Source organism: Corticium candelabrum, chromosome 19 (assembly GCF_963422355.1).
Source record: "Corticium candelabrum chromosome 19, ooCorCand1.1, whole genome shotgun sequence".
Lineage (NCBI taxonomy): Eukaryota > Metazoa > Porifera > Homoscleromorpha > Homosclerophorida > Plakinidae > Corticium > Corticium candelabrum.
Genome location: NC_085103.1, coordinates 427,583 through 571,761, shown reverse-complemented (window position 1 = coordinate 571,761; position 144,179 = coordinate 427,583). Strand labels below are relative to the sequence as shown.

The window sequence follows — 144,179 nt, the reverse complement described above, 5'->3', positions numbered from 1 at the left end:
ACCAATTCAACAAGGTAACTCATTTTTTCTGGTATTAAAGCATTTTTTGTGTTTTGCCAACAACTAGTAGCATGGTACTCTAAATCAAGTAAATTTCATAAGCAAAAAAATTAAAAATTGAGAGGTCCTTTTTGGAAGTGATTTAATTTCAAACATGCTAGAAGGCTATAAGGCTATAAGACAGTTAACTACACTGTACTCACAGTAACAATGACAGAAATGTGAGGGCACAGCTCTTACATATACATCACTGGTATGTATTGTGAACGTAAGCGTAATGAACCATGTTACTGATCACATTGCTGAAAAGCAGTAATGAGAGAGGGTTCAAGGCTTGTACAGTGCCATCTTTGTCAGAAGCAAACGAAGATGCCAATCATGAGTCTGCTGTAATGTGAGAAGACCAATGAAGAAATTGAGGCTCAGCTGATATGCTCCAATGGGGCCTGTGTGAAAAGGTGTGAGTCATTGTCATCATTGTGTAGCAATTGCTGTGTTAAGGCTATGAAGCCTTTCCTCTTGCCAGCTCATGGTGGCTGCCTTGTTTTGGAGAAAGCTTGGGCTGACTCTTTTTGGGAGGCTGAAGTTTGTTAAACAGAGGGGGACTAAAGCTGCTCAGAACCTGCCTTCTAATTTCCCACAGTTGAAAGCTGGTTTTTGCTTAGTTACTGCTGTGTGTCAAGAGCACCAAATTCGTCTTCAACTTGTGCTGAACATGGACAAAACAGGTTTGTCTGTTGTACAAATCTCTCAGTGGACATTGGAGAAAAAGCAGGATGTGAGCAGATTTCCGTAGTTGGACTTGAAGACTAACGGCAAATTTCCTGTCTTGTTGTATGCTCTGCTGCTGGAAGTTTTTGCCACACAACTCTTATACCGAGGTACAACATGCTGATGTCATCCAAAGCAAAATTTTTGCTCAGAATGGTATATCTATCACTCGTCACCTCATTGGTTTACAGAAGAGATCATCAACCGTTTTATTCAGAAATATTTGAGCCATACTTGTCAAAGCAAGAGAAGACTTGTCACTACTAAAAAACCAGAAATCAGTTTAATTGTTGATGTGTTTGCAGCACATTGCACTGAATTTGTTCTCACTGAACATAGTAGGGAACTCCAACAGAAATACAACCTGATCTCAAAATGTAGGCTTTATCATGAAAGTTTGTGCCACGCTACTTTCAGGCCAGCCGTCGCTTTGGAAATGCGTGTTATGTACGGACCATGAGCCAGGCTGACACATTATTGGCACTAAGCTCCGCCTACACCAAACGAATTGCCTGCGTATCTCAGTTATCTTGCCAGTAAACTACACGCAAACTAAATGGAAATGGTAACTATAGAGGGATCTTGTGTTTTAAGGCCTTAAAAGGGCTCTTTGTAACGAAAGTAGGATTCTAGAGGCCATTTTCTCCCAGTAGACTTGACACTCTCCTCTCACAGAAGATGAAGCTAGCGCAATAAAACTCAAAGGTAATTAGCGTTAGCTTTCGCTCTATTGATCTACGAGGAGAAACACACACAAACATTTTTCAAGTATGTAAGGAAGTGTAGACATTCCCTTCGAGAAACCTGTGTAGGAAGACATGCCCCTTCTTGTAGTTCTCTAGTCCTACGTCCACGTCAAATTTAAGTAGCAGTCCGGTGTGCTCAGCTTTGGTGATCAGCATGGTTTATAGATGCCTCATGAGCCACGATAGAGGATTGAGTATCCGGGAATGACGAAGGGGTGGTATATTGCCATGGTCACGAGACTACACACTGTGCAGGGTGTAAACAACTTACGTACTACAGTACTAGCTACACCGTCTACATCATTGCACTCGGGTAAAAGTCTAAGACTCAATCAAAGGCATTCTGCACCTGTAACACTTCGCCCAGTCGTTGTTTGAAAGGGGCGTGTTTGCATACTCAGATCTCTCCAAGAGATTTTTATATTTGAACTCTCTGAATGTATCTCTTCGTAGATTAATTGAACGAAAGCTAATTCTAATTACTGTTGAGTTTTATTGCGCTAGCCTCATCTTCTGTGAGAAGAGAGGGTCAAGCCTGCCGGGAGAAAACGGTGTCTAGCATCCTACTTTTGTTGCAGAGAACTGTTCTAATGCCTTAAAACAAAAGATTGCTTTATAGTTACCATTCTCGTTTAGTTTGCATATGGTTTACCGGCAAAATAACTGAGTTATGCAGGCAATTCACTTGGTGTGGGCGGAGCTTAGCGCCAATGACGTATCAGCCTGGCGCATGCTTGTACCTAACTCGCATTTTCTCTGCTACCAAAGCGACTGTGCACGAAGTTTCACAATAAAGCCTACATTGTGAGATCAGGTTGTATTTCCATTGGAGTTTCCCTTTAAGTCTGTGAGTTTTTAGTGGAATGTCTTTCTGGAAACTCTACAGGAAGTTGCAGCCACTTGATCTGAACATCAACAAGTGTACAAGAATTGTCTGAGCGACAAATTTGATGACTGGTATGCTGACTTTGTAGCATCATCCATCCAACAGCATTGAGACAACTTTGTTGCTGCTGTGGGGTCTTCAGCTTTGTGTTAAGGTTTTCTGTGATTAAACCAAAACATGCTTGGTGTGTTATGGATACCATGCTCAAGTTTCTGCCAAATCTGAGGTCGAAATCTGGTTTTGAAAGAACTCAGAGGACATTGTTTGTTCACTTCAAAATGTAACTACTAGTACTGTAACATTTTGCATTCAATTATCCGATTCAGGCATTTAATTATTTGTTGCTTACGGCTGTGCAATTGCATAATGACAGATAACTTACATAATTTGCTATTGGGCAGCTGCTGCAATATCATCATTCTTCAGCTGTCTCTATACAATTTGTAATTAACCTTGAAGCTAACATATTTGTTGTTAGCGAGTTGTGTTCATTTGGAAATAGATAACACATATGTTTGCTTTGCACTAATCTTTGTGTTCCATGTTTCAGCACTGGTTTGAGCTGTTGTAAGCGAACTAACATCACATAAATGTACATATCTATGAAGCTATTGACGCCTTTTCCACCCCTCTGATTTGTGCGGTGTAATTAATCGGCATTCTCTGTAAGCCGTGTCCTGCTTGATACCATACGACACTTTCAGTTGTCGATAAATGCGTTGCTGGCGGGTGTTTAACATGTGATGCTGGTTCCGTTCTTGCTCAGAAACTAGTACAAAGAACTAGTTCACGGTTAGTTGTAAGCACAGTACTGTCTATTCCCCGTAAGTGTGAACTCGGAAGTGAGTAATGAAGTAGAGGTCACACCAGGTGTGCTCATTAGAGCACTAAGAGCTGCTCCAGTTACACCTATTATCCTAGATGGTTCCAGTTGCTGATCCGTTGGTCTTACACGATAATAGGATAATAACCATTTCTCCACCCATTTGTCTTTGATATGCAAAAGTATTATCTTTTTGTTTCGCATGTAGGAAGGGCTTAGATAATTTGATAAACAGAAATGCCAGACCCAGCGGTTTCTAACGATACCAAGATCATCACGAAAGTACAAAAAACAGCGGAGATATCGATGATTTTCAAAGTTCACGCTTATGGGGAACAGACAGTAGTACATCATAGAACTTGGCAAGAGGGAATGTGTACTGAACAGTATCTGCCATTACTGATAAGCCAGTCAACAATTGATGGACAAAGATTTGGATCAAATGCTTGTACACTGTCATTGCAATGTGTTAGGTCCAGGTAGCTTTGAATGAAAAGTTGCAACTGCCTGTCCCTGGAGAGAGTCCAGCCCTGACTGCATTGAGAAATTTGTAAGTTGCATGCGAAAGGGCAACTCTATATGGCAGCTACTATGCCTGCAAAGGCTGCCTTAGCTGCAGAGAAGTTCTTTAGCTGTGGCCAGAGTTAAGCTGTGGACTTCAAGTATGTAGTCTATGACAGCATTCCGTATCCTGTTACAGTTTTAAGGACCACTATCATTACGCAAGTCTGAACATGACCAATGTAACTAATTATACGGCTAGTGTGTGTGATGGGCATACTCCATCATTGCTTGCATGCAAAATGGCCTATTTTCTCTTCGTCTTTGTCCTCACTCTCTTTCTTGTATTCTTTTTCTTCCAAATATTTTCATTTTTGTTTCAGCTGTTGGTCATCATATTTCATTCTCTTTAGTTCTAGTTGTAAACAATACAAAAATATTTATGTTGTAATAAATAGAAAAAGTAGGGATGGCTGCATACTTTAAGCTAGTGCTTGAAGAAATAGGGGTTGATACTTTTGCAGACAAGTACTTATACTTTACATCTGAAAGCAATCTCCCACAATTAAATCCCTACTTCACTCGTATCCAAGCAGTCACCTTGAAAGCAAACAGAGTGAAGTAGGGATTTAATTGTGGGAGATTGCTTTCATGTTCTTGTTTATAGAAACACATGCATTGTTACAACTCATAGTATATTTGAGAATGAATTCCTTAGACAGCAACGTTAATGCTTCTACTCTAATGCTCTATACAGAAGTAAAGTTTTATTAGTACTAGGCAATGCTAGAACATTAATTAATAGTACACAAGCTAATTTATTACAAAGAAACATTGTTACGACTCATAGTATATTTGAGAACTGCTTAGACTGCTACGTTAATGTTTCTACTCTAGATTTATATAGAAGTAAAGTTTCAGTAGTACTAGGCAATGTGATAGTCTCGTGCAGCTAGCCCTCCCCTTTTTGACTTCCATGTTATAAGCTGATTTGTTTATGATTTGGTAATCTGTGTGTACGTTTCAGTCCCATGCAGGCAGGACTCATACTTTCTCTTCTAGCAGTTAGAAAGAATGGTCTCTATGACATGCACGTGCACATTTCTGCGAGGATCTTGGGAGGGACGAGGAGATCCTGTTTTCGGGCCTACGCAGAGAACGAGGAAAATCCAACGAAACTGTCGACAAGTCGATCGGCACTCGGATCTCGCGAGTAAATCGACAGGCATTGCAAGTAACAGGCAATCAATGGGAAATGAAGATCCTGTGAGCGATACGAAAATCCCATGAGCGAAATGAAGATCCAAACTGGCATGTCGATCATCAGCACTCAAGTTTCGTGAATAGGCTAAATCGTCGAGTGTTTCAAGTCGTACGGAATGAATGGAGAAGCGCAGATCCTGTGAGTGGCTTCGAGAACGGTGGAGATCTCACGAAACTGGCAAGTCGGCACATGCATACGACTGTAGTATTTCTCACGTGAAGAAAGGCGTGGCAAACGGCTTGTCAGATTTCACAGTCAAAAGCCATGGCCCCTCCGTAGCCACACAAGATGATATAAAAATTGTGACATTTTATGGAAGCATTTCAGATCTATGCTATCCCAAAGTGAAAATTGGGATTAATATTAACTACCTGTGCCATGCCTTCTTAGGGAGTTCCAGGCACAATCCCAGATAAAAGTGAAGCATTCCATCCTTCATGTTATTCATAGCTTTTGCTGTGTTTCTAGTGCATTGTATGGGGTATATAAACAAGGATTCTGGGACAGTTACAAGGTTTGAAATTAGCAGGCTCAAGGTCCATATGGTGTCTGTAGACCTTTTGTTTGTGTCCGTGCACCAATAATTGAATCTAGTGCTTGCTAGATCTTTTGCCACTTGATACTCTTCTGCCACTTGCACATGGTCTCTATCTCTGTCATCATTTAACATCTAGGGCGACTTCATAGCCTGACATAGCTAACATGGATGCATGAGTAACCTGGATATTTCTAATGGCACAGACGGAGCAAGTTGTTCCGACGCTGGGCAGGTCAGTGTGAAGTGCAGATGCCAGCACCTGAGAGCAGCAAGCAAATGTTTCTAGCTTTGTTATTAAGTCAGCAACGCAACGTTTTTAGTTGCACAGTTGTAATTTGCATTCATCACTCTGTAAATGTATTAAATAATGGTTTAGTTGTATAACACCATTATCTGTCTGCGTTTAGGGCATCAATAACTGAAACTATGGGTAATGAGAGTGCATCATCAAAAGTGTTAGTGACGTACAATGAAGAGAGTGAGGAAGAAAGTAACAGTGAAACGGAAGAAGGCAAGCAGACAGAAGAATCACAGTTGCCGGCAGGTTGGGGTCTTCATATGTTAGGTTCAGTCCTGTACTGATTATTTTCTTCTGTTTGTCAGACTTTTTTGATACATCTGTGATAGCTGCTGGGAATGAAAATGCTCCAGAAACCAAAGAACTAGAGTTAGGTATTTGTTGAAGCATAGCTAATTCACTCTGATTGTAATTTTCTCTAGGGAATTTAGTGGGGGTGTCATTCCTGAAGGATTTTTTGATGATCCTGTAATGGATGCAAAGGTGAAACATGAGCTGCTTTGAAATTATATAATATAGACACAAAATTTGTGTGTTAAATGCCAGTTGTTTACAAATTATGTCTCTGAATGGAGTGATTTTGACTTGTTGTGTTTGTTAAAGAAGACACTGTTTATGTTTTAAATATATCAATTCCTATGTCACATTGTGACAGTTTGTTAGAATATTTGTAGTAGGGGTAGTGGGTTTCTACACCACTCACCCCTTTAGGGCTCATGATCCAGAACCTTTCACTACTGCTATTACGGATTTGAGGTGTCCCAGAATTCATAGTCGCCCAGAATATTTGTTTGTTGGAGAAATGGTCCAAATTTACAAGAGAAGACAAGAGAACATTGTATCAACACTAAGTGGATATTGGCGATGTTGACCTGTTTTCTGCTGTTGCGAAACTCTCTTGAGGACCTCTTCGTCAAATCGCAGCAAGTTTCTAAAGCTTCCGTTAATTTTGAAATCAACTCTATAACCATCATCAAGTATGATGTATTATTTCGAGTTGTTGTACTTGGGTTTGTGGTGATACCACCTTCACCATTGTCTGTCTCCCTTGGCATTCATGATCTTTTTATCTCTAGTTCAAGTTGGAATGATATAAAGACTCAAAGGTATACTAGTTTTCACCATTCTATGCTATTTTTGTAGTACATGATCTTTAATATTGCCTACCATGACATTGTGCTAGGAATACCACATATTGTTGGAGATCAATGCCACTTTTTTGTCAACATCTTTTTTGAAGAGGAAGGTGGGTGTAGGTCTACAGTGAACTTGGAACTTGATGCGTTTCCAGGTCTGCTGTCTCATGCCAGAACCGTTTCACCCATGTCTATATATTACTTTACGTTATCGTGAAATTGCTTCTTAGGTTTTTGGGAGATGACACCATCAACAAGCAACAAGTCTGTAGTCTCAATTATCTCATCGTCTAAGACCATACTTTCATGGCCAGTTTCTTTGGTGACTACAATAACCCCCACTTTATGATGGAGCTTGTGTACGTAGAAGTTAGTAGTACTTGATGGAGATCTGGGAAATTTGCTATTTTTGGATTGTTGTTGGACGAAAATCTCATCAACTTCATGAGGTTGTAGCGCTACCGCCATATGTGTTTTTACTCTTGTACCTGTGGTCAACAGATCCAGCAAGTTGGCATCGATCTTTGGACATCACTTTTTGTTTCCTTTGTAAGCTTCCAGCTTCACCTCCCTCCTAGTCTTTATAGTTGGTATAGATAATCCAATCCAGTCATGCATCTACAGTTTAACATTATCTACAAACTTTGTACATTTTAGATGACACGTGTATTTTAAAATGACATTATTGGGGAAGTTTGTTTATGACTTTTGCCATTGTGATCAACTAGCAGGCTGAATAGTGGTTGTCATGGATTGAAATAAATTTTACTGATGATTCCAAAACTACTTTATATGGGTTTGATTGTTGCTAATGTTTGGTTTAGTGGCAATAGATGAGTTGTTAATGAGTGACAATAAATGGGTTGTTAATGATTTGTGGGGCCCTGCACACTATAGACAATTAATATTCAATAAATTTGTGTAACGTCTTACTAAGCTGTTATTTTTATTATTATCACATTTGTGTTTGTTGTTTGGCTGTAGGTACGGAAAGTTGAGTATCGAGACAAAATGGACGATGAGTGGGATGCCTTTCAGAAGACCATTAAAGCTGAAACACAAGTAAGATGCTTTATGCATTGCTTATGATTGTGTACAGTAGTTGTGGGGTTGGTATGAAGGTGTCTGAAGCTCTTATAGAGGCTGATGATGTTGATCTTCAGGATGACAGACAGATTACTGAATGGACAGAGCAGAGGTTGGCATTAACTTTAAGTTGATCAGTCAGTTGATCAATCAGTTGATCACTTGGTGTTGTGTTGACATGGAATGTAGGGACTGCTTTCAGAGAGTGGAGAATCTGCTTTCACAGAAAGACACTGTGAAGCTGGTGAGGGACAGACCAGCACAAATGGAAGATGCAAGACTGGACAGAAATAGTCATCACAGTGAGAGTGATAGTGATGATGTAGATTTTGATGAGTTTTTGGATTGGAGAGCTAAACGTGTATAGTAAGTAATGTTATTGTTTAGGCCAGATCGAATAGAATGTACCTGCTCTAACTTCCGCTTGAAGTATTTGTATGATGCTCACTTTGTAAGGTTATATACTTGAAATTCATTAATTCACTGAGTGTGAGTCAGAGGAATCCATGTCTCAACTTATCTCTGATAGTAGTCACTGGCTTAGATGGAGGAAAGATACTAAAGCAGCACCATTCAGAAAGGATGTGACACAGTGTAGCGTGTTTAGTGAAATATGGTGCAGAAAAGATTCAGTAGTGTGACTGCAGGTTTTACATCTAGATACGGTTGCGAACTTCGCAAAATAATTGTTCTACCCGATCAATAAAGTTGTGCATTTTAGTCGTTTGAAATTCTGCGTAATCAGTATTAGGACGTATTCAATGGTAACTGCAGCGTAAGCTATGGCAATGTTTACGGTTTCTTATGGAAATGGTGCAATAGCGCGTATGTTTATATGGTCTCACTGTATGCATTTGCCATATACTTTTAGGCAATGCATCTATCGCAGACATGCATGTAGAACGATTCTTTGCTACGACTCCATCTAGTTTTATATGCCGCAAACCTGGAATTGATCTTATGACGGAACTTGTATATCTTCCAAATTAATATTTAACTCAATTTAAATACACATTTTGAACTGTTTCGAAAAGTATCATCTACGGCAAAATTTCCTGATCTAAGGTATGCGAAGGAGGTGTGTGTGTGTGTGTGTGTGTGTGTGTGTGTGTGTGTGTGTGTGTGTGTGTGTGTGTGTGTGTGTGTGTGTGTGTGTGTGCGCGCGCGAGTGTGTTTATGTGGAGCTATAGCTCAATTGGTTAGACAGTCATCCTATGGAGTGAGTGCATCCTGGACCTTGCAGGGTTGCAAGTTCAAGTCACAGTGATGGCGAGCTATGTCACAATTTCCTTAAAAGCAGGCAACTTACATGTAATTGCTTCTCTCGACTCAGGAGTATAGAAATGAGTACCTGGTCTTTGACTCAGGCCGTAAGGAGCCATCGGCTGTAACGTAACATCAGTTACAGGGGTCTATGAGACTTCGGGTGCTCGCACTACAGTTGGCTTCACAAGCCGGTGCTCCTGTGAGCACCTAGCCCGCCTCCTGGAGATTGCTAGCGCATGCCCAATGTTTCTCCTGAGTAGCGCACAGGAGCTTAGCCGTAAGCCTGGGGGCGTGACCAAGAAATTAGCAGCTCCTGATGTGTGTGTCTCTAGAAGATGGGTGGATTCAAGGTGTTGAGTGGATGGGTGTGTCTGTGTGTTTGCAAACCAGTGTTCGCACTGTTTTAGATAGTTCCGGAGTAGAGGAACGCTGACGGTTCACTAATGTTTGACAGAATCGTAGCAATCGGGTAGTATCTCTATTAACTGGTCTATTCAAGACGTACACCAGAACACAAGCGCGCCTAAAAGATCGCTAGTGCTAAGACACGTGACTCCACGTAAGAGTCACATGCTTCAACAGCCAAGTCTACTCTGCAACATCTCCCTTTCCCCCCCCAACTTTTTTAACTATAACAAGTTGGAACTGGCTCAGTCAACCTATAGCCAAAGACAAGCAAGCGTCGTTCTATCTGGGGCAATATCTCTTGGAGTTCGCCCATCGATCATCGGACAACGTCGATCTTTGCCACGAAAAGCTCTTACAATTCGATACCTCCGTATACCTCTTTCCATGTTCTGCAACAGACCGCTTTCTTGTCTTCTTCGATTTTGACAATGGTGCTTCGTATAGCAGATTTTCCAGTCTTTGCAAGTACACGTAGTATCGTGTGCAGGATGTGTACTCCGATGTTTTGTTTGGCGCCCGGCGTATCTCGAAGGGCTGTGCGTATCTTGGCCACGATCTTCTGTGTTGCGTTGCTCACGCCAGTCGTACAAGAGATGCTTGGATCCTCAAACTTGGACAGCATGTTTCCTACTCCCGTAGGTACCCAAACGCGTACATATCGTCGACAAACACCGGCATATCCACAAAAGGATGAAGGCGGGTGCGTCTTTGGTCCCAGGTGAGGTATTCAACCTTGGAGATGTCGGAGAGGAGATTGTTCTCGTAAGCGTTTTCTACGGGCAGGGAAGACCACTCTTGGTACGAACATTCGTAGCTGCAAATGTGGCCTTGATCAATGTATTGGCTGCACCTCGTACAAAGGTAGCGTTACACATAGTCGCGGAGGTCTTTTCTTCCTCGCTATAAAGATGTCTACGTATTTTTCTTCGTTGTCAAGATTTGTTATCGTCGTAGCGTGGTTGGTCTTCCGATATCCCCGTAGATTGTGGTTGTGGGTGTTTTCTAGAGACCCGAGAAGGGCGACAAGCGCAACACAGCAGGTGGTATCTTGGTCGATTTGGTGTGCAACAGGTCGAAAAAAGATAGCCACTTGGAGAGGTATTGGAAAGGTTGCGAATGAACGGTTGTCGAACATTTTCTTGTGCTCTGGTGTGCGTGTGCATGTGCGCGCGCGCGTGCGCGTGTGTGGGTGTGTTGCAACAAACCATTGCCCATTCGATAGTCTCTAGTCTGTAGGCAAGGTAAAAAGCTGGACCAGACTAGCGCAGCGTGGTTTTGTCCAATTTTCTTGGTTGGAGTGTTGGAATGTGGGAAAAATAGCCTTTGTATTGGAAAGGATTGCGAAAAAACGATTGCCAAACATGTGTCCGCTCCTATAAGCAGTAGTAGTTTCCTTACAGAGGGTGCGCCATAACCGGTACTTTCTAGCTACTACTTTTATCCGCCATCTAGATAGTTTTCTGTTAGATGCTCTATTTTTAAAATCTATCTAAAATATTTCGCGTGTCCGCTAAGTCAGCAAATAGTCTCTAGTCGTCAAAGTACAATAACCGCGACATAAATTTTGTTTGTGGTTTTGCATTGTTATGCACATACACGCTGGGTGAATCTTTAATTATGCCGGTCAATGTAGCTCTTTATAGATCCTTGTTTGGTCGGAGCCAGATCTGTCCCTGTTTGGACTACGCGTCCAGGCTCCTTGTCTTTGCTCAGGACCTTTGTGTTCCTAGATTGAGTGGCTCTTTGCCCGCGCTCAATCTACAGATTATACTGTTTTGATATGAAGTAGGAACGTCGCTCCCTCTCCGTTAAAGAACCTTGGGTCTCCCATCCTTGTCGGTATCCTACTTGTCTAACTTGATCTTGTCTCTGATCGGCAGTCTTCATCCTGCTTGCGCGGTGGTCAAATTGGGTTGAGTGTTCCTTCGTCGCGTAATCGAGCCTTCTAAGGTTCCTAAGGCGCTCCATCATTTCATTTGCATGAACAAGGAATCGCGTTCATACTTATCGTGGTAGTTAGTGTTTGCCAGTCGGTGGAACGTTATCGGTTTGTTGTCTGCCCGGGGCCGGGTGTGTCTCACGGTATGCTTGGAGTCAGACGCCTCGGGCGGCTGGGGCTGCGGCTCGGTGTGGCAGCACCGGTGGCTTCAGTTGAAGTGGGGACCGCTAACAGAGCGTTTGGGCATAGCGACAAAGAGACGATACCTGTAGTCTTAGCGGCAGCGTGTTGGGGACGCAGCTGGACAAGCAGGCACGTACTGTTTAGGGTGGACAACTGCACGGTGGTGTACGTATTGCGCTCTGGATCTTGCAGGGATCAGCAGGTAATGCGTCTCATTCTATTACTGCATTTCGCGGCAGCAGAGCTCAATTTTACTTTACCGTCGAGCACATTTCGGGCACAGAAAAAATTGTGGCAGACGCTCTTTCACGAAATTTAATGACTACGGTGTCCGCAACTGTCAACGAGGACTTGCAAGGTGTGGGAGAGCTGGATAGCGCTTCTAGAAGACAGCACGGGGCAGGACGTCGTCAAGCTGGACAACTCAGTTTCTCGATTGTTTGCAACAGGCATCGCCACCAGCACGGCCAAAGCCTACAGAAGCGGCCAAAGCCGTTACTTAGAGTTCTGTCGAGCGTCTGGTACGCATTCTCTGAGGAGACGCTTTGTTGTTTTGTAGCTTACCTGGAAGCGTGTCACCTGGTGTACAGCACCATCAAGAGTATCTTTCTGCCGTGCGCCATCTCCTAATTTGTCGAAGGCGCGGCTAGGTTTTTGCATTCCCTCTGCCCCAGATCGTCTATGTGCTTCGCAGAGTGAAAAGAGTTCGGGGTGAGCGGGCGGCACGCCCCGGCTTTCGATAACGCCGGACATTCTTCGCGCTCTGCGTCGCCATTGGTCTGCATCAGGTGTCACGTACGGTGTGGTGATGCTGTGGGCGGCTTGTTGTCTCGGTTTCTTTGGTTTTCTGGGTGCCGGGGAGTTCACAGTCGACTCAATGACAGATCCGTCATGTTACCTGACTTCAGTGGACGTGTCGGTGGACTCAAGGGAAGCCCCAAGATCGTCGTGGTTGTGATCAAGCAATCGAAGACACATCCATTTAGGCGAGCCGCTACGATTTCCTTAAAAATATCAGGCATAATCTTTGCTGTCTCAGCGCTGTTGGCGTACTTAGCGAGAAGGGACTCGTCCAGGGGCCTTTCCTTATCTTCAGCGACGGCTCTCCTTTGTCTCGCCAGCGCTTAGTGTCGTGCCTTCGAGAGTCTCTGTCAGTCCTCGGATTTAACTGAGATTTGTACTCCGGCCACAGTTTTTTCATTGGAGCGGCGACTACGGCTACAGCCACAGGGCTGGAAGACTCTGTTTTTCGTTGTCTGGGTCGCTGTCGCAGCGGTGCATACCAACGGTACATAAGGAGAGATGCGAAAGAGCTAGCACAATTGTCCTAGACGCTGGCTGCCAAAAACAGCACAGCAGTGCACCTGTGACATGAGCGTCACTATAGGCATGCAGTCGTAAATACCCGTTGGCTTCGTGTTTGCGTGGGTAGTCACATGCACACGGACAGCGTGGACAGGTACGTGGTAGCGTGTTCTTAGCCAAGCAGCTGGCATGCAGTAGCGTAGCTATTTTTAGTTCATGCGGGTATTGTTGCTGTTCACGTTTTTAATTAATAAGCTAATAAGTGACATCGACGAGCAGGGAGCATGCGGAGGAGCGTCTATCAGTGGCGGATACAAGACTCTTTGGAAAGTTCAAGGGTTTCTTGGGTAGAGGTGCTGCTTGGAGGCGGCGGAATCAACTCGGGAAGTTGTCCGCCGTTTGGGCCCGAATCCGGTCTGTGTAGCCCGGGACTCCCTAAGCACCAACCTCTAGCGCGCGTACGGTGTACCTTGACCGCGGGCTCCACCCCCTCATGAGCATCGACCTTCTTCTCAGGCAGGTCGACAGATACAGCAGCGAAGGTGCTCGAGAGGCGCGAAAAGCAGAACTCAGGGTCAAGGTAAGTAGTCAAACAGGGTGTAACGGTTACATCCTCCGACAACGAAAAGTCTTTCATAAGAGAGAGAGGTACGAGCCATGAAATGTTGAGCTGTACCTTCCAATACTAAAGTAGACGCATTGTTATAATTAAGGTATATAAAACACATAACTGGACAGACCCCAGTCTAAATCAGTAATTAATTTGACCACGTACGTCCAATCAACACGTCCAAAGCATAATAGTATATAGTTCAGTACATCTATATACACAACACTATCTATATACACGCTAAGTTGACACTACGACATATTCTCCTGCATCTATCGACTTCTATAACAAAATAGAAAGATTAAGCAAAGAAAACAATAACACAATAAGTACAATAAATTTCTTTACAGCCGAGTGTTGATTATAGCAGACATCACAGACTCTTTGAAAAGTTGGATAACCGAATTGCGGAAGAGACAATCGATGTGTAGTACATTCATTACACAACACTTGACCACAAGCCCTGCAGTGATGCTACAAAACCACACTGAATACTCAAAACGCATGCATAAAGTGGTGTTTCCTTACTCGGCGTCTGAAGCGCGTGAATCTAAGTTTGCAATCATAGCAAACTTTCGCTCTCTTGTCAGGAACCCAAACTACAACGTTCACTCGATGCTGTCCTTTCTGTGAGTGCCCACCGCACTGTATACGCACACAATCCGTCAGCTCAAGCAGGCGATCAAGTACATAAAAGTTCTCACAACATCATCGTCTCCTTCCATCGCATCACTAGCTGTGACATCCCACGCACTTTCATCATAACGCAGAAAATAGCCATTCCACAGCCGTAGACGACGAATACTCGTCAACGGCTTCAACAACTGTAAATAATGTATAAAATCAGAACTCCCGAAAGCCAACAGAACACCTACTAGACTAGCATCAATGCATATACCTCGTCTGCAAGAGAGTATGCTGGATTAAGCAAAGTCTCTTTGACAGCGTCTAAATGCGACCAGAGAGATACAGTCATCGTCATTACGTGGTGAGTCATACGCTCCTGATTGGTGTTCATTAGAAACGTTCCAAACCTGCAAATATGGCAGTAAGACCGGTAATTAGCCCATCACGGCTGGGTACGGGTCAAAATGTAACCTGCACTAACCATCCAGATGAAAAATGTTCAGATATGTTCAGTAAGTAGTCTTCATTGAATTCGAATGCGGTAGGAAACTGCTGCATGATCTGCACAGTACGCATTGTGGTCGTTACATAAAATCAAAATAGAAACACGTGCCTGCCATGTGCAATCAAGAAACTGCAAAAACACAGGAGATCGCTCATTTGGAAATGCCGGATTGCCCAATCGATCAGTAAACTTGTGGCCAAAAGAAAGCCATTCTTTCTCAACTAAAACCTGAAACACAGTGATGAAACAGCTAACAGTGTGCAATTAGAGGATCTAAGTAGACAGTTGTGAGTATAAACTATTTGCCCGTTTTCAGAAGTCTACTTTTCAACGGTACCTGTGTTCGCACATGTTAGTCCAATTACACCAATTACTTGTGGCTTTGTGTACCTCTCACATAATGGTGATTGAAAATAATAAACGTTAAAAGGCGAGGAAAAGTTGTGGCAGGGTAAATTGCAGCATAATATACTGTAGTTTTCATTTTTAGAATATAACAGTAATACAATCCTATCCTATAATACGCCAACCCATGCACGCTTCCGTCTGTCTGAATGGATGTCTGTAACGCGCTGATCGACACGGACGCTGGTCTGGGATCACCCCGGTCGAGTTCGACACCCAAGACAAACGGTGGAGTTGGATTTCGCCCGGACTGCCTCCCACGGAAAGGAACGAGACTTTGTCGGCCTGAAATGAGATGCGCCAGAGTTTGTTTGTTCGAAATTAGTTGAGTGACATGTGCTCGTCAGCCACCCTCTAATTCCCACACTGCACCGGCATAGCGTTGGGGAGATGGGGGATGCTATAGCTCCCCAAACATTTTGAATGTGTCACTCCGCTTCAAGCAGAACCATAATTCTAAATCACTAAAGAGTGACAGTCCGCTTAATCTCAGAGTAGTGTGTTAACCATCAACGACGTTAATCTCTTTGACAATACACATCATCATTTCAGAACATCATAAAACGAGTGTCAGTAGTCTAGCCTCGAACTTCCAGACCAAAGAGCGCGCAAAGAGCGCGAACTCTAGTCTGGACCAAGTCAATTACTAAAATGATTTCGGAAATAGCCTTCTAAGCCAATCAGCTCCTTACAGCCGGAATGTCGGTTGTAAATTCTGATTGGTTTAGCAATAATTGGTTATGCTAGGTGCACTAACGCTGATTGCGCGCGTGCGAAATCCTCGTGGGCGGCTACGTGCACGCCAGAACCATGATGAAGACTCTGGTGCATGCACACACCTTACTTTTAGTTTCAGCTTCAGCCTGCGGTGACAGGACATGCACAGCAGCGTCGCTACACCATCACCTTTGACAACTGGTCGAGCGGTAGTCTCGCCAGTCGAGCGGTTAGACTAGCTACCGGTCTGCTGAAGAAACAAAGAGTCGTGCACGTGGTTTAATGCCGTCCACCAAGATATTGCAGGAAACACGGCAGACGTCTCTTCATTGTTCGTGAGATCTTAATCGATCAACACTTGGCCCGCTCTCGCTATCCCGGGATATTCTCGGGATCAAAGCCGTCGACTGCTTTCCGATATAATACCGATTGAATTCCGATTAAATTCCGATCATCCCGTTGCTATTCCGATCTATCCCGACGCGGTTCCGACATGACTTCAAGAAGATTTTTCTCATGGGTTATGACATTTACAAATGATATGTTGATCTAGGTGAAACGATCTTACGCTGTTAGACTACCATTTAGCATCGCTTTTGATAAGTGCTTCCGAAATCATTTTAGCATCGACTTGGTCCAGACTAGACTTCGCGCGCTCTCTGGTCTGGAAGTGCGAGGCTACGAGTAGTCGTGCATGGACACGTAAAGTGCGCATGACCATCACTTATTTGAGACGTTTACTACGCTATCCAGTAATGACAATCAAAAGAAGCCTATCCATCAATTATTTTTCAAGGAAATCTAGTTAAGGTCGACAACCCGATTGACCGGAGAATGGAATCTCCTGCGGCTCCGCTACCTAATAATTTGCTTGCACTCCATGGTACTTTCTCCACAGGTTATTCTAGCTAACTAGCTAATCCTATATTGTCGCTATGTTACGAAATTCTAAAGTTGGTCAACGCTGTTTGCACTGAATTGGTCTTCTAGATTCTATTGTCATTGAGATGCCATTTAATTTGTCGACCGCAGCGAGCCATGAAAACCTTTTCGGCACGGACTGTAATACCGTTTCCACTCCTTTATACTCACACTGACGGCACTCAGTCCCTCAGTTTATTTGTAACTTAAATTGATACTATTTACTTAGGTGTCTACAAACTGCGAGCTAGAAAAGTAGAAAATGGGCGTGGCTTTGCATGTAAGAAATGCGCGTGATTTGCGGTCTAATTTATTAGCCCCCCCAAACTTGAGGACCACGCTACGCCGGTGCCAGGCCACAGAGTGCAAGATGCACCAGCTGCAGTCCCAGTGAGCCGGCTCACCGCGCCGATTTTGCGTGCGTGTGTCACGGAAGGTGCGTCTTCTTCGCGGAAGTGGCGTACAACGATAGAGTGCCACCTCCCAGATTGCCACCGCCCATAGGGCGGGGTAGTACTACTTATACAATATAATATAATTATACAATATAAGGAATAAAGGTGTAGACTGCTCTGCAATGCCGCCGCCTTACTCAGAGGCAGCTAAGTAAAGTATAATTTAAAATGTTAACATCCAAAACTGACGAAAAAGTAAATAAGACTTTCATTAATATTGACTCTTCAAGGCAAAACGCTATCAATTAAACAATTCATTGGTAACATTTTCGATACACAATGATTCTGATTATTTAACAAAAAACTACTAAGGCATACCATTTGTGAGTTAGAAAGCAAGACATGCCATCAGAGATAGCTTAATAACCTGGTCAAATGAATACACAAATAAACGTTCAGGCTGAGTTCCTTTATATTATGAACGTCATTCACATGCAGTAGAGTCCAGACACTGAAGCCCGCATTGAACAGATTTGGATACTGCTGGCCCCTAACAAACACCCTCCAAATCCAGTCTTCCACAGTCAGTAAACATGGTTACAGTACCGCTATTTAATATCCATGGAAACTTCAGCATACAAAAGCAAAAATCTGCACACTGCTTGCCAGTTCTAACGTCTAGTTTGCACAACCTCATAACTAGAAGACGCTACAAAATGCAAAGGCCAGTCCCGGAATTTACAATGGATGACAAGCTGCTTCATGCATGCAGCTAAGTTATATTTGTTGCAACAAACATTGTATTGAGGTAGTGCATGGCACCAATCCATTCATTCATGAAGTACCAAATCATACAAGGCATACCCAAACTTTCGCTCTATACAACTGTATAAACAGTATAGAACTGCAGGTTTTAGAAATTGTAAGCAAAACATAATGCCACAAGTGTTACTAGCTCAGTTAATTAAGTGCTGTCTCAAGCCAACAAATCTCCTGAACGTAGTGTGCACGCAGAATCCATACATGAGTATGGTACATAACAACTTTCAGCAACCGAAAACGCCCTATTACCTTTCTTATTTCATCAATTGTATTAACTCAGCGGATACGCAACTGCTGCACACAATACGCAACTAATCAAATACAAATCACACTTCAATGCAAATAACATAAGGCAAAGGCTGAACAATACACTGGCGTAGGAAGTGGCGGGATGGGGGATGAAGCCCCTCGCTCAGTGTATGAATTTAAATTTTCTGTGCCAGTGAATTTTGCAAATTTGATTACAGTCTGGCAAGTGAGGTAGTTTTGCTTACTCATGATGACATCCCCCTGGCTCGCGAACATCTTCCTATGCCACTGCAATAGCAATGACCACCAACGCTAATACCTGTAGCTACTAACCAAAAGTCTATAGTGCCTCATCCCCAGACCTCCTCGTACGTTTGACACGTAAACCACTTCTATACGCACTCATCTTACACAGGGATAACTCTAGAAGACATGGTTTTTGGGCATATACATTATCACCTGCCATTGGCCTGAAAGACCACCACCACCAAAGAAGTGGACAAACCTAGAGAAGCTAATGCAGGCAATACTGCTCCACACATACTCTACAAAATCATTTCTTTGTCAAATGCTATAACTTTTTTTGAACCATTAGTTGACGCTGGCAAGCATGCAAGGGAAGCCAGACTTCTAAACTTACCGTTATCACCACAAATTCAAGTAAACCTCTCAGAAAATTAAAAATGCGTTATTGCAGTTATAGTTACTGAAAGTAGAGGCAGTCAAAGTTCTGTGTCGTATGACTAAAATGATTTGGAATGATGTCATGAACTACGTAGAATAGGTTGCTTAGAGAAAAATTGTAGGATAATAATATTGACATTAATAAAAATTGTCATAATCATTTGAGATATAAATATAAACATCTCATGTTATTAAGATCAATTGGAAACCTCACAATCTCCTGCCTTCGCCCTTGTTACACGGAGACAATGCCGATGTGCAAGGTTATCTGCTCATCTGTATACACTGCTTTTCCTACACTAGTCACTTGCATGACCAAAGAGCACAAAACACTATACAGTGGTACTCAAACATACCTACTTGAACCCATAGTATAGTAAATAAACAAAATGGCTGTTATTAAAGCTCAGAAGCAAAAGCTAGGTTTGTATACAACTCAAAACAATTTGCCAACTTCTAACCCTTTACAAAAATTACATAGAAGCTATTAATCTAATTTAGAAATATCAAGTTTCATAATATTTGTTTGCAAAGTAAGTGAACCCTTTATTAGTATTTGGTAACTCCACCTTTAGCAACTGTTACATCAACCAAGCAATTCTTGTATGATTCTATAAGCTTACTGTATCTGTCCACAGGAATTTTAGCAACAAATGTCTTCAATTCTGTCAATTTTTTGGAACATGAGAATGCTTTGCTTGTTTCTTATCTCTCCAGAGCATTTCAATTGGATTTAAGTCAGTGCTCTGGCTTGGCCACTCTAAAACGGAAGTGTTCTGAAATCAAGAACGAGCAGAATTGCTTCTATGCTTTGGATCGTTATCTTGCTGGAACACCTACATTGGATCAAAACCAAGCTGACAACAGATAGAGAGCAACATTTGTGGCTAAATTCTCAATATTGAACAAATTCACTTTCCTTTCACAATAACGAGTTTACCTGTGCCAAATGCAGCACCTCAGAGCATACGTATATATAAATATAATACAGCCGCCTCCATGCTTAGGATACTGCACCACGATCTTTTCTGAAAAGTTGGATTCCTTTCTCACCAAACGCAAAAAGCACTGTTTTTTTGGCCAAATAGCTCAATTTGGTTTGTATGTCCAAAGAACATGCTCGCAATAATATTGTTGGTTTGTTGAGCAAACTATAAGACGCATTTGGCAATGCTTTTTGGATGGTAGAGCTTTATGCCTTAATTTTCACTTGCCCGTGAACCCTTCTTTGTTCAATGCTCATCTGACTATATACCAGCAACTTTCAGAGACCCTTGTACATCTTTTGATGACATTCGAGGAGAATTGTGGCTTTACGGAGAATTTTCTGACATTCCGCAGAGACCAAATTGATGGGCGGCCAGATCAAAGTCAGCGTCACTGTTGATCCCAGTTTCCACCACTTGTAACCAATTTGTTGCACTGTTGAAAGATGAATGCAGAGATGCTTGCTGATCCTCTTGTAGTCTTCTAGTCTTCTAGTCTTCTCCATTATTGTGGCACTAAACAATTTGTTTTGGAAGATGATCAGAAAGTTCCCTTCTTCGAGGTATTCACAGTGAGCAAATAGATAGCGACTGCTTATGTTCAACCTAACCTCCCGTTATGTCCTCTTTCTATTCCACTTGTCAGTGAAATCGTAGAAACAACGTTGTTCAGTGCACCAAAGACTCTCCTTCCTTAAAATTATTTAATTTTCAAAAAGGGTTCAAATCATTTGCTAAAGGGGCTGATCAATTGCAGTAAGTTCTCTTAATCTAGCTAGACCAATAGACTAAAGCTTCTATGTAATTTTCTGGAGGCTTTGGAGTTAGCAAATTGTTTAAGTTTTATACAAGCCTAACTATTCTTTTCTGGGCTTTAACAACGGCCATTTTGGTTATTTTACTATAGGATCACTTGCTTTTGAGCACCACTGTAGTTATAAAGCTCACATTCAGAGAATAATTTGTACTAGCCTACATTTATAAAGTCTCCAAACTTACCTTTCAACTGTTTAACTTCTTCATCAATTATCAAAAAATTGTACATATCTACAAATAAGTTTTACTGCAGTGATCATCCTATCACTGTTGCTGTGCAACCTGATTTATCAGGGCCACTCTCTCTACAACTGGGCAAATGATGAGGACAGTTTCAAAGTCAAATAAATTATGTTTTTTTGTTCATCGACATTTATAAACAGCTGGTCACACACCTTGTGAATGACAGCAACCCTAAAGTGTACAACAGCTGCACCTCTATCAAAACCAAGAAGAAGTTCACTAACTAAGCCATATTGAAAAGATGCTTGCAGCAATGCTTCAAGCAGAATTAATCAATTAGCATCATGCAATTGTAAGTAAGATTAATTGCTGTTGTTGGTGTACTGAAAGAATAATTGGTTACATTTTCATAACTTTCCCTAACACAAGCATAGCCTTGGATAGCCGTTTGCTACACCATGCAAAACAAAATGCCAAAAATGTGAGGTAGCATGAAATGTGTCCAATGGTTCCTACCACTATAAAATCATTACAAAGTCTCTCCAAAATCATATCTGCAGACTATAAATTACACATTGTTATGTGCGTTAGCTCCATGCATTACAATTACTATGTCATAACGGTTCCTCCATAATAGAAATTGCTGTCTCTCTAAAGCCAAGTAAACACATTTACTAAGTGAGGTACACCCTAGCTCAAACATTGAAATAAAGCCCTTAACAGACTTGCTTTGTTTAGCAACTTGCACCAACACCCTTCTAGCTTTTTGGCTTTTTACCATAATGCAAACTAACAAATAGATTCAATAACGTACCCAACACACTTTTTAGACTGCACCTTAAAGCCTTCAAAAGTTCTGTAATAAGAATCCAACATGAGCTGCGATAAAGAAGTGAGCTGGGATGTACGATCCCATCCATCGCTACAATGAACAAGTACTCCAGCTCCTTTTTCAGCCACATAACGAGCTACAGTAGTCGCACCCTTCACAAGAAATACAATAAAAACAATTACAAGACAACTTGAAAAAGAAAAGAAAAGAATGTTGAGGGTGGACGTATAGTACTGCAATACAAGAGTTGATCAGCTTACAGTGAGAATAGTGGCAATGTGTTTAAGCCATTGTGTGTCCTCCAGTGTTGATAGCCAACGAAGCTCTGTTGTTCTTTCACACACAGCACTCCTCAGTTTGTCAATACTCTCTCTCATTGCATGAATATTACCAATATCAAGATGGAGTAGCCTGCAGTTACGATACCGAATTGTATTCTCCGTTCCCAACCCCTTAACACAACAGTATACCAACCAAATCAACTGGAAAGGACCAATCATTTGATTACCTTTAACATATTACCTCCAGCTGCTACTTGAGATCGAGCATCAAATATAACCAAAGTTGATGACTCAGGATGACACAGGCGTGCTGCCTCAATAAGATGTTCATCTTCTACTGAGAACTAGATACAAAACTTGGACTAAATACAAGCAAACCAATAAAAGCAAGACACAGACTTACTCTTCCCATAGCACCAGGTTTCGGTTGTGCACTTCGCATCATAAAATTACCGAGCCGATGATTAAACCAAGACAGCACAGGTAGCCGACACTATTAACAACCATGACCTTGACTTTAAATAACAGTGTAGTTCATCAAATTGCACACAAATACCTTGCTCCTAAACTCAGCACACAGCCGAATCGTCTCATCCTATTAGACAGACAATGATGCATGAATGAATTCGAAAACAAGCGTGCAGATAGATAAATTATGCACACTACACACGCAGACATCATACTTTCACACACACACACACACACACACACACACACACACACACACGCGCACACACACACACACACACACACACACACACACACACACACACACACACCACAAACAAGTCTAACTAAACTGTTGCTGTGATTCGACTACATTGCAAGCTTTGAAACGTCATCATTTTACATGTTGTGACATGCTCTGGTCACCCAACGTTGCTGGACTCAATCTATGTGAGGTATGTTTATGCAACACAGCTTCTGTTATTACTTGTTTCTGGAGCTAAGACAAGAGCAATCTCACAGGTAACACTTCCTGCTATTTATACAAAGTCATTTATACAAAGGTTAAAGTCAAACTTATATTCAACAGCTTTTCTGATGAATTCATTTTCAATTCTTCCCTGCATGTAACTTGACATCTCATTTAATTAAGACTCTAATTTCATTGTTACATATTTCAGACAAGGTCTGGCATATTGGAAGACAAATGCACTCTAGCATTATAGTGCCTCTTCTTTATAACGCTAGTCTTTTGTGGGAATGCACTCTCACTACTCCAGATTGCACCTGATCAATAAACATGTTAGGCACAAAGCTTACATCTGGACAATCTTTGCTCAAGCACAGATCCATGCTTTGCATGACAAGCTAGCTCAAACCATGGAATTCACAGACTGAAGGGTGCAAAGAATGGATTGAGACAATGCATGGATTGGGCAGACTGAAAGGGGCAGAGCAAGGACTTAACCATAAATTGAGCAGAGACAGACTGAAGGGTGCAAAGAATGGATTGAGACAATGCATGGATTGGGCAGACTGAAAGGGGCAGAGCAAGGACTTAACCATAAATTGAGCAGAGACAGACAAAAGGGTGCAAAGAATAGATTCAAGAAAATGCTAACCCTAACTAAAAGCCAACCCTAACTCTAACCCTAACTGGCTAAGATTGTCTTCACTCTCGAGACCATCATGTTGATTTATCTCACCTCATGATCCACAAATTGTCCGCATAAACCATGAATCCATGCTTTAAAGCAGTAAAAGCCTTGGTCAACGATCACAAGGCATCATCCTCGCTTTTGGACTGATGCGTCAATATACAGTGACAGGCATAATTATAGATCCATCTATCGTATGTGATATAGTACAAACTATAAACACGTTCTATTGCAAAAGTTAATTAAATAAAATAATAACGATGATTTAGATATTCAGGTTGGTCATGCTGTTTTCGACACAGCTGGTCTTTGTAGGTTACAAGCAATTTTAGAGTAGAGATTTGAGGTAGTTTGGCAACTAACTAAATCGGTGCTGTCAAGTACGAGGTTGATTTCTGTATTTTCAAAGGAATCACGTGATGAGAACATCAACAACCGATGCCAATGGGTTGTTGCCAATGTCTTACTCCTTTGACAGCCTTGATTAGAGAGACAAGCAGCTTATTACTTTGCAAAACAACAAAAGACCTTTCTGTGACATCACAGGATTCATGCACATGCCAACAGTCATCTCAGGGCTTGAGCAATGACTGTCTCTTGTTTTACCAATAGTCTAGGGACTGTTTAGCCAATTCTTATAAAAATTTCAGATGTTCTCTGTCAACAGTACTCTAGACGAAGGAAACACTGACTTCCGGTTTGTTGCAAAACGGTTGCAAAGATTCGAGTGCCGCTGAAAAAAATCAACTGTTTATGGGTGGTGCCATACGCTCTTATGCACAAAACCAGCATGCTGCACAGCCTATTCATTCAGTTGTTTTCTTGTTTGGTCGTGACGATTTTGTGCTGTTTCCTCTCCTTACTGTAGGCTGCGTGGTCTGCCACTTAAGTCCAGAAACTTGCGGCAAAATCAAAGCCTTACACAAAACCAGCTTTTCCCAACGCGTTACTGCAATATCTGTCGGAAAATTGCGAGGGTCAGGTCAGAAGTGTCCAAAGAGGTCGCCTGCGGGCAGTAGCGATTACAGGAAACAGTCAGGAGAATGAAACTGACAATTGCACAAGATGATCACTTGTTACAGAGATTCACCATTGCTGACAGAAAAGCTGTTGCGAAGCAGCTGAGCAGACGCTTTGCCATTGCAACAAGCAAGTCCCTATCTGAGAGATCCATTGTTTGTTATCTCAGAAAAAGGGTGTCTGCACGTGACGACCTCGTAAGAAGCCACATTGATGCCGAACACCTGTGTCGTCTCGTGAGTGGATGGTAGCACACCAGCACCTGGACACTCAAAGACTGAAAGTGCATGTGGTTTTTTCAGCTGAAGTAATGCGATGCCAAACCAAATAAAAACCTGTGGCCCTGGTTGAAGGTAACCGCTAATCAGCACCATCTTGAAACACAAGAATGACTCTGGGAAGCAATACGGGACGCTTACAAACGGGAATTCCTCAACACAGTCAAAACTTGATAGCAAGTGTCCCCAGGAGAAATGCGGCGATCCAGAGAGCAAAGGAAAAGGTGACTAAGTACCGAACCATTCTTTTTAATGTCATTAGTCACAATAAACGTAAACCTGCTTTTTTTTATAAAAGCCACAACACATCTCAAAGAAAGCAAAGCCTAAACAGTCTACTACTTCAGTCAGCTAGGCGCCAAGCAACTCATTCTCTCTCTCTCCCTCTCTCTCTCCCTCCCCCTCTCCCTCTCCCTCCCTCTCTCCCTCCCTCCCTCTCCCTCCCTCCCTATCTCCCTCCCTCCCTATCTCCCTCCCTCCCTATCTCCCTCCCTCCCTATCTCCCTCCCTCCCTATCTCCCTCCCTCCCTCTCCCTCCCTCCCTCCCTCCCTCCCTCCCTCCCTCTCCTCTCCCTCTCCCTCTCCCCCCTCCCTCTCTCTCTCTCTCTCTCATGCCTATGAAGAGTTCGGGAAAAGCCTAGATTTAACGATAAATCGACCATCAAAATGTGTTGCTATTGCCTTATCTGCAGGAGTCAAATGCAACAAGATTAGTGAAGCAGAACTTCCATAGACTTTAATTCAATTTATGGTTGTGGTCACATGCACTAGATTTATCTAGATGGATCAATAATTATGCTGGTCACTGTACTATCTCACCTTGCTTCACATATTTGACTGCCACAACGCATTGCACGTGGGGCTAGCCTCGAACTTCCAAACCAGAGAGCACGCAAAGCGCGTGAACTCTAGTCTAGACTAGAACAGTACTCAAATGATTTCGGAAATAGCCTCCTAAGCCAATCAGCATCTTAGATCTGGAATGTTGGCTCTAAATTTGAACGCTACCAGAGATGATACGCTCACTTCCCCTCAAAGAATTCACTAAGACTTTTAGTATGTTATAGAGCACACTTTTCTATGTAGGAAACAGTTGAGAGAGTTTGTATTGCAATTTGTTTAAGGTCAAACCACATAATGCCTGTACTACAAGTCAATTGCAAAGATACAAAGGACTGTCAAGATTTGATACAAATAACATTGCTATCAGACAAAACGCATAAAACTTTTGTTTTCATGTCATATAATCAACTAGCCGTGTAATAGCAGATACAAAGAACATTAGTTAGCAATGGTTTGTTTAGTATAACATTTCTCATTTAAAAATATATGAATTCAGCAGACAAACAAACATACAGACACACAAACAAAAACAAGTAAACCCACACACAATACACCAATGGTTGCTTTAGCCATAGCTGTAACAGTCATTTACAAATAGGTATAATCTAAACACAAATACAGACAAACAAATAAACAAAAAAATACACACACTGACACAAAGCAAACAGAAATACAATTCACTCGCAGCATGTGGCACACTACCTTCAGATTTGCTGGTAAGTAGAGAGTCGGAGGATAGCTGGGACATAAACCATAACAAGAATTCAGTTTGTAAGCTTTCCACTTGTCATTCACCTAAAGCAAACACAACCTCGGTTCCCCACACACAATTTGATTGCTCATACAAGCAGATCCAACAATGAATAATTTTGTTCAATATCATATGCATCGTTCACTAGATCATAGAAAAATTTCAGCAAGAAAGTTTAGTGACACCAGTCATCAAGATACTGGCGGTGTACTAAAAAAAGGAATTAGGCTATCACCTTAATCATTATTCCTCCTGAAAAACTGCACTGCACAGTCTATATTTGAGTTTTACTATTCCAGGAGCTATTGATGGCCAAAAATTAATAAAGACATCTGCCATATACACGTGGCTCATTGTTAATACTTAATGCCCAATTTTTTAGCTGAATTAATTTTCTTCAGCAATGGCCTTTCATAATGCAGCAAAGCTTTTGATCCATCATGCATTGTCAGGTAGATTAAAACTTAAACTTAGAATTTAAAATAAGTTTTGATAGCAAGTGCATGATGAACACTTGTATAAATAGATCAGTTGACTATACTCCTAAAAGATCAAAACAAGCATTACAAGTATTTAGACCCTATACACCTCTTCTTGTGCTAGACATCGGTAAGACAATTGAAGCTAGATATTACGTTTTTACAACAGAAAGATCGAAAGAATAACCAAAGTGGCACTTATTACACAACACTTTGAGTTGGCAATAACACGTGCAGCATCAAATAACAATTTGCTACTAAATTGCATCAACTCAGCTGAAGATAACAACTGTCCAGCATGTTTCTTATATGCATTTTCAGTTCACCAGTACTTAATTGATTAACATTTAAATAGGTTGAGGTTACCCAAACAGTCTGTCCCCATAAGTTAAAAGTCTCAAGTTATGCAACAAACTAGCTAGATTTCAACTTAGAGAGCTGCTGCTAGATGCAAAGTACGGTAAGAAAGTTGCATCAACCTGCTGTCTTTGAAACTCATCCTCACTGACAAATGTTTGCCATCCAACAAGATGTTCAAAAACTTCAGATTCACTACGAAATAAATTCCACATTTACAATCAACACAACCAGTTAGGTTAATTAAGACACACCCCACATATGCAAATGATTGCGTTGAAGGATTGAGTAAAATGTAGTCAAGACGATCATGAAATGATTTGATCAATGGCTCAACAGCACTACACAAATTGCCACCAATGAATAAAACAAGTAATTATAAATGTGTGCAGTAACTGTCTTCCTTCATCTCACCTTTCGCTTCTGCTCTGTTGTCCAAACACAGCCCTGCTTTTGATTTGTTCCTTCATGCTACGAATGCTAGCTTGAGCCGATGTAGACAATCGAGCTTTCAGATATGCTTTCTGCTGCTCACTGCGCACAGGTGCAGCAGAAATAACAGAAGAACAAGGCATGTCAACAACAACATTGCCAGCAGCAACACTGTAGTCTGCACTGCCACTCTGAGACTCAAACTGACACACACTGATGTTCGTTGCTTTCATCTCATCGATCTCTTCTGAGAAAGTTTCAACAGATGATGCAACATCTTGTAGTTCAACTATGTGATCTTCACCATCACAAGGACTAATGGCTTTATGTTTCCTGTCAGTATTCACGGACATAGCACTTAGTCGACGATGAAATGCTACACAAACATGATGCTGTAAGAATACCACTGCAAGTGCTTTCATATATCTCTATGACATCATTTGTGTAGCGTATCAAGACATGACTTCATTATGCTGTATTTCAGTAACGTCCAGCTTTAAACCTCCATACCATACAGTTTAAAGCCTGGTTTACAATATGATGCTGACGCTCAGCTGAGTGTTAAACTTCAAAGACACCGCCTTATCGGCGGCGGCATCCTTGATGTTGATGCTGATGCTGACCCTGAAATAGGATTCACTTCTTTTGTTGGCATTGACGTCTATGTCAGCATCAATATTGTGAACCACGCTTAAGGCGGAGAGTTCCAGTTACGAAGACATTGCTGTCAAAATCTAACTGTCTCTATCAAAGTTAGCGTAAGTATAAAAGTTTACCATGTTATTTTAGTTTCCAACTTTTTCAATGTTCATTTAGATGCCATTATTTCCCCTGACCTTTACTTACAAGCATCATTCAAGGTTTAAAATTCCCCGTCGCCTCCTCGCCATTGGCGACTAACATTTGCGATTTGGCGAGTGAACGTGGACCATTTGGTAGCCTCAAGATCCAATGCAGCATTACACATGGTCGTCCTACTCTTCATTCGCATTGGTCTGGCCGACTGTAAAACCGCAGAATCCTCCATTTGTACTAACAACAGAAAAGATCTATCTACCAGGGCAGCTACAGTTCCGATGTTTGCGCATAAGTAACAGGATTTTAGCGATATCTCTAGAAACAGGCCGATGGCAAACGGGAATTTGCCAAGGGAAACGTGCATTATGCATGATGGCACGTCTGTTTGTCGGACCAAGCAACTGACCTGTTTTACTGTAGGCTGTAAGTTACAGCTCAGCGCTATTAGGTCACTACCACCTCCTGCTTACTCTCCCAAGACATCTGGAACTAATACGAAATTTTAGCTGAGACAGTGGGTTGGGCTAATTACCTCAATATGCCATGTATGGCCAAACGTGACGAGATATGATTATATGCAAAATCCTGTTCTTTCTCATAGATTTCCCATGGCCAAGTCAACGTGAACAGAGATTAGGGGGTTATAGGTAGCTGCTTTGTTACATCTATTTAAACCACATTTAATTTCTACAAGTGGCAATAAGGACAAGAGAAAAACCATACACACTGACATAGGAAAAGTAGGCTTGGTTGTAAATAAAGTAGACGTGTCTTTATGTTTAATTGTTCTGGCGACCACCAAATTTGGAGAATTTTAGACCGTGATCATTATTAGCTAAACTAAGTACAATTACCTACCAAATTGTTGAAATTAACCAACATTTGATCTGATGTGTTTAACTGTATTAATTAATAATAACAGCATTGGCTAGTACACAAAATGTATAATGTGCATTTGCTTCAACTGGAGAAAGCACGCTTACAGCAGTTGACTAATATTTGCCAGGCTAAATACATACAGGCTGTTCCATCAAATACATAAACAATAAAGAGCATTACTTAAAGTGCTTTGTAACCCTTGATGCTGCTTTGCACTTGCACAATATTACGTAGCAGTGACGAGCTACTATAGCATTTTGCGTTCAATTATCCAAATGTGGCGTTCTATTATCCAAGGTTCTGTCATAAAAGTACCAATTTATAGCAATGATTACTTCAGTCTGATACGTAAAGTCAAAAACCATGCACATTTCTTTCATGACGTCTTTCTATGATGCTCAGTCACGTTTCAGGTGAACAATAAATGATTGATTCAACCAAGGTGGGAGGGTAATAAGTAGTGAAATTTAAGCTCTTTGATTAGCTAAACACCCACCAACAACGACGCATTTATCCATAGATAGACTGTTGCATGGCATTACGCAGGACGCGTGGCTTACAAAGTATGCAGATTACACCATGCGCAAACCAATTGACAGAGCAAGGCATTATAGGCTTCATAGACATGTAGATTCAGTTCGCTCGCAAAAGCTTAGATAAACCTCTACGGAAATGTGGGACACCAAGATTAGTGCAAAGCAAACGCATAACACATGCCAAAAATTATACTAACTTCAAGATTAATTAATTACAAATTATTGCGTCTAGACAGCTGATAAATGATGATATTTGAGTAGCTACCCAACTGCAGACTATGTAAGTTTTTTAGTTAGATATTGCGTACCCGTAAGCAACGGATAACTGAACGCCTGAATCAGATAACTGAACATCCAATTCAGATAATCGATTACCTGAATCGGATAATTGAATGCCGGATTCAGATAATTGAATGCAAAATACTATAGTACATGATTCAAGATAGCAGAAAGGTGTAACAATGCATTCTGACGTTCTTCGATTCCTATTTTAAATAGCAACAAGATGTCCAGATTATATTTGTAAACCAAATCTCACAGGTTAGAAATTGTATCCATCAATCAATGCCTTCAGATAAACCTACACATGTATATGAATGCAGCAACCTATAATGAATAATTTTTCTATCAAAAAGCTGTATGCAAACTGAGCCAAATTAAACACCTCTTCATAATTATAATTTAAATCCTATCTATGTTGTATGCAACCAGGTAAGTCTAATGACATGATCACACTCACACACGCATACATGCACGTACACGCACGTGCACGCATGACACACACACACACACACACACACACACACACACACACACACACACACACACACACACACACACATGTGCACACACACACACACACATGCACACACACACACACACACACACACACACACACACACACACACACACACATGCACACACACACACACACACACACACACACACACACACACACACACACACACAAACAAAAATATTGTCAGTATTTTGATGATAGCTCCCCTGTCGTTAAGAATGGGGCCTCCGTGCACTAAGCAAAGTCTAATGACCCTGTGCTGACTAAACTCCTGAGCTTTGCCAGAGTTATCCAGGAGAACTGACCAAGCATGGCGTAACACATTGGGTGCGAATGCTATCTCACTAGTTCCAGCATTTTACACAGACGTTCCGTATGTTGCAGATGTCATTGCTGCAAAAGCCAGCAGTCGGTCCCCAGTCAAAGACAAGGTACTCGTGTATACTTCTAAGTCAAGAGGAGCAATTCGGTGTGAGTTCCTTGCCCAAAGAAATTATGCCTGAGCCTGTATCAAACTTACTATCTCTAACACATTGATTCACACATCGTTTCTGCAATTGCAGCTAAGTATCTTGGTGTCAATTTTGACTGTGATCTTTCTTGGAAAATCATGTTTCAGCTAGTATTGATCACAGCTAAAAAAGATTGGACTTCTTTGGCGATATAGAAAAACATGACCGAAAAGGAAAGATTCTTATTCCATAAAGCTGTGATACAGCCTAACATTGACTATGTTGCTGTTGCATGTTCATCATTGAATATAACACAAAATCAACGACTCCATTGGTTGAAGAAGAAAGCTGTACGTGTTATAACTAATAGTTCATTCAAGGAATCCAGCAAAGCACTGCTCCAGCACTTGAGATTTGCTGATTTTGAATGCAGACACATGATACAGCTGGCGAAATTCACAGACAAAGCTACTAGTGATCTTCAGGTTTCTTCATCTGTCAGTGGTTTACTTACTATCTCTTTCACAGTACGCTTGTCATCTCAGTTTCTTTCTCATCACTTCTCTGGTGGGTATCATGGTCAGAAGTCTAAAGTTTGCCGAACTTTCACCCCACTCTTCAAGCATTGAGCCCTCTTTTTTCGTTTGCTCCTTACTATCTCTTTCATCGTATGCTTGTCACGTCACTTTCCTTCTCATCACTTCTCTTGTGGATATCACAGTCAGTCAGAAGTCTGAAGTTTGCCGCACTTTCACCCCGCTCTTCAAGCATCCAATGCTCTTCAGTGTGGTCAAGCCAGTTCATTCTATTTTACATATTCATACGTATGAATGTGTATGCATGAATAAATAATACATGAATTGCCCAGTACTATCCATTGCCTGTACAAACCATGAATGCTAATATAAACCATGCATACCTAACCCTAGACCATACCCCTCAAATTACCCGAAAAAAGTAGAAATCCAAGGTTTGTCCATATCCGCGCATGATCTATAGACCGTCCTCATAGCTACAGTTGTCACTCTGTCGGATTTATATGTGCAACAGATGGTCCTCTGATCTATCTAATATTTGGAAATGCCAACACCAATAAATAAAGTATTGGTAGTACACTTTACCCTAACAAACATTTAGGGGTGCTCACCTCCATTAACACCTTGCACTAATTCTGAAGTGTTGCCAAAATTTTTCCTCACAGAGGCAATGGAAACACCTCAACAGTTGTTGAGAACCATCCAAAATGTGCATTTCATTATTCCTTGGATTATTATTAAAATTTGAAAAAGAGTATTACAATTAGAAAACCTTTTGACTTCTAAGGCATATCATGCATTTCTATTCATAAAACAAAGACAAATAAAAGGTTAACCCATTTCTAGAGAATACTACTGTAAGAATACTTTACATGTTGTCATAGGTATATTATTCATCACAGAATGATAAAGCCTACACACCACCAAATCATGTAATACTGTATTTCTTAAAATAAACGCCGCAGTAGTAAGTTTGTTATATTACTCTCAGATTCAGCATTTGAACAAGGGCAACATTTATTTATTAGCAGACATCTGAGATGTTAATGTGAAACAGGTAACTGGAAAGTCTAGGGGCATCCAGAAACATCTGCCCTCACACTAAATAATTCTTACAATAGTTATACATTCTCTTAACATCAAACTGCCACAATTACCATCTGGAGCATCCTCAAAAGCTTGATTCATAAAAGTCATTCTAACAGTTCGAAAGTCATAGCACTTTAAAACAAGAGTGACGACTCCTTTCTGTCCCTTTATGTTATGTACAACCTAACACAGCAACACATAATCCAATGTTTATGGCCTTAGAACATTACTCCACTGTACCTTGTCGTCACTGACTCTCTCCACACTAATAATGTGTAGAAATGGTATCCACATGGAAAGATCCTTCAAACAACAAACCTCCCACTCAATCAGTGACAAGACATCAACAATGAGACAATCACATACAGTTGGTCTGTTTACTTTCATCCCATCTGCTATTCTATCAGAACAAGCAACAACAACCCTACCAGAAAACACTTATATCCACCTTTCAAAATGGTAATCATGTACTACTGATAAACATAACATCTCAGCAATCATTGCATATAAAATTAATCACTACAAACACATTAAAAAGTTACTGCTATGTAATGATATCATCACACAGTGGGAAATAACAGCGAGCCATCAAAACAGTTATCCGACCAAAAACAGGCCATGTCTGAGCATAAATGTACCCAATAGTAAAAAGAACAACAGCCTCTTGAAGAAATGTAAACCGTGATGAAGAACCCAATATAAGTAAAGATTAGCTAAAAATTAAGGAGAAGCAGCAATAGTAATCTTTATGCCAGGTATGCCATTAGGCGTACTAAAGTGCCCCTTACTCACTCTAGTGCAAATGTGCAATTTACTTGAATGGCACAGCTAATGTCAAAACCTTGTTACGCTTGTCATTCACTAATAACTGACTACATTTTTCTGCTACAAAACCAGTGTTCTTCCACCATTTCCTGCTTTTCTAACAAAATTTTTCTACCTGATTGGTTGACATGAGCTTATGCAAAAGCAGTTGTTCCCAAAAGAATAAAAAATCTGTTCTTCCAAAGAGGATGGCAGCATTGCTGTGCTGGTGTTGGTGTATATTTTGAACATTCAAACAATAGTGACCTTATTCTTCATGTCCCAATACTTCTGGACAAAGCGAATTTAATTGGATGGCAAAACAGCTAATGAGCATCACGTCTGCGGTTTTCACTCTTCATTATGTCTCTAAGCAGTGTCTAATTTCGTATAACCAAATTCACATTCAAGAAAAAGCATGACAGTACTGTAGTAACAAAAACATAAAATTTGATAAAATCACGTCATTACTAGAGTCCATTCCCAAATAGGAGAATATGTGGGACATGTGATTAGTAGATAAGGAATAGAAGAGCAGAGATGGGCGTAGTTAATTACTACTACTGGAATAAACGGTTCCAGTATAGAAAAGTAGTGGGTGCTATAGCGGTGACTTTGAAGTTATCTGATGCCTGGTGTGCCAGAGTAAGGGCAGGGCCAAGCAAGTGTCATACAGGAAGCTACTAATTGTGTCGTAATAATGAACCTATCGCAGCATTCATTAACTGATCTGGAACCTCCTCTTCAGGAGCTACAGGGTTTTCCCACGTATTCTACTATTCGGGAATAGACTTTAAATTCTTTGCTCAAACACAATATATGTTAGCTTGCAATAAAACAGTAAGCAACGTACGTATGTCCCAGCATGTCCTAGCTGGTTCATAATTATACCTGTTTAAATGTCAAGTCACTCGAAATATGGGTGACGTCATACAGTTGATGACATCATACCAGCTTTTAGTCGTTCTGCCCCGCTTCAACCAAACTCTGGATCTGCCACTGCAACTGGTCACAACAAAGACCCAGACTAAAAACCCTAAAACCCTGAATACACAGTCCACTATATTACACCTCTCCCCCTAAAATTTTGTGATGGTAACTCTATATATATAACTCTAATACAAACATAAAACACAATGTTCTCGATTCCTACTAGTCTAGTCTAGTAGGGGCTTTCCTGGCCTGGCTTGACCAATGACACCAAGCCGAGGTTGCTCCTGTCTCTTTGTCATCTTCTTTTGACTCTGAGTTGCCCTGAGAGATGTTTGAAGGTTCACTTCCTGCCACTGTCGGTTCTTCATGTTTTCGTCAAAAGCCGCAGGATCTTCTGACTCTTGATCTTTGTGACTAAGATCTGCAACTGCTGTTGTGGTTGCCTGTTCAAGCTCCTCCACTGTTGGCAAGGTTCGAAAAACCTAAGAAATGTTGGTCGGCAAAGCAATTCTTATTATGCCACGCCCCTCAATAAATGTTCACAGGCCACGCCTACTTGTGATGCTCAGAAGTTATTAGTCACAGTCTCTTTAATGAGCTTATTATAGCTACTTACTTTTTGTTACACTCATCCCAGTTCAATAGTATGGTGGCACAATGTAACAACATGCAGGCACAGAAAGTGCTTCATTCTTTAGATAAATATCTAGGCTCAATTGTTGGGACATCTTAGAGTGTATAAACTGACCAACTGACCAACTGCCTGCTATACTAAGAAATTGTAACGCAAGTTCCAAAGCAACAAAAGTTTAACTTAGTTCCATGCCAACTCAACGTGTGCAGACGTCAAGACAGTCAAGTCTTAGTGATGGACACTTTTCGTCCACTTCCTAATGCAAGCCCTCTTACATGTCTTGGTCCAGAACCAAAATTCTGCCCAAGAATCTATAGCTGGCACACAATTAAAGTCAGCCATTGATGGTCCATTGCATTTGCAGGTTAGGCCACGGTCTCTTTTAGCTAGGTTTACTGTATGCAAGCAGAGTTTTTTTAAAAAATTAGTTGGTTTAGCATGTGCAGACGTCATGTACACGTGCCATATTTCCATTACATCATACTTAAGTTCTTACCACAAGTAACACTAGTTAGACAAATAGACTGTGAGGCAGCCGCTAGCAGAGAAGCCAGACTCCATTAACACCTTGTCAGCGCGTTCCTTGCAGCAACTGATGTAATAGTCTTTGTTGAGCATGAGCTCAAGAACAGTGCGAAGCCGTAGTTCTTGATGGCAATTTTCGTGCCCCGCAAAAAGCAAAGAAATGGCTCGATAGAGGCAGTCTCCGTCTGGTATCAGATCCCTAGCCAGCAAATCTAGTTGGCACCAAGACAAGTAATTAGTAGCTGGCTTCCAGGAATATTGGTATTTGCCAGTCTCGGCTAGAATTGCTCTGGTTTCGACTTCTGCAAGTTTAGTAAGTGCTAAATGCATACCATTGTGCGGGAAACCAGTCAACGTCGAGCCTATTGTGTGGTTTCTTTAATTAATTAATTAGCTAACTGTTTCCCAGGTGCAGGTAAGTGTCATTCTTTGTGCATGTGCTTCAGCGAATATGGATCGCTCTGAGCTGGAACACGAGTGCACAGCTTACCTTCGTGTAGACGGCAATGTTGGAGGTTTTTGTGTAGATTACGCCATACTAGTTTTCAAGCTCCTACTAACTTCAGAAGTCTGGAAAGTCTATTTTCGTCACGGTTTACCATTCCTTCGGCATGGCGACTTCCTAGGCTTGACTAGTCGCCATTCCTGTGACAGAGATCTCCATTTGGCAACTTGGCAACCAGTTTTTCAAACCCTGGTTGTTTGTCATCCCCTCAGTTGGTCAAGGTGTCGCCTTATAATCTGTCCATCTGGCAATTTAATTGTGTACAAAAAAGGCCCTGTTTCGGATGTGACAATCCCCGTAATCCATTGTGCATCTCTCCCAAAGTTCCTACAAAACACTCCATCTCTCCACTACTGAATTCCTGGTATCTCGGCTGACTCCCATCATGAAACTTCTTCTGTAATTCCTGTTCTTCTGGACTGCTTTCCTGGTTCGAATGTATGGCATCCAAACGTGACCTCAGGGGGCGCCCTATAAGAAGCACCAATGGTGCTACTCTTGTTGAAAGGGGTGAAATTCTATACCTGAACAGTACCATGGCCAGACGACGGCCAGTGTACCATCTTTCATTTTGGCCCGACCCAGGTTTAGTAATTGTACTGCCCGCTCGGTCAAACCATCAGATAAGGGGTGACACGGCGAAACTCGGATGTGATCAATTGAATTTGACTGCATAAATTCTTTGAACTCCTGAATTGTGAAAACTAACCCATTATCTGTGACCATCTGTTCGGGTAGTCCATGAGTTGCAAACATTGACCGTAAAGATTCCACTGTCCCTTCTGCTCTTGCTGGACCTACTATCCGAGCCTTCATCCATTTTGAATGAACTTCTATTACAATCAGCAACATTTTCCCTAAAAAAGGCACACGTAGTCAGCATGCAGCTGTGTCCAAGGGTGGTCTGGCCACCCCATGAGTGTAGTGGTGCTCGGGGAGGTTTTTTCTGATGTTCCCAGCAAAGTGTACAATTGCTAACCACCCTTCAATATCCTGATATATCAGAGGCCACCATACAATAGTTCTAGCTAGTGCTTTCATTCAGGCAATTCCAGGATGACTCTCTGTAACTCCTGTAGTACCTGATTGTGCCCCAGTGATGGAACAGCTATTCGATAGCCCAAATGATGCATCCTCTCTCAGTAGACAACACTACAAAATATTTATGTAATAAATAAAAAATAAAGTAGGGATGGCTGTGTACTTTAAGCTAGCGCTTAAAGAATTAGGGGTCAAAACTTTCGCAGACAAGTACTCATACTTTACATCTGAAACCAATCTCCCACAATCAAATTCCAACTTCACTCCTATCCAAGTACCTTGAAAGTAAACAGAGTGAAGTAGGGATATTAATTTTGAGAGATTGGTTTCAGATGAAAAGCATGAGTAAACGTTCAACCACTATTTCTTCAGCACTAACTTAAAGTACGCAGCCATACCTACTTTGCTTTTTAGTTATTACATGAATATTTTTGTACTCTTGTCCATGTCCTTTTTCATAGAAATACATGCATTATTACAACTCATAGCATATTTGAGAATTAATTCCTTAGAGACTGCTATGTGAATGTGGCTACTCTAATACTCTATACATAAGTAAAGTTTCATTAGTACCAGGCAATGCTAGAACATTACTAATAGTTCACAAGCTAATTATTACCAAGAAACAGTGTTACAACTCATAGTATATTTGAGAATTGCTTAAGACTGCTAGGTGAGCAGCTTCGAGAATGGCAAAGATCCCATGAAACTGGCAAGTCGGAACATGCATGCGACTCTACTAGTACGTCACACGCAGAGAAAGGCGTGACAAATGATGTGTCAGATTTCACAGTAAAAACGTCGTCCCAACGTGCTAGCGCCAAATGGATAGTCAAACAACATGGCCCCTGTGGAGCCACACAAGATGATATAAAATTGTGGCATTTTATGGAAGCATTTCAGAGCTATGCTATCCCAAAGTAAAAATTGGGATTAATATTAACTACTGATGCCATCCCTACTGAGGTAGTGCTAGCGCACTCTCATATAACTCGTGTTCTCGACATTTGTATGGCAACAACTCGGTCGGTATATGTCCTGTTGGCCAACCATGCAACAGGTATTGATGTACTTGTGACAGTACTTTGTCACGTCTCGTCCAGCTACTAATCTGCTCTGCTGTGACAGGAAAGATTGCATACTTTGAATCAAGTGTACTGTCTCGGGCAGTGTACCTGGCTTGATGTTTCCTGTACAGGCAATCGACTGCAAGCATCTGCATTGGCATTATCCTTGCCTGCTTTGTATCTCAGTTGATAGTGATAGCAAGAGGATAGTTGTCTATTTCTGTATTCGGGCTGATGCCATTGGTAACAATTGGGTTGACTCTCCTAACATTCTCAAATGGTGGTTTATGATCAGTTTCTAGAATGAATGTTCTACCAAACAAAACTGATGAAATCGCTTCAATACGAACATGATTACCAATCCCTCGCTGTCCATTTTGTGCATATTTTTTCTCAGCTGGTGACAAAGTCTGGGATGCAAATGCAACCTGGTGTTCCACTCCATCATCACACAGCTGTGACAAACAGTGCCCAATCCAAAGGGTGACGCATCGTAGGACACTACAGACTGGTGATAGAATCAAAATGAGCCAGAACTGATGACGATGTTGTAGTAAGTTCCTTGATGCCTTGAAAGCTTTCTCTTGTTTCTAGCACCACTGCTACTTAGCTCCCTTTTTCAACAAGTCATGCAATGGAGCTAAGACTGTTGATAGGTTGCACAGAAATTTTCCATAATAGAATAATAGACACAAGAACGATTTCAACTCACTCACATTTTTCAGGTTTCGAGAATCTGTAATGGCTCTGAACCTCTCTTTGTCTGGGTGTAAACCATCAGCATCAATGACCTGACCCAAATAGACTACCTTTTCTATAAGAAATTTGCATTTCTTCCTGTTCAGCCAAAGCACAGCCTCCTGGAGCTTCCTGAGTACATTCTCCAAATTCTGGAGATGTTCTTGTGTTGTTCTTCCAGTGATGAGTGTATCATCCAGATATACCACCACACCAGGTATTTTCTGCAAGAGAGTCTCCATTGCTCTCTGGAAATGCCATGCAGGTGCTGATGCTACTACAAATAACGCGCTGACAAGGTGTCAATGGAGTCTGGCTTCTATCCTATCGGCTGCCTCACAAACTATTTGTCTAGTGTTACTTCTGGTAAGAACTTCAAGTGTGAGATAACGGAAATATAGCACTGTATCACGTCTGCACACGCTAAACCAACTAAAAATTTTGATTGCATACAGTAAACCTAGCTAACTAACCTGCAAGTATTTATGTCTCTGTAATTAATTAGGTAATTAGGCTTCCCATGCCAACAGCAATGCATCACGTGATTTCTAATTAAAAGTTCTGTAACATGATTGTCAAAAACCTAGCAAGCTGTCCTGCACACCTTACAGCATGTGTTTACAAATTAATAATCATAACTGAATAATTCATATAATAAGTTTACTTCTAAGCATCAAGAGACTGTTTGACTAATAACTTCTGAGCATCACAAGTAGGTGTGGCCCCGTGTACATTTATCGAGGAGCATGGCATAATAAGAATTGCTTTGGCGCCCAACATTTCTTAGGTTTTTCAAACCCTGAATCGCTGATGTGTATTGATTGTGACAAATTCCTGCGATGCTGTGTCTAATCTGAGCTGTTGATAGGCTCTGTCTACATCGAGTGTTGTAAAAGCCTGACCTCCAATCAGTCTGGAAAAAATCTTCAATTTTCGAAATGCAATGAGTGTCAAATTTGGCCACTTGGTTTACTGTCGAACAGTAACCTCCACGTATCCTGGCTCTCCTCTCGTCCTTCAACATCGGAACTATGGCAGCTGCCCAATCAGCATACTGGATAGGTTCAATAATCCCTGCCTTGGTTAGGCAAAAAAGTTCCACTTCAATTCCCTCTCACAAGGAACACGGAACTGGCCTGGTCAGTAAAATCTAGGACGAGCTTCACAGTCCACGTGAATTTTCACTTTAACTCGTCTCAGCTCTCTCGGCTCTTCAGTAAAAACTTCATGGAATTCGTTCAATACTTGGTCAACTTCAAACCCTTTCTTCGCCTCTTCCATTTGGTAAATAGCGTGCCCTACTCTCACATGTCGTAGCCAGTCTCTTAGACTGGGTCCCTTGCCCTCCATGACTATCAATATCAGAAACAATCTCTGATTATGTGGGGTTTTCATCTCCACTCTGAGTTTCCCTTTCACTCTCACTTCATCCCCTGTGTAAGTTTTCAATGTAATTGAAGTGGGTCACAATAGTGCTACCTTTTCAGGCGACATTCTGTTCAATGTACTCTCATGTGTACCTTGTGCATGTGGAGTCTTGACTTCCTTACTGCCATGAGCCTGGCATGCTTGTTTCACGTACCCAACTCTCCCGCAGTTGCAACAGGTATCTTGCTTAAACCAACAATCCTGTGGCCTATGACCTGTCTATTGCAACAACAGCAGCTACTAGCTTTACTTTTGATGATCTGACGTTCCCTCCTGGTTCTGATACTGTTGCAGGCAACTTGTGAACCGTTCCCTCCACCTTTGCTGCTATGGCTGCCCTCTCCTCTTGTCTAATTTCATCCGCATTCTGTTTTGCAGTCTCTCGCGCCAACGCTAGTTCGCAAGCTTTCACAAAGGTCAGAGTCTTCTCTGCCAAGAGGCGTCGCTGTATGCAGTCATTTGATAAGCTGACAACAAGGTGGTTACGTAGAATTTCGTTCAGAAATGCACCAAATTCACAGCGTTCTGCTAACCGTTGCAACTCAGTCTTAAACTGCGCGACTGACTCTCCTGGTTGCCTGGTTTGGCTGTTGAAGTGGAATCTCTGCTCTATAATAGACGGCTCAGTTTCGAACGGAAATGGTTTCCAAGTACTTGATCAGCTCAGCAATCATTCTTTGCTTGGTTTCACTGGTGAAAAACTTCAAAGCACCCTGTATATCTTTGGAACAACAATGCTTAATAGTATCGCTTGCCTCTTGTCTGCATCGTCTAATCTGTTGGCTGTGAGGTAATGTTCTAGTCTTTCCACATAACCTGGCCATTCTTCCGCTCTTTCATCAAATACACCTATCTGTCCAAAAACCGTTGTCATCCTAGTCGACTGATGTAATATCTTGCACTGTAGTCACTATATTGTAATATTCTAGTTAGTGCCACAACTGGTCACAATAAAAGACATGGACTAAACCCAAAAACCCCAGCTACGTACACAGTCCACTATAGTCCTCGTCAAAACTATTGACACATGTACGCTTGGAGGCGTGGCCATGGGTAGCATGAGCAGAAATGCAACCGGTTTCAGGTCACATACGTTTTCTAAATATAAGAGAACTCTTGTGTATGTATGCGCGTAGGTATGCTAGCCTTTCGGAAACTCACATGTGCGCATCAGTAGCTTGTGTCCTCCTTTCATTTCTTGATAGCATTTTCCGCTAGCTAGACAATGGCACATTTGATGTACGCAGCAAACAGATCACAAAGCATGAGCAAGTGCCATTCCGCCTGGATTGCGTCTTCTAGTTCATGAACGTTTTGAGACCTACGAAGTTCAACACGCCGTTTGATGACCGCCCTGAAGTTTTCTATTAGTGCAAAATCTAGATCTGGTGAGCTAGCAAGACAATCGAGAAACCGTGACACGCAAAGTCTCGTTTTAGCTTCACTAGCTAGTAGGAAAGTTTTTAGGCATAGTGTAGCAATACTTGCGTCATGAAGTTCTCTTCTGCTGGTGAAAGAACTGACAACTTCCTGCGCTGCCAGCAGCAAGTTTGTTTGCTGATTTGCTGTTTCTTGCTACGCCATGTTCACTAATTGAAGCTGTTCGATGGTTTTCAGCTAGTTTTTGGTCTTCCACGGAAAGCTCTGCATTGAATTTATTCTCTAGTATCCAGTCTTTTGAGAGTTCTGTAAACAGCAGAGCAAGAAACACGTAAAAGTTGGCATGGCTTCTTGGTGCTGGAGCGGTGTAGTAACAGAATAGTGCGGTGTTGTCTTTCACAACTTGTTTGATGATGGAAAAGTTCTCTACGTGGATGCGGAGACTATGGAATAGCTTTGCGACTGCTTTTCAGATGTTTAAGAAAAATTTGGCGCAGTTTCTTAGTAAATAGCAAAACAAGGAAACTTTCCAAAAATAGTACAAGTAAACTGGAAATGGGTCAATATTTATAATGCTTCTGTATCTTGTTCATTCAATTTTTGCATAAAAAGGTGCATACAGCTAAAGATGCCTCAGAATGAACCCAAACTACAAAGAATGGGCATTTTCATCATTGGCTGAGTGAAACCAGTATGGTAGATGTTGCTCACAAGGCTGTAGGAGCCAGTCTGGCTGGTCCGGCCACTTTTTTCTAAGGTGAACTTTTACCAGAGGTCTAATTCAGAGCTGCAGAAACCACATATCAGTGTTCAAAATTGCAGTCGCTAATTCGCCAATGGCGACTAAAACTTTCCGCTGGCGATTGCATGTTTTAAAGCTAGTCACCAGTTTTGGTAAATCCGCTATGTCTACGCCGCTAAGCGGCTTGCAGTCTCTGGAGAGTCAAATCGCGCTTGTGTAGCTAATTGGCTAATCTTGTTACTGTTGAGTGGCAACGTTTTACACTGTGGTGTAACATTACACTCTGTAACAGGCAGAACGTATTCAAAACATTTGTATCATGCAGGTTGGATTGGCGTAACTGGATCTCATTACTCACTTCCACGTGTATACTGTACAAGTGTACATGTTGCTAGGATCAACAACACAACAGAACACAGCTGGTAGCAACACACTTGTAGGTGTGCTGACACTATGGTTTGCAACCTGGTTTGAGCTTGTTATCATGCTTGAGTTTTAGTGTTACACGTTGCACCTGCTCCAAGAAATGCTGGTTTGCACTGGGTTTGCAAATGGTACAGTAGGGAAGTTGGTTGGCAGTTACTTGAGTCTGGTTTGGAGCTATCAAAACATTCCAGTTGCTTAGCACGTAGTAACAAGAATAGCATTCTGCCTAGCACATAGTGGCAAGAGTAGCAGTCTAGGGCTAGCAAGGAAATGATTACTGTGGTGGGTGCTGCAAGAAACAGGGTGTCGACAGTACAAATCTCGTGCGTGCAACATGACAGAGGAAGTCGACTTCATACTATCACAATGATACCACAGCATACCAAATTGTTGTGTCATCCGTCATGCGGAAGTATGCTCTATTGTCAGACGCCATGTGAAAAGATTTCCGCTAAAATGGTAGCGTGTTATGTTACAAACTGGGTAGTCAACCCAGTCCAGTATGAACAAAGGTTTGTACGTACTGTATGCTGATATATCTACTCGTATTATGCAAATCAAAACATATCACACCATGGTTTGCAAACCATATGATACGCCTTTCATCAAAACAGCATTAGGAGATAAACAGTAAACGCAATTAGACTATACGTCTAATCAGTTAAATGGTTATTGACAAAACAATTAGATTCAGTCTAGAACTAGAGAACAACTGCATGCTAAATACAAAGTAAGATTTACACCTCCTCACACTTCTACTTTGAATGCTGATAATGAACAGTAATTCAATCCAACCAATCCAAACACGGTTGTAAATACTACTTTATAGAATACTTAGTTCTCTAAAAGTTGCATTGTTCTCTGGTCCACGTTGCCATTGGTGTTGTTAGTTATACCAATTGCTGAAGATAATTTTAGTTTTAACAAGTCAACGAAATTGCTTTAATTAATGCTTGAGTGTGAAAATTATAATTGTGTGTAAAATAATTTGTCCTGTGCATAAACCTAGTGATAGGAAGCATTAAAAAGACGTTCTGGTGTCCAACGTGGTTGTGACCATGCCTACTTGTTACAATGGCGACTAGCAAATTTTAGGAATTTTGAACACTGACATATGCATGCAGTCTGGTCAGTCAGTTTGCCGGGGTATCTCTAAAACTGGATTTTGGACAGTCGATATTTACACAAAACTTCTGATTAAAAATATAGGTGAATAAAAATTTAATATATTTACAGTTGAAACGAAAGTAAACTCTATAGCATCTTGAATTGCTATCTACGCTGCCAAGAGGACTGAGATCATTGCGCAGCCGGTATTACAGTAATTGTTGGTAAATGAGAGTAATTATTCAACAACCCGCTATACAATAGATTATATACCTAGTATGCTGGAAGATTGCTCTCTTGCACTAATGGACCACACCCTCTTAACACGTGTTAGGCCGGACCACTCTTCAAATGCTTCTTATGGGCCTGCCTCATAACTGTTAACACTTCTCACTGCATGGTGCACTTGATACTCGCTAGGGGGTGCTCTGCTACGCCAATAAATCTAATTGCATAAGCCGTTAGATGTTCGTAAGAAAGTCCAACTATTGGTACATCTATCTGAGAGCATGTAAAGTGCGCTTTCGCCAGTTTTAAGTTTAGGTTCCTAGACAATTCGAGCACATTTCATTGGCTAGGATTACCGTGCAGCAGAGAGAAGTCATGCTTGCTTCGTTGTCTTGTGCAGCATTCGTAGACAACTTCTCGCATGTCTTATCGTAAACATTTTGGGATCACTGAGAACAACAGAATCGGAGTGTCAGCAGACGAACCTGCTAGTGCCAATTACTGGAGTACACACAGCGCCGCTTCCAAAATGACAGAGAACACACCGAGCCAATCACCTGATAGTCATATTTTTAACCGATCGCAAAAAAAGATACTGCACAGGATACTTTGCAGCAAAGAAATGCAACCATTTCAGTCCAAGAAAGCGGGCAGAATGAGAAAACCCGTCCTTAGATAGTTGGTTAGTCTGCCAGACGAAATTGCAGTTTATTACAAATACATTTAAAAATAAACCAAACAGTTTTAGAGGTTCAAACTTGGAACACATAGAGAAGAAAACAAGAGACTGCAACATGCTATTCGTTTTTTGCACTAGTGCTTCTGAGCCAAGATAGAAAAAGGACGTAAACGAGCTTATGTATTGACACCGCCAGCCATAATGACTATGCATTACTATCAATATTAGGTAAAGAACTAGGTGACAATCTCATTAATTAATAGCACTTTTCCAGCTTCTCGAGCCTTTCCAAGCATTTTAACTCCTCATCCAGCCACCCTGTATTCACTTATGATTGCTAATCTGATTCTATGCTGACATTGAGTCTACATGCTTTACAATGCGTCGTGCACTCGAAATGTTACTCTCATTCAAGAAAATGAGGGAGAGGTCAGTGAGTCAGATGAAGCAATTGAATGTGTGATGCTCGCACTACTCTGGCTTCAGCATCATCATGGGGAGGTACCGTAGAAAGCAATTGGAGTAAACAGTCAAAGCAGTTTCATACAAAGTGGACTGTCACATGAATCAACTGGTTGAGATGTGATTATGAACGCCAAGGCATGCTGTGTTTATTATGTATGTAATGTCTGAGACATAACATTACTATAGAAATTGTTCTATTTAAAGTCATGTTTCTCTTAAATCGTCTTTGGCCCCTTAATGGCAAAATCCTGAACAAAACCCTGGACATCTGCCACATTTTGGCAATAGATATACACTCTTGCAGTGCTTTGAGTGCCTGAGTGGTAATATCATCACACTTGACTACGTCATTGTGCATCAATTTGAAACGTATAGGTAGAAGTTTTGCAAATATAGAGCAAGCATAGCATCTGTTTTTACGTTCGAACAGTCCCTTTCTATGGTGAACACAAGTCCTCTACAAGCCGCATATGATGGACGAAAGTCCCACAAGTGATCTGTTTTATGTCATCAGTATCCCTAAACAAAAGCCATAAATACACAAGAGTCAGGAGGCCACTGCAAGTGCACAGCAAGTATCAGAAAGACCATAAACTAAAGCAAGACACCTACAATATGCTTTGGTGACTGAAAGCTAATGTCCAATTGGTCTTCACAATTTCTGCAAAGTCGCTGTCTGTATCCGCATAGTACAACACATTACACCCATGCTGCTTTACAACCTTTATTCCCCCAATGAACTCTTTGGCATGTACCCCTGCAGTTGCATGTAGCTTTGTTCTGGAAATGTGCATAATCAACCCCTACAACTCTTAAAAAGCTACTGTCTGCATACAGGAATACCCACTGATCATTTCTCAGCAGACATGTCCGATGCACAGGAAACATTATGAGCAGAGCTGGGTGATACTAGACTCAACCCGGTCTCACTTCAACCTTAATTGTTTCAGGATTCTCTACACCAAGGAAAGAGAGAATCCAAGAACCAGGAGAACTGGATTGAGTCTTATATATACGGCTCTGGCTATGACGTTGTCCTAGCTTTGCCAATGTGGGTTTACACGGAAGTATGACACGCCTACAAGCATAATCAAGCACCTAAATCTTCACAGTGTTGCTTTAATGTACAGCATATGTAAAGTGTAAGCAAACAGTTATGTAACAAATCAATTTTAATCTCACACAAACATTTGCTCATGACAGTCAGTTCGAACAGGTGTGAGATAAATAACCAGTAGGCTACTAACATGTCATAAACTTAAATGTTGAAATAAAAACAAAAAACGAATAAACTGTGTGAATCATAAATAAAATACCCTCCAAAAGACCTAAATCTGTTGGTTTACAACACAGCAGAATATAAAAATTCTTGCCAACAACTGTCACTCACCTGTAATCAGTTAGATAAACCTTAGCAAAAGCTCGTCTTCCACTAACTTCAACTAGAACAGGAAACAGAAGCATTTCCACATTCTCAGATGCTCCTATAATCAGAGCAGATACAACACATCTGATACTATATACAAATACAAAATCATTTGCTACCAGGCAGTTCATGGACTCCATCTTTGAACAACACAGGCAAGTGAAAAAGTTTCTGACTACAAAATGAATATAATTCTGCATCTGCAGCCCATCTTCCAACAGGCTAATACCAATATATAAAATACAACCCTCAGATTTAAATTGCACCTGGAAGTATCAAGTACATTGACTACTTACTTCTTGTGATTTCACTATCATAGTCACCAAAATTTTGCCGCTTACGGTCTTCGCAAAACTAGTAGTCTTAAGTTCGTGCCATGCCTCATGTTTGCCATCTCTTAGTGAAGCAATTGGAATCATGACACGCCCCAACAGATCGTCTTGGTTTAAGCGATCATAGTCCCATACATCAATCAAGACATAGTAGAGTAAGTCGGACACACCCAGACCTCCACGTGAAGCAAGAGAAGGTAAAGCAACACGAAATGCAAATGCTGGATCACTCCAAGAAGGATTAAGACTTTTCAAAATTGTTGATGTCTTTCTAGTGTCCGAACCAATAGATATAGTACAGTAAGGGTCAGCAAGACCATTGACATCAGAAGGTGGTAAATCAACTCCACGAGACACTGCATCAAAATATCAACATTCACATAAACACTAAAATCACTCTATCCAGTTACACATTACCATTTCACAGCTATTTAACATCACAGTACGAACGATAATTTGCAACTTAGTCTTTACCTTATCTCTACAACTAAACTGTCGCATTAAGTTCAAATACAGTTTCTTCCAATAAACTAACAGTTTGTGTGCCTCGTCGTATGCTTTTGGCTTTGCTAGCAAAAAATTATTATGTTGTGCCCAGCCAGATCAGTCTGATTTGTAACGTCTCTTGTAAGAACTGTTACCAAAACTCTGCCTCAGAGGTGATTAGACCATCATGGCTGTATAGACAGAAGACACGACTTTACGTACGATCCGACCAAATACACGAAGCGCTGCAGGTTGTAGTGACCTGGAAAGATGTCCGTGCAGCCACCATGCAATACACGCACACACTGTGCCCAATGCTCCCAACACCACTGGAACAACCAATGTCCGATGCTGACACATGTGGCTTATCTCCACCTGCAAGTTTCCGTATTATCATGTCGTCGTCATCCTCTCAGTAGGGAAATTGAGATCTTTATCCTCAATTGAGCACCCACCAATTTGGCAGGTAAGTCCCAAAGAGGTACATATTTCTGTGTACTCCATGTAGTGCTAGTAATCGGCATCAAGTACTGATTGCGTGTACTATGGGGATTTCGCCAGCTCTAAACAGCATGCCCAGTAGATATCAATGACCACCAGGAAAACACTCATCTTCGTCGCCAACGGTCCCCACGGCAGATCACAAAAACTCCCTTTGACAAAAACAAGTCTACTCTCACAAGCATAGCCAAATAGACAATGAGAAAGAACCAACAGACTCATTTTGTTATATTGCTGTCGCCATCTGGGATTAAAACCTGGCTATCCTGGTCAGAGAACCAGAAATCTAACCACTACTCTCTGTTTGCACTGACTTTGCACTTTGAAAATCTGTAATAACTTCTGCACAATAGGGCAGACAGTGACGATCTTGGTATCGTCCGAAATCGCAAGTTCCCGGATTTTCTATAGCTAGGATAACGATGGCGTATGTATTACAAATGCAGTTTGATAAGACTTTTGCATATCAAGAGTCGTTAGGGTTCTTAACTTATTAAGAAGGTATGGTCTTAAAACAGGAATGCTGCTAGTAGAGGAAGTAGCCAATTAACAGGTCACTAAACGGTCTGCTGCCTTAACATCAACTTACAGTTGCTCTTGTCTCGCAAGTAGTTGCTTGACATTTCTGACTCCTCTTCTCGTTCTGATTCGTCTTGATAGCCTGCGACTTCCTTACTGTTACCTAACATCTTTGTATTATAATATGACCTCTAGAACAGTTAATGGGATATCACTTAACATCTGAGTGTGGTAAACAGATACAGCTGCATCATTAGTCAGTTCCGAGCATAAAGTCAACGCGAACAGAGAGTAGACTCTATGTGGTGCTCAACCAGATCAGTCTGGTTTGCAAAGTCTATTACAAGTACCGGAAGCAAACCCTGCTTCAGAAGAACTTAGACCATCACGGCTGCCTAGAAAGAAGACATGACTTTACGAAGGATCCAAGTAGATCCCACAAGCATTGTTTTCTGTAAGTGCTGCAGGTTGTGATGACCTCGAATAATGTCCAGCCACCATGCAATACCTGCGTGCACTGTGCCCAAAGCTCCCAAGACCACCGAAACCACAAGTGTTCGACAATGCCACATGCGGCTTATCTCCACTCGCAAGTCGCTGTACTTTGCCAAGTTCTCAGCATGTTTCCTGCCAATGTTGTCATCAGCAGGACAGCTGATATCAATAAGAAAAGTGTTTGTCTTCTTATTTCTGAGACAGACGTCTGGACGATTGGCTTTGATCTTCTTGGCAGTGGGGATGGTGGTATCCCACATCATAATAATGTCATCCGTCTCCACAAGCCTATCAGGATGATGCCGATACCATCTGCTCTCCACTGAAACCCCAAAATGGCGACAAACATCCCAGTGAATGATGGAGGCCACCTGACAGTGTCGATCAGTGTAGTCCATCGGTGCCAAAGCACTACAACCTGCCACAATGTGGTTGACTGTTTCCAGCCCTACACTGCACATGCGGCAAGTAGGACTGACGTCACGATGTAGAATATTGTGCTCATAGTACCGAGTCGAAAAGCTTGGCTTTGAGCAGCAACAACCAGTCTCTCAGTTGCAGCAGAAAGATTCGCTGCCTTTAGCCATCCGTAGATCTCTTTCATGTCCACAGGCGGTTGTTCAGTGAGACGGCGATACTGCCCGTTCATAGGCTTCCCGCTCCAGGACCGCAGACGAAGAAAACTACAACACGTACGGAAATGTCTTGCATCTGTTTCAGGCGCTTGCTCGAAGCCACCTTCAACCGAGATTGATGCATTCCTGTGTAAGCTCTGCAACTTGTCGTCCGAAGCAAGACTAGACTTTATAACAAATATAATTTTTTATTGACTATATGAAGGCAATGGATGATATTAGTGCTGAGGAAGACTCAACACTGGATGATTCAATTAGCTACCACCATTGTCTTCCCTGCCTCCGCAAAGATGTCTTAGCTCTGCCTAGTGTAACACATCGTATCAATTGGATCAGCGGTAATGTGTTGGATACTCTTGGTTGCATGCCATTGTGAAGTACGGAATGCTGCACTGTATGCTTGCACTAGACTCGTACCCTGTCTTCTCCTCGTGCGAGCTCCAAAATGGCGATATACTACTAAACACCATGATTGATATCAACATGGCGTCCTAGACTAAAAATAATTTTGACGACTTAAAGTTTTTGGAAACTCTACAAATGACAACAACTAGTTGTACCGATTTTTCAAGCCCTGCCTAATATAACAGATACAACTGATATAACAGTTTTAATTAGTTAAAGAACAAGTTCATAACGTTTAAAGCTAGCTAGACTTAACATCATATCAGTCCAAACAAACAAAAACAATTGAGAAATAAGGCAAACGAACTAGAGAATTGTGACACCAATGTAAACTAGCTAGAGGCGTAGTGATAACAATGATAACTAACCAGGAACTACGTGCAAGCGCTGAAGCAGTTAATAGTACGTAATATGAGCAAAACCCAGGCAGCAATATTGTTAATAGCAGCACAATAAACAGCGTGCAAATTCATTAGAAGCACTGTCAAGACAAAGACAACCAATGAACAAATATTGCGATAACAATGCAAAGTATAAATACAGCGTTAACTTTCTGACAACAGTGCACATTTACATTAAATACTTTGGAACAGTTGGCAATTACTAATTGCAGGTTATTAAAGGAACACTCCACCGGTCGACGCATCTCTGACACCGCCCTTGGCGCTAAACGTTTCTTGTCACACATCAAGTTGGGAAGTTTGGCGCTATCTCATAACAGCTACATAAGTGGAAAATAATTGCAATAGTGTTGAAGCCAATTTATCTATGTATATCAAAACAGTAAACATTTCAAGGACAATCTTCTGTTCGCAAAGATGACTTACACCAGTCAAGGATTCATATCTATCCAATGAAACATCGAAACAAACTGAAAACCGTATCACACTACCTCAGCTAGAGTTCCTTGCTGTAGATATTGGAAGAAGAGCCACAAACTTTGTGACTCAGAAACTGAAATTTCTAATAGACAAACGTGTGATAATCACCGATTCACAACGTGTTCTTCATTGGATGAGACTAGTAAACGGTTGTCAACGTTCATGAAGAACAAAATCAAAATAACTTCACAAATAGGAAAATGTGACATTTCAATACAATCCTTCAGACCAAAATCCAGCTAACCATATAACAAGGGGACTCACAGTGCCTGATCTCAAGAACTTCAATTTGTGGTGGAATGGTCCTATGTGGTTAACAGAATTAGAAGAACACTGGCCTGTAACTAACAATACTATAATTACGCAAGAGATGCTGAAAAAAGTGAATGGGAGACAAAGGGATCAAAGACGATAATGCTAGAGCCTACTAATTTTGTAGAGAGTCAGACAGTAACAGGAACAGCTATTGATGGAACTAAATATTCAACATTGCAGAAATTTCTAAATGTAACTGCCTGTGTTGCCAGGTTTCTATACACTTTTATGGAAACGACTGAAGGAAGATTATCCAACATCATTTACAGAACGGAATCTATTGACAGGACAACTATTGCAGACAGCAACTAGGCTCAGACTACTGAATGCCAAAGAAATCAGGTTGTCACGAAAGTTGTGGGAATACATAGTACAGCACAACTGTTTTGAGGATCTCATCTCACAACTAAAGAAAGGCAGGAAACATTGCTTACAACTTCAGTTAGACCTTGAACCTGATCAATTTGACCATTTGAGAAGTCACGCACGTTTGTAGGATGAATTGGAACATGATGCAGAGTTTCCTATTCTACTCCCAAGAAGACAACACTTTACAGAGCTTGTTAAAGATGCACATTACAAATTGTTTCATGCAGGAGTGTCTCATACACTCTCTCGGATCAGACAAACATACTGGATTCCACAAAAAAGAGCTGAAGTTTGTCAAGTAATCGCTCATTGTATTATTTGTAGACGACCTGAAGAAGCACCTTTTTCTACTAGAAGTGCCCCCTTGCCTAAGGAGAGAGTACCAAGATCTACACCATTCAAGAATACTGATCTTGATTGCCTAGGGCCGATAGTCATAAAAGAAGGTCAACAAACAACAAAGGTATGGGTTTGTTTGTTTACATGCTTGGTCACAAGAGCCATACATTTGGAGTGGATTATTGATTTATCAGCAAGAGAATTCTTGAACAGTTTAATAAGATTTATTGCAGGACAGGTAAAACCTAATCAAATAATCTCAATGCCCCTCCATTTCGATTGACTCACAAGGCTCTGACCAGATCTGAGAAAGTGTCAGCAAGTAATGAAGATATGAGGTATTCCGCTTCGGAAGGAATAACATGGAAATTCATAGTGGAGTTAGCTCCACAGCAACGGCAATTTTATGAGCGCCTTGTTGGAATAGTCAAACACTCTTTCTGAAAGGCAGTTGGCAAAAGACTACTTACTTGGAATTAACTAGTCACTCTTCTCATGGAAACAGAAGCAGTGATCAACAGACGACCACTAATGTATGTAAACAAAATGTTGGATCAAACTTTGCTCTAAATCCAGCACACTTCCTGAATGAGAGTCAGAACTTGGTTTTAGTATTACTAGACTCTGATTCTTCAGATGAAGATTACAAGGAAACCAATGACTGAGCAAACAAATTATTGACATATTAGAAACAACATTGAAAAGATCTTAGAAGGATTCTGGAACCATGGTATGACAACTATTTACTGAGCCTTAGGGAACAATTTGGGAAAGGCCATAAAGATCCAACAGATACAACAGAACCAAGAATTGGAGAGGTTGTTGTCATTCGTGACCAACAACTCAAATGAGGAATGTGGAAACTAGGAAGAATCAAAGAGCTAGTAGAAAGCTTTGATGGCAATGTTCTGAGTGCATACCTGTTGCGTCCCAATCGAAAGACTCTGACGAGGTCGATTACTGTATGGTACCCTTTGGAAGTGCCGAAAAAAGATAGAGTTGACTAAATTGATTGTTCTGACAAAGTTTGGTGGGGAGTGTCACGCCTGTTGTCATGATTAATTGAGACAGATTAGACTTGACAATTGATTGACATGAGAAGCACATGATCTATAGTCGTGTGCTTAAACACGTGACCATGTGACTCTGACTATATATAGTTGTAATCAATTTTGTAGAGTCAGTGTAAGTTGTGCACGGGTTAGTGCTTGTGCTTGTGCTTGAGTTTCTTTGGTACAACAAATAGATCATTTAAACAATCAGAGTATGGAATACGATCACAATTACAATTACAATCACGATTACGATTATGATAGCGACCAGGATTATGAAATCGGAATAGAGATAACACCCGTGTAGTGCCAATTCTTATATGGCCTAGGGTTAGATTGCTGCTACATGGATCTGGAAGGCTGAGGCTACTTCATGCTACACTATCACTGGAAACACTGTCCTATAGGCATCTTTGAGAAAAGTTTAGGCATTCAGTCAATTTCGATCTGTAGAAACCTGAATACATAACCTGATTGCATCACCAAACCAAAACCATGAGAGCAGTTAATCAGCACCCGCCACATCCATTAGCCTCGCCCCAGACGCAGTGTGGATTGCAGCCCCGGATGCGCCGCCATCACCACTATGTCTGGTTTGGTACCGTCTTTGTGGGCGGGAGTAATATGTAATCAAATTCTTCAGCTCGTGTCATACTAAATGATATTAGCTAGAAATTGAGCTTTTAATTGGGCTTTGGCATTGTTCTAGCCTCTGTACTTGTTGATATTGCGATTTTAGGCCACTGTCGAGCGTTGGTAAGATATTGCAGCTACGCTAGGAAGCGTAGCAGTGAAATGGAAGATCAGAAATGGCACTGGCAGTGCATCATATGCCTTTGCACGCGTGCACAAGTTCCCAGTTGAAGCTGCAATGCATCATATGCCTCTACTACAATGCGTCATATGCCTCTACTGCAATGCATTAGACTGCTGTCTGCAAGATCCCACGTAGCCTCGAAGTTCCAGACCGTCTCCCAAAAGAAATGAGAGACAGGCTGGATCAAATTCTGATCAAACCAAGTTCGGAAGTAGGCGTAGTTAACCTAAGTGAAATGAAAGGGTTGCAACAGTCAAAAACACCTCTCTAGGTAATAGTGCTATGCCGCCCAATGTGACAATAGGAGATCAATTACTACATTTTAGAGGTGTGTTCAAACAAGGTGGGTGGTAATCAACTGCGATGGCGGCAAATCTACAGCGGTCCGCTGTTCGGGATGCATTGAATCAATTTTGAGAGCATTGGGCGCTGTTTTAAAGGCACAGTCCAGTGCAGTTTCACATCACAAAAGGCGCACGTGTATGCAATCAATTACGAGCTGTCTTTACACACAGTTGTCGAACACGCCTTTGCCAGAAGCCATGCATGTCACTACATAACTCTCAGCGTTCATTGGCCGCCACTTCAGTGGCAGCAGCTTGCTGATTGGCTGACTTGGATCACTTCCAAACTCGATCAGAAGATGATCCAGACCATCTCTCATTTTTTGGGAGACAGTCTGGAACTTCGAGGCTAGATCCCACGCTAGTCGTTTCCTGTAATCTAATACGCGGACAAAATAACTGACACTAATCATGTCCCGAGGGACATGATATAAGCGGTGACCGCAAGGGGGTACCAAACCAGGTGATGGCGGTGCATCCGGGGCTGCAATCCACATTGCGTCTGGGGCGAGGCTACACATCCATAGCTACTAGTACATATATATGTATTTACTCGAACTAATAATTAAACAAGGCTAACCTCTAATGCTGATAGTCGCATATCCTAGCTGTGAGTCCATGTTTCCCTTCTTATGAAAAGCGAAGAGTCCTGGTGTAAGAGAAAAACGAGAAGCATTTGAACCTCCGCTGTGATCACTACCACTGCATGATAAACAGGCGGATGTCGTGGAGTCTAGTGGAGACGGACTGCTGACTGGATAGCCCTCCTGCATGTGTAACTTTAGTTCGCATCCGGGAGCACATCTAATAAAGTCCCGGATTTACTAAATTATATTTTATAAAGTATTAAGCTAAAGTAGAAGACTAACTTCTCTTTAATATTAATAATTATTGTCACATGGTTTTGGTTTGGTGAGGTTTGTATCCACCGTTTCGGTTTGTGTAAAGTTGCGTTTTACACGGGTATTATCTAGAGCCATGTGCGTTTGCCGGTACTGTATTGACTGAGTATACTCTGAGTTAACAGGATTATTGATTTGTCAGATTGGCTCTGCGAATAGATGACACGCGAAGCTAAAACTCAGGGACCAAGACGGTGATTCACTGAAGATTCTCTACGTAGATTCGACAGCTGGTGGACAAATTCTCTCCAATTCTGCGAAGACTGACCACCACGTTACAGAAATACTGAACAAAATCTAGTCATCAAATACACAGACGAAGATTTACGTCTGCGGCTTGAGAATTCCGTCTTAATTAATTAATTAAAGGAGAACTTCACCTGTCCGCGCATCTCTGACTCCGCCCTCGCGGCTACATGTTTCTGGTCACACATCAAGTTGGGAAGTTTGGTGCTATCTCAGAGCAAACTTGATAGCGGAGCATTAGGCTAACAAAAACGTACGAGGCGGTTTTCCAAATAACGTCCAGTACCTAGAGATTTCGTTTTCCCGCTTCGTGTAGACTTTGATTTTTCCGTGTGTTTTTCACATTACGAGGCAAGCCCTTTTGTTGTGTAGTATATGACCTCCGTTCGTACAAAGAAACACGGAGGAAAGTGCGAATAACTAAGCGATCGCAATGAAACTTTACTTTTGTATAGATAAAGAGTAGAAGCATTACCGTAGCAGTTTAAGGAATTCTCAAATATACTATGAGTTGTACAATGTTTCTTTGTAATAAACTAGCTTGTGTACAATTAATTAATGTTCTAGCATTGCCTGGTACTAATGAAACTTTACTTCTGTGTAGAGTATTAGAGCAGCAGCATTAAGCTAACGTAGCAGTCTAGTTAGCTAAAGGATCAAATACACTATGAGTTGTAACAATGTATGTGTTTCTCTAGTAAAAGGACATGAACAAGAATACAAAATATTCGTGTTCTCTAATATCAGACACCCGATTTGCTTGATGCAAGTGCAATATAGACGAGAACTGTGAAGAATTGTGTTAGTGTAACAAAGTAGGGATGGCTGCTTACTCTAGTTGCTTGAAGAACTAGGGGTCGAAACTTTCGCAGACAAGTACTCATACTTTACATCTGAAACAAATCCCTACTTCACTCTGTTTGGTTTCAAGGTGGCTGCTTGGATAGGAGTAGGGATTTAGTTGTGGGAAATTGGTTTCAGATGTAAAGTATGAGACTGGTTTCAGATGTAAAGTATGAGTACACGAAAGTTTCAACCCCCTATTTCTTCAAGCACTAGCTTAAAGTACGCAGCCATCCCTACTTTATTTATTGATTACATAAATATTTTTGCATTCTTGTAATTAGTAGGAACAGGCCTTTTGCGCACAAGTGCTCGTTTGACGTGCGCTAGCAGCAGCTCACGACACCCGACAAAAGCACAAAAGTTGCTTATTGCATTTGCACAAAACTTGCTATAAATCAATAATACCGTCTATCGACCCCCCACATCCGGCTGTCTAACCCGGTCTTACTGTCACCCATACGCATGCGCGCCTCGGGTTACCGCTTAGACGCTGCCATTGACGGTTGAACAGCCTATATACGGTCCTTTCAGTTAAATACAATAAAATACCACGCCCACTCCAACGGTACCCGGTCGAGAAAGATACCAGAGTCCTCTACGCACTAAATTTGAGGTGAGACCGTCGTTTGCTTCACTACAGCGTTCTAATTGGTGACTGCATGAGCTCATGCGACCGTGAATTGTTTACCATTTCTATCAATCTAATTCTCTAAACGGAAAAGAGCCTTTCTTGAGTATACAATCGATAACTTTGTGTACACAGGGCTAGCACACAGCTAGAATTATCGCTAGCCTTCAAAGTTAAAAAGCTAACACAGACGGAAAACATTCTTCAACAGAAATTCAATCACTGTGCTCATAGGTAGAAGTAAAAGTATAATTCCACGGAAAGAGCCAGTCTTGAAACGGATCCCCAGGTACGTTCCGTAAGAGAAAACGAGATGACATATAGTAATCCTTGGCAACTGAAAAGCTGAATTGATGCTCAGCAGAACGTGGTGGCATAAATGTCTCATGCTCCCACAAGTCAGTATTTACCAATATCATCTCTCCCATCTATATCACAAATTCAATTAAACATCAACCATTGCAAATTTGATAATTTTATCATGTATTTTATGTAAATAACTACTATAAAATGTTAGAAAGACTAGTTGAAAGCGTGTTGATATAAAAAGCCATGTACTATTGCTACAAACGTTCTTGTATCATGTCACGTGGGGTTTGCCAGCACTGATTGGTTCATACCTGCAGCGAGTTTAAATCGTTTGTATGATGATACCCTACCGCGTCAAGGGAATCGTGTACCCTACCTTTGTTATGATCAACAGCACAACGCAACTGGTTTCAACATGTACAACGAGCAGATGATTCCATGCTTCTAATTACCGAGTTACTAAACGACCAACGCACCTAGATTGTAGTTGGACTCCGTCTAATTAGTTACAAAAAAAGTAAGATTTGCGTACTCACAGCTCAGAATGAACGGTAATTCAAACCAACCAATGGCCATCCGCCATACAAATCAATTATCCTGCAAGGGCGTAGCGTGGCATGGGCTAGACCAGGCTATAGCCTACTTCCGTTGGTGGGGAGAGGGTCTGGTAAGGTTCCTTTGATGTCTTGGTTCTGCCGACCCCAGCATTCCATGAGACATAAAGACATAACGATGATTTGTTAATTGAGATTAGCGAGCAACTGATGGTAAAGCACTACTACTTAGTATCCGCATGTACAGCGAAGTTTCGCTTCTGTTTCTGCTGCAGGTGCTGCTGGACTCTATAAGCGAGTTCGTTTTCTCTCACAGGTTGGGTGGCTGCCTGCTCTAAGCATGGTAAGAGAAGCGCGCAGCTTGTAGGACAACATACTGTCACTGGCAGGTGAGTTGTTCTTCAGCAGCCACGCAACCTGCGAGAGTAAATGAACTCGCTTATAACAAGAACAAAGTCCGGCTGCACCGGCAGTAGAACAGAAGCGAAAAGTTCGCTGTACATGCGGATACTAACTAATAGTGCGTTCCCATCAGTTGCTCGATTATCTCAATAACAGACCTTCATTATGTCTTTATGCCCCATGGAATGCTGGGGTCGGCAGAACCAAGACATCAAAGGAATCTTACCAGACCCTCTCCCCGCCAACGTAAGTCAAAAAGGGGAAGGAGCTGGCTGTGAGTCCACACAGTTATATAAATAAAGCCCCATCATTTGCAGGCGTGGTCATAACAATTGTGGACTGTAACTACGTGTGAGGACAAAACCTGTAGATAGTATCTAAATACCACCTTTTTCCCAGTCTGGATCTGCCACTGATTCTACAGCATCAAGTCAATAAGGCAATAAAAAGTGGACGTCTCCATAAAAGTGACCGTGTCTCGTAGCATCGTGAAGTAATTCCCCCTTTTCTAGAGGTCACGCTATGCCCCTGTGGTATGAGTGAATCTCCGATATCGTTTGTCATTCCGCCTTGCGTGAGTGGCAGTTAGTTGCGTCAATAATTACCAAGGCAATTATCTCGCTTTTAGCTGCCACTACCCTGGGGGGGAACAAAGATATCCTCGACATGTCCATACCATAACTAGTAAATATAACACTGTTTAGAGACACTCAAGATTTAAACAAAATAAGAAAAACCCTAAAGGCAGCTTAACTGCAAGTGGGACACCTTACCATAAAAGTTTACTTGTCCGTTGCATAAATCAATGCAAAAATTAATTAATTAAATTAGTTACAGTACCAGTTAGTAGTTGGTAGCAAGTAATGTAGTAAAGTACACATTTTAAAACATCATTGCTCAATCAGCAGAACCTGTTTAGTTAAGTTTAAGCACCACTGCAGAAACAAAAAGTATATCTGCATTGTAATCTATTATTGTGACACACAGCCATCTCAGTATGATTATTACCTATATGACTCAACTTATCACAAGCAGCCATACCTTAACATTGACTATAAGTTTATCAAGACAAACACTTTGGCACTCTCGAGCTGGCCAAAAATGCCACTCCTTTTCTCCCAGTAGCTGACCATGCCACGTACCAGACATCTTAACAGTGTCCACATGACGAGAACGACCTTCTAAATTCTTACCCTCAGCAAGTCGACCAATAAAAAACCACAACTGTGATGCATGTGTAGACCAAGGAGCAAAAAAGTATGGATCTGCAAAATAATCAAGCTATAAACCACACAAATACAGGACAGCAAAAGCTCTAAAATATGCACGTAGTTATGCATAGTCCAACGTTATAAATAATGTAAATATTACATTTATAATCTTTTGCAGTTAGCAATCAGCAGTTCACATAATACATTCACATAGATTGCACATATACATCACTAGCTGATTAGCCTGTTGTTCGCTGAACAAATTAATTAGTTAAGATAATTAACAAAATGGACTTCAGTGATGATATAATTCCGTTATTGGGCGGAGACAACACAAACTCCCGGATAATTCATCCAACCAAAAATCTTAAGACCCGGATATGGTCAAAATATCTTGCTCTAACATCCAGGTTAACAAAACAACACCAACACATGGGACACTAAGTTTAAGTGAATAAAGCAACGCCCACACATCTAAAACTATAATTATAAGCATGCAGCAAAGTCTTGTAGTAGAAAAACCTATTTGTATCTACAAATTCGGAGTCACACTGCTCCTGTTTTCACTCTATAATCAGCCTGCAGTTTACAGTTTAGTATAATTGCGTGAAAGTAGTCTGGTGGTGGTACATGAATGCGTTGTGTACACCTGTGCCTGCTTGGACCAATGCATGGTAGTTAGGATTATGGCAAGAAGATCGATAGCCAGAACGATTTTGATCTTCCATTGCAATAATAACAAATGTCTCATTCACTGCTCACTTCCATCGGCTAGTAAGGAATATATTCAATCCGCTGTTCAAAATGCAGGCACTAACAAGTATAGGTTCAATTGCCGGAAAAATCGACCACCACTCGTGACATGTGCATAGGGATTGTACAGTGCCAAAATTCAAAGTCATGCCTCTGTCAAGGCGACAAGAGATTTTACGTGAGATCGACCCCTCGAGAGAGGACCAAACATCCACCAATGGGTGCAGTTAAATCTAGGGTGAGAGAGCAGATGAGCAACAGCTCAATCACCTCTCTCACGGCATCGTTTGAAAGCCTGCTTCAAACACACATACAGTGGCCCATGCACACACACACACACACACACACACACACACACACACACACACACACACACACACACACACACACACACACACACACACACACACACACACACACACACACACACACACACACACACACACACACACACACACACACACACACACACACACACACACACACACACACACACACACACACACACACACACACACACACACACACACACACACACACACACACACACACACACACACACACACACACACACACACACACACACACACACACACACACACACACACACACACACACACACACACACACACACACACACACACACACACACACACACACACACACACACACACACACACACACACACACACACACACACACACACACACACACACACACACACACACACACACACACACACACACACACACACACACACACACACACACACACACACACACACACACACACACACACACACACACACACACACACACACACACACACACACACACACACACACACACACACACACACACACACACACACACACACACACACACACACACACACACACACACACACACACACACACACACACACACACACACACACACACACACACACACACACACACACACACACACACACACACACACACACACACACACACACACACACACACACACACACACACACACACACACACACACACACACACACACACACACACACACACACACACACACACACACACACACACACACACACCTAAATCCTAAATGTCAGGAGCTGTCTCTCAAAGGTCACGCCCCAGCTGTTAAGCTGGGCCCTGTGCACTACTCAGGGAACTCTACGCCCACACTAGCAAATTTCTGAAGCCGGGCCAGGCACTCGCAGGAGCACCGACTTGTGAAGCCAACTGTGGTGTGAGCACCCGAAGTCTCACCAGGACCCCAGTGGCTGATGTCACGTCACAGCCAATGGCCGCTTAGGACTCCAGTCAATGACAAGGTACTCATTTATACTCCCGAGTCAAGAGAAGCAAATATGTGTTAACTTCTTGCTTAAGAAAATTATGCCATAGCTCGCCATCACTTGACTTGAACTTGCAATCCTTTAAGGTCCCGGATGTAAACACTCCATAAGATGACTCTCTAGCCAACTGAGCTAACACACACACACACACACACACACACACACACACACACACACACACACACACACACACACACACACACACACACAACACACACACACACACACACACACACACACACACACACACATACACAACACACACACACACACACACACACACACACACACACACACACACAACACACAACACACACACACACACATACACAACACACACACACACACACACACACACACACACACACACACACACACACACACACACACACACAACACACACACACACACACACACACACACACACAACACACACACACACACACACACACACACACACACACACACACACACACACACACACACACACACACAACACACACACACACACGCGCGCGCGCGCGCGATTTTATATTGTACATCTAGGTAAGTACATTCATCAAATCTAACTTGCAAAATACCTTGCACTGCTTGGTTCAAAACATCAAACATAGACTTGTCATCTGTAATCCAATTAATGTACCATGTGTCGTTCATCACTACTTCATCAGATGCAGCAAAAAATTTTTCGGGTGTTGAATATGGTCCACTCTCAGGATCAAGGCCAGTATACAGAATGTCAAAGAATGAACCAAACACTTTGTCCTTCGTGCCTAATTCTACAGCTCGATAGTACAATTCTCTGTACGTTTGAAGACTCATTTTCTCCAGCCCTTCGACAAACATAGAAATGTTCCAGTGTCTCATTGCATCTGTGACAATGACTGGTCTACCAGTCAAACCATACACTTGCGAGTACTCCTCACATGAAATGTCACTGACTCGACGTACAGAATCGTAGCCCTTACAGTATCCACACTTGTCTGTTTGAAGCATCAAAGCTTTCTGTTTTTCTTCGAAAGTGGCATTCCAGCCTTCGCATTTGCAGGAGTGCTGATCAGTCAGACACGTCAATACATACTCAAAATGATGGAGTGCTGAATATTCCGTGGCAAGCTGGACAAGAAGGGCAATGAGTACGAAAGCCACAGAGACTACAAGCAGAGATAGGGAACGACGGACAGGACGTGTTGCGTCATCAGCCATCGATCTAGGCTCGAGGTCCAGAACAGTAATTTGCAACTTTCCATTGTAGAACAAAATTATTAATACAGTTAAAATTTAAACATTTGGTTTTTGCCGTCAGTGTTTTACAGTTTACTGTCCTAGAGTAGATACGTATTTTCTAACTAACTACATGAATATACATGTACGTTAAAAATTCAGCAACACGTGTGAAATCCCATGCTCCTACACACACGTGACATTCACGTGGTAAAACGAAGGAGGAGTGAGTGCTAACTATACGCATCGGTGATGCTTTGTTGGATTCTTGTAAAAAAATGTGCATTTACCTACTGTGGTTAGGACACTTCTTACACAACACTTTGACCCTAATTGCAATCCGGGCACCGAGATTGCGCAAACACGTTTGGCACTGGACGCTTACCCGTAACCAGCAACACGATATGGTTAGAGAAGCTTGTCTGAGCCGAAGGCTGTCACCTATAGTGGTTGCCGTTGCAAGTTTACTCACTGCTGGTCTTATTTCTTGCTTTCACGATCATTTCTGCTACATTTTCACCTGTCTGACACATCACAATAGACTCTGTTATTGTGATGGCTGGAATGTTAGTCTTGAAACGAAAGAGAAAGCGTTACAAGATCAGAAAGACTTGTGTGGATATTGTAGAGGCTACGAATCAGTGGATCGAGTCAGTGACGTTTCATGTGAGGAGTTCATGCAGGTGTATGGTCTGACTGGAAGACCCGTCATTGTCACCGATGCTATGAAAGACTGGAACGTTTCGGCACTTGTAGAAGGACTGCAGAACATGAGTCTGCAAACGTACAGAAACCTCTACAAAGAAGCTGTAGACTTGGGCACAATAGACGAAGTATTTGGGTCATTTTTTGACATTCTTTCTTCTCCAGCTGACGCTAGCCCTGACAGAGAACGGTACTCAACACCAGAGAAGTTCTTCACAACAGCTGACGATGTGATAATGAATGACACGTGGTATATTAACTGGATAACAAATGAAAAGGCTATCTATGATTATCTGAATCAGGCAGTAAAAGGTGAAATTATATTTTAAATTATATTCTAGATACGTTAGACATTAGTCTTTGTTTCATATTGTTAGTCGACTGAACTAAAAGACTATAAACAATTGCGTGTATCTGGTAAATGTCTTAGAAACTAACATAGTTGATAGGTTGCCATTTGAAAAAATGCGTCGAAGTCAAAGTGCATGTAGAAGTACACAGCAACAGATTGCTTACTTGGTAGCTAAAACTGTAATCTAATTATAACGTGCAGATCAAAGTGATATAGTGTGTGTGTGTGTGTGTGTGTGTGTGTGTGTGTGTGTGTGTGTGTGTGTGTGTGTGTGTGTGTGTGTGTGTGTGTGTGTGTGTGTGTGTGTGTGTGTGTGTGTGTGTGTGTGTGTGTGTGTGTGTGTCTAACAGAACAAGGTCCTCTAAATGTTATATTGCCATAGTCTTACTGATATTTGCAAATTATTAACAGCTATGCTCAGAGCTGTATTATGAACAGTAGCTGAACGAGATACTATTATTTTCAGTGTTTCCAAACTGGACTTAGCCCAATAACCAAAACTTTCTACAACTAGTGTTATAAATGAGCAACCAGATTTCAGGACTTCGTCGCCATGTTTCATATCTTTCTCTTCGGCTCCAGCCTCTGCAACTGATCCAGGATTTGAAATGGCACATAATGTGACTAGGCTGTAATGAGTTCCTCACTGAAGCATCAAAAAGGCAGGACGTCCTTCTAAAACATCAGGATGATACAAGTCACCGGGACGTTTGAAGTTTTCTGCATTACAACGTTGTTCAATTTTAGAGCCCTTGTTGTCAGAAAGGAGATAATGAAAGAGTACGTCGCGTAAAGCATCATGACGTTTGATCCTAAGACTTCGGTTTCCACAACCTAGTAGATGATCTCCAAGGACATTGAGGATGTGCCTACAAGAACACCGGGAAACATTCGGTGGAGGAGGGAAGAGTGGTATACCCAAGAAAGACCCGAATAGCAATCACGAATTCCTTTCTAGACATGGATAGGCCAAGTTTAGGATTTGGGGTTACCCGCGGTGCCATGCTCCAGTGTAAGGAGTTGCAAGAGTACTAAGTCTCGCTTGATCTCTAAGACTACTTACAGATTTCAACTGATGTGTCAAGATGACTTTGAAGCTGACATTGTTTCAAACCAGGGAGTTGTAAATCCGGCCTGACACCGTCAGTCTAAGACATTCTTGAAAAGACAAAGACAATCCTGTTCTCTTGTAAATGAAGTGTACGTAGTAGAAGAAAACTGGGTTAGTTGCATAGCCCACTGTCGACAAGAATTGCAACTACCAAGAAAAGCAGCGACATCATAACAACAGGCAGAACGTAAACCTAACCCTCCAAGGCGAGAAGGGAAGGTAGCTTGGATCCAAGAACAATCAGAAATGGACGAACGAGTAATAAGTTGTAATGAATGTCGCAGATCTAAGTCAAAACGTAATTAGCTGTCCATTAACTCTGCAAAAAGGGGTAACTGGTTAGAGATTACTCAAACGACGTAAGTCCAAGCAACCTTGGAGAAGCTGAAACTCTACTTGAGGATTATCCAGGACAGACAGACAAGATTGAGCTAACAACACCTTGTTTACTCTCTTTCTGAAATAGTTATCAAAATATGACCCCACAATTGGAGCTCCGAGTAATTCCATGCCATTTGACTGTGCATTAACCCTTGTCACTGAAATCTTTCAGAAAAGGATTGGTCACCTGAAGGCCAAAGTATTTCACACTTGGAGGTGTTGACAAACAGACCATATTTATGTCCTTAGCTTCTCCAGCAAAGCTGAAAGAAAAGATCCAACAGCACTTTTTGTCCCAATAAAAAAGTGCCATCATCTAAGTAGCATCTTAGATCGCCCTGCTGCACACCAGCAGATGAAATATTTCTGTGAATACCAAATCTTAGCTCACCTTTGCAATGGTAACACCACTGAGTCTACAGCAACAACTCTGGAAAGTTGTTGGCAAGGCGATATAAAAGTACTTCCGCTGGCATTCGTTAATTGCATTCCTGAAATTTACTTTCAAGCAACAAAAGTCAGTCTTCTCTACACCCAAACTCATTGATGTACTGACGCAACCCATGAGCTGCTGCTTCCACACCATCTGGTATACCAGCTCCTACCTGGCCATATGGAAGAAAAACATCTGGTAAAGAGTCTTTTACAGCAGCACAACAAATCCGACTGGCAATACGACGCAAGACCTTACCCACTGCAAATGGTCTGAAGTCACCAGTATGTTTTCTTAAAGCAGTCAAAGAAGCACCAGAAAGCCATGAAGCAATTCTAGCATCCAGACTTCCTGCTAACATGTTGATCAGCCGAGTAAGATTACCCAAACAAGTTGAAGCAGCAGGAACCACTGTGCCAGAAACTGCGTCAAGAATATGTTGAGCACGAAGTTTTGAGCTTCCGGGGCTGCTTTCCTTGGGAAAGATTTAAGCGCATCTACAATAGCAGCAGAATCAACAACGAATGGTGCACAATGTTTGTCAATCGATGGAGGCAACTCATGTTGAGAATGGCGACATACAAGATCATCCAAGACCTTCATGTCATCAGACGAAGCTCACCCTTCAGAGCCCAAAACTTTCATTGCTACATTATAGCGACCTCTCTAGCTAAGACTAAAGCTTTCCTTGCATTTCTTTGCTTGGTACGTACTTCCAGTAGTATGAGGAAATTTCGACTTTTCATCTAGCCTGCATGGCTTCCTTTCACAGTGAAACTAGATCACCATTCTTCCATTACTCTAACCGCGAACACAGCAATGAACTCGTATGAATACGTTTCTGTCTCCGTCCACGTAGGAAGTGAAGGACAGCTTTTGGAAAATGCAAAGAGGCGAACAAATCCCCAAATACCACTATAACGTGCATATTGAAACTCGGTTGACGAAACCTCAGGCAGTAGAAGTCTCACATAAACTGGGACATGAGCTATAATCGTAACAGGCAAACTGACAATTTCGGACAGCATGGAATGTGATTGCATCATCTGAGTTGAGAAGAATCAAGAATTTCTGCAGCCTTGAAGCCCTCCAATACAACATGAAGGTTTACATACTGAAAACTAGATGTACTGTAACAATAGTGTCTTCAGATGGTGTTTCTTCAGAAAGAGACAACTGTTGATTATAAGGTTGATCTAGAAATGAAGAGCTGTAAAACCATAGAGATGAGCAAGGCTCTACCATAATTCCACCACAACGAGAACGACCACTTCCAGTAGAACGACGACAAAGCTTCCATTTGCGGTGGTAGGCATAAGAGCAGAAATTTGGCGATCAAAACGTTTCGAAAACTAATACTGGAAAACTCACACCTAGTAATGTGCTCACTGTTTATGTGCTGCCATACAGCTGTCTTTCTCATCTCTCACGTGAATATTGCAAATAGCAAGGGCGTAGCGTAACCTCTAGATATGGGGGTAAATTCACTTTTGTTGGCTTTTAGCCTAATTGACTGATACGTTAGAATCCGTGGCAGATCCGGACTGGGCAAAAGGGTGAGCTTTTGGTCCTCTCACGTATTTATACAGTCCACAATTCTTATGATTAAGACTACAAATGATGGGGCTATAGCCCGGTCTAGTGCATGCCACGCTACGCCCCTGGCCGACACATAACTCTGAGAGAAAATTCGCTGCTAATTTAGAACGAGACATTCAGTTACATTTTCATTTGTCTTCGACGAGATATTACTAACAATCAATAATTTAATCAGCCCAGGCAAAGAACGGGATTTGTAGCGGCATAGTTTTTGGGATAGTCGATCCCTGCTAATTTCTCAGAACGGGATATAATTGAACGGGATATAGGTCTGACGAAATTTTTCATGACAATTTAGTCCGGCTGCTAATTCTTCAAAAAGGATTAAAATACATGTGAAATGAGATATACTTCATGACAAATTCTTAGAATGGGATACTCATGCAACAGCATAAATTTGCGTAGAATGTTAAGTAATTAAATTAATTAACTAGCAACTAATAATCTACTCTGCTCGTGCGCAGGCTATTTAGCTATCTAGTACTGTATATTTGATCAAGTTGGTTTATATATTTGTTAGGGCTCTAGATTACTATAGCACTGTTATACGGTAAAATGTTATGCATTGCAGATCCATACTTTTTTGCTCCCTGGTCAACGCATGCTTCGACGTATTATTTTTTTATTGGTCGTCTGGCCGAAGATATGCGTTTACATGGTCGCCGTCGTCATGTGGACAGCATGAAAACGTCGGGCACGTGGCATGGTCAGTTACTTGGAGAAAAGGAGTGGCAACTTTGGCCTGCTCGTGAGTGTCAAAACATCTGCCCTCTAAAGCTGACGATCAACGTTCATGTAAGTAAAGTTACAAGTTGTATATAAAGTGCAGGTTCTGGACCACTTTTAGTGCTTTGGCAAGTTCTCGTGACCACTTACTTCTAGTCGCGCGCTCTATAAAATTAGGCTTTCCAATCGCTTGCATTATCCAGCGCTTCCGTCTGTCTGTCTGTCTGTAATGCGCTGATCGACTCAACGCCGATCTCCGGTCCAGTGGCGGATTTAGGGTAGGGGTTGTGGGGGTTGCAACCCCCCTTTTGTTAGCCTCGGAGTTAAAGCACAAGGTCTTGAAGCCGCACTGTGCTCATTTCCAGTATTAAATTAGAGTAACTGAGCTTATTCCTGACGAAGTGAGACATCTGGCAGCCAAACTCCAGACTCGTGACCAGTTGCGTACGGAATGGTTCACTCAGTACGTAACTGAAAGAATTGAGGCAACAAGGCAGGATATATACAACCTCTTTGACTTCTGGTATCAAGACATTCTGCTACTCGCAGACAGGATTGAATCCGTTGAATCTTTTCCAAGAAAAGCGAACTTACAGCGAAACCGGTAGTCGGAGTCCGATTGACCACTGCAAAGGATCCGTTGCGATACCCCTCCTAGACTCCCTGCTTCTTCAGATGCGCGAACGATCTAATGGTGAGCAAGATAATGTCCGAGCATTGTTGTGTCTTGTGCTTACCCTTCTGGTTCGTTCTGACGTTGACCCAATGGAAAGCGTAGATGGAATATGCACTGGCAAGCCGATCTTCGTATCCATTCCCGAAGTCTCTACGAGGTGAAGTGGGAAGGTGGCAGTCTGTATGTCAAAGCAAATACCAGGAAATGCAAGAAGCAAGGAAAAGAGAGCAAGAGTGCAAGAAGGCCATACCCAACAATTAACCTTCTCCTGGTCTTGGGAGCCTGTGACTCTCGGTTGCACCCGAATGTTCATCGTCTGCTATTAATAGCATGTAGACTGCCTATCACAAGTGCCGAAGCAGAGAGGTCACTTTTTCTACTGAGGAGACTGAAGACATACAATGTCTACCATGGCAGAGGAGCGTCTTGCACACCTATCAGTTATCGCCATGCATTACAAAGACCAGGTACCAGCAGACGAAGTTTGTACAAAGTCATCCACGGAGGTTGTTCATACAGTCTTTGTTTGAGAGAGACATAACTGCACCGTAGTTTCCTTAACATTTATTTAGCAGTAGTCTATGCATGATGCAGTTAGATTCTGTTAAACAGTTTTGATGATTCAGGGAGTATATAACATGACATATTGCTAGAGATATGTTGCCATAGTTTTTGCCATTTACTTTAGCTAAGCTGTAAGAAGCCTGGGCCATTTGCACCTCTAGCAATACAAATGCGTTGACTGAAGTAGGCGTGGTCTATCGAAGTTTGCAACCCCCTCTTTCCAAATATCCTGGATCCGCGCCTGTGGTCGTCGCGAAACTAGGCGGCCTGGTTGAGTTTGGCCGTCCGAGACGAACAGTCGACTCGGGTTTCGAGATTTTGGCGCCTGACTTTGTTTGTTCAATTAACCGAGTATGCGAATGTGGCGTGTTCTCGCCAGGAACTGTAATTGTAAAGCCATCCTCTAGTTCCCAACGGGTACAGTATAGTAGAGTGTAAACTGTGCTGTCTGGAGTGTGTGTAAGATGCATACAGTAAGAGGACGCGTGTATTGTAAGCGCCCAGTAAATTGCTACCGCCCATAGAGCGGGCTAGGACTAGTTGATCTATACAGCAGAGGCGGTGCAAAGTTTTGATAGGGGGTGTACACAAGATCTAGAATTTCAATTTTAACCCAAGACACGTACTAGCTAGTGCAACAAGTTAGTAGCAACGATTACAAGTTACAAATTCAACTTGGCACAACAAATCACCACGATTTGCGACGCACCAATTTTTGACGCGTTTCGGAATCACGGTGATTCCAATGTGACTCCCGCATGATTCTCATTGATTCGTGTCAGCTTGAATCACTGTGACTCTAAAGCACGCGTGGTAAATTAGTGCGTCGCAAATCTTGCCACCTAGGTTAGGAGCGCCAGTGTCGACCAAAATTAGGTTCCATTTGGGGAATCGGGATATGAACTTGAGCTGTATCTTTCTCGTTTACCGTAGCGACTGCACATGGTGATTCACCTGACCTATATAGCTCTCTAGATTGATTACTGTGGCATGCGGCAGCAGCTTCATTCTTCTTGCGGTAGTATAGTGGCATTTCGCTTCCCAGAAACGACATTTGTCTCGTAGCTTCCACGTGGTCTGCGGTCAGTCTCGGGGAAGATTCGTGCTTCCGTTGTGGTTTCTGGAACGTGATGCGCGGTTTTGGTGACATCCTTCGGTTTAGCGTAGACTTGACCTTTTCTACTGTAGTACACCTGTTTTGGCTGCTTCTTTCACCTCCATCGCGATCTGACGTTCTGGAAGGTCAGCAACTGTTCATCTTCTTTCGTCTTCAAAGCAGCTTTGAGCACAGCATCATCTTTGACGGCACACAAAAAGCAAGTGTGCCTATCCCATTTAATATATCTACGCATAGTAGCCATCTGACGTACTCTTGCAACTGCTGTCTATTCCCTGTAAGTGTGAACTCGGAAGTGAGTAATGAAGTAGATGTCACAACAGGTGTGCTCATTATAGCACTAAGAGCTGCTCCAGTTGGACCATACACCAATTATCTTAAATGGTTCCAGTTGCTGATCCGTTGGTCTTACAAGATAATTGGATAATAACCATTGCTCCACCCGTTTGTCTTTGATATGCAAAAGTATTATTTTTCCGTTTCGTTTGTAGGAAGGGCTTAGATAATTTGATGAACAGAAATGCCAGACCTAGCGGTTTCTAACGATACCGAGATCATCGCGGAAGTCCATAAAACAGCGGAGATATTGATAATTTTTAAAGTTCACACTTATGGGGAACAGACAGTAGTTTGCGAGGCGTTTCGTTTAATTTCGCTCAGAATCAAAAACTTTGGTTACCATCTAAGGATCGCTTAATTGGAATCATGATGTCATGGATGAGGCTCGTAGCTTTCGTCCAGTGGCGTAGCCAGGATTATATTTTAACCGAGGCAAGTTGATATAAATTTGCGATTTATATAAATTGTACCTATTAATATCTACAATTTGTCCTAGTGCGCACAATGACATCGACGATAGGCAATTACCCCGAGAGAAGCAGCTTCTGAATGGTAGTCTCTAAGCCAGGAGCTCGGCCATGCTGCGGGCACGCGACAGAAACGGGACTAGGGTGTGATCCAATGTGACTACGCCTACTTCTACTAGAGAGGCAACTGCTTCATTGCCTCATGCCTAGCTACGCCTCAGTCGTCATTTGCCCAAAATTGTCAATGAGTTTGTGTCTACGTTACTCGACTGGTTGGAAGAGTTAAAATTTGGCTTTCGTAAGGGTTTGAAACCGTGCATGCGTGTAGAACAACGTCTTAGCCACACGAAACAGTTATGATCAATCACTTCAATTCGTAGATAAGATACATTAAAATTAGATCAGATAAAGGAAGCCTAAAACGGGAAGGGGCTTCTGTTACATCTATGGTGTCAAAGACTATTATAGTTTTGAGTGCTCCTTGAAAGATCATCGAAGATTATTATTTTGCCAGGAGCGTGACAGTTACGGTCATGGATATCGGAAGTTTACCAGCTCGCAGAAACCAATCTTTTCAAAGCAACGAAGAGACAGTAAAAGGAAAATAGCTGAAGCAAACGATCAGAATCTAATGAAAGCAGTGCAAATATTTTGGACTCGTCAGAACAAGGTATCGAGTCTGCGTGTAAAGAGGTTGCAATGGCTGAAACGTTCATGTCGCTGGAAACAAACTGGTTGTCGATGTTATTGTTGAAAACAAACAGATTCAATTTCGAGTAGACACTGGCGCAGATGTGTCATTGAGGAATGAGAAATCTTGGATAGCGTTGGGAAAACCGAAACTATCCAAGAATACAGAGGGACTCAGAACGCGTCAAGCAACTTGATGTCCTTCAATAGCACTATTTCAAGAACAGTATACGCTTTTGGCCAGCAGTAGCACTTTCTGTTGAAAGATTTTTGCTGTTTCAATATCGGTCAAAGCGTGTTCTAGACACATTCAGCGATAGTTTGGTAATGATCTTGGATGTTGTAGTCAGTCAGTTAGCATTCATGTTGGACCAGATGCTGAACTTATTAAGGCATTTGTTTTCAGAAGACCGCCGATTCATCTTTGGACAAAGAGTGAAGCGGAATTAGATAGATAAAACGAGGTGTTTTGGAACCTGCACGTTGAACAGCTCTATTTGCCTTTTCGACTTTCAAAGTAATCAAGTCATCTGCTGCCGCTAAAATTTGCGGGGACTTCAAGTCTCTTAATCGTTACTTGATAGTCGATCAGCACCCAATTCCGTTTCCAAGTGACTTGTTTAGTGTACTGATTAAACCTATCAGATGCTTACAATCGACTTAGAGTTGATAAGGACAGTCAACGATATCTTGTGATCAATGTGTGTGTGTGTGTGTGTGTGTGTGTGTGTGTGTGTGTGTGTGTGTGTGTGTGTGTGTGTGTGTATGTGTGGTTCAAAAGAGTTTGTCAACAATTCTTTGGCCAAACGTGTTGACAGAGTTCTGGAATGTCGACAACTTTTGTCAGATTTAGGGAACTCTCAGGTGGAACTTCATCTCTTACGCTCTTGTCTTTCTTTGTGCAAAATGATCACTTAATCAGAACAGTTTCACCTGCCAGATTTGACGCTGATCTACGGTCATCGCTCGAGTCCATCATTCATTCCTCAATACCAGACCTCTCCTGGAAACAGGCAACCCTGCCAGTAGGATAGGGTGGTTTGGGCCTTCGTGAATTAACAAGAACAGCACGGGCAGCTTTCTTTGCAAGCTGTAACTCGTCATGTGAGCTGGTTCTTCAACTACTGTCTGGAACGCAACAGTCTGCCATCATCCCCAGCTTATCTCTTGACCGAGGTCGCAGCCTCAAAGGCAGATCAGTCGTAGAAGATCGTCTCCGTACTCTTCTACCGACAGCTAAGATTGACGTTCTTACAACTAGTCAACACCAACTTCAGTCTTTGCTTGACTCCACAATGTGGCACTCAATTAAAGACAACACCAGATTACGTGACCGTGCCCGACTTAACACGATATCCGCACAGCACGTTGGAGCATGGCTGCGGGCGATCCCCAACCCCAACACTGGCCTCGCCATGCCCCATAGAGTTCATCTGGTTAGGCATCCCACTTTTCCCGGCAGATTTGGGTTCCAAGCGCTGTTCCTGTGGACAGATCTTAGATAAATTTGGCGGCCACCTGCTTGGATGTGGCCAGAACAACATAAGAACACGCCGACGTGACGCCTTATGCGATGTTCTTTTTCACGCTTTGCTTGTGGATAATGGCAACTGCCGTAAGGAACAACGCTGCAACACTGATACTTGTGCCAGACAGGGTGATATTTTTCATCCCGACTTTGAACAAGGCCGTGCCACCTATTTTGATGTAACAGCCAGGAACACAATGCAGCCGTCATACGTTACCCAAACAGCTTACAGTGCGGGAAATGCAGCTGCAGCTGGGGAAAGGGAAAAAGACCAACGTCATGAAGCCAGTGTCACATCAACTGGGAGTATTTTCCACCGTCTTGTGTGCGAATCTCTTGGCCTGTGGTCACCACACAATTTGGAAGTATTGAAGACCATCGCACGACGTCTTATCTTTCAAAAGAAATTTGACAGTCAGCCAGGCAGTCAGTAACATACATGAACAACTGTCGGTGAAACTCTGGCTATATAACGCCAAAATGATATTGCATAGACTGGCTTTAGATCGTACAGACATGTTCTTTAGATATTGTGTGTTAGATACCCACGTAAGTGAGTTTATATAAAATATATATATATATATATATATATATAGCTCTGCACCGGCGTTGTTCCAAAGAATTATGGATAAGGTGTTGAGTGGATTGAAAGCAACTGCAACTTATTTTGATGATATCACTATTACAGAGGCCACTGATGAAAAGCACCTTCAAAATCTAACTAATGTTTCAAACCGTTTGCGACAAATGGTTTTCGTTTGAAAAGGAGAATGTCAATTCTTTCAAAAGTCTATTGAGTGCCTTGGACACATCATAGATTCTGAAGGCATTCACCCGTCTGACACTAAAATTCAAGCGATTCTACACATGCCAACCCACGACACGTTTCAGAAGTGAGATAATTTTAGGAGATGGCAAATTACTTCAGCAGATTCTTCTCCCAATGATGTCTGAATATACGGCTCCGTTCATAGAGTTGTCGAGAAACGATGCCCTATGCATTTGAAACGGCAGGAACGAATTTACATCAAGTAACGGCTGATGGCCTTGCCAGTTCTGTAGGTTTGGCTTGCATGTGACGCGAGTGAAAGTCATTTGCTGCTGCTTATTTATTTTTGTTCTGACGGAAAAGAACGGCCAATCGCATATCGTTCTAAAACCTTGTCTAAAGCCGAAAGAAATTATTCTCAGATTGAGAAAGAGGGTCTTCAATTCAATTGTATTTAGTGCTCAAGAATTTAGTGATTATTTGTTGGGAAGAAAATTCATTGTGAGAACTGACCATTGTCCATTGATTACTATTTTAAGAGATACAATTTCAACTAGAGTTATAGTCGTGTAGCATGCAAGGTGGGCTCTGTTGCAGTCACAATATAATTATCAAATTGAATATTAGAAATCTACTAATCATGCATGGCAATGCAGATTGTTTATCTCGCTTACCTTTGGCCGATATAGACTCTAGTCTCGATAATGGAGAGGACAAAATGAAATCATACATTGCTTCTATGGAAATGGAAATGGAAATCCTTACTACTTTCCCAATCCACTATCATCAACTTCTAAAGCATAGTAGAAAGACCGCATTCTTCAAAAGGTTGTTAGGTATGACATATGTGTTCGCCAAGGCTGGTCATACAAACTAAATGATGCAGTAACCATTTGCTTGTTCTGTACATCAACTATCTCTGAGTAATGGAGGTTTGCTAAAGCATGACAATGGGATAAGCGTTGTTGTACTATCTGCAATTTGCCATCTTTTGTTACAACAGCTTCATAGAGCACATGTTGGAGCTGTTCGAATGAAAAACTTGCTCGACGTTACACTGTGCTGCAGTAGACCAAGTTATCGAACCAGGGTTCGTAGATGTGATATGTTATCGAAACAATCTTCCAACAACTCAGTTACATCTTTGGGAGTTTCCTAATTACTCTTGGCAGCGTTTTCATTTGGACTTTAATAGATTGCTTGACCTTTTCAAAATTGGATGTGGTTAATTGCCATTGACGCGCATTCGAAATGGCCAGAAGTTGGTAAAATTCGAATTGGGGCAACAGATACTGCACACAAGCCATTGCCACCTTAATTAGTCGAATGATGGCTCGGTTTGGAATACCTCAACAAGTTGTAACTGATAACGATCCCCAATTCCTGTCGAAAGCATTTCGAGAATTCTGCAAATCAAACGGGATCTTAATCCCCGTATCATCCACAATGTAATGGCCAAGCTGAGCGATTATTCAATCATTCAAGAAGACAGTGCGCAAAGGACTGGAAGAGCAATCTTTTTCGTCTTCGCCTATCCGTACTCTGGAAACATCATTGAAAAGAAACGTGCAAAAGTCACAAGTAAAACAGAAAGAGCTTTATGATCGTAGGTCAAGATCTCGAAAGCCTTTTAAAATTGGAGATGCCGTACTACTTCAACAACAAAAAGGTAAATAATAAACGAGGTGAAAGCCAGCACATGCATGCAGTTACTGGAATTCTTGGCAAAAAGTATTAGTTTGTGAAATTAAATGACCAGGTTACAGAACGGAAAGTACACATTGATCAGCTGCAAGCAAGACCTGGACACGTAAGAAGACAGTTACTGGTTCCTCGGTTTTATGAACGTTTTACGAAAGCATGCAAAGTAACCCTATTAGAGGAATATTTCTAATCACAGCGAACTTCCTGACGAGAGCAGTCTATCAGAAGAAGAGGCCCTATGCGAACCGAGACGGATTTCCACCAGATCTACAAAAGGACAACCTCCTAGACGATATGGTGAATGGGTATATGATTGGAGACAAGTTGAGTTTATTATTACGTTATTTTTAGGAAGAGAGCATATTGTAGTATCTTAGCTAACATATTAATTGTCGTATCTTACTAACTATATATTAATTACCGGTATTTTAACAGTTATTGTATTGACAAGAATTAGCGAGTTGTGCTAATCCACTTTGTGTGTTAACTTCCCTTTTCTTGGCCAATTCTCTGTGTCTCCTCGCTAGTGTATCCTCGCTAAACAATGCAAGTGTTCTCAGTCGCTGCACAATTATTTCATGCAAGCTGGGATGACGGACCTGAGGCGATCAGACTGGCGTTGTTGACAATGGCACTGCTGCACGTCCAATATGAAATTCCAAAATTACCTAAACGATAAACGATGGTCAGCAAGTGTCTAGAGAAGCATCCTCACCGCGTGCAGCCGAGCAGTGTTTTGTGTAATGATTAATCACACGCCTGTTTTTTCCAGTATTGCTACTCTTTAAAAATGCTTTTTGACGACATTTTATATAATATCTTGCCTATGGATAATCAGTTGTTGATTGTAACAATGAGTTTTATGATTTATCTTGAGCAAACACTGAAGTGCATAGATTGTTCTTCCACTGGATAATTCGACTGTGTTACACTTGTTGAGTTTTGTAATGAATTTAATGATTGTTCATTCGTTGCAACATTATTGAGAATAATTTTCCTGTTTAGAAACCCATTGAACTGAAGTTTGTAAAAATATGGGCATAGTTTAGAACAATACAATCATGTGTTATGCCATAATGGCGAAGTGCAGACAAACCCCCTTGGCGAGCTGCACCTGTTATTGCGCACAATTGGAATCTAATTGCATTCTGTTTTACCTAAATCATAACATCTATTTATTTTACTCAACATCGCTGTAGACCGTTGAACTGTTATTTAATTAAGTGCATCTTGAGTACATTGAGAACTGAATGTGCCATGCATGCTCAAAAACGTCCTGTCATGATTCATTATTTTAATTTCTACTTTTCTTGATATGCTTTTTTAGTCTAGACATCCGAGCATACAAGATTTATATATATATATATATATATATATATATATATATAGTTAGTTAGTTAGTTAGTTAGTTAGTTAGTTAGTTAGTTAGTTAGTTAGTTAGTTAGTTAGTTAGTTATTTAGTTAGTATATTTATTAGATATATCCAATTCTCTAGTACAATGACATTCGATAGGTACGGCAAACTACATAAAATGTCAACTAAACTCAAACCTAAACTCTAACTTAAGAAACTAACGTGGGCGTGCCTGGACACGCCTGAGTTCATCATCTAAAATGGAACCACCTTGAACAATGTTCAGTTTTTTCATCATCACACGAGCGTTTAGTTTCTGCAGTGTAACGGAAAACCGACGTCTCCAGTTAGTTAGTTAGTTAGTTAGTTAGTTAGTTAGTTAGTTAGTAGTTAGTTTGACCTAACCATGCTTTACAAAAGCCGGTTGGTGTATCATAACAAATTATACAAACTTTATTAATTTATGAATGTTTCCTGTTGCAGAAGGGAGAAATGATATTTTTTAATGCTGATCTCTGGGAACATGAAACGTCTCTGCCAGCACGGTCTACCGAGCATCAGTTTAGTTTTTCTATTGCCAAAGACTATTTTTTGTCAATTCGTTCTTTGCTGAGATGCCTCCCTGGAGATCCATTCGAGAAATGGCTGGTTCCGTGGCATTACACATTTCATACGTCCACGTCTGTAGAAAACGATTGACTCTCATATTGATTTTTCTGTATTGCTTTTCGAGATGCTTTGTCGATATTGACAAAATAGGTATACTTAACTAAATACGATGAAAATTAACTTTTAAAATACCAAATCATTATCTATTTGCACGATATGCAACTGCATTGTCGCATCATTCTTTTCTCGGCTGTGTATATTTTACTTCAGAGTATTTCGAACAGCTGAAACAAATGCTAACGCTATTTCATGACTAGGCAGATCTTGCACTGCGTATAACGAGGCCGTATGTATCGCGTATACACGTTGTATAATTATGGAGCGCCAACGTGGACAAGAATCGATGATGCGAATCGACAAGCGATGATGCGAATGCACAGCGATGATCGATTCGCATCATCGATTTTTGTCCACGTTGGCGCTCCATTTAGTATAGCTTACGTGTGGCTTAGACGAGTGAAAACGTTGTGTAAGCTACATTTACACACGAGTTTGCATTAAGTTCAGTCCGACCGCGTAAGCGCCTAAAGATACGAATGTACGTGCATGCATGGAGACGAACGTGAAGATAACCACGCGTTACCATGGAGCTAAAAGCGATATCGCAGCACAAGTATAGAAAGCATGCAATGTACATCCATGGTTGAACCGCAGTGTTAGATAAGTAGTCAAGCAAATGTTGTTTTCTTGCTTGGAACATGCATTTCATAAGTTGCAGGTTGCCGTTTAATTAAATGTCAAGTAGGACAACACATGGACCATATTCAACAAACATCTACACATTACGTTGATTATCACAATCCTGCCATCATTTGCAGTTACAATTGACTAAACGTTTATGTCTATCTGGCAACCGTTTAGTGTCAACGTTTCGGCGTCTTCTGATTGGCGACTAGCACCGAAAACGAACGAGGCATGGAGAAGTAGTACGTCATGGGTTCCTAGTTTCGTGGTAGCTACCACTGTCTACAACGCCTTCGTTCAAATAGACATCCACTGCAGTCTAGAACGATTGTCGATCACCCCCTGTTGCCCGATTATTCGCAGTGATGGGCAACCGGGCCGATGCTCATTCCGTGACCACCAAATGAGGACTGGGCGTCGCCGAACACTTGAGCGTAGACACGGTACATTCCTTCCCTGTGAATCACTCTAGAGCACCGTCATTGCATTCCATTAAATCGTGTTCGTCTAGGACATTACTAATACTTTGCATCTCACCATAGCTAGGAAGCAATGAAGCGGCCATTTGTCTAACATCTAACGCACTATCTGACTGAATTCTAGCAGTGTACATTGAAGAAAACAGTCGGGCGAATGGTACTGTACGCGTGTTAAAAAGTCTAGACCAAACCAAGTGATCGAGGACACTATTCTTTCAACTCCAGACTGAATATAACCGAGTCTAGATCTTTTTCATCGTGACTGAATTTAACGACAGAATTTAACGAGCACAGATACTTATTTAATACCGACTGGATTTAACACGACACATGCGCGTCTGTGCGAATTTTCAACTGGACCTGGTGACTTACAAACCGCCGGCTACTGCCCTGTCCAGAATCGGACAGACATACCATCTATTACATATTCTATTTGAAGTCTTCTGTTGATTGAAAGCAAGCTAGTAACCGTCCGCTCGGTGTATCAACATCCGCTTTAATCCTCTTTCCGTATACGATGTTTGCAGCTTACACAGCCACCGAAAAATCTGAAGTGCAACAATATTGTTATGGAAGTGCATGAGATTGACTACACGGTCACGTGTCACAGACAGCAGCGCGACTAACACTGGTCACGAATTCCTAGGGTTAGAAATTAGAATTAGTAAATAGACTACCGGTTCTGGCGCACTTCTGATCTGCGCTAGTTTCTTACGCACTTTTTATACCTGCGTTAAATATAGGAGCGGACAAAAATGTTGGCAACCTCTTGTTCGCAACCATTTCGGCGAGGATCCTTCCAATAAAAAAGCTATTGGGCAAAAAGCAAGGTGGTCCAGTTTTCTAACTTGCCTACAGTCCTCTAGACTATCAAATGGACAATGGTTTGTTGCAACAGACAGACGCGCGCACACACACACACACACACACACACACACACACACACACACACACACACACACACACACACACACACACACACACACACACACACACACACACACACACACACACACACACACACACACACACACACACACACACACACACACACACACACACACACACACACACACACACACACACACACACACACACACACACACACACACACACACACACACACACACACACACACACACACACACACACACACACACACACACACACACACACACACACACACACACACACACACACACACACACACACACACACACACACACACACGGACACGCACGCGCACATGCACACGCATACAAGAGCACAAGAAAATGTTTGACAACCGATGGTTCGAAACCTTTCGACTACCTTCCAAGCGGTTATCTCTTTTCGCCCTGTTGCACACCAAATCGACCAAGATACCACCTGCTTGTGTTGGTCTTGTTGTCCTTCTCGCGTCTATAGGAAATGCCCACACCACAATCTACTGGATATATCTGACGACCAACCACGCTACGACGATATCAAATGTTGCCAACGAAGTAAAGGTATGTAGACCTGTCTAGAGCAAAGAAGAAAAGACTTTCGCAACCATGTCCAACCTCACTACAACGATACCGAAAGTTGCCAACGAAGAAACAATAAGTGGACCTGTCTAAAGCGAGAAAAAGACCTTCGCAACCATGTCCAATTGCGCTGCCCCGATACCAAAGGTTGTCAATGAAAAATATGTAGAACAACATACAGCGGGAATTGAAATTAGCCTCGACACTATGCCTTCCTTCTCTTTCGGTGCGAGGATAGCAACGGGGCGGTTTCACGTGATGTTGTCTCCGTGAAGCGAAGAGAGGTCTAGGAACTCATTATGTCATGTGACAAACTAGTTTGTCACCTGATCTTTTTTGCAAATGATGATTGGTCGACTGTAAATCACATTTGAGTTACTTCCTGATTATTTCCTCTGAAACATGGGGAGATCGGTAAGCAATCACCCACGTCATAAGTGTCATGGAAAAGGCACTACCTAAGATAGAACAAAGCTTGCTGGGCTTTGACTATGGAATGTACAGGATCGACTACACACGGGACGTCTCTGGAGTCCTCGATCGAAAGACCTTGGTGGGGTACCTACTCCAGCAAGGGTTCCGAGAACAGGACGATCTCTGTAGTGCTAGAGAATACCCATACGGAGGGAGAGCACGTCTGCACATGGGTGAACAATTCTCCCGACGGATACACGACTCAGACAAAGCTGTACAACAAGATCGTTTCCCAATTGGAAGCAAGAGAGATCCAAGTAAATTTGGCGAAAAACTGTGCGAATACGTGGACTGTCCTAGCAACCATCTACCCAAAACATTCCTCCACTCCGATGTCCACGAACGAGGATGTACACGTATCGAGGTCTCGATCAATGCATGTCGCGGGAGTAAGCTGTCCAACACCGCAACCCAGGCGGTCGTAGCAGAACCCCTCAAACTCGTTTCGCAACCAGACAACCCAGGTGTATTCGTGGTGCAAGCACCCGACCAACAAAGAAAAAACCTTGCCTCCCGCTTGGATCGATGAATAGTCCTCACCACCGACCGATGGGCGAGACCTTGGTTGCATGGTACGCTCACACCACGACTAGTTGAGTGGGAAGCATTCGTGTGGCACCCACTACCCCGAACGTGGAGAGTGACAACTTGAAACGCGCCGCACAAAGGACAGCTGCCGCCTTTTGGTTTCGTTGCGGTCCCATTTTTCGAGTAGGCGTGCTTTCTATAGACAAGAAAGAGGTCAAACTAGGTCCGCTTCGATGCTATGCGAAAGGAAAAGACAGACACGAAGACGATCGTAGCCGCGTCTCAAGAAACCGATACAATGCCATCCAGGTGCAGTCGATCCCAGTGCGTTGCTGCTGAAGACACAGTACATATCCTGGGTATGGCGCGATAGAAAGCCAAGCATTGTAGGGAAGAGAAATCTATTTTTGCATTGCTTTCCACCACCACCGACAGACGCATTTCGACTCTATCGAAAGTAGGACGAGCGAAACGCCTCCAGGAAATAGAGGACGCGTTGGTCTTCGAGGAATGGAAGCCAAAGACACGGGATCTCCACGAACAGTACAGACACAGACGGGACATGCATGGACGAGCAGAAACGGCAAGAGTCGATTTGTGATAACGCACCGCTTGAGCAACAGCAAGAATTCGTAAAGGTATCGCCATTGTCTATACTATACATTACATTTAGTCTAACAGGACGTTCAACACGAGCTTCCGCGTCTCAGGCGCCGAGGTGGGAGTGCGCCCTTATCAAGGAAAGATACTATAGACACCACGAGTTAGACAACATGTTATAGGAGCGCAAAAACCTGCTTCACAACCTTTCGGCTACCACTTCTCCAATACTTTTTCCAAAGCTAGCGCACTCCCGATCTCTCCAATACAAACGACTATTTTTCCAAAGCTGGCGTAAAGGGATGTAGTAGGATTCTCCTGTAGGTAATAGGGTAGAGTAGTGCGTTCCGGCGAACCTACGGGCGCGGTACGAGCGCAGCGAGTAGCGCAGACCGGAAGTGCGCCAGAACCGGTACTCTACCCTACTATATTTGTAGTCGACGAAATGGTTGCGAACGAAGGTTACCAAACATTTTTGTCCGCTCCTATAACGCAGGAAAATACCAACACAGGTACAAAAAATACTAGCGCAGGTAAAAAAAAGTGCGCCAGGAACTAGCGTAGACCGGAAGTGCGCCAAAACCGGTAGTATGCTACTTAACCGAGACTGGCAATGGTCATGCAATGCAGTATAATCAATAATCGGTACACTGTGGCAGTTGCTAGAGTAGGTATGCGCATGCGCAACAAAACGGGATTTTGACGTATTTAATTTGGCGATTCTATCGTCAATCGCCAAATTAACAGTCTAAAATAAACTCAAGTAGACTATACATGGAGCAACTCTGGGTGATTAAGTATATAGGCAACTACTCCCATCATAGATTAGCAACGCACTAGTTTACCACGAGTTCTGGAGTTGCAGTTATTCCAGTGTGACTCCCATATTTCGCGTGATTCTAATACGTGCATGTCAAATCACAAAACAAAGAGTAATTCTTTGTGATTCTATTAGTGCGTCGCAAATCCTGCCAGGTCTAAAACAAAATTCTTTAGTTTTGAGAATCGTACTGAGTACGGATTTCTCAACATCCAAGCTCACTGATTATTGACTACTCAATTTACAACAATCTATGACCACTGCGTCAGCATTTAGCTCAGGTCTGCACGTCATCACTGCCTTTGTCTTCCTTCATCTTTTTGTGCTTCTTTCGCTTCTTGCTTTCCTTAGCAAGACTCTAAAATTACAAAAGATATCACATAAACAATACTATAATTACAAGAAACCAAGCAAGCGAGAAAGGTCTATTATTGGTCACTATATGTGCAAACGTATATCAAATGTATGCCACTGCATAACTTACAAATTCTAACTTCAGCATTTCATAACTACAAATTCTGGTTTATGTAATGTCATTTTTACAACTTCAACAATTTTACTACTAAATTAAAACATAAATTACATGTTAAAACAATAACAGAACGTGACTATTAAATGCCTGATGATCAACCTCACTATAGCAGTTTAGATTGAAAGCTGTATATCACAAATAGATAATAAAAGAGCCCAACAAATTTGGCCACTTAGAGAAAATGGTGTGTAACTAAATGGGCAAGCGTCCAGAGAGGATCAGTCACATTAGTAGGACAAAGCACATATACAGTACATACTGCTGGATACAATTATATTGAAGCACTATTAATCCCTGCAAGCATTGTCATAGTTTCAAGTTAGATTTATTCTCACAAGTAATACACTTTTAGCTTAGACTAGTGTATTGTGTGTACCTTTCACTCAAATACAAAAAGAACATAAGAGATCAATACACTTTGTAACGTGTGTTTTACATAATCAGGTTTGTTAATTTCACATTCTATGTATTTTCTCCTAAATCTTGTCCAATTAGAATGCCAGAAATCAAACTCCAGTCTGTCCCCAGCACAGAATGAAAGAATCTGTGTAGTGAAGCCTAGTGCGCGCACACACACACACACACACACACACACACACACACACACACACACACACCACACACACACACACACACACACACACACACACACACACCACGGACACACGCATGCACGCACGCACGCACGCACGCACACACACACACACACACACACACAAACATACGTTCTCGCTGTAATCTGCCATAACATTGTACTGTACCAATATCCTGTAAATATGTAGATAGCAGTAGATTTTGCTAAAGAACATTTAAGAACCGGTACATTTCTTCCTACTAATTCCCTGTCTGGAAAACTCCAAACACTCACTGCATTTTCTACATGCCAAACGTCCAGCAATCCTAAGTACTAGCGAATGAAATTCCTGCAAAGATATCTTACTTCCAATTCATTAACTTCAGGCTGTGGCTCTTCTTTGTTGTGTTTCTTCTCTTTCTTGTTTCTCTTTTTGGGCTTAGCCTCCTCATCACTACTGCCATTGTTTTCATGTTTCCGCTGAAAAAATGCTAAATATTCAAACTCATAAGAAAGATAATAATGCAACTAACCTTCTTTGGCATTTTTTCTGTTTCAGTAAGCATTGTCTCCTCTTCACCTCCTTCAGCCACATCAGACCTGCTAGCAGTGAATCAGTCCAGTTGTAAAGATATTATTACATTAGATCTACAAGCTAATTTTGGTGTGACCAACTCTGCTAGTTGCACGCCTTTTATTCAAATCAAGAATTGGAAAAGCAGCATGAGAATGAAATATGACTCTAACTAAATGATCTCAGTTACCTACCACTTCAATAGACCATGACTGTTACATACAGTAGGATGTCAGTTATCCAAACGCAAGTTATCCAAAGCCTCATTTAACCGCACACGGAGTACCTCCGACACCCTTTAGAAGTATGCGCTATAAACTATTACACGCATGCGCAACAGGGCAAATTTGAAGTTAGTAACGTTATATGGCAAACTACTTTCTCATTATTAGCTTATAAAGTGCAGTCAAGTTTGGCTGTTTGTGCAATTGTTGTTCAGTATACATGGATTTGGTTTGTGCAACAGGAGAGTTAACGTCAGTTATCCCAAATTCACAGTTCTGGGGCCCAAAAGTGTTTGGATAACTGATATCCAACTGTACAAGAGTAATTGCATAATACTCAACAACCATCATATGAAAATGTGAAAATGCAAATAAAAACAGTATTTGCACCAACTTTTGTCATGGTCAGACAGCAATAGCAACAAAACACTCAACGCATTTGTTTCCTCTGTTGGCCTCATATATTTGTCTGTCTGCCTGTCTACTACCTGACGAAGCGGTCTGCATCTTTACATTACTCCGACCTTGTCTCAGGAAACATTTTCTTCCACAGATCAGGAGTTTCACTTGTTGTACGACCATACTTGTCCAGTTTCCCTGCAGCTTTTAATTTCTTCTTGACCAATGCCTACCAACAACAGACATCTCATTTAATATAGCTTTCCTGTCCAAATAATGAATCACAACTCACCACAGGACCAAGTCCCCACTTTCTAGGATATGTGTCTCTCTCCATTATAACTCGCTTAATCTTTGCAACAACTCCATGGTCACATGTTGCCATCTCAGCTGTTGTCATCAGAGCAATTCCTAGCCATTACTGTTATTAATACTTTGTCCAAAATATTCCAGTCTGTGGCACTTGCCTAAAGCAATAGCTTCACCCTTCGTAGTCATCATGACAACTTCACTATTTAATTCAATGCCATCTTCATATCGTAACAAACCAGGTAACATAAGTTTTGCACCATAACAGATAGCATTTACCTAGCAACAAAAAGTACTGATGTTAATGCTTCTACATTACTAACAGTTTACTACATTCATTAGCTAACTGTGCTGTCTTTCACAACAAGTCGTTTGTGGTTAGTCAAAAGTCCTTCAAGTGGACGAATAACTCTCCGCAAGTATGACTCTGGCACACAACAATTACACGTCACATCTATGTACAAAAAGTTCCCAACATCCATGTCTTGATATTAAACACGGGTTAGCACATACAGTAATTATTCTAATTATAGCACCTCTAAATAACAATTATCAATAAATGGTTCTCCAATTTAGAGTGTAAAAATAATTATGGCTCCACAAGGCGCTTCACTTAGAGGAGTACTTAGGCAATTAGAGTCATAGAGCTCATTGTAAAATGAAGGACACTCAACAAAAAAAAAACAACTTCTATTCTACTCTACAACAAACTGCCTGTGCTTTGCAAATCTTCAAATAAAGCTGTTCTTCAATTACCATCTAGAAAATGCTACAAAATACAGAAGTGAAGCGCCATGTAGGCAATCAATCAAGACCTATTGTTAAATGTTTTGCAATGATTCTAATTAGTTAAGCGCCTCTAAAATAGTGTTGTTTCCAAAAGGCGCTCTAATTAGAATTATGCTTGCTTCAATTAGAATAATTAAGGTATCTGAATCAATCCATGCTGCTGGAAAACCATTCATGCATGTCACTGTGATAAATTAACAAAATTTAATGGCTACAATAAAAAATTGCAGCATTTCACATTGAAAAATAAATAGTGCTACACATATAAAACTTGATCTTCTACAACAAAAACTTTCCTACTGTTAATTAATAAATGCAAAACTGTTAGTAGTGTAAAGAAATGTGCATCAATGCTGATTTACTCAAAACCATCCAATACTACACTTTTTGTTCTTATGCAATATTTGCTGTCTTTAACAGTCTCTGACAGCTTGAGACATTCTCATTTACAAAATCTATTAATTACACATACCATCTTTGGCTGTGTCGTACACATACTGTGCATCCAATACATCGTGCATGGTCACTAAATCCTGCAACATCAAAGCCACATTTCATTGATTATTGCAAACATTATACCTGGTAAGTCCCAACAACTACCAAATTACAGATACCTAACATGCAACAGTTGTGCCAAGCCATGTTTTACATGTAACCACAATAAAATGCCTAATGCAATAATAAATAAACATCCAATCTATCTGATACTTGCTTTAGCTAATTCACAAAATTGCATTGTACCTTTTCTGACTGTATTCCTGATCTTGTTCGCCGTAGCTCCTGCATATGAGCTCCAACACCGAGTAACAGTCCGACATGCACACAGAGAGTTCTAATGTATGTCCCTGCTTCACAACTTACCCAAAACACAACTACAAAAAATGCAAATGAATAAAAGGAAACATAACTTGTTCGACAAGCTTTGATTACCAAGATTTCTATCCTTTTCAAATTCTATAAGCTTACTCTCATACACTGTTCTAACTCTCAACTGCCTCTTCACAGCTGATATCAATGGTGGCCGTTGAAACAATGCACCAGTAAGAGTTTCAATTACCTAATAAAAGAAATGCTTCCGAATCTCAGTTTTACTCTCACACAGTATCAAAACACGTACTCGTGCTACTTTTGCCTCACTCTCTACAGGTCCATGTAAACGTATTACGCCTACATATTCTTTGCCAGCTCCTTGTTGTGACTTAACTAGTCGTGTTGCTCGTGCAATGCACACGATAAGACATCCAGTCACCTTGGGATCTAATGTCCCACTGTGTCCAGTTTTCTCCACACGAAGTATCCGTCGAACCCAAGCTACAACCTGTGTACATAAAACTTTTCCTAATTCAGACTACTCGGTTTTGATTAGTGACTTGGTATTGTATGACCTTCAAGAAATACAACACTCATTCTTTAGAACTAGAGATATCTGTATTATACAGTACTATCACTATGAATACAATGGCTATTACGTTAAGCTTCTGAGAACATTCGTATCATGCAACAAGTACTACAAAAGGAACAAATGTTCCTGCAACAGCGATACTCGTGTTTTACACAAACAGCCACAAAAAAGACAAATATAATTCAGTATTTTTACCTGACCTAGTTTACACGACACTAATAGTGAATACGCCTTTCAATTAACTCCACACAGTCGTGCACACAAACCGGGTGGTTTATGTGCTATTCAAAATTAAACCTGACACTCATGGCTGAGACCTTTACAGTACTATATATTAATTACATTAATACTATTAGATGACTGTCCGTAGTTATCAAACGCTTTTTAATCCAAACAATGTTTGAAAGTGGGTGGGTGGGTCAACATGCTGTTCAAATAGAAAACATTCAAACATTGCGCATGCGCAGATTTCACATGCCAGCAAGATGATAAAAAAGCAGCTTCTCTTTTCGCACGGAAGAGGAAGACAAGCTTTTCTTCCAAAGCAGTAAAGATGGCAGTGATTACACATGAGTGATCAAAAGTCTGTGGCAGCAAGATGCAGGTCATTGTACTCGTAACTTATTTAGTTGGGTCAAGGGCAAGGGCATGACAAATACTCAAACGACAGGAAGACTAGAGACGACGTGATAGCTAAGGACATTGGAGACCAACAGGCTGGACACTCGAGCCTAGCAAGTAGCCAGCTAGGACCGGTTAGATCTGGCAACGTGATGAACCAGAACCAGAACTGAAACGATCCCACTCACATGGTGATGGGTCTGCCATGATTGCTTCAATATCCCGTCCAGATGCAGACGACAATACAAAAGTAGCTAGTGAGTTTGCTAGCAAAAGTCCAGAAATAGCATTCTTGAATGCAATTGGGATTGATTACAGGAAATTGATGACGTAAAATTGCGTCAGTTCATGACACTATGGTTGGAAAAATCGCTTGACAACTATAGACAGCTGTTCGTATTAGGTAGGAGGCGGGTGGGTTAGAAGAAATTCTAACGTTGTTCAGATTTTAAAATCATTTGATAACTATGGATGCCCTAAAAGCTGATTATAACTCTCTAATACAATGATTGCTACCACAACACCCGTCACCTTTCCACTATCTTGACACAGCTTAATTGAGATACTTTTTTTAAAACAATGACAAGAATTGCTTAAAAATAAACCTAGAAACTAATCCACACTCATCGCCTTCAGATTAATACATGTATAACTTCAATACAGCCTTACTTCAGAAACACAGAAGACAATAATAAAAATTCAGCAACACTGGTTATACAGTACCACAACACTGCAGTTTATGCAAGTAGATGACACTGAGCTACTACACCATTTCAAGGTCAAATTTGTTCATAGTCACTTCAAATTTGCGTTTAGGGAGCATCTAACTTCATGAGACGTCCCATGGGCATCAACCTGCCTTCGACCTCTCTGGCCAATCGCTGGGTGATCGTCTTACCAAGATCAATGTTTTTGCCGTAGATCAACAACCAACAGTGCCACATAGCAACATCACCAAGACTTAGAGGTCTGGGTGGACCAACAATGTTCTTCTGACTCAACTCCATATCCTTGATGATGAAAACTTGAAGGCCGGTTTCCAATTTGGGTATATAACCATGATATAATAACAGCTCATACCCTAGGATGCTCGTGGAGATACAACGTTAAATCATTTTACGTCTAGCAGCGTAATCAACCACCCGGTTAATCGAACGAAAGGTAGCAAATGACCAGATACCTCCAGTTATCGCATCAAATTCAGTCATAGCTGTCATTGCGCACAATTCTGTGGCTATATACTAGAGATGTTATTCGTCTAATAGAGTGCAACTTCTAGCATAGGGGTACCCGTGGGTGGGTGCAACGTAATGGGTTTCGAGTTCTAGTAGTATATCTGGCGTCACAAATGACACTCCCCATATTTTCGCAGACTCAAGGGGCTGAGCAGCCCCAAAGAGGATGCGAAAATATGGGGGAGGGACAGGTGGTATCATTTTGACGCCAGATATACTACAAACTTGAAGTGACTATGAATGAATTTAATCTGGAAATTGTGTAGAGAAAATATAATATAAAGTTGTATCAATGCCTTACAATATGGTGTAAAGTGGACAGTAATGTCACTTGTTTGTTTAACTAAATTTTTGACATCACAAGTATCCTCCAAAGGGTGGTGATAAGACAGCATACTCATGGGACATTTCCAACCCAGATATTACATAGTTAGCATGCATCTTCATTCCATTTATATATAGCATTTACAAATTAGACAGTAATACATCCTAAAATAGCCATACATTCATTATTATTAATGTAGTGGTACTCTGCAATACACAGTTTAATAGATTTCTAACCTCATGTGATGATGGGTTGGCTGGCTTGTCAAGATTAATAAAACCACTTCGAACATATTCATGTACAGGACGTTTCAGAGGTGAGCAGCCACAAGCCAAAGGTGTGTAATGAGATGTACGAACATTCAAGCGATCATAATTCTTAAAACAAGAAGATAAACTACATTTACTACGGGCATTTGTAACTACACTACTACAGCTAGACATTGTACACAACACGTACATGGCAACTCAAAAAAATTTGCATGCAAAAATTCAACAAAAACAGCTTTACCTTCTAAGTGTCTAGTGTACCTTCATGAGCTAAAACGTTTTCATAAAATAGACATCTCATTGTTGCAATTTAGTTATCACGAGACATGACACATCAGAAGTCCACAAGTAGTAAATCTTATACTAGAAATGGAGCCATCACACGATAGGCGCATGGATAACGAGTGAATGCAAATGTACTACATTGCAGACAGAGAGACCACACATATGATGATGCCACAGAAAGTTGGGGTCAGCACAGAATATGGTCATCACCTAATCAGGCTAATGTTTGTGCTGTCTGCCCAATTTCAAGAAGATACAGATGTCACATACCCAAGGTTCTCACTACAGCGTGCCAATGTGACACTGCGCCACGCTCCAGTAAGAGTGCACCACGCTCCAGTAAGAGTGCACCATGCTCCAATAAGAGTGCACCACGCTCACAAACGGTAGCTAAATAGTCCAAAGTTACAGCTAAAGAATGTTTGAGAATTCCATACTACAGTACTGAAACACAATACCATATGTACTAGTAAACGTGACATCAACCCCAAATCCAAGCTCTTACAAAATAACGCGGGATGATAGCCTTGCTCTAAACATGTTGTAATAGTAGTCCCGTATGCGCAGCCTCTGGTTTCATTCTCGGATGCCCTTCCAGTGACCCAGGAAGCATACCTCTAGTCCGGGAAGCGTAAGCACCTAGAAAACTCTAGACTTGTCATGGCTTTTTGCGAAGCAACAACAGTGGTCACGTCAATCAACGCCTGACTAGACAGACTTTCTGTACTTTCGTCCATAAAACACACGCATGCGCAATCTATGAACATCGCCAAGAAGAGCATTTACTAGTGATCGAAGTTGATTTCCTTGCCAGGAAACTTGAACTATGTTACACGCAATAGTAACAACAGAAAATCTACCTCACATGAGATTGGCTCCAGTGCGCATGTCCGACTTGGACCATGCAAATGTTAAAAGCAGACCACATGCGTCATGGACACGCCCATCCCACCACGCTCCCAAAATGTCTAGCGAGAACCCTGCATACCTTTACTTTCCAAACCAAACCTCAATTTCTTTCTCTAGAACACTCAAGTTTTGGCTTATATAGCCCAGATGTGAAACACAGAAATTACGTCAACTGCCTCTATGTGTACTGTATCTTCCAGAGATGCTTCCCTCACAGCCTCGCAAGCCAGGGTCTTCCGTGCAGTTGCTGAGCTAAACGCACGTGAATCACACGAGGAGGAAGAGGAGGAGCTTTTGCCGGAATTGCTCCAGTGCGAGAAGAGCCTGATCGCTTTCAAGAACATCATAGTGACGTGGAACCCCGGATCCAGTTTCATAGCTTGGATAAGGCTAATTCAATTTCCTAAAGAGCTCGTTAACATAATTGCGTTTGATACATTTGATACATGAAGCAGAGAGGTAGCCCTCTGCGGAGAGCACGTGAACACGAAAGCCAGTGAAGCTGTTGATGGACAAAGTGCTAGTGAATAATGAGCCCAGGAATGGCCTACATGGAACTGGTCCGCTGAACCTACACTCTCCAGCAACATTTCTTTCTACTGACCTCATCTGCAGGTTTGCGTGAATTGAAACCGATGTAGAAGTGTTCACCACTCTTGCGTGTCTACTCTGACATCTACAGTCTGTGGGGAAAATGGTGTGAGAACTGCCGGCCCAGTTTCACTCAACGGTTCATCAAAGCAGTGGCATACAGCTTGTTGACCTCTCCATGTCATGATCAGATTGGTGTGTACTGCTAATGCAGTCTATCTGACGGTACTTTCGACTCAGCAAGCAGCTCTTTTGTATAATATTAGCTCTCCTCACGGTGAACTGGAAACATCTAGGCTGGGAAAACAGCAGTGCAATGGACCTACTATGTTCAGGAAGTGTAGAGTTGACTCGTAGTTGCATGTGTTGTGTACTAGGTACGACTTGTTGATCAAGCTATGAAACCGAATCCGGGGTCCCACATCACTATGACGTTCTCGAAAGCGACCAGGCTCTTCTCGGGCTGAAGCAATTCTGGTAAAAGCTCCTCCTCCTCGTGTGATTCACATGCGTGTAGCTCAGCGACTGCGCGGAAGAGCCTGGCTTGCGAGGCTAGCTTCCCTCACAGGTGTTCAGTTGTACCTGCACTCATGGGCCACACTATAAGAACTGGAATACACCCACAAATATAATCAGCAACACAAGCAAGAAATATATCCAGAAACATCTCTGGACCACTGACTTACACTGCATATCGACCATAAATGTACATTGCATCATGCATGTAAACGTTGCTTACATGTGTTGCATACCACATTTAGATTCCATGGTAACGCGTGGTTACCTTGTCACCATATAGCATTATGCGTTCACACGCATACGATCCCCTATTTACGCTCTCCCCAAGCCCTTACATTTGTTTCAAACTCGTGTAAATATAGCTTACACTCACAAATCACGTGTAAGCCACATGTAAGTTACGGCGTGTACGAGATACAGGGACCTCGTTACGCAGTGTCATCATTTCCCATATCAATAAATGCAGGGTTCAAATTTACCGCCTGTCTGCCTGTCCGCCTGTCCCGGACAAGTAGATTCTATGCTAGGAAAGGTGTTGGCAGATCCAACATATCCCTAAAGACAGGTACTGTACCATTTCAGGTTGTTACTGATTAATGTGACTAAATCCTGTACTAGAGTGGCAACTGTACTAGATTGTCTTGTGCAAAGTACAATTATGCTATTGTTCACAACATAGACGAACAGACGAAATGGACTAACAAACAGACATGCAAACAGACAAACAAACACAAGGCCACCAGTTACTGATTAGTTTTAGACCATAATCAATTAATTGAGGATCTTACAGAACTCATTGTTAAAGAAGAACTCCACCAAAACTGAAATTAACTTGTATGAGTAGATCTCACAAGACAAATCAATCAGTTTAAGTTACTTATCTTCACTTTCATTACTGAGAACAGACCACGTTTGTGGTATGTAACACCAACACTCAAGCTCTCCGCTTCCTGAAAAATAGGATCGACCTACTGAGAACAAATTATTGCATTTACTGTGAATAGCTAAATCAAGAATGTTCAATGTAAATGCAAAACATTATGAAGATCTGCCTTCTTACCATCAATGCTTCCTCTCTGGTATCACTAGAACTGTCTCTTCCACCAGACTTTCTAGCAAAATTCCCCAATACTACAGTTCTATAAAGAACATGCCTTTGATTAAGGACTGTTTATTATAGTTCTTTAATATCCAAAAAATGTTCAAAATGCCGTCTAGGGTGTACTACAGACGATGTTCCTATTTTTCACATCTGGGATTGTAACCGACAATGTTCCTATTCTTCACATCCAGGATTGTAACCTTCTAACAATCAGCATCAAATAGAATTGAGCAGCCAGGATGTGAAAATAGGAACATCCCCTGTAAGCACACACTAGACACCATTTCTAAACGTTTCTCTTTGGATAGTAAGAACAGCAATAAACAACTACTCAAGCAAATGCATATTCTCCAGGTAAGTCATAGTACAAGTACCGTAATGAGAAATCCCGCTACAAATTCTGACAGAAAACAGCTCTAGCAACACCATTTTATACTTTAAAAAGGAACCGTTGACAGGAAAAGGCAGATCTTCATAATATCTTCGCATTCATATGGCAGTCTTGATATTATATCTGCAGCAGTTGTCTGTAAGCATAATGATTCGTTCTCAGTAGGCAAAGCCTAGTTCTCCAGAAAGCAGAGAGCTAGCATGTGGGCATTGTACACCACAAAAACCACTGTAGAATTAAGGAGCACGAAGAAGCATGAGTACGATCACGCTCCTAAAGAATAAAGGTCTGAAACTGTTAATAGCATAGTATTCTAGTTAAACCATACTTAGTCAGACCATCTTGAATAGACTTCAGAACTAGCCAATGCGATAAGTCAGACATGAGTAAAGCAGTCAGATGTAACGTGGGCTGATGGAAAATTGAGAATCAAGACCAGAAACCATCTACAATGGGACTCCACCACCTATGTGCCAACACTACGGTGTGCTCTTCTGAGTTAGATTCTGGATCATGAGTTCTCAGTCATGACAAGAAAAATTCGCTCTTTTAAAGTAGAAAGAAGTGCCTCATCACAGAATGGCATCATCAACACGGGTCAGTAGTGTCAAGGACTGTCACTGGACGTATTGGTCCATGATAAGAGATCACATGTGTCTTTTATGGCAACAATTTGTCTTTGAAATTGCGTGCACTTAGGCAAATGAGCTACCCCTTGCGTCTCAACAAAACACAACTAAACATGCTGAATTGGATATGAGAGTCATGGACAGCTATCAGAGATGACACAATCATAGAGTCATTTCTTGGTTGTGGTATTTCAAAAGTAGTGGACAGCTCACAAGATGACTAGCTCCTTGACCATTTTCCTTTGAGCAATAGTGAACTGAAACAGGAAGCTGAAAGATTTGTTGCTTACTGACACCAAATCTGATGCAAAATTTGAAGGCCGTAGTGAACCTGAGATGACAGAGAGTTAGTAGATAGTACTGGTAATAGGAAAGGTTGTCATAGCAAACTTGAGTTGTAGTCATTAGTCAAACACTGCCGCCAATTAGCACCTAAAAGTGTCATATTTTCCAGCAATACCCATCCCATACTTCACAGACTATGCTGATGTATCATGGGGGTGGAGTAACACAAAAGATACAGTATGTTAAAGTGCTGTCAACAGATATCAATAGTGATGCATAGTCACTATCTAGGAATGGCTGGGGTTTCAATACATAAGCTCGTTTACGCCCCCTTTCTATCTTGGCTCACAAGCACTACCGCAAAAACAAATAGCATTACTGAAGTCTCCTGCTTTCCTTGTCTATGTGTGCCAAGTTTCAACCTCTAAAACCCGTTTGGTTTATTCTTAAATCTATTTGCAATATGCCATAATTTCGTCAGACTAACTAAGAGACTTTCTTCAGACGGAGTTTCTCATTCTGCACGCTTTCTCTGACCAAACTGGGAATGTTTCTTTGTTGAAAACCATGCTAGGCAAAAGCAGTTTTCTTCGTCTTGTGATTGGTTCAAAATACGACTACCACAATTTTGGTGAACGGTACGGTGAGTCCTCTACCATTTTAGAAGCAGCACTGCGCATACTCTGCTATTTGGCACTAGCAGGTGCATCTACTGACACTCGCAGCCTCCTCTGTTGTTCTCAGATACCCAAAACATTTGTGATGGGACATGCGAGGAGTTGAAAAACTTGTCTATCGGTGCTGCAACAAGACAATGAAGGAAGCGCGACTAATCTCTCTGCTGCGCGCGTGGTAGGCCTATCTAGGAAAATGCGCTCAGCAGCTACAAATTGTCCAGTAGGCTAAAATTAAAGCTGAATGCAACTGACGAGAGTGCACTTCATATGCCCTATAGTAGGTTGGACTTTCGTAGGGTAACATCTAACAGCTTTTGTAATTAGATTTAGCGGCTTAGCAAAGTGCCCCTGTGAGTGTCAAGTGCACCCACCATACATTTTTGGGAAGTGTTAGAGAAGCAATGTTTATGTAGTATATACATCCAGGAAATTGCATTGTGTTAGTTCAGTCATTGACCGGCATTTAGGATTAGCCAGTCATTCTTGAAATAGATCGCCTTGAGTGAACAGTAAGACCGGTTAAGCGCGTTCTAAGGATGCAGTTACCTGTGACATCTGGCAACGAGGATGGCGGCAGTATTCAGACAAATAGTGGAGTTCTACGAATCAACAGGAGGAATGGCCACTTTATGCAGAAAGGTTAGAACAATAATTTGCAGCAAATGGCATAGACAACGCGGATAGACAAAGAGCTATTCTATTAAGCGTGATTGGAGCTCGCGCGTATCAAACTCTACAAAGTTTAGTGGCTCCGTTGAAGCCTAAAGAGAAGTCAGTCGACGAAATTCTACAGACGTTGAGAGAGCATTTCGACCCGAAGCCATCAGTAATAGTACAACGATTTAGATTTAACAGTCGACCGCGTCAAGAAGGTGAGTCGGTCGCTAAATTCACGGCAGAACTGCAGCGACTCAGTGAACATTGCGAATTCGGGGCGGTGCTTAGTGATATGCTACGAGACAGACTAGTCGTAGGAATAATGAATGATCGTATACAGCGACGGCTGTTGACAAAAAAAAGGTGACATTCAAGAGGGCATATGACTTAGCGATTGCACACGAAACAGCCAATAAGAATATCACAGTTACAGCAGAAGGAAGCAAGGAGTGCGCCTGGCAACCCAGAAGGAGAGTCAGTGCACCAGTTACAGAAGCAGCCTGTACACCAGTGACAGAAGCGACAAGTACCCAAAGCAGGTAACAGACTGACTGACAAGATATCCGGGTGTTGTTATCGCTTGGTAAACAGGGACACAAACAGTTCGAGTGCTGGTTCAAGGATGTCAAATGTTTTGGTTGCGGCAAAATTGGGCATGCGAAGGTTGTTTGTCACACAGTGAGAAAAATGGCTCAGAAAGAGGACAATAGTAGAGGTACATGCAAAATTGGCCATGAGAAGGCACAGTCAGATACAAATGAGAATGAGAAGGTTGAGTGGATTAGTGGCAATATTCACGCGTTGCACAAAGGAAAGGAGAAGCCTATAAAGACAACGTTGACTGTACAAGGACAGCCACTCGAGATGGAAATAGACACGAGAGCGAGTGTCAGTATTGTGAGCAAAACAACATGAAAGTCAGTCTGGAAGAAAGGTGAAGCACCATTGAAGGTTACAAAGAAGACGCTGAAGACATATACTGGGGAGCCGGTAAATGTATGTGGAAAGTTGGAAGTGTGGGTAGACACTCCGGATGGACGCCGATTGTCTCTTCCGCTTGAGGTAGTGGCAGGCTCTGGCCCGAGTTTATTAGGAAGAGACTGGATTTGACAAGTATAAATTGATTGGGGAAGAGTTATTATTATTACACGGTGAAGTGTTCAATGGGAGGTTAGGCAGATTGCAAGGTGTGAAAGTGAAATTGCCAGTGACGGAAACAACGAGTTCCAAGTTTACTGACCAAAATAAGTACTGTATGCTTTGAGAGAGAAGATAGAGGAAGAATTGTTCGACCTCACAAAAGCCAGAATTATTGGGCCAATTCACTATTCGGAGTGGGCGGCTCCCATAGTTCCAGTGATGAAAAACAATGGAAAGGTCAGAATCTGTGGAGACTATTGGTTGACAGTGAATCAAGTGTCAAAATGCGATACTTTTCCCATTCCACGCATTGAAGACTTGATTGCTCAAATATCAAGAGGACAGAAGTTTACAACCCTGGATTGGGATAGAGCATATCAACAGCTTGTAATTGATGACAAATCACGTAACTATGTAGTCATAAATACCCACCAAGGACTGTTTCAGTACAATAGACTACCGTTTAGTGTTTCATCTTCTCCCGGTATCTTTCAAAGGACAATGGAAACTATGTTGCAAGCAATTCCAGGAGTATTAGTCTACTTAGATGACATACTAATAACAGGAAGAAACGAACAAGAGCATTTGTCTAACTTAGATAAAGTATTGACAAAATTGGAAGAAGCTGGACTAAGGCTGAATAAAGACAAATGCCAGTTCATGCAATCTGAAGTAGTGTATTTGGGACATGTCATTGACAGGACAGGGTTACATTCAGACAAGGGACGAATCCAGGCAATTTACGGAAGCATCCAGACAGCAAAACGTTACAGAATTAAAAGCGTACCTAGGATTGCTATCGTATTATGGCAAATTCTTGCAGAATTTGTCAACAGTTCTAGCTCCACTACATAGATTGTTACGAAAAGGAGTAAAGTGGAATTGGTCATGTGAACAAGAACGAGCTTATCGCCAATCAAAACAACTGTTAGTGTCAGCCAAAGTGTTAGCACATTTTGATCCACAGCAAGAGTCCATCGTAACTTGTGATGCTTCGTCGTACAGTTTAGGTGCTGTATTGGCTCAGAGAGGGAAGGACGGAAAAGAACACCCAGTAGCATTTGCATCGAGAACAGTGACGAAAGCGGAAAGGAATTATGCACAGGTCGAAAGGGAAGCATTGGCAGTAATTTTTGGTCTACAAAGGTTTCACCAATATCTGTTTGGTAGAGAGTTTGTGCTAGTCTCAGACTATAAACCACTGGTAGAATTGTTTGGTGAAAATACACCTCTTCCGGCAATGGCATCAGCAAGAATTCAACAATGTGCCATAATCCTATCAGGTTACAGTTATAAGTTGCGAACCAGGCCAGGACATCGGTAATGCAGATGCCTGCAGTCGATTACCCTTACAACTACTGTCGACAAGTGAGGAAGAACAACCAGAAACAATTCAATTTTACAGCAACTGGAATCGTCACCAGTATTGGCAAGAGATGTTAGAAGATGGACAGAACAAGACTCTATACTGTCTAGGGTACAATATTATGTTCATCATGGTTGACCCAATAAACCACTAATCGAAGCGTTAACTCCTTACTGGCGAAGAGCAAGTGAATTATCTATAGAAGAGGGATGCGTATTATGAGGGTACAGGGTGATTGTACCACCACAAGGGCAACAACGAATGTTGGAAGAGTTACATGCTGGTCATCTTGGTGTGGCGCGGATGAAAGGCTTCGCCAGAACGATAGTCTGGTGGCTAGGACTGGATGGGGACATCGAACGGAAGGTCCAAAGTTGTTCTAGTTGTCAAGAAACAAGGAATGCACCACCAAAAGCCCCATTGCATCCCTGGTCTTGGCCTCATCAACCGTGGATGAGGGTGCCGTGGACTACGCTGGACCCTTGCTAGGAACAATGTTTCTTGTACTCATTGACGCACATTCGAAGTGGATGGAAGTAGAACCTGTAGAATCAGTGACGACGAAAACTATGCTGGAAAAGTTAAGAAAAATTTTCTCAACTCATGGATTCCTGAAAAACTGGTATCAGACAATGGGTCAGTATTCACCAGTCAAAAGTTTACCAATTTTGTAAAATCGAATGGAATAGACCACATTAAAACAGCGCCGCATCATCCGTCAAGTAATGGGCTGGCGAAAAGAGCAGTACAAGTATTGAAGAAAGGACTGTCCCTAGCAAAACAAGGAATCTTGACATATCGCTTGACACAAGTGTTGTTCAGCTACCGGATTACACCGCATTCCACGACAGGAATATCACCTGCGGAATTATTACGGTCACGTTTAGATTTATTACACCCCACCTTAGAGCAAACAGTACACAAAAAAAGGAATGGCAACAGAAACAATTCTACAAGAGTAACCGGAATAGTATGATAGACCTTTACAACGGGGTGAGAGTCTACGTGAGCAATTACAACAAAGGTCGCCCTTGGGTAGCTGGTGTAGTTCATTCCAAAAACAGGCCCCCTATCATACACTATCAAACTGGAGGATGGGAGGGTAGTCAAACGATATTTGGATCAGATTCGGAAAACCTTACAATCAGAAAGACATGAAGGAGGTGAACCAGAAGACCTACTGGCGGAACCAGTACATCCATTATAAACCATGTTCAAGAGCAATGGTACCGGTATCACCGGGAAGACCTGAAGAGTGGGTTGTCGCACCAGACTTACCAGAACAACAACAAGATGGAGTTGACAAACAAATAAGCCTAGGCCTCACAATTTGGTAACTTGTTCATACAAGTCCTTAAAGACTCTAGTATGAGGGTTTAGATAGAGTCTACGTAGAAGTTATTTAGTCTGTGTGGGTGTGTGTTTATTTGTTTTATGTAGATTCGCGTGTATGTGGTGTCCTTTAAGGGAACTGCACTTTTTAGTGTGCTACAAACATCAATATATATATATATATATATATATATATATATATATATATATATATATATATATATATATATATATATATATATATATCAGGGTTCTCCCAGAAATTTGAGAAGGGATAGCGGGTTATCATAAATGAGTGACCGGAAGTGGGAATGGCCATGCATTTATTTATTAATTTGTGATAGGAGTTCAATTCTCAGCAAGGTGTGGCAACAGAACAAGTTACACTATAGTCCTTAAGTCAAGTTGACTACTAGTAGTACAGTGTACTTGCATATAGAACAAACTGAAGTGATTAGCTAGAACTAGTTACTATAATATCTACTTTTCTACAACACTAAGTCTTCTATTCCTGGAACTATACTATCTACTAGTACTACTTTTCTACACTAAGTCTTCTATTCCTCCACCCTGACCACAAGTCACATGCCCTATCATAGGGAAAGTCACTTGGTTCTGGTCCTTCTACTGATATCATCATGAGGTTCTGAAGAGTCATACTGCTAAGTCGGTTACGTAGATCAGTTTTGATTCGTTTTAAGGTTGAAAATCCCCTTTCGCAGTCCACTGTAGACATTGGCAATAACAGCCCGATTGCTGCCAATCTTGACAGATTAGGAAACATATCCTGCAGTTCCCCTTTCTTCTGCAGTAATGACATTATCTGATGAGTTGCCAGCTGCCGAAGTTCTTGATTGGTAGCAACAATGCATGTGAAAGGTCTTAGCTCTGACTTAGCAGCCTCAGAGTCAACTACATTGTGTGGTCCATAATATTCTGTGAGACGTGTTAGAGCATCTACACCATGACTTGCAGCATCCTGAACTGAAAAATTCAAAGCAATTTTAGCTGGGTCAAAGACACTGAATGCTTCTATTAGAGCAGCGTCAGGGAACCTTCCAGAAATGTGGTCAAGAAGAATTGAAAGGTATCTGTTGTACACTTGTTGCTGAAATGCATCCTCTTCTGCAGAACTTGGCTGTTTGAAACCATACTGCCTCAAGTCTGGAAGTACTGTAGACAGACTACTGAAATGTTGACCCGGGGTCATCAACAAAGACTCAATGGTTGCCATTGTCCCTTGCACTAGAGGCTTAATCATAGAAAAATCTATATTTTTCCTCTGGAATGCACGAGACAGGTTGGCCAATGGTGGTAGAATGTCACAAAACATGTGTAGGCTTGCAACAAACCGGTAGCTCTTGATGAAACCAGCCAAACCAGATGCTTGAGCATTGTTTCACTCCTCTGCCTCCCTTTCCAGGCTGGTCACAACAGATTTTAAACACTTGTGCAAATGATCGACTGCTTTTTCATGAGAGAGCCAGCGGACATCCTTTGCTTCACTCAGTTTAAGCAATGGGTCATCAAGTAGATCTTGGATGGATTTTAACCCAGCAGTTCTAACAGGCAAATGCTGGTAAAATTGGTAAAGTTGATTAAGGATGTCCTTGAATTCTTTTAGATATAGTATTTCATTGGCTGTTTGGCCACAGGCCAAGGCCAAGCGATGTGCAATACAGCGATTTGCCACTAAAAATGGCGCCTTTTCTCGCAAAAGCTTTGAAACCCCACCTCTATTTCCAAGCATCACTGCTGCTCCATCACTGCCAAGGCCACACAGTTGGGTTTGCAGGTCAACTTTTAAGTCCGAACATAGCTTACATAGAGCCTCTGTAATAGTTACAGCTAGACCATTTTGGAGCTCCAGAATGCCCAGAAAACTGGTTTTTACGTCCCCATTACAAAAGTACCTGCCATAAACAAGTAAATGTTTGGTTACAGACACATCTGTAGTTTCATCAACACAGAAGGAAAGAATGGAGACATTTGCAGCTGCTGATATATCTCCATTGAGACAGTTTCACCTAGAGCTCGTACTAATTCTTGCATAGTACGCTCAGACGTGTAGCTAGCATTGCCACCAATATGCATGTCATTGAGGTATGTTGCTCCTAGAGACTTGCCCAAATCCAGGAGAGGCATAAAATTTGTAGTGTGAGCAATCTCTCTCTTGTTCAGGAAGTACATAGCCTTCAGTGCACCTATAAACGCCTTTCTCTCTGCCGACACAACTTTTTCTAGTGCCATAGCAATACTGCCATCCTTTCCTGAGGACACAAGCATGCACTCCATTTCCATCGCTGCCCTGTGGCTGTCACTCTCACGGTGTTTCTTCAGACTCTGCCTAACAAGAGTTTTACACGGCAGATCAACCCATGTAGCTCTCCCTGCTGCAACTTTCTTTGGCCGACGACTGTGCTTTCGGCACAGTGAACAAAACATCCCATCCCCTTTAACAGTGTCCACAACTTGCAGCCATGGGAAATCTTTTACCCATTGGCTATCAACACCGCTCTTTCGTCGCTTTGACGCCAATTCAGATTCTCTAGGGCCTTCAGACTCCTTGCAAAGAGCAGCTTGGTCACGCTCAAGGGCCACTGTAGTTGCTACCTACAACATACTTAATTAATTGGTAACTAGACTTCCTGAAACAGAACTGGAGGTCTGGGAACAGAACATTCTCGCATACTGTACCTGTTCATTAGAGTCTTCAGGTGAATTTGTAGGCGTCTGTTTCTGTGATGGTACATTTGCATATCGTTCAGATCTTAGGAGCACATTGGCTGACGTTGTCAGTATATAATCTGCATAACGTACTGACCTCGACGGAAATGACGTGCTTTCACAACTAGGGACGGCGTTACTTCTATGGACAGCAGTACGACTGAATAACTTCCACGGGTCCATAGTGATCTAAGTAGATACAACTACGGTACACTTGTCCAAGAAACTGAAAGCTATGTACACCTGTCAAGCGTTTTTGTCACTTGATACTGGCAGCTTCAGCTTTCTTGTGGCTTCCGCTTCCTCATTATGCGTATAGAGTGACTAAGAGTACGTAAGGTTAGCACACTACCTTTCTCTATCCTGCAATGCATGTATTGTAAGTGCAATCTTGCCCTATTTCGCGTCTTCCTTTGCCTAGTACATACTTCACTTTAATTTCGAAAACTAGCTAAGCTCTAGACATTACTAAGACATATCGGCCGATATGCCTTGATTGCTCATTCCTGAGGTAAGGCATATCGGGCCGATACGCCTAAATGACCTGGGGAGAACCCTGACACACGTGGAACCAACTACAGCATCAAAGCTAGGTGCCAGCAAAGGAATGACTCCAATCCGCCGTTCCAGCAGAAGCAAAAAGGCACCTGACAGACTGAATTTTTAGTAGATTAGATTATTGTGTTGTACTATATACCTCTTAATTGTTAATATCAGTCACATAGTCGGGAGGGAGAAGGATGTAGTATATATATATATATATATATATATATATATATATATATATATATATATCCGGGAAATTGCATTGTGTTAGTTCAGTCATTGAACGGCATTTAGGACTAGCCAGTCATTCTTGAAGTAGATCGCCTTGAGTGAACAGTAAGACCGGTTAAGCACGTGCTAAGGACGCAGTTACCTGTGACAGTTTATCACACTGGTTTCACTCAGCTAACGATGATAATGCCCAGTCTTTGTAGTCAGGGTTCATTCTGAGGCACCCTGTAAGTTGTATGCACCTATGTAAAATATTATAAATGTATTTTAGTAGGAATGGCTATACAAATCAGCAAAAAGCAAACAAACACGTGTGGATGGTTTAATTAATACTGTACCAAATTGAGGGTACCATGACTGACTCACCATTGTAGAAAATTGTAAAACGTGTATAGTGTGAGTTAGTCATGGCACCCTCAATTTGGTACAGTATTGAACCATCCACACTTGCTTGTTTGCTTTTTGCTGATTTGTATAGCCATTCCTACTAAAATACACATATGTTTGTATCTTGTTGTATTAACAGGCAGACACAGTGGCAGACTGACACAGACAAAAACTTCTAAAGAAATTACAACCCAAGAGCATAGACAACTTTCTAAAAATGGAAAGACTAAGATTCTTGCAACCACAACAAAATCCTAACCACGCTCACTCTGATGCACCTGCTCAGTGTATGACTATGTGCTATTGACTTCTACGCATTCAAGATCAGCTCTGTATAGCTCGTTTATGTAATACAGTTCTCACAAAGATATGTCTACCCTCAAGTATTTTGCAACAGAGCACGTAGATTTCAAATTTCTACGGTAATGATTTCATTGAGGAGGGATTGCAAACCCAATTGACAGTGCTTCATTAAAATTCTAAACTCAACAATAATTGAAGAATGTAATCGCTTACATGAATGATTTAACTATAGAACAAAATGCTACGAATGCAGTTAGCAAAAGAATTTAAGCTTCAGCGGTCTTCAAAGATTAAATAAAGACAAGGCTTCGTACCACGACAACACAAGCAAGATTGAATTAGTGTATCCTACTTCATACACATAAGGAGAGAACAGACGAACTTGCATAGCTAGAGACTCTATTTTCCGCAATGAAAGTGGTATACCTTTGGAAGAAACAATTATTGCCGAGCATAGTGAGGCTTCTAATCAGAGTCGCACAACAGAAAGGGGCATGGTCCTATATGGCTATCCACCGAGCTCTCAGCATATATATATATATATATATATATATATATATATATATATATATATATATATATATATATATCCATGTGTACACACGACCCTCAAATTTCTACTACCCACCACCACGTGTCATTATAAGACCTACTTCAAAATTATTTCCATGTCCAACTACAGATCAGTATAAGAACAATTTGCACAAGTGACCAAACGGTTACGAAAAAGCCTCGTGAAGTTCCGTCGCCCCATCCTTTTGTATTGTAGCTAGGGACTGTGTGTACTTGACAACAGAGAAACACCTTCAGAAGCTGAATGCCACTTACAGTAACTAGTCACACATTCCCTACTACAATATGATCAATCCTTACTACAGCCCGCTGTATCGAGCACTTTAGATAATCACCATTTGCTGACATCAATTTATATATCCACAAATACACTTTAACACTGTCGTTACAATGAAACTAAGTGCATACTTATACTGTACATTTCAATTGTCTTGATCATGATCACGAAACAAAGACTATACCTACCAGGCTTAGATGAGTAATCTAAATACTAAGAAGTTTGCATGTTTACTTCCATGACAGGGTTACCATAAATACGTAGATTGCCGCAAACGTGAGGCGCCTCCGGATACCGTACAACTAGTTACAATTAAATTCTTAACAGTTACCATGATGTTATGTAATAAAGACTCAAAAGTGGACGGCTTCAGCCCCACGTTGTTTATACCCTTGGAACATGGCTCCAGTGTGCTACGCGAGTTGCAACCTTACCTTTAGCAACAACGGCCAATGCTCCGTTGAAAGCCTAGGCACTGTCGACTCGGGCTTGATGACAAAATCACCAGTTGTTTGCTCTTCCTGCACAAACGTAAATGTTTCAATAGCCAAGTTACCTACTAGCTAACAGCCACACGTACTCCAATAGCCTCCTGTGTTTCTACGTCTTTCTTTGCTTTCTTCTTCTTTTTGACGTGCCCTGCAACATTTTAACGTGTTCAGCAGCAAATCCACTACATGCAGCAACTGAAGGCGTGCGTGGTGTTGAGTCTCACCCTGCAACTCCGCCATTATTCAGCACGTGCTCCGCAACCATTCGATCTGGACTCCAAAGAGTATGCGAGAGCGTATGTTTCTTTCTAATCTGCCCCATAACGTAGGAAGAGGGTCTGGTACGAGGTTATCATGCGTATGCTTTGTCGCAAATTATACATCAGATCTGCAGAGCCGATAGAAATCTAGACCCTCGCTTACCGACCCTTGCTTAGCTGATCCCTCGCAAATTTTTTTTGGGCGTCCACTTCACACACACATCCCGGATACATAGCCCGGATAAGTTTAACTTGCACGTGCACGGTAGACTTATCCGGGCTACATATCCGGGATGTGTGTGTGAAGTGGACCCAAAAAATTTGCTCGTTCTCATGCGCCTAGGTCTGGAACTCCGAGGAAACACGACATCACAACTGTGTTCTGCTGTAGTGTACGACTCTTCTGAACTTTCCTAACTCCGATTTGAGATATCTAAGGTTCATTTCAAACTGCTTCGGACAGAATGTCTGCAATCCGGATTACTACAGATCTAGGAACTATACTTAGTATTTCTGTGGGAAAGTTTGACCACAGACTTAGATAGTGATACTGATACGTTTTGGAAGAAAGTACGAGGAAGAAAGTACGCAACGCAGCCTTGTATACAAAATGGTATGTCTGACAGTGAAATGATGGAGTGCTTGAATTAAGACGCAATTTAGCCAAATTATCAACAGTCAATCACACGATTCTATAGATAGCGAGCGTCAAATATTTGAGACTAATCTGAAACATTGAATACAAACATCAAGACTACCATGGTGGTGTGTTGAGATACATCCCAAAGAGGTCGAAAAAGCATTTCATCGGCTGAAAGTAAGAAAATCTGCTGGACCTGATGAAGTAGAGTCCGAACACCTTACGTATGGTGGCTTTGAATTAGCTATCCACATGAGTACAGCCTTTACTGCTTGCTTAAGACATTCTGTAGTCCCAACTCAATTTTTGGAGTCTTATGTTGTTCCAGTCATTAGAGTTAAACATGGTGATGCCAGTGATCCAGACAATTACAGAGGAATAGCTGTTTCGTCAACAATATCAAAAGCACTGGAACTAATAATGCGTAACAAGTTGCATGGTATGCTGATGTCTAGTCAACAACAATTTGGTTTCAAAAAGGGTCATGGATGTTCTGATTGTTCCATTGTTTTGAAGGAGACTGTCGACTGCTACCTATCAAATGGTAACAAAGAAGTACATGTGTGTGCTCTTGATTTATCAAAAGCACATGATAAAGTTTCCTTTTATTGTCTGTTCAACAAGTTACTGGATAGAGGTGCTCCTGCGCATTTGGTTAAATTTCTTGCCAAGTGGTATTCATGTCAAGAAATGAAAGTTAAGTGGAACAACCACTGTTCTTCACATTTTGGCGTTGGAAATGGTGTACGACAAGGGAGAGTTTGTCTCCATCTCTGTTCAATCTCCATATAGATGATCTTTTGACACAGCTTAGCTTTTCTGGTCTCGGAGCTAGAATAGCAGATCTTTACCTCGGGTGCTTGACTTACGCAGACGACATAACACTAGTGTCCCCAAATGTTGCTGGATTACAACAAATGTTAGATATATGTGTACTATTGGGTTCTTAGTGAGAGACACCGAGTGGCCTTCTACCCTTGCACACAGCTCTATTCACCTCTCAAAGCCCCCCAGGCTAAACCATACTCTTAACTATATACGTGGTTATGGTCCCTCCCATAGGAGTGGCCAGCACCATCTAGTAACCTCTATTACATCCCCTTTCTCAAGTCAATAAACTGCCTTACCAACATCTCCCTTCTCAAAGCATGCAACTCTACTTTTTACTTTCTATAAGTCTAAACGTTTAGAAGTCACTACTCGTCTTCCGCTCCTTGTCCTGAGTGTTGGTGAATTCTGTCGGACTCGGCTTTCTTGAGTAGTAAATGTAGATGTATCCGTTTGATGATGTGCTGATTCGAAGTGAGGTTGGGGTGTCTTCTCTGGAATCTCCTCCTGTTGTGATGGTGGAATGTTCACTAGAAGTCGTCTGTTTCTTCGAACAGTTGTTGACTGAGTTTGCACCCGATATAACCTTGGTGTTGACTCATCTTGTAAGACTTTTCCTGTTCTCGCCGGTCTCTCACCCAAACAGTAGTGCCCTCAGATAAAGGTTTCAGCACTCTAGTTGCATGTCACTTGTCGAATCTTCTTTTTTGGTCTTCTTTACCAATTGCTTCTTTCGTTTGAATCTCCTTCCAAGGAAGTACTCTTGGGTGTAAAACGTGAGGTAATTTCGGCACAACAGATCGAATCTGTCTTCCCATAAGTAATTCTGATGGTGAAAATCCGTTCGCTAGTGATGTAGCTCGATATGCCAATAATGCTAAATATGGATCTGTTGCTTTCTTGAGAAGACTCTTCACAGTTTTGACCATCTGCTCAGCCTCGCCATTACTCTGAGGGTGTAGCGGACTGCTAGTAATATGCGAAAATTCGTATTCACTTGCGAATTTTGCAAAGGCGGCAGAAGAATACTGAGGCCCATTGTCTGATCGAACTTCTTCGGGAATTCCATGTCGGGAAAAAAACGATTTCATGTGTTCAATCACAACTTTTGATGTCGCATCTGATAGTCTCGCTATTTCTGGATACCTTGACAAATAGTCTACAACGAAAAGATACGATTGTCCCTTCTATTCGAAAAGATCAGTTCCGACACAGGGACGACTTGGCAAAGGTGTAGGAATGAGAGGTTCAGCTCTATTGCTGCGCTCTTTGCTGCAAACAGTGCAGTTCTCCACTGTCTCTTTCAATTGAGAACTCATTCCTGGCCACCACACTGCTGCTTTTGCGCGATACAAAGTCTTTGTGATACCCATGTGGCCTGTGTGGAATCTCTTTATAACCTCATCTCGTAATAATTCTGGAATAATTATCCGATTGCCTCTTAGGAGTAATCCATCTAGGACTGAAAATTCTGTAAATACAGGATAATACTTCTTGATTGGCCCTTTCAGCAAGTGTTTAGCTGGCCATCCCTGTATGCAAAATCGTTTCAATTGATTGCATGTGTTGTCTGCAGTCTGTCTGTCCCGTATGTCTTTCAGTCGTTTTTCCGTCACAGGAAGATGGTTGATGATCAGTTCGACATAGGCTTCAGTTGCTGTTTCCAACTCATGAGCTGATTTCGTAGTTATCTGTACTAGACATCTGGACAATGTGTCAGGTGTGAAAAAATTTCCTGAGACATGACTTATTGAGAAGTTGTATCGCATCAGTCGAAGCCTGAATCTCTGAATACGTAGTGGTAGCTCATCCAGCCTCTTGCTTGAACTAAGTAAAGAAACTAGAGGCTTATGGTCTGTCTCCACCTGAAATCTCATATCGTAAAGATAATCACTAAAACGCTCACATGCCCATGTAACAGCCAAGGCTTCTCTCTCTATTTGTGCATATTTTTGCTCAGTGGGAGTCATCGACCTCGATGCATATGCTATCGGTTTGAAGTCTCCTGTGTCCTGTCTCTGCTGTATGACTGCACCTATGCCAAAAGATGATGCGTCAGCTGACACCACCGTCTCTCGAGTGGGTGTATACAAAGCCAAAACTGGTGATTTTATGAGATCCTCTTTGATCTTCTGAAATGCTGTTGCTTGCGGGTATTCCCAGATCCAAGCATTCTGTTTGCTTAGAAGTTTCCGCAGTGGTTCCGTTTTCTCTGCCAAATTTGGAATGAACTTGCCCAAATGGTTCACCATACCTAGGACACGTCTCACTTCAGCTGTGTTGATTGGTTCTTTCTATTGTAACACAGCTTTCACTTTGTCAGGGTCGCTCCTGATTCCTTTCTGATCAATGACTTGTCCCAAGAACTTTATCTTTGAAACAGAAAACACACACTTCTCTCGATTAAGAGTAACTCCTGACTTCCTCAGTTTCTCCAAAACCTTGCATAGTTGAGCATCATGTTCTTCTTGTGAACTTCCATAGATCAAGATATCATCCATAAGACATACAGTTCCTTCCATTCCAGTCAGAAGGTTAGACATTCGACGTTAAAACAATTCAGGAGCTGATGAAATACCAAATGGGAGTCTGTTGAAGCAGAATCTTCCAAATGGTGTTATGAAAGTGGTGAGAAGAGCTGAATTTTTGGACAATGGTATTTGCCAGAATCCACTGTTGGCATCCAATTTCGTAAACACCTTAGCTCCAGCTAATTGACCCAATGTGTAGTCTACAGACGGTAATATCAAACGCTCTCTGCATACACTCTCATTTAGTCTAGACAAATCTACGCATGTTCGAACTCTTCCTCCTGATTTTGGCACTACAACTATGCCGGAACACCAATCAGTTGGCGTTTCAACTTGAGAAATCACTCCCTCCTTCAGCATTCTTTCAAGCTCCGTCTCCACTTCTTTCATAAGTGGCAGCGGCACACGACGGGGAGTGGACAAAGCGAAAGGTGTTGCATTCTCTTTCAGCTTGATTTCATACTCTCCTTCTAGTTTTCCCAGACCTTAGAACAGTTGAGGAAACTATTCTTGGACCGACCATGATGGCTGTCTCGCTGCTGAATCTATTCTCTTTAGCAATTGAAGGCTCTCGATTGCAGGCCGCCCCAATAACGCCCGTTCAACATCACGTACCACGTAAACCTCCTGCTGTGATGACCTCTGGCGATATTGTAATCTTGCAGTAAACTTACCACGAACACGTAGCACATTATCTACGGGCCCTCTCAGTCTGGCTCCCGTTGGTTGTAGCTTTGTCGTAATGTTACCAAACATAGACTCTGGAGTCACGGTAACGTCCGCTCCAGTGTCTATCTTAAATACGACTGGAACGCCATCTAACGTAACCTGAACCATCCATGCTTTACATTGTTTAGACATGCTCTCATTACTCAGTGAGAAAAGATCACCGAACTCTCCCGAGCCTTGGACTTCAAATACCGTTGAGACCTTCTTTGTCTTGCAGACACGCGCATAGTGTCCCAACTTCCCGCACTTGTGGCATTTCGCGTTAATCGCAGGACACTGCTCTCTACCGTGTGTAGGTTCTGCGCCGCACCTCTGGCATGTACTTCCTGGTGTGCTCGTTTGCTTTTTGCTGACTCGACTGGCTTGAAAATGCGCCGGCTTGCTTTTTCGTTGCCCTGTTAGCGATCGCTTCACGCGGCGTATCTGAGCTGCTTCCAACTCTGTTGACTTCTGAGATTCCAAGGGTAGTTCATTTCGAACTACAGTCTGCTGCTCTTTTACAGCTTCGCTCTGACGATATTTTGTTATTGCCGTCGAAAGAGTCAAATCTGAGTCCATCTGCAACGCTTCCGATAACTTGGCATCCCGCAACCCTACCGCCAGGCGGTCGCGAATTAGCTCTTCGCGGAGTGTTCCAAACTCACAATGCTCCACCAAGCTGTACAACGCTGTGATGAATGTCTCGACCGGTTCATCTCTCGTCTGGCGTCGTTGGTTGAATTTTGCTCTTTCAAAGATCACGTTTCGTTTCTTTACGAAGTAGCCATCTAACCTAGCCTTGAGGTCTGCATACTTCGTTCTCTGCTCCTCAGTGAGGGTGAGACACGCTAAAACATCTTCTGCTTAAGCGCCCATGGAGTACACGATTGTACTGACCTGCATTGCGTCTTCTTTCTCCACGAGACCTGAAGCGGTTCGGAATCTCTCAAATCTACGACTCCACCCTGGCCATTGCTCAGGGGACGAGAAATCAAACGTCTCTGGAGGTGCAACCTGGAACGTAGCCATCGCCGGTAGTTCTCTAGAGTTGCGCCACTCCTGACACCATGTACTATTGGGTTCTTATTGAGAGACACCGAGTGGCCTTCTACCCTTGCACACAGCTCTATTCACCTCTCAAAGCCCCCAGGCTAAACCATACTCTTAACTATATACGCGGTTATGGTCCCTCCCATAGGAGTGGCCAACACAATCTAGTAACCTCTATTACAATATGTACTACGTATGCAAATGAGCATCATCTGATATACAACACCAAAAAGAGTGTCGTGATTACATTCAAGCAGAGACGATGGAAACACTCTAATGAATTAGATGTCTTTCTCAATGCCAATAGATTATCAAACAAGGAGGAAAGAACACATTTGGGCGTTGTCATAAATTGTTGCTGTATGGTACAGAGCACATTGGAGGCTAGAAAAAGAAAATTTTATGTTGCTGTGAATGGTGTCATTAGCCGACTTGGTGGAAGTTGTCCAAAAGATAGCGTATGGATGACAATCATGGAAAGGCAACTATTTCCAGTTCTTGCCTAGGGAAGTCATTTGTGGAATTTTGAACGAAGTGTAGTAGAGATGCCTAGTAACACAGCGTATCGAAAAGGTATTCGTCGTGGGCTAGGTATGAGACAAAGAGACTCTATAGTGGAAAGAATTCCAGAATTTGTTGAGGCATCTTTTAAGATGAAAATACTACAGACTAAATTTCTTAAACGGGCCATAAATTCAAGAAATGAACTTGTGAGAGGACTGACTTTGCTAATAGTTAGACATAGTTATCCTGCATAGACACTGATTGGATATGGTAGATGGTAATATTTTTACGTGTAGATTAAGTGATTTTGTGTGTTAGTTATGTCATTTGTCTACATGTGTGTGTGTGTGTGTGTGTGTGTGTGTGTGTGTGTGTGTGTGTGTGTGTGTGTGTGTGTGTGTGTGTGTGTGTGTGTGTGTTTATGTTGTCCCTATGAGGGAACTACACCAGATTTGGTGTGATAAAAATAAACTATTATTAATTATTATATTATTATTAATATGCCGATGACTTGTAAAGTTTGTCGTAAACGCGCTGGGAACGGAGAAAGAAGTCTCTACTAGAATTCCACTGTTGAGAGAGTGGGTTCTCCGTTTGAGGCTATAATTATAGGGAGGCAGTTGGACCACATTCCAGAGTATGGTTAGTCTTAGCTAGATCATGCATGATCAGTTTTAGTCGGACTGCTCTGAGAAAGATTTCAAAGCAGAGCTTTTGGGTGGGTCTAAGGTTAGGGCTAGATGTAAGAGCTAGGCATTGTTACATGTACAACATTCAGAGAGGCAGAAATATATAATAGGCAAGATGGCTCCACGATTTTGGGTAATTGATAGGAAGGGCTGCATCTATTCGTGTCAACAACTGTAGACAGCTAGCTCCTAGTACTCTCAGCTATAACATCTATCACGACATTATGATCAATTGGAAGCAGCGCCAGAGTCACCCCTGTCGTGGGAGCAGCATTCAGGGCAGAATGACGTTATGGCAAGTGCAAGTATAAAAGAATAAGATTCAGATGAAAGCGCAGCAATTTGTGACAGATGATCCGGGGAGGAATCAAGTGATCCGGTGGAGATAGGGAGGTGAGAGCCTCAAGGGGGATGTGGAGACGATGGATGATGTTAGCTAAGTTGTTTGGGTAGTCAATGGTTGTAGAGTACTACAGAACGCTAGTTGTTAGAAGGGGCGTGTGATGAGGGATGCGCATGGGTAGGATTACCTTTAGAAGTGTACACTTGTTCAGTTCAGTCTTGTGTTCGGCATTGGGCGTATCAATAGAGAGAGATCATTATTAATGAGCAGGTTTCTAAAAGCATTAGAGAAATATCTGTGGTTGTGAAAGAGTGTAGTAATTAAGCACATAAGTCTTCAGATATACACAAGTCTAGAAACATTTTGAGAAAATGATGGGTATGTAGGGATGGGTATGTACATACTCATGCTCATCTCCTAGCCTCGACACTAGGCCTCCCTTTGCTTTTGGTGGTCCGACCGCGCGAGGATAGTAACGGGACTGTATCACGTGATGTTCTCTCCCTTTTCGGAGAGAACATCACGTGATACAGTCCCGTTGCTATCCTTGCGCGGTCGGACCACCGAAAGCAAAGGGAGGCCTAGTATCGAGGCTACTCATCTCCTACATCACAATCCAGTACTGTGAGTGTCACAAACGACTGCTGCGTTTTAATTAATTTAGGTACAAAGACTGTGATGTAGGAGATGAGCATGAGTAAGTACCCATCGATTGTCTGTACAACAAATGGTCCAATTGTGAAAGATGGTAGACACCAATGTGAAGAAAAACATCTTAGAAGCACAAAAACAACAGATACAGCAGTATGACGCCAGACATAAAAAAGAAGAATACAAGGTGATTTGTTAATGCAATCCTTCATTCAGAAACGTTATGGTTTAATAAATAATGTTGATGTGTGAGCAGGTTGATGACAATGTTCTACTACAGAACACCAAAAAACTTTCTCGTAAAGGAAGCAAGTATGAGCAGAGTTGGAAAGGCTCATATGAGATTGCCGAGAGAGCTGGCAAAGGCAGATATTATGTGAGAAAGCAGAATGACAGCGCTATATGTAAAACCCTATACAGTGCCACGAGACTTAAACCGTTCCATCAACGACAGGAATTTAGCCAACCTTCTATATCATCAGGTATATCTAATTTTTTGTAGGAAAGAGCATTATCTCTACTTTACAAAAGGCATGTTAGTACATTGAAATGTACCATCTCCATGTGTGAAACAAACTAATTAATTAACTGCGATAATAGAACATACTTTCTTCTGACAATGCAGAATATGATAATATTGCACACTGTATCACCATAAGCGCTTACATTTGTTAAATTAATAGCAAGATTTTTTGAAAACATAAAAAGAAATTTGGTACATGTACTGTGTTTCAGAGAGTAAATTTACATCAGTGGGTAAAAGATTTTGCTCTCAAAATGAGGAGTTAGCAAAGAAACGAAAAATGACCAGACTATTCTCATCTGCAAGAATTACTTCTTCAGTAGGTACGGTAAATAATTTTAAGTTGTAATCTTCCCAGTAAAGTTCAGAACTGAAGTTATCACTTCAACAATTATGTTTAGACATACAAAAGATCACGGAAAATAGCGGTCGACTCAAAAAAAAGAATTCGGCTGTCTGGTCTAACATTTAGAAGGCAAATGCCCACCGATGGAAACTGTCTATTTCATGCAGTAGCAGACCAACTGCAGCGAGTTGATTCTAACAACAAGCTCAGCCACAGTGAACTGTGTGACCTAGCAGTAACTTGTCTTAGAGATCACCAATTTGTTGTAAGTCATTACCAATGTTCTTCCATCAGTGTTGGACAGCACGTATTAATCAAGTTGTTGATGCAGGATTCAGTTGGTCAACCTCTAGACATGGCCAATTTTGTAGCTGGCAGAGATTGGAAAAGCTACTTAGATAATCTTACTCAAACAGGACATGGGGTGATCACCTTGCAGTGATGGCACTAGGAACATCATTATCCCATGACATTCGAATACTTAGCAGTGTATCTGGTACTGATGACCATTTTGACATCATCATTGAACCAAATGGCTACAAAGCACGTCATGAGACACTTCTAATTCTGGGGCACTATGCCGAGAATCACTATGAGAGTCTCGGTATTTGTGATGGTACTTGTCTAATGCTGAATTTTGATAGCTAACTAAACACTTAAACAAAAATTTTGTTTTGTTCCAATAGCTGGTGAGAAGATTGTTGGCACATCCAGGTATATTAAATATCACATTAAAGGAGCATTCTGGACAACTGCATATCTGATGGCGTGCAAAAACCGCTTCACTTGGTGGACAAAATTCTTGAAAGAGCCCCCGTCAGTTTTTATGTTTTTAAACGTTCTGAATGTACATCTGCCGCGTTTGCTCTGAGATAGTGCCCAGATACCCAACTTGGTTAGTATATATTTCCTGTTAGTAGAGCAAAGGCAAAGCCAGCAGCTAGCGCATAATTCCGGAATGCTCCTTTAATTAATTAAAGACATCCAAATAACAACATCAATTTTGTTCAGTAATTCAAGTGAGAGTACAGAGAAATACACTGCTCTTGGAAGATCAAAGTGTAGCGCCATCGCAAATGTCACAGACCATACATACTGCAGACAAACTCTGTCTGTCTTTGCCCTATACTCCACCAAATGATGTCATAATTGGCGATACAATTATCTCAATTGAACAGGAACACCATGCCAGTGGTCCAAAGTGTCTGTTTTTGACGAGAGAACAACAAGAGCAGGTAGAACTTTCAAAGATAAGACCAAAATAGCACTTCAAATAATCTCTAGGTGGATGAAATCTGGGAAGGCACAGCACCAAACAGTGTTGTTGCCTACGGTGATGATGGCCAGAAGTTGAGAGCTGCAGAATTGTGTAGTCTGTGCCCAAACAACTGGGTGAATGATAAAGTAAGAAATTAATTAAGTAATTTATGCATGGCTTTGTGTCTATGGTGAGCAACACAACAGAAATGGATGGTGTTGCCAGGTTATCAATGCTTTTCTTCAAAAAATTACAATATCATTATGCCATCCGGTAAAATGATTAGTCACTGCAGTAATTGAAAAATATTGAAATAGCTGGTATCGCAGGGATTTCGAGTATTCTCATATAATACTTTTCTCTACATGTCCCTGAGTTTGTGTCGTGATGGCAAGAGACCACTTTGGTGGAAATGGCATAAAGTAGGCTTTCTGATACCTGTTGCCATTCCCTTTAATTTTTTGTATACATTGACTTTTACATAACACTTTTGTGACAGGACGTTGTTACTATACCAGTTCATCTTCCTGGTCACTGGACAATTGTGGTAAACTTCATTATTTGTACACATGACAGGAAATTCATACACTTGCTACCTTGTAGGTTCTGGACATCAAGAGAGCTGAAATCAAGTACCTTGATTCATTTCAACCAAACCAAACCAATTATACAGTTGTAGCACGCATTCGGTATAGCGTTGCAATGAACTTAGATAACCTGTGCTAATTATTGACACAAAACTCTTGTTTGACAGAGAGTTCTTACGATGTGAAGCAGCAAAATGGAAGTTCAGTGTATCAGGCAAGTGGCCTTGCATAGCCGGATTCTCTCTAAGAGTCAGCATATATAAATTTGTTGTTTTAGGAAGACTTACATTTTCTGTTATGCATAGGATTTCCCAATTCAAACCAATAAAGCAGATTGTGGTGTTTTCATATGTATGGTAATTAAGCAGCTCCAATGCCATGAAGATACACCTGTTGTCTGTATGCTTAACTTTCTACAACAGCATGCACTCTATCAAATGATGAGGCTCTCATACAACTTCAAAGAAGTATGTTGTTCATGTGTTTTGCACACTACAAACAGCCTAATTTTCTTCACTACATTTTCCGTATTAGTGCCACATGTCATTAGCAAGATCATGGATTGACAACATAATTTGTCTCAAGAAAGATTCACACTGGTACAAAATAATTGTTGTGGACATATACCCCACTGACACTAGCAACTTTCAAACCAAGCAAGGACGCTTTATCAGTTATTCTTAGATGGTTCCGTATGTCAGTGGCAACCTGGTCTTCTTCTTTTTACACTAACTGACAAATTCACACAGGAACCCTGCCCATCAGTACACTGGCCCAGTTCAAAAGTTGCTAGTGCAAATGGAGTAATTAAGAACCTACATAATTATATAACCACACACACACACACACACACACACACACACACACACACACACACACACACACACACACACACACACACACACACACACACACACACACACACACACACACACACACACCTGCATGAACACTAAACCTTGAGCTTTGAATCTTGAATGTACAGCTCTTGGAAACTGACTTCAACTGCAAGGAAAACACAAGCAGACAACAACAGTGAGTAAAGTGTGTCACTACAATTTTTAGATAGTAAAATAGATTCCCTGGATGTCTTGATAGGTGATGTAGAAATTATAGATGACAAATCAACAGAAAGAGATTCGCCAAGAAGTCTGTTGCAGAAGAATGGTTGGTTAATTTAGCAATATGTATTGTCTTTTGCAACATACAACATCAATCTGTGTGCAGATATTTTACTTGTACATGATGATGTCAGTGACAATCATACCTGGTTAGTCAGTATATAGTTATATGAAGTTGCTGCAATGGACGTGTTGCAATTATGTATGGTACTTATTTATAGTGTAACACCAACAAGAAAAAATTTACAAGTATTATCAGTTCTGTTAATTGATGTCATATGATCATGTTTTCACTTAGTGTGATTCAAACAGGTTGTTCCGCTATCGGATAAACACATCAGTACTCATGCTCTTGATAGTGACAGCATACAGTTACATCAACAAGTAAAAGCTACAGACTTCAAAGGTGGGGACACAAGAATCAAGGAAATCGATGAAGAAACTTTGGAACGTGACCTGTTTAACACTTCTCTATTGCGGTTATGGCAACCTTTGAAGAATGGAAGGCAGAAGATGATGATGATACCATAGTAAGTTATATTATAATTTTGTAGACATCATTTGGAATGTGTGTCAGTCCAACAACACACTAACAACACACATATTCACACATTACAAATATGGTAGACCAAACAATTTTGTCATTTGTACCTTGTTGCTACAATTTCTGAAAGTGGTCTTTACACTTTCAAAAAGAACTTGTCATTTTTATGTACACTTTTGCTCAAGTGAGTGTGAGCAACAAGATAAGAATGACAACTGACTTTTTGTCACTTTGCTGCTGAGCACTATTATATATATATATATATATATATATATATGTATATATATATATATATATATATATATATATATTGCAGCTCAGAGAACATCCAATAGAAGAAAAAGAGTGCTGGCTTAGTATTGACTTACTTGTTGCTCTGTGGATGGATTACAGATGCATTAATTGTCAACAAGCCTCATTTAAAAACTGTGGGTGATTTTGTGCTTGTTACAAACAACCTACACATTGACTTCAACAGCTTTGCTGCAAAACATACAATGCCTGACATGTACCTTGTACCTGCAGCAGCTTTGCTCAGGTATTGGTGCAGGTGCGGGCAACAATACCAAACTCCTATTTATAAATATGGCAAACAATACATTTACCTTAGCAGCTCTCAACTAGATGATCTGTGTGCTCGGATACGTGACATGAAGGAACAATTCTATAAGCATGGTAGACAGATCTTTTATGGGTTACAATAGCTATATTAATGTAATGTTGTCTGTTCATTGAATGTAATCATGAAGTCAGCCCAAGACTCATAAGCACCGTTTCAGGTTTAATACAACTCCTGTTGCATATTGTTTACAGCAAACTTGACATCGTGAAGTTCTAAAGTCCCTATCAATAACCAAGTTGACATGCTGTTGCCAGTATAGGTCATTCTGTTAACCTTCAGTGCTTTGGGAACGGCATGCTTAGAAATTGATCAATATCTGGACTTAATTTTATGTTATCACAACCTGTAGCACTTACAGTCAACAGTGTTTCAGAATACTTCATAAACTCTATTCTTGAGCCACATAGGTCTACTTTCAAAGAAAGGTATCTTTGGCACTTGTATAATGTGTTGAGTGTATATGCATATACATACATCTATTGTGTATATTGTACACCCAAATGGGAAGCACCAGCAGCCACTGCCAACTTATAGGTAGATAATATTTCTATAAACAGCACAAGGATACAGTGGAGTTTGCTATAGCAAACCTCAATGTAATCAATTCTTGATATGATGAATTTAGTTTTGATGTCCTGAATGTGCAACAACAATCCGGATGTGTTCACTTATTACAAAATTCTAGTGTCTCCCACAATTTATTTATCAAAATTCCACTGTATGTGAGTAACCTCTGAACAACAACAACTTACACATACACATAAATCTACAATCACAGCTGCGTATAGTATAGTATATGTTAATTAAAAATCCTAATCAGGTCAAAAGTAGTCTAGATCTCTTCCCATGATAGACAGTTTGATCTGCATCATATTGTGTAAGATGAACCCAAGGGAAAAACAAAGTTTATAACCAGTGCTGTACCTATGTTGCCCCAATCTAATAACTGACTTCATTTGCATAATTGATTGACAGATCGGGATAACTGCATGCAAAATATTTAATACGATATGTTTTGTACTGTAGATAGAGTAACTATCATCTGGCATTCTAGAATCCATAATAAGTCAAAAGAGAGGTGTACAAAATACAAGTAGAAATGGTCATCACTTCTCTTGAACATAATTTCCTATGAAATTGTTTCGCCAGAGAGATTTTTCGTAGAACATTTGTCTACTAAGAAATATTTATCTATTATGTCCCACAAAAGGAAAAAAAACATGGACATTTTAATTAACATGAAGACAACTGAAATCCTACCAAACTGTCCAGGAAATAACCTGTGTAATAATTATGCCTTTACTCAGTCTCATATTGCAAAACATCAAAAATTTGTGATGTAGATTGCTATTATTTTAGTTAACAACTTAACAATGCTAATATACAAAATATTTAACATCCATACCATTGAACACCAGCAACAACAGCATTCTTAATATTAGTGTCTCATAGTATTTCATGTTATACATCACCGAAAAACATTCAGTCATATATTCAACTTTGCAATCACTATACAGTAGACAAAGCAGTCAATTGCTGCATAGAAGTTTAATTGCCACTAATAAAATTCAAAGAGTTATGATTGGTTTAACAAAGTTACACAACCTGGTAAGAAATACAGCTGATGCACTGCAAAAGATACAGGTACAGTACATCCATTGCTCTTTTGTCTGGCAGAGCTTGCTTCCAGCCAAGCTTGCTTACAGCTATTTAGCCAATAAACAATTCCACTAACATATATATATATATATATATATATATATATATATATATATTCTTATTTCAGAGAACAATTACCAGTCCCCTGCCAAAGTTGGTAAATCCCAAAAGTCAAACTCAGTGTCAAATCGTAAACTAATTAGTGCAAATTATACTTGCAGTAGATTGAAATAAGCAAACTGAAATCTGTTGCAGTAAGTTACTGACTGCCCTACTAAAAGTTATTCTGCTCTTTGCTGTGGGCTTAGACGGGATAACCTTCAAAGTGGCAAGACTGGAAGGCATCCACAAACTCTATACTAGCTATCAGATATGTAATGGCATCTGGTCTTGTCTAATAAATTAGAGTACATGTACAGTGACGAGTGGGAGTCTGATAGTGCGTGTGTGTATTGCGTTGCGTTGAGAGAGTAGTGTGCTGTTGATTATAGTCTGCAGTGAGCTGTTGCGTGAATAATACAAAATGTGGAGAACCATAGAGATAGATAGATATTAGCTCTATCAACAGCAATCAATCCATAAACCAATTTACATATATGCAATGATGAATACCTGGCTCCACACTTTCGACTTGACTTGTGTATCAGCTTGGCTTACCAAATAACGCAGTATGTAGCATGTGTACAGGGACTATTCTGTTCACGGGGACTATCCTGTTCACGTGGACTATTCTGTTCATATTTGCTCCTATTCTGTTCACCGGGGACTATGTTGTTCACGCAATTTGAACCCACCCTAACGTGAACAGGATAGTCTCCGCTATAGCGTGGACTATTCTGTTCACCAGGGACTATCTTGTTCACAGGCGACTATCCTGTTCACAGGCAACTATCTTGTTCACAGGCGACTAACTATCCTGTTCACGACGACTATTCTGCATGTTCACACTAGCCATATGCATACAGTGTTCATGGCAACTATCCTGTTCACAGGCAACTATCCTGTTCACAGGCAACTTATAATCCTGTTCACCGGGGACTATCCTGTTCACGTGAACAGAATAGTCTCCCATGAACAGGATATCAAGGACTATCTTGTTCACTGGGGACTATCCTGTTCACAGGGAACTATCCTGTTCACAGGCGACTTATAGTCCTGTTCACGGGGGACTATCCTGTTCACGTGGATAGCCTCCGGTGAACAGGATAGTCCCCACTATAGCGGGAACTATCTTGTTCACCGGGGACTATCTGGTTCACAGGCGACTATCTTGTTTACAGGCGACTATCCTGTTTACGCAACTATTCTGCATGTTCACACTAGCCATATGCATACAGTGTTCATGGCGACTATCCTGTTCACAGGCGACTACACGTATTCTGTTCACAACAATTATTTGAATTACATCAACAGTAACTTTGCAAAAACATTTATTGATTCTTTATCCAATCTTTATTTGTAGCCTAACTAATTCAACGAAAAATCTGTCTAGTCTCAAAACCAATTAATTAACGGTGCACTATTTCAAATATAACTTGTGCACTATATGCTATTGTAGCTGTAAATAACTACTCATTATCTACTTTGATACATCTGTTAAGTTAAAACATAAAAGTATATTTGAGTCAGTCTTCCCATCTAGAAACGTCCAACAGGAATTGTAGGCAATGACTTGGCGGCAGTTATGACATCATTTTTAACACAATAGCCTATGCAACCTCCCCCACACTCAAAACACTAGACTTCTTTTGAATCTGTATCTAAGATTGATCGATCGATGCATGGCAATTTCTGTGTGATATAGAAATGTATTATAGTATGGCACTCATATGTATGAATTTCTTTCACGCCTGCTGAAGGCATACAGTATCCACAGTTAATAAAGGACATACAGAACTGTACATTTAAAATTTACACAGAGACACACACAGACACACACAAAATAGATATTATAAAATGTGTTTTTGTTCTTGTATATGAGGAAAATAGTAATGCTAGATCACAGTCTCAATCTTCAATTAATTTCCCTACCCTAGATGACTTGCTGGTGCTTGCTTACAACCATCGATCCCTTTACTGACGCAATTAACTTACTATGCATTAATTGCATTATAGTTGCTGTAAATTTACTAGCTTCTTGCAACCACTCGCCAACCTTCTGTCACAGACACTGTACAGTATAGATATCATACTTATCTAGGAATTACGTAATCACACACAGACAATCAGAAAATTATTAGTTGTAATACACATTCCTAGGATCTGTATACACCAGAGAGGACCACTTTAGTTGAGCACATTGGAAGATTCTACGATATGGTAGTGTTGTCAGCCACGTACCGTACAGGCAGGTAGCTAGATAGCTAAATTGAGCAAGAGCTAGTACGGTAAGTGTTGCGCGTATGGATTGATGGGACTGTTGACAATGAACAAAAGTGTCTAGCTAGTGAACAGAAGCTCTAGTGAACATGCAGATCTATAGTCGCCGTAAACAGAATATATAGTAGCCGATAGTCGCCGTGAACAGGATAGTCCCCGTGAACAGAATAGTCCCTGGTGAACGTGAACAAGATTGTCACCTGTGAACAGGATTATCAGTCGCCTGTGAACAGGATTGTCGCCATGAACACTGTATGCATATGGCTAGTGTGAACATGCAGAATAGTCGTCGTGAACAGGATAGTCGCCTGTGAACAGGATAGGCGCCTGTGAACAGGATAGTCGCCTGTAAACAGGATAGTCGCCTGTGAACAGGATGGTCCCCGGTGAACAAGATAGTCCCCGCTATAGTGGGGACTATCCTGTTCACCGGGGACTATCCTGTTCACTGAACAGGATAGTCACCTGTGAACAGGATTATAAGTCGCCTGTGAACAGAATAGTCGCCATGAACACTGTATGCATATAGTTAGTGTGAACATGCAGAATAGTCGTCGTGAACAGGATAGTCGCCTGTGAACAAGATAGTCCCCGGTGAACAGAATAGTCCACGCTATAGCGGGGACTATCCTGTTCACGTAAACAGGATAGTCCCGCCAGCGTGGGTTCAAATTGCGTGAACAAGATAGTCCCCGGTGAACAGAATAGGAGCAAATATGAACAGAATAGTCCACGTAAACAGGATAGTCCCCGTGAACAGAATAGTCCCTGTACAGTATGTCTTTTGTAAACAGGTCCCGGATAACACTCTACCTAGCTCGTCATTTTTACATCGCATTGTTCACTGTTTTAGTGTCAATCCTATTCATCGCTGCCATTGTTAACAATGGAAAGATTTCTGAAAGGGGGTCCTGACTAGAGTAGTAACATTCATGCGCGTTAGGTGTTTTTCTGTAGGCTGTAGCCCCATATAGCAATAGGAGCCCCGGAACAAATCCGCTGCTACACCGGTTCGGATAGTTTTGTATGAGGCGCCATTTTAGATTCTTCGCATCCCTACATAGGGAGTGCTATACCGCACTCCCTGATATAGACTGCTGCACATACAACTTCAGATATAAGATTAGCGAGGTTTTATCAAAGTAAATCATGTTATAGTTATAAATAAATACTATAAATCTTTAAATAATCAAATCTGTACAGTATTCAATAGTAAACAAATAGAAATAACAATAGCATGTGACCACTAAGTCAAAAATAATGTTATATACAAAAGTTTGTATTCAAAGTAACATATAAGAGACGTTCGTGGTGAACTGATTTACTTCTTGCCTAATTCTGGAACTTCACGCAATATCCAAGGTCTGTGTTTCTGAACGTCAGTGTAGACAGTATAATGTTCACCACATCCCTTTGACCAGCTAATGAGTCCGATCACCGTGTTCTTTCCGTTTGAGTCGACATGCATCAACCCTCCTCCACTGTCGCCATTACAGGCACCTACACCACCAGATTCATAACCAGTACATAGGTGACTGTTGCGAATGTTGACGCCTTGCTTCTTGTAAGCCTCTTCACAGTCTTCTCTTGCAACAATAGGAACTTTAGCACAATACAACTCCTCTGGCTGCAATGGGCTTTTTTCGGTAATGCCCCATCCTGTAATAACCATTTCAGTATTAGAGTTCACAAGAGGAGTATTGCGCTTGGGGATGACTGCAGTATTAGTGTCAGATCCAAGTACAACGTCAGCTTCTAGTTCCAGAAGAGCAATGTCATGTTGTGGTGGTTGAGAGTCACTGCTTGCTGTGTATTCATCATGAACAATGGTTTTTGTCACACGAAAAACTTGGCCCTTGCCCTCAAGAAATCCACTAAAATAGTTCTTGGATCCAACCATTGCTAGAACCATAGTCATGTTGGTAAGACAGTGTGCTGCTGTTAAGACCCATCGTTTGTGAACTAGCACACCACCACAACGTTTTGTGTGGTTATCTGGAGTTAAAAGCATCAGTCCGACCTGCCAGGGCGCAGTCCATTCATCTTGACAGACTGATTTGCCTTCAGTATCCTGAATGGGAGAATTTGTGTCTCTGCCTCCAAATATTGCTCGTTTAATTTGAGGTAAAGATGTAGACGTTCCAGCTGGTAAACGAGTATCATTGTCTTCTACATTCTCCTTTGGTTGAACCGATTGCTTGTTACTAGAAAACATGAGTTGTAATTGGGACTTGAAATCATCAAGAACTGTCTGCAGTTGAGAATGAAAGTTATCATTAGCTATTGCTGTCTCTAACTCTTCTGTCCTCAGTGGACTGTCTGATTCTTTCTCTACAAGCAACAGTTGTGAGTACTTGTATCTGTAGGCGCCTGCAGAAAAAGTAATTAAATTAAGTACATTTCACAATGCCTCTGAGTGGTCAAACAGATCTTACTTTGTTTCATAACGGGAGCAGCACTAATCCAAGATGTAGTGATAATAAGGCAACTGAGCAGTATCTTCAATCCAATCACGTTCATCTCCTATTGTCAGTGGAGCTGCTTTACCAGTGAACTGTCTGACAGGCACCAAATCTCCAGCATAAATACCATCATGGCAGGATGTATTAATTATGCTAATCGCTAAACTTCCAAACAGGCTAATGGCTTGGTATATCCCACCAGACTCAAAATAGCCGACGTTTCCACGAGGAGATCAAGCAGACCGCGGATATGGGCACTAATATAATTACAGGGAAACCCCACATGACGTAATGGTGGTGTAGATTGCGTAGCCTAGACCCTACATCTGCCCAAGGTTTCCTTGTGACTTGTTGATTGAAGACGCAACCAGACCGAGAGTGCGTCATAGCAAGACCTCGATCATCGACGCTACAGTACACTGTAAGTCTCCGTATCAGACAGTTGGCAACACTGAAGTGTCTGTAACACCAGACGGTCGAGTAGATGGGTAACACGTACACAATGAGCTTGTGCAAACTAGCTATTTACAAGGTGAGAAAACCGTCGGTCTGGAGTTAGCCGGGCAACGTCATGTTCCCACTTCCGCTCAAAGGGCTCGCAGTGCATTCTCTGACCATGCTCTCCGGATATGCAAATATCGAACTAGAAATGAACTGTCGTATTCTTTACCGCGACCTTTGACACTACTACACAAATATACGACTAGGCACCGCGGATATTAGCATCAAACCTTACAACCGAGATTCCAGCAAACTAGACGGTGTCATGACCACGGAGAAGGTCTCTTGCACAACCCACAGAAAGCAAAACACCAGATGCATAGAATTGAGGCCAGATGCGTACGCACTGTCTTTGCCGTCCCCAGATGTATACACTGTACTGTAGTAACATCCCCACACTTTCTGTTCGTGAGCACTAAACGTCTACGTACTCTACATCACTGTTTCGTAGTTCCTCTATCACCACTGCACCACTCATCAGAGCTGTGGGTGTTTCAAGGCGATCACGTCTAGATGGTGATGAGTGATGTCAACAGATTGTCTACTAATTAGTAATACCGTATTCGCCCGTAATAACGCCCATACCGAAATAACGCCCATGCCCGTATGAGCAGACAAAACAAAATGGGTCCGCAGAACATTCGTCTCCGTCTGTGTGCGTTTGATGAGCTGGTGTCAATGTTGAGTGAGAGTGCTTGCCGCTAGACTCATGTCTTCGTTGCAATTACCGCCCCTGATGCTCTTGACGGGCTTCAGGCCCGACCACGTGTGTATACTGTTAGTGTCTGCGTGTATGTTGATGCTGAATGGATACCAGTACCTTAGATCTTGCAAATGGATAATTGCAAGCATTTGTGGTATTTCTGTCTTCAAGTATCTAGTTAGATGATGACTGGCCAGACGACAACATTTAGTGACCATGTATACATACGCCTAGGACCAAAATAACGCCCATGCCCTAGTATACGCCCAGAAAAAAAGGGTTTCTTTTCTATACGCCCAGAGCGTTATTACGGGCGAATATGGTAATTAATTTAGAGTGTATAGTATTACATGTAAATGTAGTAACAACCAACACGCTGCTGCACTTCACATACCGAAAATACCACATGTACAGACTAATAATAATATTCAGTGATTCTTGCAATGTCAAATTTAACCCCTACGGGTTAACAGCAACATAAATTTATTTAATTAGTAATAAGTCTTCCTCTTGGTACAGTGCAATTGCAGCAACCGCTCGAATACTATCTCTAGCCAAGCCCAGGTACACTACGTATACTTAGTACCATAGTAGCTAGTGTCCAACCGTGTACACACAACCTACTTGTAAACTCGATCTCCAGCGCGTTTTGCGTGCGTGTGTTGCGACAGTCCGGTGCGTGCGTGTGTGTGTGTGTGTGTGTGTGTGTGTGTGTGTGTGTGTGTGTGTGTGTGTGTGTGTGTGTGTGTGTGTGTGTGTGTGTCGCGGTGGAGCAGATGGTATAGCGTTGTGATGACATCCGGGATCTTGTATCCGTGATGAGGGTTGAAGGTTCGATCCTGGTGGAGGCGACACTGTTGCAGTTTTCTTGAGCAAGAAACTCACCCACACTTGCTTCTCTCAACTCAGGAGTATAAATGAGTACCTGGTCATTGACTGGGGCAGTGTGCGAACTAACGGCCGGACATCGGACATTTACCGACAGAACGAAGCATTTGTCCGGCCATTCGTGATTTCGCCGGACATTTTGTCCTCTGGCGTAGCGGCAGGTGTGGAATTCTGTATGAGCAACCCACATCCTCGCACATCCCAGTGTCATGTCAACATAGTTTCCGCAGTTCGCGCACGAAACAAACGCAAACAGCCACGCGTCGTACGTGTACTGTACAGAGCTGCCAACTCTCCCGCATTGAGCGGGAGACTCCCGCATTTGGGACCCTTCTCCCGCCTACCCGCATTTGACATCAAATCTCCCGTATTCTGACCATTGGTGGGTGTGACCAAAATGATGGACGTGCCTGTTCTGTGTAACTGTACACCTTACAGTTTTAGTATATGCATGTGTACATACATACTTGATATCCCAATATCAATTTCTATGTGCCAGCCCCTCTCTTTATCCGGCTCTTTCATAACATACTTAGTCAAAATACAGACATAGAAAGAGGAGTCGGTCAGAAGTGGAAAAGAGGGAGGGGCTGGTTACCTGATTACCATATGTATTGCTGGAAAAGCGATCGAAGAAGGCCACAAGAAAATAGAATCCAGAACATTCCAACTAGCCACGAGAATGTGCATGTACATTGTTTTTGGATTTTTATAACAGGCAGTAGTACGTACAGTACAAGTTCTGTGTTTAATTAATTATTTTGTTTAGTAATTGGTGTTGATACTGTGTGTCGCTAATTAGGCACATTGATCAATCTGTTATACATTTGTTGCACTATAATTTAATTAATTAATGGCTTCTACTCCAACCGGGCATGAAAATACTTAAATTTTGATGATTAGATATTATTTATATATTAACATTTATTACGATATAATTTTTTATATATTAATGCTATTGTAGGCGTGTCCCAAAAATTTAACTCCCGCATTCTCCCGCATTTTTCCTACAAACTCACGCATTTTGACACTGCTAGGTTGACAGGTCTGACTGTACTGTATTGCACGTGTATTTTGTCAAATCCCGGATGTGGGCGCTCAAGTACACACGCTGGGGCTCCGAGGTGTGCAACAAGATGAAGCGGACAGCTACGGGCCGTACACCGTGAACGCGGCAGGATAGGAAACTCAGAGATACTTGCGTGTAATGTTTTCTGTAGGGGCTTTAAGAACCTGAAGATGATTAGGTTGATAGGATAGCACGAAGTCCTTGAACTAGAAAACTGCCACTAGCGTAGCGTAGTGCATGTTCTTGGAACGATTGAAGTTTCCCCGTCTAGAGGTATGGCGCATATGCGGACGAAGATGACGTACCAAAACTCACTGGGTAGGACACGCCAACGGAAGTCAAAAGGAGGAGGGGCTGGCTGCGGGCATAAATAAAGAAATTTACGCGGATGGGTTGTAGCCAAGCAAGGCAGAGTCGAGGAAGCGATGAAAGTCTGTCTCTCTTCATTGCTATCTTAAACAATGGCCACTTTTAGTCAAACTTTTTTAGTAAATTTGTCAGGTGGGTTGTACTACAGTAATTGCATAATTAGAACTCTTTTAGCAAAGGCATGCAACATCAAAGTGTCATCTAGAGCCATGAAACCTAGCACTTGGTCAGGCATCCTCGAGCTAGCTGGTGGCAAGTGTTCTTTGTCAACCTGTTGGTGCAGTGTATTCCAAGAGATTTGGTTTGGCAACACAAATACATGGACACGTGTATCAACCTTGAAGTACTGCGGCAAGTCATGATAATTGTCATGAATTGATCCATTACAGTAACCATCAACTAGATCTGAATGGGAAAACATATGCCTTCACCCAGACCACTTTGTTCCTTGTGCTTGTATATCCAGTGTGGTGGACTCCGATGTTGGAAAAAAGATGTGGTGGGATCAGTGTGTGTACACGTTCAAGGGAACGTGTCATTGCTACACTCCTCGAGGAAGTGTTGCAAGGTCTTTACTCCCAAGCAGGTGTCCATTGGACCCGGCAAGAATGTATATAACTCTTGTGGTTGAAACTTTTGGTCTTTGGTTGTCTCACAGCCTCGAAGTTTCGAAATCAATTGCACTGAGATCAGCACTGCATAACCACCTGACCGTTAGCCAAGCCACCTCACACCTTCATCAACAGTTGTCCATCAAACTTTGGCTATATAATTCTAAGATGGTTTTAGAGAGTCTAGCATTCGAGAGTAGTGAAGACATTTTTGAGTAAATTTGAGATAATTGTGTTGAGGTTGGGGTTGGGAAACTATAGTAGCATAGAGAAAATGTATTGATAATATATATATATATATATATATATATATATATATATATATATGTGATGAATTGTAAGTGATAAGTAGAATTTGCCAGAATTGGAATGTCCAACCAGACGTTTCTAATGTCCGGCAAATTTCAGGACATGATGTGTGGTGGTCAGTCAAGGACTATTTCGCACACTGCTGGGGTGGACATGACCGCTGGCTTGGCAGCAACATCATGCAGCAGACGGGTACATGTGGGCCTTGGTGTCCAGTTCCAGAGCTGCGCCATTGGCAGTGCCCCTGGATGACTCTGGCCAAGCTCCAGGTGGATTGTAGCGCTGGCCCCAAAACTCCACATAACTCCACATAGCGCATGGAGGCCCTGTCTCTAGAGGCAGGGAGAGCTATCTCTGCAACTGACCTCAAGGTCGACGTCGAAAGACGTGGAGGGCTTAACATTTGTCCATTTTGTCCATTGTGTGTGTGTGTGTGTGTGTGTGTGTGTGTGTGTGTGTGTGTGTGTGTGTGTGTGTGTGTGTGTGTGTGTGTGTGTGTGTTGTAGAAATGCCAAAGCTGAGCTCAACTGGGCTAATCGAAGTACAGACTGACAAGATTTACTTTCTGCAAAGTTCATGCAACTTAGAACAACGATTATTTAAATTGCTTCTAGGCTGTATTGGCTTTTACACAGGTTTGCTTCAGGCACGTATCCAGAATTTTACAGGAGGCGCCCAAAGACTTCCATTCCAGTCACTAGTTGTATCATGCCTTAATCAAAGGGTTTCACAAGGGCGTAGTGTGGCATGAGCTAGACCGAACTACAGCCCATCATTTGTAGGCGTGGCCATAAAAATTGTGGACTGTAAATACATACATACATACATACATATATATATATATATATATATATATATATATATATATATATATATATATATATATATATAACAGCTTTGGCCCTCACACGTATTTACAGTCCATAATTTTTTATGGCCACATCTACAAATGATGGGCTATGGTCCATGCCAAGCTATGCCCTGCAAACCCTTTGATTCAGGACTGCACCATACAGCTAGTGACTAGTGTTATACATATAATATATGTCAATAAAAGTAGGCGTGTCCATAAAGAGGCGTGTCGCGTAGCATCCTAAAGTTTAGCCCCCTTTCTATAGGTCGTGCTATGCCCCTGGGGTTTGTAACAGATATCATTTGACGGTTCTAGCCAGGTTTTCAGCAAAGCGTGGTGGTAGGGCAAGTCTTTCTAAAAGGGGCGTGGTCTTTTGTAAGGGGTGTGGTTTGACTTGGTTATGGTTTGTCAAAAACGTAGCCCTGGTGAGTTTTTTGTGACTTTCTCTGCTTATTAATAATCAACCTAGTCAGAATAACTTGGCTGTTTTTAAGATGACCTTTGGGGAAAGAGAATTAGCTGTTTGTATATCAATATGTGGTATGGGACACATATGTTTATGTATGATGATATATCGGTTATTGTAGAGCTTTCGTACACAGCATAACAAAATAACATGAATTCACACGATGTTTCAATCCATGGTCCTTCTTCAGCTGGGTATATTAATTTTGAAATATCTTTTGGAAATTTGTGTGTGCAAAGCACACCTCTATAAAACTCTACAATAACAATTACATCATTACTGAAACAGCAATACGCCTGTACAACTGTCTGCATGTATGTATTTGTGTAGGTTTGTTAATTATTATTAATCAATCAATCAATTATATAAACATACCAAAACACTTTCAACGCACGAGCAATCATCACATCGTAAGAGTATGACCTCAGAAACTCATTACTCGTATCCAGTTCACTGGAAAGTCGATTCGTACCGTTCGCACGACTTGTACAACAATCCCAAAACAGGGACCCCTTTGAAACAAGTGTTGCAGTTACTGATCGAAGAGCGCACGCACGTTTAACGTTTCCATACTTCCGTCATTTAGAATACAACAAAAATCTAAGGCTGTAACGCGTCCATCGAATATGAAATAACGCACGTTATAATGTGTACCTAGTTGATAACAATTCGCATATGGGCTACTAAACAACCCAAATTTTAAAGCGCGTTATAATTTAGTAGCATGCGCTGCATTTTTGGATTGTTTATATTTACCCATTGTTGGTGTCCCAAATGACTGCTGATTGGCTCAACAAATTTCTGAGAGGGATTCACGCTGATATGCTATTGTTACGTCACCTACGTTTTGCGTCCCAAAACGATTGCAGCTCAGTAGCAGATCTAGAGGGGTTCCGGGGGTTCCGGGGGTTCTGTGGGTTCCGGGGGTTCCGTGGAATCCCCTAAAATTTTGTGACGTCATCACACGAAGATGACCGCGTCCCAGCAGTGCTTGTTACTTCCTGACGTGACTCGCAGCTCACGTTTTAGTTCTAAGTAACTTCACACGGAGGTGCAGTACAGATTAGGAACTTTTGACGTAAATCCATCATCGTCGGACAGTACGAGTGAGTCGTACGGTACTCCTACTCTTTCTACATTAATTTATGGTAACTTGTTTTCAATCTCAATTGTTCTCCAACAACATGTTTCATTTACTTCCTTGCAATGATAATGTTTCAAAGTAGTCATTTTCTAGCTCATGAAAATATACTTCCACCTTTGATGGTCACAACATTCACAATTTCATGAAACTATATATGTCTATAGAAGCTGTCTTCGGAAAGAAAAGAAAAAAAGGCGGTAACATTTGCCTGTCTAGCGAAAGACATGTATAAGCTTGGAAGATCAATTTAAATTCTCCAGTACTGTAGATTTATTAAGTAACGTATACTTCCGTTCTATGGTATAGGTGAGTAAATAGCTAATTTATATCTGAAGACGTAGCTGATCTTAATCTTTGTGACGTCACGGAATCCCCATTCAAAAATCCTGAGTCCGCCCCTAATTGCTGATTGGCTCGACAAACTCCCCGAGTGTAAAAAATGCCTACAAACATAGGTAGGTAGGCACATAGCGACATACCGACAGACAGACCGGGAGTCAATTCAGCCCGTCTAGAGTAGGCTTCTCGCGAAGCAGTCCACCACCTAATGTAATGTACGCTCGTAGCTAATAAAGAGAGAAGATTTTTTTGCATGCGGTTAGCAAACCGAAGAAGTCTTGTCTCATTATGTTCTTTTCAAATTTGTCTAACCCGTGCAGTACGCGTAAACTCTCTCTATGACTTAATTAAATAAATCTAGCTCACTTTCATGGCACGTGAAGCACTTGCAACACACGTGACTTGAGAAACATACAGCAGTGGGCATTGAGTGCTTAATTAAGCTTGAAACTGAAGCTTGAAACTGGAGCCACAATCAAAGAAAAGGAAGAAGAAGCAACTATCTCTTTGCAGTCCCTTGGGTACAAAACTTTTACTGCAGAAGTGTGGAGTCTTTCTTGGGATACGTGAGTGTGCCTTCTTCTCATCTCCCGGCGATTGCAGTAATCTCTCTGATTCTGAAACTGTATACATTTTGTGTCTCCGTCTGATCGAGACTGTAGTGAATCTAAAACTTTGGGAAACGACGTAGAATAAGCCGACCTGTATTCTTTTGATGATAGAAAAAAGAAACATCTAAGAAAAAGATTTGTAGAATGGATTTGAACCTGCTACCCTACTTACGTTACACGTAATTGTTGTAAGCAATTGTTAGCAAACAATAACCAGGCAGCCAATTACATGCTCCTGCTACCCTGTAATGTACATTGTCTAGACAGGTTTTACAACAGTGCATCAATAGTTCAAGCCCGAATACAAGGTTATGGTGGTCCAAATTCTGGGGCTTGGCTGGATGCAATACCGAGTTTGCATCATTTCACTCTCAGCAATGCCAACATTGTCACTGCTGTTTGTCTGCGTCTCGGTAAAGCCATTCCATGCTTGCAATCTTTGGATCGTTGTGTTGACCAGTGTAGTCAACCAATAGATGTCGAAGGATACCACACCATGACGTGTAAGTGGGGCGGTGGCCCAATCAAACGACATGACAATATACTCGACTGCTTCTACAACATGTCCAAATCTCTTGGATTTCATTGTCTGAAAGAGTTGACGGCGCAATTCGAGATTAAGCAACGTTCGGACATTGCCATATACAACTATAAAGATGGGGAAAGCTTCTTTACACGTAAACATACTCACTTCTTGGCAAAACAGTCAATCAGGTCCAGTTGTAGTAAACCCGGTTTGCTGCAACTGAGAAGGAGAGGAAGAAAGATCGCAAATACCTTGTAAAGTCAACAAATTTTGGGCACTTGTTTTGTTCCATTGCCTTGGAGGTATACGGTCGCAGCAGTGGCGTAGCGACGGGGGAGTTCTTGGGGTTCAGTATCCCAAAAGTTATGGGCGTGGTTGCCCATCTATTTTTTTATAGTCTAATAGAGTGAATCTATGTAAATAATTATACAGTACCAAAATGGTACGTTGTTAGTTTATAGATTTATCTATATCTATAAAGGAAAGTAGGCCCATGGGCGCAGCCATGTCGAATTTTTGTTTCGCAAATTGCTCGCAAACTGCTATTCCTTTCCGCTCCTCCTTTAGCACATAACCTTCTCTACTTTCGTAAAGGAACTGGTGCTCTTCGCGGTGGCCAGTACCCTGTACTTTGCTTTGTGTTGGGGTTTTTTTAAATGGTGACGTCACAAAAAGTTTGTTCCCTAGCGCTCGTAAACCGCTGCACTTCCTCGCTTCTCCTTTAGCATGAGGCCTTTTCTCAGTTTTGAATAGCAACTGGTGACGTTTTCGGTAGTCTGTGTCCTATACCTAGGCGTTGCTGGCGTTCATCTGTACTTCTTGATGTCATCCTATGCCTACTCATTGTTGCGTCACCTATTGTAACGTCGCACATTTATTGTGACGTCACAAACGCTCTGCTGTTTTGGCTAAAGCGCGATAAAAAGTTGTCATTACAGCAAACCCGCCTGTAGATTGTTAAAATGCCTCCCAAAAAGAGCTTTCTGTCTGCTATTTCGTCAAAGGCAAAGCGACGAAAGTTATCACTGCGACAGGAAAAGGTAACGAAGCTACTTGCCGGCTTGACTCACAGCGCCAGCGCAGTGCCTGTCGACGGATCGCAAAAGCTACTACTAAAACTTCTTCCCCAGTCAATGAAAGAGATAACGATGAGCACCGCTGTCTTTCTCAACACGCACTTAGCACGTGCGCCAATAATCACGTACTTCTAGAATATTCTAGAATATTCTACCAAAGTTGTCTCCTTTTTGGAACTGTGTCTATGTAGGCAATGCATACCGTCATCAATAATAGTTTTAACCAATTAAAAAATCATGAACGTATGATACTATACAATACTAGATACATGACCCGCTCTTCGGACGGGCAGAGTGCTGTAGTGTTATGACTGAAGACTCAGTTTGAGCGTGTGTAGACACATCATGTGCAATTTTTTTGGTAGAAATCGACACATTCCTTGTGTGGATTCAATTCAAATGACTGGCATGGGCGTCTGCTCGAATAAACTGGAATGTGCTAATTAGTTAATATCCCGTTGAAGACAAATGAAAACTTAACCGTGTGTCTCATTCCGTAAAATTTGCAGCAACTTTCTCGTTCAGAAATATTTAATTAACTGGGCAACAGAAACTTGAAAGTCAAGTGCAGTTTCTTACTTACCTATAGAATACATGCAGTAGCTTGACATGCAGGCATGCATGATTTAGCGCACTGTTTGCTCTCCGTTTTCAATGTTTTCACAATCCCAGTGCAGCGGTCGGTGCAAAAAGTGTGTAGCTTGGATTCAGTGCAAACGCAGTGCACGTCTCTTCAGTGAGCCTTCTCGGAGCCATTTTAACAGTCCCTTTGGATGTAATTATCACTTCGAAGAGGCTGCTGCCGTTGCAGGAAACAGGCGTATCGAATGTGGCAGGTACTCGGCAAGCGAACTCGGAAAAACCGAAGGAAGGCGTATTTCTTAATACACAGATATCCTACACAAAAATATCTTGTCGTTTTCGACGTCGCCGGTTATAAACGACACCCTCCGTGCATACCGTCCGAGGTCAGCTTAATTTTGGTGGAAGTCCGATGATCCGTTGCAGAGAAATTCGCTTGCGAATGGAGGCGGGTCCTCCTGGGATATTTTAAAATATACTCAGCACGTTTTCAATCTATACCATTACTAAAGTGGACCTCTACGTCTTTGCTCTAGACGTAGTTTGATGTCATCCAATGCGCGTGAGTAGAGGCGTGTCCTCCTGCAATATTCTAGAATATACTCAGCACGTTTCCAACCTACTTATTAGTAAGCACTGAACAATATTTCTTTTCGAAACTCTTATCTTTTTGCTCTGGATGTAGTTTTCTGTTTCAGATAAACAACTCAACTACAGCACTGCTCAGATAACGCAGTCTGATGGGACTGCTGGATAGTTATAGCATTGTGACGTAACAATGGCATGTGAACAAACAATGGAGAGTGAAGTGAGCGTTGCACTTTTAGTTATGAGAAAACAAAACTACTCAATAAGATTGAAAGTTTAAGTAACAGAACTTTCTTCAAATTGAGTTTATTAAGGGCATTCAGTTTCCTTCTTGAAAGATAAACAGCATTATGTCGTTGTACGATGCACCCCCAAAAGGGACCCGACTGAAAAAGCTGGAAGACGCCGCCACCCTGCCCATGTTCTTACCCAAACCGAGTTATGCCTGTACCTCAAATTTTAGCCTCGTGGGTGATCCGGTCTAGCCGGCTATCGAACTTATATATATATATATATATATATATATATATATATAAAGCTCAAATTGTCTGTGTGTGTGTGTGTGTGTGTGTGTGTGTGTGTATGTTCGCGTTTGGCGGCCACGTCTTTTGTCCGTTCGCAACCGAAATCGGCACGCACACTCGTCACGCACAGAGGAAGGTTTGCGTAAAAAATAAAAAAATAATGCACCGGGTCCCCTCTCGAGGGATCGACCCACGCGTAAAATTTCTCGACGACGCAAACGCTACACATTGCAGTTCATTCGAACACACGCCCGCATCAGTCCCGTGTAGACCCTATGCATCGCCGTCCTTCGCAAAGCTTCGAGCAATCGAATATCTCTTGCCGACGAAACTTACTCTTCTAGCGCTTGCGTTTCTCTCCAAATTCTGATTGCATTTGCACCGAATCCAACCTACACGTTTTCTGCAGCAAGCGCTACACGGGGAGTGTGTCGATTTCTATCGAAACAAGCGCGAAGAGCAAGATTCGAATTCATTCAGCATATCCGGGCCTCGCAACAAAGATTGCACGTGACGTGTCCACAGACCTATCTTTACACTACAGTATCTTGCCCGTACGAAGGACGGGCCATGTATACTAGTATCTAATATATAAAGCTCAAATTGTCTGTGTGTGTGTGTGTGTGTGTGTGTGTGTGTGTGTGTGTGTGTGTGTGTTCGCGTTTGGCGGGCACGTCTTTTGTCCGTTCGCAACCGAAATGGGCACGCACACTCGGCACACACAGGAGAAGGTTTGCGTAAAAAATTAAGAAAATTATGCACCGGGTCCCCTCTCAAGGGGTCGACCCCCGCGTAAAATTTCTTGACGACGCAAACACTACACATTCCAGTTTATTCGAACACACGCCCACACCAGTCCTGTGTAGACTGTATGCATCGTCGTCCTTCGCAAAGCTTTGAGCAATCGAATATCTCTTGCCGACGGAACTTACTCTTCTAGCGCTTTCGTTTCTCTCCAAATTCTGATTGTATTTGCAACGAATCCAACCTACACGTTTTCTGCAGCAAGCGCTACACGGGAAGTGTGTTGATTTCTATCGAAACAAACGAGAAGAGCAAGATTCGAATTCATTCAGGACATCCGGGACATCTCAACAAAGATTGCACGTGACGTGTCCACAGACCTATCTCTACACTACAGTATCTTGCCCATACGAAGGACGGGCCATGGATCCTAGTAATATATAAAGCTCAAATTGTCTGTCTGTGTGTGTGTGTGTGTGTGTGTGTGTGTGTGTGTGTGTGTGTGTGTGTGTGTGTGTGTTCGCGTTTGGCGGCCACGTCTTTTGCCCGTTCGCAACCGAAATCGACACGCACACTCGGTGCGCACAGCGGAAGATTTGCGTAAAAGAATTTAAGAAATTATGCACCGGGTTCCCTCTTCAGGGGTCAACCCCCGCGTAAAATTTCTCGACAACGCACACGCTACACATTCCTGTTCATTCGAACACACGCCCATACCAGTCCTGTGTACACTGTATGAATCGTCGTCCTTCGCAAAGCTTCCAGCGATCGAATATCTCTTGCCGACGAAACTTACTCTTCTAGCGCTTTCATTTCTCTCCAAATTCTGATTGCATTTGCACCGAATCCAACCTACACGTTTTCTGCAGCAAGCGCTCACGGGGAGTGTGTCGATTTCTATCGAAACAAGCGCGAAGAACAAGATTCGAATTCAATTAGAATATCCTGGACCTCGCAACAAAGATTGCACGTGACGTGTTCACAGACCTATTTTTACACTACAGTATCTTGCCCGTACGAAGGACGGGCCAGGTATACTAGTATATATATATATATATATATATATATATATATATATATATATATATATATATATATATATATATATATATATATATATATATATATATATATATACAGATTGGACAAAATTATAGGGACACCCCGCTGTGGGTATGTAGTAACACAATAATTAGGTCACAATTTACCAACTATCAATATTGTTAAGAACTTAAATAGTTACCGCGTTGATTGTTAGGATTCGTGAGAATACTGTAGACCCTAAATTGTTTTCTTTACGTTTCGCATTGCGGAAAAACGAGACCTAAAAGTGTATGACGTCATGACTGCGTAAGCGTCGTAAGTTAGACTCTCTCTGATTTTGTTTAGTGGCTTTTTAAAAAGCCGGTTTTAATAACGCGAAGGAAAATTGAAGCTCTTCACCAGTTCCTCAGTACCGAGTGTTCCCACCTCTCGCCCTTCTGATTGCGTCCAAACGTCGCGGAACACTTTCTGCCAAGTTCCGGACACGCGCGGTTGGACTCTGCTGCCACGCCTCTTGTAGAGCATTCCAGAGCTCAGTTGCAGTTCTCGGTTCGCGACGGTTAGCAGCAGTTTTGAGTTCATGCCACAAGTTGTCGATTGGGTTCGCATCAGGCGATTTTGACGGCCAGTTCAACAGTGTGACGTCATGCTGGCGTAGCCATTGTCTTGTTGACCGAGACGTGTAGATTGGCGCGTTGTCCTGCTGGAAGACAAAGTCGTCTCCTATCAGTGCCGCTGCGTCTGTAAGCATGTGCTCCTCCAGAACCTGTTGGTACGCCGTGCTGTCCAAACGACTTTCCAGTTTCACCAGAGACCCCACACCATGCCAACACATCGATCCCCACACCATCACACTAGCCGCGTGCTGGACCGTACGATCACAACATTCAGGAAGAAATTCCTCACCTTTGCGACGCCAAACGTACAGAGCACCATCGTTTCCTATGCTGACTTTTGACTCATCTGTAAAAAGAACAGATTTCCAGTCATCCAAAGTCCATTGTGTGTGAGTGGTTGCCCATCCTAGTCGCAAACGCCGATGGTTTTCTGTTAGCAGTGGGGCGTTTTCTAGGCCTCCGAGCGTTCACTCCTGTCTCACTGAGACGACGACGGACTGTTCTACTTGACACCTGCTTGCCGGTTTCATCAGCCAGCTGATACGAGAGCAGTCGTGATGGTGCTCTGCGGTTCTGCAGTGCCATTCTCTTCAGTCAATGATCTTCCCGGATTGTCGTTGCCTTCCCACGTCCAGGTCGTTTTTCATAATCGCTGCTGCCATGGGAAAGCCGTTGCAGGCACTGATGAACCGAATTCCTGGAGCGGCGGACAAAAGCTGCGATCTGACGCACAGAATGGCCAACTGAGTGTTGAGCTTCAATTTTCCCTCGCGTTTTTGGACTCAACTGTTTGCTTCGAGGCATCGCTGCAACTCGTGAAATATCTCACGGAACAAGACTCTGCAACTGCGTGCAGCTGAACGTTTAGGCTAACTTATCGCCTAAGTTTGGCGGTCTCAAGGGCAGCGATTTTAGTGCAGCTGCCATTTTGGCGGTAGCAGTTTGAGATTTTGCTACGTAAAACGTGGACCGGAAGCGGCATGTCAATGTTCTTTTGTTGCTATAACTTTTTTAGTTTTTGTCTTAGCAGGATTTTTTGTAATTAATTAGTGTCGCATAATTTTTGAATACGTTGAAGTTTGTTTATTGATTAAAATGGCAAAACAATTCAAATTGTGATGACATGCGCGAAATCAATGCGCAAAAACAGATGATTCGCCTTTTTCCATAATGTTGATAAGAGGACCCACAAAATTGCTTTCACTCTACTACAGAGCATTCTTAGATTGTATGCAAAAATGAGCATCCAAGAGCGATGAACGTGTACAAAGACAAGAAAAGTAGGAATGGCCGTCTTCCTTCTTCAAAGCAAACTAGATGCGCAGTAGATAGTAAGTAAAGCTGCAGTCTTGAACTCAAGCTATGTTACATACTAACAATGGCGCAATCCATGAAAAAAGAAATTCGAAAAACATTTGGTTTTGCTAGAGAAAATTCAGTACCAAAGTTAGACTAGACACAAAAATGCCAAGTGTCCCTATAATTTTGTCCAAGTCTGTATATATTATATACAAATATATGGTTTAATATATATATATATATATATATATATATATATATATATATATATATATATATACTAGATACATGACCCGTTCTTCGTACGGGCAACGGGCAGAGTAGCGTAGTGTTATGACGGAAAACTCAGTCTGAGCGTGTGTAGACACGTCATGTGCACAACACACTCCCTGTGTGCATTCAGTTCAAATGACTGGTGTGGGCGTGTGTTCGAATAAACTGGAATGTGCTAAGTAGTTAATATCCCGTTGAAGACAAATGAAAACTTAACCGAGTGTCCCATTCCGAGAAATTTGCAGCGACTTTTTCGTTCAGAGATATATATCTGAGCAATAGAAACTTGAAAGTCACGTGCAGTTTCTTACTCAGCCATAGGATACATGCAGTAGCTTGACATGCAGGCATGCATGATCTAGCGCACTGTTTGCTCTCTGTTTGTGATGTGTTCACACTCCCAGTGTAGTGCTCGGTGCAGGAAACGTGTAGGTTGGATTCAGTGCAAACGCAGTCACACGTCTCTTCGGTGAGTCTTCTCGGAGCCATTTCAAGAGTCCCATTTGATGTAATCATTTCGAACACGTTGCTGCCGTTGCAGGAAACAGGCGTATCGAATGTGGCAGGTATTCGGTGAGCGTACTCGGAAAAACCAAAGGTAGGCGTATTTCTAAATACCCAGATATCCTACACAAAAATATCTTGTTGTTTTTGACGTCGCCGGTAATAAACGACACGCTCCGTGCATACCGTCCGAGGTCAGCTTAATTTGATGAAGGTGCAATGAGCGGCTGCAGAGTAATTCACTTGCGAGTGGAGGCGGGTTCTCCTGGGATATTTTAAAATATACTCAGCACGTTTTCAATCTGTACGCACTGACCATTGCTAAAGTGGACCTCTTCGTCTTTGCTCTGGACGTAGTTTGATGCTATCCGATGAGCGCGAGTAGAGGCGGGTGCTCTTGGGATATTATAAAATATACCCAGCACGTTTCCAACCTACCTACGCACTGAACAATATTTCTTTTCAAAACTCTTTTTTTGCTTTAAATGTAGTTTGATGTTTAAGATAAACAAATCAACTACAGCTTGCTCAGATAACGCAGTCTGATGGGACTGCTGGATATCTATAGTATTGTGACGTAACAATGGCATGTGAACAAACAATGGATATTGAAAGTGAGCATTGCACTCTTAGTTATTAGAAACAAAACTACGCCATGCGGTTGAGTTCACGTAACGGAACTTCCTTCAAATTGAGTCTATCAGGGGCATTCAATCTCCTTTCTGAACGACGAACAGCACTATGACATCGTTTACGTTGCACCCCCAATAGGAGACCCGACTAAAAAGCTGGAAGACGACGCCACCCTGCCCATGTTCTTACCCATGCCGAGTTACGCCTGTACCCCAAATTTTAGCTTCGTGCGTGATCCAGTCTAGCCGGCTATCGAACTTATACATATATACATATATACAAACACCGTCAATTCTATATAGAAGTATAGATATACAAACACCGCCGATTTTAGTAGTATAGATAGATATACTGTGTAATATACTGTATAGTATATTGTATAATATACAGTATCTGTCAATTATAACGTATTTGTGTGCAACTACTGCTCGAAGCATTTTCCAAAGAATTTCTGCCGTGAAACTCAATGCTCCAATGACGGATATCCACTTTATCGTCGTCCATGGGCGTCTCCTCTAGATAACCGAATTTTATTATGCCCCAAGAGTCTAGACGCTGGAATTGTGCTAATTATCTTAATTAATTGGCCCGGGCGAAGAACGGGCTACATGGCTTGTAGTTTACATAAATGATATAAACAATTAATAAATTATTATAAACTTTACGATATAAACGATTAGTTTATAGACATAGATTAATATTAATTTTGAACAAATTAGTAGTAATAATAAACCCCAAAATTTTTTGCTCTGGCTACGCCGCTGACACCGTCGCTGGGGAAACAAAGCGGAGGAGACACTAGAAGAACTAATACGTCGTGTCTTCTATGTTTAGACTTGAAACTCAACGAGTTCAAGATGCATTGGAGAAGGAGAATAGCTGGCTGTCTTCAAATAGCCAACTCGTCAATCATCCAAAACAAGGAGTCAGAAAAGTGTGTCAAAAACAGTGATGCTGATCATGAGTTCAATTTACGTTATCTGAAGCTGTGAGGTCCAATGTGATTCGATCAGCAGTCTAGATACAGTAGCTCCAGTGGCGTACGCAGGCATGTTTCCAGGTTGCCCGGAAACCCCCCTAGAGGTGGACGTTACCGCTAACGGTACACAGATGTCTAGGAATTCGAGGCTATGTTGTAGCACGTGTCTAACGCGCTGTCTTCTCACTGCTACACGTGCCAGTCAGGAATGAAGCGTCAGTTGACATTGTCGCAGTTTGTAACAGGGCCTACAGCTGCTGAAGATGGACCCCTCGGAGCGGAGGCTCGAATTGACAGTCAGCCGAAGCGGACAAAGATGAGAGTAAATATCAAATATCAATTAAACCATTAATATCAATATTAATCTAGATATTGATATAAAAACAGTTATTAAGATCAATAATATTGATATTAATATAAACATATCAATATTATTGATATTAATATGGAAACGCCCCAGAGAAATCCTGGGTACGCGCCTGAGCTCTACGGCTCTAGTCAAAAGTTGTCAAGTAGGCGGAGCCTAGCCAAGCAAGACCTGGCCCACCCAACTACATCTGGAGGGCTCCGTCGGTCCTGGATCGGCTAAGCTGGTGGTTTATCTTCTGCGATATGCACGAGCAGTAATAGTGGTGTGTCTATCTTTGGAAAGTATGAAGTCACCACAAACAACTTTCTAGCTAAAAAGTTAGACGGGTTGTTCTACAACGTGATGATCACCTTTGCATGAAAAACACTAGCTAGAAAATTCTTCCGGCTCACAAACATAGGTATTTGCCGCTACCTAGAGCGCAGAACGATACGCTATCCAGCGAGTGTTCACACGTTCCATTTCGTCTCCGTTGAAAGAGCGTAATGAGAAGTAATTGAATTCAGAAGTGTGCGGAATTGCCCCGTGTGCGGAAATACCCGGGATTACTGTATATCCGGGTCTCGAAAAACGCCCAACCTTCGTTTGGCCGTATAAGCGAATCGAATTCCTGCCACGTTCAAAACACCTGTTCTCCGCAACGCCAGCAACGTCTTCGAAGTGACGACACCCAACGGGACGGTCCAAATGGCGAGCGTCAGACGAGTTGTGACTTGGCGTAGACACTGCGAACGGATTATCCGAGTGATTGAGTACGTAACTGCACGTGACTTCCAAGTTTCTGCTGCTCCGACCTAGATTTTTCTATACTAATAG

The 144,179-nt window shown here is 41.7% G+C and overlaps 11 protein-coding genes and 1 long non-coding RNA gene across 15 annotated transcripts in view; 3 read left to right on the top strand and 9 right to left on the bottom strand.

The window, feature by feature from the left end:
* LOC134195219 (zinc finger protein 830-like) overlaps positions 1-8,735 on the top strand; it is a 9,775-nt gene extending 1,040 nt beyond the window's left edge. The window contains exons 6-12 of the mRNA XM_062664220.1: positions 1-14; positions 5,937-6,073; positions 6,133-6,196; positions 6,250-6,310; positions 7,948-8,025; positions 8,085-8,161; positions 8,239-8,735. The exon at positions 1-14 is cut by the window's left edge and continues 35 nt beyond it. Coding sequence (XP_062520204.1) covers positions 1-14; positions 5,937-6,073; positions 6,133-6,196; positions 6,250-6,310; positions 7,948-8,025; positions 8,085-8,161; positions 8,239-8,416 — 609 coding nt within the window. The 3' untranslated portion in view covers positions 8,417-8,735. The remainder of the gene's footprint in view (positions 15-5,936; positions 6,074-6,132; positions 6,197-6,249; positions 6,311-7,947; positions 8,026-8,084; positions 8,162-8,238) is intronic.
* A 5,098-nt stretch (positions 8,736-13,833) lies between these two features.
* LOC134194888 (myotubularin-related protein 2-like) lies at positions 13,834-33,800 on the bottom strand. Of its 2 annotated transcripts, none has more exons than XM_062663867.1 (19): positions 33,403-33,800; positions 33,277-33,339; positions 33,105-33,219; positions 27,930-28,323; positions 27,770-27,856; positions 27,638-27,710; positions 26,631-26,723; positions 22,740-22,778; positions 22,587-22,676; positions 22,411-22,527; positions 22,163-22,354; positions 21,908-22,054; positions 15,001-15,120; positions 14,869-14,948; positions 14,659-14,794; positions 14,465-14,584; positions 14,289-14,405; positions 14,109-14,234; positions 13,834-14,042 (listed from the first exon to the last, which is right to left on the bottom strand). In XM_062663867.1, exons 1-19 carry the CDS (start codon positions 33,421-33,423, stop codon positions 14,001-14,003), a joined length of 2,172 nt encoding a protein of 723 aa, XP_062519851.1. In that variant the 5' UTR covers positions 33,424-33,800; the 3' UTR covers positions 13,834-14,000. The 2 variants fall into 2 exon arrangements, with proteins under 2 accessions (XP_062519851.1, XP_062519852.1); XM_062663868.1 differs by having other exon boundaries at positions 13,834-14,039.
* A 4,927-nt stretch (positions 33,801-38,727) lies between these two features.
* On the bottom strand, positions 38,728-41,535 carry LOC134195218 (uncharacterized). Its single transcript, XM_062664219.1, has 8 exons — positions 41,366-41,535; positions 40,962-41,298; positions 40,804-40,897; positions 40,469-40,716; positions 40,257-40,394; positions 40,082-40,207; positions 39,262-39,531; positions 38,728-39,000 (listed from the first exon to the last, which is right to left on the bottom strand). The coding sequence occupies exons 1-8, from the start codon at positions 41,533-41,535 to the stop codon at positions 38,728-38,730; spliced, it is 1,656 nt and encodes a 551-aa protein (XP_062520203.1).
* Positions 41,536-46,145: 4,610 nt separating this feature from the next.
* Positions 46,146-55,433, bottom strand: LOC134195131 (protein unc-13 homolog A-like). Its single transcript, XM_062664143.1, has 5 exons — positions 55,235-55,433; positions 47,461-47,852; positions 47,284-47,386; positions 47,129-47,222; positions 46,146-46,257 (listed from the first exon to the last, which is right to left on the bottom strand). Exons 1-5 carry the CDS (start codon positions 55,425-55,427, stop codon positions 46,176-46,178), a joined length of 864 nt encoding a protein of 287 aa, XP_062520127.1. The 5' UTR covers positions 55,428-55,433; the 3' UTR covers positions 46,146-46,175.
* A 1,880-nt stretch (positions 55,434-57,313) lies between these two features.
* LOC134194864 (uncharacterized) lies at positions 57,314-63,070 on the bottom strand. Its single transcript, XM_062663845.1, has 3 exons — positions 62,446-63,070; positions 59,583-59,806; positions 57,314-57,704 (listed from the first exon to the last, which is right to left on the bottom strand). The coding sequence occupies exons 1-3, from the start codon at positions 63,068-63,070 to the stop codon at positions 57,492-57,494; spliced, it is 1,062 nt and encodes a 353-aa protein (XP_062519829.1). The 3' UTR covers positions 57,314-57,491.
* A 422-nt stretch (positions 63,071-63,492) lies between these two features.
* On the top strand, positions 63,493-78,526 carry LOC134195217 (uncharacterized). Its single transcript, XM_062664218.1, has 3 exons — positions 63,493-64,105; positions 68,241-68,464; positions 78,087-78,526. Exons 1-3 carry the CDS (start codon positions 63,493-63,495, stop codon positions 78,300-78,302), a joined length of 1,053 nt encoding a protein of 350 aa, XP_062520202.1. The 3' UTR covers positions 78,303-78,526.
* Positions 78,527-83,458: 4,932 nt separating this feature from the next.
* Positions 83,459-93,734, bottom strand: LOC134194490 (H/ACA ribonucleoprotein complex subunit DKC1-like). 3 transcript variants are annotated; one of them, XM_062663425.1, is made up of 13 exons: positions 93,711-93,734; positions 90,586-90,726; positions 87,884-88,084; positions 87,697-87,823; positions 87,508-87,638; positions 87,239-87,299; positions 86,325-86,404; positions 86,136-86,256; positions 85,961-86,079; positions 85,794-85,897; positions 85,005-85,074; positions 84,838-84,951; positions 83,459-83,723 (listed from the first exon to the last, which is right to left on the bottom strand). In XM_062663425.1, exons 1-13 carry the CDS (start codon positions 93,717-93,719, stop codon positions 83,643-83,645), a joined length of 1,359 nt encoding a protein of 452 aa, XP_062519409.1. In that variant the 5' UTR covers positions 93,720-93,734; the 3' UTR covers positions 83,459-83,642. The 3 variants fall into 3 exon arrangements, with proteins under 3 accessions (XP_062519409.1, XP_062519407.1, XP_062519408.1); XM_062663423.1 differs by lacking the exon at positions 93,711-93,734 and having other exon boundaries at positions 90,586-91,395; XM_062663424.1 differs by lacking the exon at positions 93,711-93,734 and having other exon boundaries at positions 85,005-85,071; positions 90,586-91,372.
* A 7,139-nt stretch (positions 93,735-100,873) lies between these two features.
* LOC134195175 (uncharacterized) lies at positions 100,874-101,898 on the bottom strand. Its single transcript, XM_062664182.1, has one exon. It carries the CDS (start codon positions 101,832-101,834, stop codon positions 101,037-101,039), a length of 798 nt encoding a protein of 265 aa, XP_062520166.1. The 5' UTR covers positions 101,835-101,898; the 3' UTR covers positions 100,874-101,036.
* Positions 101,899-105,811: 3,913 nt separating this feature from the next.
* On the bottom strand, positions 105,812-106,387 carry LOC134195197 (uncharacterized). The gene is made up of 3 exons (XR_009972345.1): positions 106,261-106,387; positions 106,126-106,184; positions 105,812-106,066 (listed from the first exon to the last, which is right to left on the bottom strand). It is a non-coding gene; the product is annotated as an uncharacterized LOC134195197 (long non-coding RNA).
* Positions 106,388-110,313: 3,926 nt separating this feature from the next.
* Positions 110,314-112,032, bottom strand: LOC134195216 (uncharacterized). The gene is made up of 3 exons (XM_062664217.1): positions 111,901-112,032; positions 110,970-111,825; positions 110,314-110,780 (listed from the first exon to the last, which is right to left on the bottom strand). The coding sequence occupies exons 1-3, from the start codon at positions 112,030-112,032 to the stop codon at positions 110,314-110,316; spliced, it is 1,455 nt and encodes a 484-aa protein (XP_062520201.1).
* Positions 112,033-115,800: 3,768 nt separating this feature from the next.
* On the top strand, positions 115,801-118,702 carry LOC134195057 (uncharacterized). The gene is made up of 13 exons (XM_062664064.1): positions 115,801-115,823; positions 116,121-116,344; positions 116,394-116,513; positions 116,867-116,914; positions 116,971-117,056; positions 117,122-117,203; positions 117,260-117,421; positions 117,489-117,553; positions 117,940-117,989; positions 118,053-118,121; positions 118,182-118,224; positions 118,297-118,324; positions 118,388-118,702. The coding sequence occupies exons 2-13, from the start codon at positions 116,186-116,188 to the stop codon at positions 118,604-118,606; spliced, it is 1,131 nt and encodes a 376-aa protein (XP_062520048.1). The 5' UTR covers positions 115,801-115,823; positions 116,121-116,185; the 3' UTR covers positions 118,607-118,702.
* A 5,616-nt stretch (positions 118,703-124,318) lies between these two features.
* Positions 124,319-127,607, bottom strand: LOC134194924 (trypsin 5G1-like). Its single transcript, XM_062663906.1, has 2 exons — positions 125,715-127,607; positions 124,319-125,649 (listed from the first exon to the last, which is right to left on the bottom strand). Exons 1-2 carry the CDS (start codon positions 125,797-125,799, stop codon positions 124,601-124,603), a joined length of 1,134 nt encoding a protein of 377 aa, XP_062519890.1. The 5' UTR covers positions 125,800-127,607; the 3' UTR covers positions 124,319-124,600.
* Between the last annotated feature and the right edge of the window lie 16,572 nt (positions 127,608-144,179).

Coding starts and splice junctions, on each gene's coding strand:
- LOC134194864 (XM_062663845.1), bottom strand. CDS start 63,070: ATGGCTGATGACGCAACACGTCCTGTCCGTCGTTCCCTATCTCTGCTT. Junction 59,807..62,445: donor TTTGAACCAAGCAGTGCAAG/GTATTTTGCAAG, acceptor ATTATTTTGCAG/ATCCATACTTTTTTGCTCCT. Junction 57,705..59,582: donor AACTTATAGTCAATGTTAAG/GTATGGCTGCTT, acceptor TTTGTGATATAG/ATGGGAGAGATGATATTGGT.
- LOC134194888 (XM_062663867.1), bottom strand. CDS start 33,423: ATGAAAGTAAACAGACCAACT. Junction 26,724..27,637: donor ATGAGTTTCAAAGACAGCAG/GTTGATGCAACT, acceptor TGTTTGCTTTAG/GTGAATGACAAGTGGAAAGC. Junction 14,585..14,658: donor CATACTCTCTTGCAGACGAG/GTATATGCATTG, acceptor CATTATTTACAG/TTGTTGAAGCCGTTGACGAG.
- LOC134195218 (XM_062664219.1), bottom strand. CDS start 41,535: ATGGCCAGGTTATGTGGAAAGACTAGAACATTACCTCACAGCCAACAG. Junction 40,208..40,256: donor GTGGAGGTTACTGTTCGACA/GTAAACCAAGTG, acceptor CGAAAATTGAAG/ATTTTTTCCAGACTGATTGG. Junction 39,532..40,081: donor ATACACATCAGCGATTCAGG/GTTTGAAAAACC, acceptor TGGCATTTCCAG/AGAGCAATGGAGACTCTCTT.
- LOC134194490 (XM_062663423.1), bottom strand. CDS start 90,810: ATGTACGTGTTGTGTACAATGTCTAGCTGTAGTAGTGTAGTTACAAAT. Junction 86,257..86,324: donor TTGTTGTGAAAGACAGCACA/GTTAGCTAATGA, acceptor TTTTGTTGCTAG/GTAAATGCTATCTGTTATGG. Junction 85,075..85,793: donor AAAATGTTTCCTGAGACAAG/GTCGGAGTAATG, acceptor ATTCACTGCTAG/CAGGTCTGATGTGGCTGAAG.
- LOC134195057 (XM_062664064.1), top strand. CDS start 116,186: ATGTCACAGACCATACATACTGCAGACAAACTCTGTCTGTCTTTGCCC. Junction 116,345..116,393: donor CGAGAGAACAACAAGAGCAG/GTAGAACTTTCA, acceptor AATAATCTCTAG/GTGGATGAAATCTGGGAAGG. Junction 117,990..118,052: donor AACACAAGCAGACAACAACA/GTGAGTAAAGTG, acceptor ATGTCTTGATAG/GTGATGTAGAAATTATAGAT.
- LOC134195175 (XM_062664182.1), bottom strand. CDS start 101,834: ATGTTTTGTGACATTCTACCACCATTGGCCAACCTGTCTCGTGCATTC.
- LOC134195131 (XM_062664143.1), bottom strand. CDS start 55,427: ATGCAGGAGGGCTATCCAGTCAGCAGTCCGTCTCCACTAGACTCCACG. Junction 47,853..55,234: donor TGCGACTATCAGCATTAGAG/GTTAGCCTTGTT, acceptor ATTTTGATGCAG/TGTCTCGTGGAGTTGATTTA. Junction 46,258..47,128: donor GTTTATCTAACTGATTACAG/GTGAGTGACAGT, acceptor GCTTTTGTTTAG/GGATACTGATGACATAAAAC.
- LOC134195217 (XM_062664218.1), top strand. CDS start 63,493: ATGGTTAGAGAAGCTTGTCTGAGCCGAAGGCTGTCACCTATAGTGGTT. Junction 64,106..68,240: donor TCTGAATCAGGCAGTAAAAG/GTGAAATTATAT, acceptor TATGCATTGCAG/ATCCATACTTTTTTGCTCCC. Junction 68,465..78,086: donor AGCTGACGATCAACGTTCAT/GTAAGTAAAGTT, acceptor TTCCTGTTGCAG/AAGGGAGAAATGATATTTTT.
- LOC134195216 (XM_062664217.1), bottom strand. CDS start 112,032: ATGGCTACGTTCCAGGTTGCACCTCCAGAGACGTTTGATTTCTCGTCC. Junction 111,826..111,900: donor AGAAAGAAGACGCAATGCAG/GTCAGTACAATC, acceptor ACTGAGGAGCAG/AGAACGAAGTATGCAGACCT. Junction 110,781..110,969: donor TAATGTGCTACGTGTTCGTG/GTAAGTTTACTG, acceptor AACTGTTCTAAG/GTCTGGGAAAACTAGAAGGA.
- LOC134194924 (XM_062663906.1), bottom strand. CDS start 125,799: ATGAACGTGATTGGATTGAAGATACTGCTCAGTTGCCTTATTATCACT. Junction 125,650..125,714: donor TGCTCCCGTTATGAAACAAA/GTAAGATCTGTT, acceptor CTTTTTCTGCAG/GCGCCTACAGATACAAGTAC.